The 121,549-nt window shown below is 46.0% G+C and overlaps 11 protein-coding genes across 24 annotated transcripts; 3 read left to right on the top strand and 8 right to left on the bottom strand.

Annotated features, from left to right (window-relative positions):
• Positions 1–1,064: 1,064 nt before the first annotated feature.
• znf362a (zinc finger protein 362a) lies at positions 1,065–9,411 on the bottom strand. Of its 6 annotated transcripts, none has more exons than XM_047025145.1 (9): positions 9,326–9,411; positions 6,449–6,512; positions 5,788–6,115; positions 5,109–5,234; positions 4,471–4,795; positions 4,070–4,294; positions 3,593–3,671; positions 3,248–3,406; positions 1,065–2,949 (listed from the first exon to the last, which is right to left on the bottom strand). In XM_047025145.1, exons 2-9 carry the CDS (start codon positions 6,509–6,511, stop codon positions 2,833–2,835), a joined length of 1,422 nt encoding a protein of 473 aa, XP_046881101.1. In that variant the 5' UTR covers position 6,512; positions 9,326–9,411; the 3' UTR covers positions 1,065–2,832. The 6 variants fall into 6 exon arrangements, with proteins under 6 accessions (XP_046881101.1, XP_046881102.1, XP_046881104.1 ...); XM_047025146.1 differs by having other exon boundaries at positions 4,471–4,771; XM_047025148.1 differs by having other exon boundaries at positions 5,866–6,115.
• Positions 9,412–9,809: 398 nt separating this feature from the next.
• On the top strand, positions 9,810–12,675 carry LOC124470925. 2 transcript variants are annotated; one of them, XM_047025151.1, is made up of 3 exons: positions 9,810–9,891; positions 10,712–10,861; positions 11,041–12,675. In XM_047025151.1, the coding sequence occupies exons 1-3, from the start codon at positions 9,837–9,839 to the stop codon at positions 12,195–12,197; spliced, it is 1,362 nt and encodes a 453-aa protein (XP_046881107.1). In that variant the 5' UTR covers positions 9,810–9,836; the 3' UTR covers positions 12,198–12,675. The 2 variants fall into 2 exon arrangements, with proteins under 2 accessions (XP_046881107.1, XP_046881108.1); XM_047025152.1 differs by lacking the exon at positions 9,810–9,891 and adding an exon at positions 9,971–10,069.
• A 3,322-nt stretch (positions 12,676–15,997) lies between these two features.
• Positions 15,998–40,585, bottom strand: trim62.1 (tripartite motif containing 62, tandem duplicate 1). 2 transcript variants are annotated; one of them, XM_047025107.1, is made up of 6 exons: positions 40,460–40,585; positions 39,141–39,773; positions 26,691–26,786; positions 23,374–23,630; positions 21,849–21,964; positions 15,998–18,745 (listed from the first exon to the last, which is right to left on the bottom strand). In XM_047025107.1, exons 2-6 carry the CDS (start codon positions 39,546–39,548, stop codon positions 18,195–18,197), a joined length of 1,428 nt encoding a protein of 475 aa, XP_046881063.1. In that variant the 5' UTR covers positions 39,549–39,773; positions 40,460–40,585; the 3' UTR covers positions 15,998–18,194. The 2 variants fall into 2 exon arrangements, with proteins under 2 accessions (XP_046881063.1, XP_046881065.1); XM_047025109.1 differs by lacking the exons at positions 39,141–39,773; positions 40,460–40,585 and adding an exon at positions 26,942–28,014.
• A 123-nt stretch (positions 40,586–40,708) lies between these two features.
• LOC124471437 (tumor necrosis factor receptor superfamily member 1B-like) lies at positions 40,709–45,518 on the bottom strand. The gene is made up of 9 exons (XM_047025920.1): positions 45,153–45,518; positions 44,065–44,170; positions 43,472–43,597; positions 43,109–43,267; positions 42,562–42,655; positions 42,177–42,424; positions 41,930–42,010; positions 41,587–41,636; positions 40,709–41,452 (listed from the first exon to the last, which is right to left on the bottom strand). Exons 1-9 carry the CDS (start codon positions 45,207–45,209, stop codon positions 41,000–41,002), a joined length of 1,374 nt encoding a protein of 457 aa, XP_046881876.1. The 5' UTR covers positions 45,210–45,518; the 3' UTR covers positions 40,709–40,999.
• A 1,114-nt stretch (positions 45,519–46,632) lies between these two features.
• On the bottom strand, positions 46,633–50,577 carry LOC124471439 (migration and invasion inhibitory protein). Of its 4 annotated transcripts, none has more exons than XM_047025921.1 (9): positions 50,100–50,577; positions 49,800–49,969; positions 49,413–49,515; positions 49,022–49,133; positions 48,765–48,841; positions 48,070–48,196; positions 47,728–47,824; positions 47,322–47,459; positions 46,633–47,054 (listed from the first exon to the last, which is right to left on the bottom strand). In XM_047025921.1, the coding sequence occupies exons 1-9, from the start codon at positions 50,458–50,460 to the stop codon at positions 46,914–46,916; spliced, it is 1,326 nt and encodes a 441-aa protein (XP_046881877.1). In that variant the 5' UTR covers positions 50,461–50,577; the 3' UTR covers positions 46,633–46,913. The 4 variants fall into 4 exon arrangements, with proteins under 4 accessions (XP_046881877.1, XP_046881878.1, XP_046881879.1 ...); XM_047025922.1 differs by having other exon boundaries at positions 49,806–49,969; XM_047025923.1 differs by having other exon boundaries at positions 49,800–50,020; positions 50,100–50,225.
• Positions 50,578–58,203: 7,626 nt separating this feature from the next.
• On the top strand, positions 58,204–69,818 carry mmel1 (membrane metallo-endopeptidase-like 1). The gene is made up of 24 exons (XM_047026414.1): positions 58,204–58,386; positions 60,118–60,294; positions 60,565–60,609; positions 60,958–61,017; positions 61,325–61,486; positions 61,701–61,781; positions 62,164–62,259; positions 63,104–63,222; positions 63,638–63,703; positions 63,983–64,117; positions 64,450–64,539; positions 65,195–65,331; positions 65,520–65,613; positions 65,872–66,000; positions 66,361–66,459; positions 66,596–66,679; positions 67,030–67,133; positions 67,404–67,462; positions 67,954–68,073; positions 68,183–68,316; positions 68,430–68,495; positions 68,598–68,693; positions 69,285–69,361; positions 69,577–69,818. The coding sequence occupies exons 2-24, from the start codon at positions 60,138–60,140 to the stop codon at positions 69,674–69,676; spliced, it is 2,310 nt and encodes a 769-aa protein (XP_046882370.1). The 5' UTR covers positions 58,204–58,386; positions 60,118–60,137; the 3' UTR covers positions 69,677–69,818.
• Positions 69,819–73,256: 3,438 nt separating this feature from the next.
• prxl2b (peroxiredoxin like 2B) lies at positions 73,257–79,219 on the bottom strand. Its single transcript, XM_047025299.1, has 7 exons — positions 79,028–79,219; positions 78,190–78,394; positions 77,484–77,535; positions 77,142–77,205; positions 76,272–76,347; positions 75,593–75,711; positions 73,257–73,816 (listed from the first exon to the last, which is right to left on the bottom strand). Exons 1-7 carry the CDS (start codon positions 79,088–79,090, stop codon positions 73,790–73,792), a joined length of 606 nt encoding a protein of 201 aa, XP_046881255.1. The 5' UTR covers positions 79,091–79,219; the 3' UTR covers positions 73,257–73,789.
• A 619-nt stretch (positions 79,220–79,838) lies between these two features.
• On the top strand, positions 79,839–88,300 carry slc45a1 (solute carrier family 45 member 1). Its single transcript, XM_047026240.1, has 10 exons — positions 79,839–80,015; positions 80,718–81,192; positions 81,387–81,479; positions 81,826–82,050; positions 82,326–83,188; positions 83,762–83,915; positions 84,233–84,409; positions 84,589–84,794; positions 85,389–85,614; positions 86,751–88,300. The coding sequence occupies exons 2-10, from the start codon at positions 80,751–80,753 to the stop codon at positions 86,777–86,779; spliced, it is 2,415 nt and encodes an 804-aa protein (XP_046882196.1). The 5' UTR covers positions 79,839–80,015; positions 80,718–80,750; the 3' UTR covers positions 86,780–88,300.
• Positions 88,301–88,362: 62 nt separating this feature from the next.
• Positions 88,363–91,996, bottom strand: si:ch211-222l21.1 (prothymosin alpha). Its single transcript, XM_047026241.1, has 5 exons — positions 91,397–91,996; positions 90,720–90,809; positions 90,141–90,252; positions 89,736–89,863; positions 88,363–89,412 (listed from the first exon to the last, which is right to left on the bottom strand). Exons 1-5 carry the CDS (start codon positions 91,445–91,447, stop codon positions 89,338–89,340), a joined length of 456 nt encoding a protein of 151 aa, XP_046882197.1. The 5' UTR covers positions 91,448–91,996; the 3' UTR covers positions 88,363–89,337.
• An 8,042-nt stretch (positions 91,997–100,038) lies between these two features.
• On the bottom strand, positions 100,039–105,755 carry odad1 (outer dynein arm docking complex subunit 1). Of its 4 annotated transcripts, XM_047025305.1 has the most exons (17): positions 105,308–105,755; positions 105,076–105,117; positions 104,699–104,724; positions 104,446–104,577; positions 104,188–104,287; positions 103,827–104,016; positions 103,538–103,651; positions 103,208–103,321; positions 102,990–103,057; positions 102,373–102,560; positions 102,034–102,162; positions 101,813–101,895; positions 101,514–101,682; positions 101,202–101,365; positions 100,932–101,035; positions 100,740–100,830; positions 100,039–100,481 (listed from the first exon to the last, which is right to left on the bottom strand). In XM_047025305.1, the coding sequence occupies exons 4-17, from the start codon at positions 104,510–104,512 to the stop codon at positions 100,401–100,403; spliced, it is 1,662 nt and encodes a 553-aa protein (XP_046881261.1). In that variant the 5' UTR covers positions 104,513–104,577; positions 104,699–104,724; positions 105,076–105,117; positions 105,308–105,755; the 3' UTR covers positions 100,039–100,400. The 4 variants fall into 4 exon arrangements, with proteins under 4 accessions (XP_046881261.1, XP_046881260.1, XP_046881259.1 ...); XM_047025304.1 differs by having other exon boundaries at positions 103,538–103,669; positions 105,076–105,755; XM_047025303.1 differs by lacking the exon at positions 105,076–105,117 and having other exon boundaries at positions 104,699–104,727; positions 105,154–105,755.
• Positions 105,756–107,913: 2,158 nt separating this feature from the next.
• On the bottom strand, positions 107,914–112,534 carry LOC124470934 (taste receptor type 1 member 3). The gene is made up of 9 exons (XM_047025166.1): positions 112,419–112,534; positions 111,930–112,252; positions 111,318–111,618; positions 110,788–111,144; positions 110,160–110,594; positions 109,805–110,008; positions 109,460–109,580; positions 108,863–109,233; positions 107,914–108,601 (listed from the first exon to the last, which is right to left on the bottom strand). Exons 2-9 carry the CDS (start codon positions 112,133–112,135, stop codon positions 108,023–108,025), a joined length of 2,574 nt encoding a protein of 857 aa, XP_046881122.1. The 5' UTR covers positions 112,136–112,252; positions 112,419–112,534; the 3' UTR covers positions 107,914–108,022.
• Between the last annotated feature and the right edge of the window lie 9,015 nt (positions 112,535–121,549).

Here is a 121,549-nt window from a genome sequence, read left to right as displayed (position 1 = left end):
CCTGGGATGTTCGACACTCAATTATTCAGAAAACGGACAAAAAAACTAGTTGTGTGGTTATTTCCCTCAGTTTATTGAGTTGTAGATTGGGTTTGACATGCTGTATTGGACAGTTAATTGAAGTGTGACAGGAAAAGAGTGGAGAGTGAGGAAGACATACAGAAAAAGGGTGAAGCTGGATTTGAACCCAGGCTGTTGCAGTACTGCCCCAGTTTTCAGAGCATCCACACTAACGCAGTGAGCTAACAGGGGAGACCTACTTTCTTCTGGTTTTCTGACACCCCAACTCTGCAGGCTGTTACAACTAGATAGTTCAATGTCAGATTTAAATGTTGAGTGGAGAGTGTTATAAGCCCTGATAGCTCATTGGTTAAGGACGTGGATGACCATCTGAGGGGTCTTAGGTTCAAATTTGGCTAATGGAACTTCTTACAGGCCAATGTTTGGTCTTCGACTTATAAATTAAACTGATTAAAGGTACATTTCTTTTTGGACTCCTGTAGCTGCAGCGCACTCCCCGACTGTCCAGATAATCTCTCCCAACTGTCTATCCTGGGAAAGTTGGGTATCTGGAAAGACAGTTGGGAGAGGGGATCTGGAGTCGAGGGGTGCGCGGTTAAAGGGATCTGGGCCCACAGATGTGTTTGGCACTATGCTGTGTGCTGGATTTGAACCTAGGCTGTTGTGGTTTAGACCCTTATTCACATATAACATATATTACTTATATCAATTAAATGAATTTTCAAATGGTTTCAATGAGCTTTGTGCGCCACTGAGCCACAGGGGTTCCTGCAAATTTACTCTCTACAAGATAGTTCAATTGCCCTTGTGACACTACTAAATGCCAAAGGACAACATATATTGTGTTACTGCTAATGCCATGTTATAAAACAGAATACTCTGCTTTCTAATCATACTTACAAAACAAGTGAAAGTTTCTTAAAGGATTTCTTATAACTCGTTCACGAAATACAGTGACGATAAGTACTTTTCTAGAATACATTCTATGTTCATACACAAACCATGTTGATCATCTCACAGGCAAAAACAAGACTAGTTAGTGGATTTCCAGTCTTTAATTTGTTTTCTCATTGGTACAAAGTCAATTCTCTCTTAGAGTCTATAGACTGAAGTGTAGCCAAGGCAACCTATTGGGGACCACAATGCATTAGCTACACATCATTTACTATAAAAAGGTTAACAGTTAATATAGTTTATTTACAGTATATTTCATGCTATGAGAAAAAATGCATAAAAGTACTGAGTAGTGAAAAACAGGAAAACAAACAAGATGTGATGATTAACATAGTTATAAAGTTAAGGCTTAACTGTATAAAAAATAGCAAATTAATATTTATACATGAGAAGACAAGAAATAGGGCTTTTGTACATAAATATATCTATACACTTAACGAACACCCATCAAGAATACATGTCAAGTGTATACCCCAGCATCAGTCTTGGAGATGACAAACGCTTGGCACAGTTGAACAGATCTAAACCGACGAGCACCCTTCTGAGGCTGGCTACTGCCATCCACTCAGCCCTCTTGGTGGGACGGTTTAGAAACACTGAGGTTGAATCTCAGAAGTCTAGCGTCCCATCTCCTCACCTCTCCAGTCAACTGCAGTAGAAGCTTGAGAAATATGAGGTTAGATCTTCTCCTCAAACACTAGAGGAAAAAGAGGAATGGACATGTGCAACAGCCTATAGACTCCAGAGATCCAACTAAGAACTATGAACATCTTTCCCATGATGCCCTGGTTTCAACTGTAAAGTATACTATTCAAGGACGGGTCTATTGAGGGTTACATTCTTGCAGACATGAGAAGTATCCTTGACTTTTCTGGGAGATGTCCTCCAATATGGAAAAAAGTACTTTACCGTGGTAAGAAGACCAACATGCACACCTGACCAAAACATACTCACAAGCCTAGCTTACAGGACAGAGGGTTCACACACACATACAACAGAACACATGTCCAATAGAACAACTGGTTTGAGTTTGAACAGTGTGCACATATTGTATAGCATTAAGAAATACTCATTCAAAATCTCGCTACATGGCAGTGCATATTTTAAGTCCAAATATTTTAAAATTCCAATTACATTTTGGTTGAGGATTGCCTTCAGCAAATATTCGTTTTTTTTGAGTGTATAATACAAATTTAAAAGCAATAAAACATTTACCCTACAGTTGAGAGAAATGTGTGTGCATTGCAGACTAAAGTGTAGGAAAGCTTAAGTGAAAACATCTTCAAACTAACGCAAACATTGACTGGGGCACATAAACGATAAATCCAACTCACATTGTTATGGTCATTGGTCAGTTGGCCTGCCTAAAGGAAGATATACATTCCAATGCAAGTTTCCACAGAGGATAGAGGAAAACAGAATAGACAATATGAAGAGCAAGTGAGAGTAGTACTCTATAACAAGAAGGGTTGACATTTTAGCTGCCAGGAACAATACTTTTTTTTGTCTTATTAGACTAAAATCTTTTTTGGGCCAGTACTCAAGGCCTGAAAGTGCTGTTAATTCATCTTTGGATGCCCCAAACATTCCCCATTAATACCATTCAACATCTACAATGATAAAGAAGGAGAGAACAATATATAAAAAGAAGAGGCTACCTTATAATGAGGTACAAATATTTGCGCACATTTTAGACCCTGTCAAGGGGAAAACAAAACGACAACAACCGTCATCTGGGATTGGTCGCACTGGGGTGAAAGTCGGCTGACATCACAGAGGAATCTGGCTTGATGGACCAGTGGGAGGGGTTGCTGGGTGACGGGGTGGAGGCGGGCCGTCCAGTCCGACAGGAAGTTGTCAGATGAGGGAGATCCGTATAGGGATGCTGGGAGACTCTGTCCTCTGAGGAGAGTGGTGGGACACCAGGTGTTCCACTACCGTGTGTTTAGACATGTGCTTCATGAGGTACGTCTCCTGGAGGCGACACACAACAGTTCACATCAAGGCCTGTCACAAAGTTCATACTACACACATCAGGACTGACAGCCGTCGACAGCGGGACTGAGAGCGTGTGGTCAGCAGCACCTACTATACTGCAGTTTGTGCACTATTTATATGTAACTTTGGCTAAAAACGATCTACTAAAATACATGTCAATGTATGTGTCAGCCATAGATTTGAAATGATGACTGGCACACATGAACTGCCATTCATGGTCGTACTGAGATAGCGCTGTGTCATGGGTTGGGCCGCCTGGCTGGATGCTACTCACTGAGGTGTAGGCCCTGCCACACATGCTGCAGCAGTAGGCTTTGGCGTTCTTGATGGCGTGGGCTGACAGGTGGATCTGCAGCGAGGCCGAGTCCGAGTAGGCACGGTAGCAGTTGGAACACTTGAAGGGCTTGTCTTTGTTATGCTGTCTCTGGTGGGACTGAAGATGACAGAGAAGAATCAATCGAACAGTAAAGCAGTTATTTAACAAACACCGTTTATCGAAATATTTTCCGTTTAATTGTTTTAGTTCTGAATTTCAGTCTATATTCCACACTGACTAAATAGCAAGTGAATTTGGTCGGACTGTAGAAAAACACGAGAAAGATCTGTCTGTAGGTCTCACCTGCAGGTTGGAGAGTTGAGTAAAAGCCTTTTCACATCCTGGATGGGCACATTTATAAGGCCGGTCACCTGTGTGAATTCTGTGGGAGGCCCAATGAAAATAAGCTTGAGCCAGAGCATCATCCAATAGGCCTATTCAGTAACACGATCGACGCTAGCTAGCCAAAACAGAGATGTGTATAAATACATTTCTACATACTTCCTGGTCAAATGAGAACATATCGTTGTCACCAACCATTAAAACATGCTCCATTTAGCGTGTAATGCCGTTAGAACCAGCCTTGATTATCTGCTGCACTTACTATATACATTTTCTGTACATTGTTTTGGATTAAAATCATCTGCAAAAAGAATACACAAACATAGGGAGACAACCAGCCCACACAGCCTTCTCACGTGTGTGTAGGAAGGTGAGTCAGAGAGCGTTGGACAGAGCAGTGTTTGGGCAGCACGGGGAGAGAGGGAGGGAGGGTCTGACCTGGTGTGCTGCTGGAGGTGGGACAGCTGGCGGAAGCACTTCTCACAGTAGGAGCAGTGGTAGGGCTTGACTCCCAGGTGGATGCGCAGGTGCTGGGCCAGGTAGGAGGCGTTGGCAAAGGACTTGGAGCAGTGGGGACACTTGTGGGCCTTGGCCTCCGTGTGCGACTTGGAGTGGATCTGCATGTCGGACTTGGAGAAGAAGGTCAGCGGGCACACTTTACACCTGCATGAACACACAGACACACAATACATGTAGCTGTCATCATACTTGTCCCCACTGACAAATACACAACGGCAAATAAACAACACATGGTTAATAAACTGGACTGAAACGGAAATGTGCCGTTCCCTAAGGAGAGGGAGGAGGAACCATGTCAGATGAAAGCATGAAGCTCTTGCCTGTACGTTTTGCCCTCTTTGGCAGTGATGGTGAGGCAGGGCTGGTCGTTCCCAGGGGCCAGGAGGGGGTAGGGCACCACCAGGAGAGGACCAGCCCCGTTCTCAGCCTTGATCTTCTTACGCCCTCGCTCCACTTTGGGTTGGGGTCCTAAAAGTCCAGCCAGGCCTCCGTTGCTTTTGATGGGCTCCATCCCGTGCCCGCCGGCCAATCCCGCGATGAGGCTGGGGGCAACCCCTAGCCTGCTATGGCTGCTGGAGGTGGGTGTGGTCTGTGTGATTGCTTCTGATGTGTTGTGATTGGCTGTCCGAGAGGAGAGGGTCAAACCTGATTAGATCAGACCAGGAGAGGTGTGGTAAGTACTTCCTCAAATATATGGTCGTTTGGCTACTGAGTCTAAAGTAGTATTGTCACAAACACTACTGTATGTGTATAGTCTCAAGACCGTCATGGCAAAACGATCTGACTGGCTATATAAGATAACCTGAAACAAGCGACATGGTTTAGATAGATGCTCTAAAGTACAGGGTATTCATCCATGCTGTGGGGGCCAGTGTGGGAGAATTCTTCCAGGAAGATTTCGTAGGAGAGCTCTTTCCCGAGGTGACCACTGAGTGGTGTCATTAAATTGTGTGTTTACCTGAGAGGTGGTTTGTTCGAGAGGGCTGGTCTATGATTTGACGCAAATGCCAGTCCTCCCACAGTCCTCTAGCCTTTATAGCTGTCTTATCATCCAGATTCAAGTTTACATCACCAAGGATACGCCCTGTTAGAGATGTGCAGAAAATTCACAGTTTCACCCAAAAAGAAAATATTTACATTTGTTTACTTTTCACCACAGGTTTAACTGGAGAGGGGCTGTGGACTGATAATTGGACAATGATAATATCAAACAACCACAGAGAACATCATTTCCATGTATGAAATAAATCGCCATAGTAAGTGGAGAAGCTTGCCAATATATCACAAGCCAATTCATAGTTTTTTCCCCCCCCTAAGACAGGACAGTCATAGTATGGGGGATCTTTACTACAATACACAGTGATCCCTCTCCAGTGATGCAGGGAGGGTGAGTTTCATGCACATCACTAACTAAGGGTCTGCCCCATTCCACTAAGCTACCCTCTCCCATGAGCCCTGGTGTCCTGTCTGAACTGCCAGGTAGGGCCGCAAGGGAGGGGACAGCTTGGAGGACTCAGACCCGAGGGGTGTCGACACTGGCGGCAGGTGGGTGGAGGGTGCATGGAGGGAGGGGGCGGGGGGGGGGGGGGAGGGGGTGGGGGTTAGGCCAAGTGTAGACGCAGTGAGAGCATAGCTACCTGATGGGTAAGAGACCAGTGAGGGACCAGGGTAGCTACCTGACGACTGAACGAACAGGGAGGGACCAGGGTAGCTACCTGCCACTGTGCTGGAGGCTGGCCGTGCGTGAAGGGCGATGTCTGGCTGAGACGGGCTGTGACTGTGGAGTCCCCCGCCCATCTGCTGGACCTTGGGACCGGGCATACCGTGCTGCCCGCCTTCTGTCTGGGTGGCCGGGACCAGCAAGGGCTGCTGGGAAGGGACTGTGGTGGAGGGCAGGTGTGGAGGACGTATCTTCTCTGCCATCAGCTGTTCCTTGATTTTATTGATCAAGACTAGGTTATCCAGCTGACAGCCAGGATAAGCAACATACCGCAGCAAGAGAATATTCACCAGTTAATATCAGGGAGGATTTGGGGGTTACGGTCAGGGTGGTGCTGTTAATCTGTGATTTGGTTCCCTCTCGAAGCCTGAGAGGGCAAGTGCCCCGCACCAGGAGTGGAGCCCACGTGAACCATAATGTTCTTAGGAACCTTTGTAAAGTATGTTCTATAGAAATAATCCGGCGTTGCATGCATTGCACAACAAATGGGCGTAAAGTAAATCCTGTTTCAATCATCCAACAGGAAACATTTCCTCAACATTATTGTGAAAGCGAGAGAGCCAAGGAGATGTTCTCACCTGACCAGGCATGCTTGGAGGCGGAGGCCAGAAGTAGGGGTTGTTAAAACGAGGCTCTGCCATCCTGAAGTGGAAAAACAACAACATGAAGCAACATTTTCAATGGGGTTAACGCTGCATACCGTTCACGGCAGAGCTTTGAACTAACAAAACAACCGAGTTGCTTATTAACTACTAGGCTAAAAAAGGGGTTTCACATAGCTAGAATTTAGCTGGAATTTTGGTAATTTTACAAATTAATTAAGTTCACAAAAACAGTGAGGGCTTTGAGTGAAGAAATGATAACAAGTAACTATCACAAGTACACACACATTTATCAACCTCAAGTGTTGCAGCATGCCCAATATCTTAAGTAAGTAGGCCATCTGAAACAATTGGGAACTACTCAAAAGAAAGTAAGAGAATGTAGAGAATTTCAGTGTAATGGTCTGTAGATACTTTTCACTTTTCTGCGTTGGATTCTTCCTTTAGCTCTGATAGGAGTTTGACACCGTTTGACAGTGGCACTTCTCCATCCCCATGTTTGTCTGAGTCACAGCAGCAGCAACAGCCACCCAAAGCCAGCTACAAAAGATGTCCTTTTTGAAAAGGAGCTATGGAATCAAGTCAGCAGGAAATTCTTCAAAGAAAACCAAAAGTGTGATCCTGTGCTTCTCTCTGGGATGGAGATACTCACGAGGCAGCGTCCATCCTGCCTCCCTATCGGCTTCTACACAGGATCTACACACATAGCCAGCACCATCACTTTCACATGGAAGCCACATCTTGTTAAAAAAAAAAAAAACTCTGATATCAGATATAACAGAAATGGTTAAAGAATTCTGCCAGTTGGTGGCTAGCATATCAGGCAAACCCCTGCTTTCCATGATCCCTCCCACCCTCCCTCTCCTCCTCCTCTTCTCATCGCCTTCCCCATTCCTTTTTCCTCCTCCTCCCCTTCCTTATCCTCCTTCTAATCCTCCAATTCCTTCTTTCCTTCTTCCACACAGTACAGGCGGAGGACAAAGGTTGTCTTCTGACAGATACACTCCAGATTCTCGACCTACCCTTTATCTGAAGGTGCAATGCCTATTTGCACCTTCGTATCGACACAGGGATGTCGAATAATGCCACCAAAGGATCATGGCAATCCATCAGGAACACCATCAAGCCAAAACAAGTGACTGTTGGAGACTCGTGTGTGCTTGTTCTTTTAACATTGAGGTCTTTCTTTCCATAGCTTCTCTCTTCAGAGCTTATAAATTCCTTTATACGACATTTTGTGTTGCGTGCTTTGGCACAACTCTCTGTCCTGAAGTCTGTTTGACTTAGCAGCAGCATAGCACAGTCCATAGTCCGGAGCCAAAAGAAACAAAAAGGATAGGTCCAGCCGTATGAACCTAAACCCCCCAAAATATTCCCTAATGATGCCAATGGGTGTCCATTTCACTTCCTGTAGGCTCTCTCCTGGGATCCAACAAAGTGGCCAGACAGCCTATCTCACCACAAAATGACATCTTTGTGAGATCTGATGTTTCAATCTGTCAACAGCCAAACCTTTTTTAACGCATCAAAGTAATGCATCAATACAGCAAGTCTTAAGATCGAGGTAAAAGCAGATTTGATGCTGTTTTAGAACAAGTATCATCTACTGCTCATGCTGCTGTAACGCACAACATTTAGGTTAGGACATAAGACAAATGTTAGTGACTTTCACTGTGACCTACTGGACCACTTAAAATAACATAAAGGCTCCATTCTCATGATACAATATGGTATTTCTATCAAATTAGATGTCAGGCGAAACAATATCTGTACAGGTAAAATCCTACATCTTTCAACTGGTCTAAAAGGAATTCAATGAAAACTTTACAGTGATGGCTTGTTGCTCTTTGATGAAAGCCTTTCACTGTAATATTAATATTCCTATATGAGATTATACTATCTCCAATCAAAAGTGATCCGTCTAATTTTCTTTGCATCACCATGGGGTGTAATGTAAAAAATATATATTTATTACAATTTTGATATGTTGGTTAAATGTTAAGTCAAATGTACACTGCTAAAAAGATGGTGGACATGAATATTCTATAGCCAAACTTTTGTTGAAATGTTTCTAGTAATTTACTAATTTGTAATTTGCTAATCAATGACTAAATATATCGTTTTGACAGAATAGACAACCAAGAGAAAGAAACTAACACTACAAAAGTTGGGCTGGATAACTTTCCCTAGCTACATTTATTAAAAATAACATTACAGTTGCAAAACGTTAACAACAAAATTATTATGGGGAATGGGTTTCAGAAACTGCGCCATCCCCCTCGAAGCCTCACTCCTGTAGCCTCTCCCACATTCTCAGACAGTTTTATTAAAAAATTTCAGACAAAAGAAAAACAAAAATGGCAGCCTGTCTTATTTTTATAAGGACAGGACGCCATATTCTGCGAATCCCACATTACACTCATAATTCGCCTACTGAATTAAACCAAGTGCGTGGCCTGCAAATGTGTGATCCGTTTGTTTGCGCTAAGTGTACGAATGATTGTTTACTTTGATTTGCAGGTTTGAATAGCCCGGCTCGGGGAGAAGAAAAAAAAAACTAGACACTTCCTACAACAATCATCATGCTTTGAAAATGCATCGCGTCCAAGCAGCTGTGTGCATTCACTATCCTAGTCAACAATTGTATTCCTTGGCATTTCGTGCTACGTGCAATGGAATGATGTTAACGCAACCTTTGCAATGCTGGATTAGCAATTGTAGCACATTTCTTTTATTTGAACTTTTTCGCGTCTCGAATGGTAGGAATACCTATTTCCGAAAAAAGCATTAGGACAGCAGAACATTTTCTCATATAGCTCATAGCGTTAGGCTATAATTACAAAGCCAACATACCTGTCACCTCGCTGGAATATTTGGATGTATTTTATAAATGGTTAGAATGTTCTTTCTTCTCGCTTTCAGACGGAGTTCAGGTCTTCCGGGTCGCCTACTGTTCACTTCTGGGTGTTGCAGGGAAACAGCAATTTCTACATCATTGACTTTTCACTGAGACATGCAGATTTAGGAAAATATTAAAATAAAAACAAATATCAAGTTACAGTGTATATATTAAATTAGTTTGTTGCCATATATTTGTTTTAACTTGCATCTCTATAAATAAAAAACGACAGGATGACGAAAACACCATGCAAATGAACTTTAAAGACTTGTACAAATATTAATTCCAAAAGATATGACATTTAGGTGTAGGCTATTCATGAAGCTACCATAGCTCCCTCATCAAACTTATCAGAGGCCTGCTCAACTAATCTGTCTTGTACACAGCTCAGCAGGAGATGGCAGCCCCCCCTCCCATGATACCCTGCTTGGAAGCTGTTCAACTGGTTTTTCTTTTCTGTGATCTATGCAAACAATGACACACCCTCTAAACGCACGTGCTCAGTCCCTCCCCGTCACAGGTGAGAATCTAGTGGAAGAGACCAAACAGGTCCAGGGGGAGGGGTAACGGAGGTGGGGAGAGAGAGACAGAGAGAGAGAGATAAAGAGAGAGAGAGAGAGAGAGAGATAAAGAGAGAGAGAGAGAGAGGCAAGAAACCAGTTAAGCTCACATAGTCCTAGAAGCTCCTGCTTGCACAGGTAAGATATTGACCACCAACTCCTCAATCTGCAATTTCCTCCATTTTAAACTTCTTTACGTTTCCCTGGTCATGTCTTTAGCTGTCTCTGTTCTCGGCTGTGCAATTAGGCTGTCTGGGGTATTGTCACAGCCAGAGTGTTATGAGTTGGGCTTTGCATAATGTCGTTGAGGCTGAACTGTAGGTTTGCTACACAACTTGGTTTAGGAAGGTGTGTTCAGTGTAAGCTTGAACTCTGCTACTGATTCATTCCATGGCTGCTGTTATACAATTATACAAATATGACATGATACGACTAGGTCTTTTGAATCTGACTAATTTTCAGCGTCCAAGTCTACAGACTTTAACCCCAAGTCTGTGTTTATTGAAATTCCAGTGACCAAACATGACCAGCAAGATAGACCATGCTTGACACTGTTGTGATGACAACATTTTGATCCAATACATTTTCAAATGATACATAAAGATACATGAAGATGCATGCGCTTAGTTGATCTTGTTTAGCAGGTCGAGCTGTTGGAATGTTCAATTTCTGATTCTCCCTGAGGCGGTCGACGCAAAGGAGAGAAAAGAGAAGTGGAATGACAAAGAGTTTTGTAAAATGCTGTTGTTTCCTCCTTGTGTCTGCTGTGTTCTGTCCCAGCCATGGACGGCGTACTGGAGGGAGCCACTCTTCTGTGTGTGTGTAAACTGGTCTGCAGTCTACTCTGCCTCCCCGCGGTCTCAGCCTGTCGCAGTCCTATGAGCTTCTGCTGTTGTTGTCTGCTCATCTTCACCGACATTGCTGTCACCAGTAGGTCCCCGAAACGTTTCACATCACTCTTGGTGTTTTCTGTTCTTTACGTCAGTAGTGCCAACCGCCATGATTCACTCATTCACTCACCAAGTCACTCACTCATCCCACCCACTCACTCACCTCATCTCTTCTTCCTTGTTATGGTTTACTTGATTGTTTGTTTCCTTCTCTCCTAGTCTTCCTGGTCGTCCTCTGGATTTCCGAGCCCTGGCTTCCTCCACTGGTCGTGTCTGCTGATGTCATCGCCCTGCGCTTTCTGCTCTTCCTCAGCCACACCTACGGAGCGGTGCTGGGGTTCACCATGACTCTGGTTGCTGTGGAGATGGTGATGAGGTTGTACTTTCCCAAACGGTTTAGTGGTTTGGGGCTGGAGGGGGAGGAAGGGGAGGAAGAGGGGGGTGAAATCTCAGGACAGAAGGATGCTACGTGTCTGGGTTGTGTGGCAGTGGAGGTGGTGAAAGACCAGGACCAGGACCAATGCCTGACATACCTCCCTGACTTTCTCTGCTGTCTGCTGGTGTGGGTTCTGTCTGGCCTCCATGGGTCCCTGTGGAGCAAGACGTCAGAGGAGCTGTTGGCTGAGGTCTGCATCCAAACTACCGGCTCCCTCCCCCTATGCCTCCCCAGCCTGTTCACCTCCCTGTCTGGGCCTAGGGAGCCCTGCTGGGGTCTGGTGGTCCTGGGTCTCCTCATCGTCTTCATGGTGGTCCAAGGCCTGATGCTGAGAGTCAAGCAAACTACCCTGGTCGACCAGCCTACAGTCCCGCCACAGGAGAGCTGCAGCGCTGACATGCAGACGTTTGACCAAACACCAGTCCAACCTCCATCGTCCAAGGCTGTGGACCCAGGGCTGTTGACACTCCCGTCAGCCGCCAAGTTTTTTGTTGACTCAGGAAAAACACAGAGCAGGTGCTGCACTCCCAGCCTCTATGCCAGGAACCCGGCGCAGCTGTTTCAGTGTCACCATGGAAACTCTGCCATCTCCCTTCGCCTGGAGTGTTTGCCTTCAGACGGGGGACAGGAAGCTGGCAACGCAGGCATGCCTCCCCCACCCGTTGTGGAGGAACGCACACACCTGGACACAGACGGTTCCTCATTACACGTAGCAGCTAGCCGGCATGGGGGGCAGGGTGGGTTCTTTCCCTCCCCCAGGGCTAGGTTAATGACAGGGCTGGTGTGTGTGTTCTCTCTGTGCGTGCTGCCGCTCAGCCTCAGCGTTAACATCCTGCTGGTCTACAGCGTGGAGGTCATGCTGGAGTGGAGTATACGCCCTCTACTGAGCGCACTGCGCGGCACGGACACCCCACTGACCGAGGTGTCTCACTCCTCGTAGCCCTGACCCTGGTCAGGGTGAAACCACGGCCAGGGGAAGGGCCGTGGTTAACGGCAGACATTCTGAACTCTTTGAGGCCATGTTGCAATAAAAGGTTGTTGTTTTCTGGGCTCCTGCTCCTAAACTGGGCGTTGGGACTTGACTGTGTAAGGAGAGGTGGATGGAGGAAGGGAGGGAAGGAGGGTAGCGTTAAGCCCTGAGCGATGGATCATCAGATTAATATTGCATGTACACAGACAGCTGGTCTACCTGTCAATAGTAGTTAAATAGACAGCAAAGGACTCACTCCTCAGGCTTGTTCTGGTGTGCACAGTAATCTTTCCAAAGCTGCTGAAATGTGCTGAGAATGCAGGTTGAGACGCGTCACCGAGGGACACTGTAACCGTACTGAAATACATTGAAAAAATACTGCCATCACTTCTTGACACTGTGATTTGTTTTTATTTGAGCTAATAATAAAGTCTGTATTTTCTTATGACTTAAGTATACACAATTACTGAAAGGGGAATTCTGCTCCTGGCCCATGTGGTTCTTGATGCCAGGTCAACACCAGAGGGCACTGTGCCGCAACACGAGCCTCGGGCAACACACGTCCACCTGTAACGAGACTCCTGTGCACTCCTGTGGTGGAGGAATGACAGGCTACACATTCCATACATCTGAAACAGGAGACAGATAAAGGGAATGCAGTTCACGACAGAGGCTCTGAGACGGCCTGAAGGCAAACGCTAGCTTGGCTGAGTCAACACACAGCGCCCAGACAGGCGGACAGGCTGGCTCACCACCTCCACCACCAAAGTATTCAGACCTGTACAGACATATACAACCACATAAGAACGCTCAAGTGTGCAGAGGAGACTGACGGTAAGAGATGGAAATCAGTCGCACAGCCGTCATGACTGTGTGGAAGGCTGTGTGCTTACCGTCCTCAGAGGACTGAAGAGAGGATCCATGGGGCCAGCTCGAAAATAGTGCCTTTTCATCATGTACAGTTTATCATATATGGTTCGTATGTCAAGTGAGATGTGGTTGTTGAAAATCAATCAATATAGTAATTTATAGAAGGGGAACCACTGAGGGAGATCTGATGGGTGTCTGAAATGTTAAGATGCTGCAGTCAGTGTTTGTGAATCAATGATCGTGTATTATTTTTAGCAGACACTTTTACACTAAGCAGGGATTCGAACCTCCACCCTCTTCATACACAGTCATATGCTCTGCCACTGATCTGACCCCATACCCCATATGTGTGTGGCTGTGTGTGTGTGTGTGTGTGTGTGTGTGTGTACAAGCACAAGCTCCAGGAGGACACAAGGAACAGAAGGGATGATGCAAGATGAAGGAAATGTCTTGTAGTTGCCACAGGGTAGTTTTAATGACGTTCTCATCATGTCTCTGCCGAAGGAGCTAAGAATCATCGTCTGTATTAATATGAGAGAGCTCAAATGTTTAAACATTTGGCACAGACATCATGTTAGCCTGAGGTACGGTAGCAACTAGCAACTGTTCTCTCTCAGAGAAGGAGTAGAATGACTCGGAGCACCCCCAACACCTCCTCCTTGACGATGCAGAGGTGGGTGAGCATCGTATGTCCGTGGGATGTTACTGCGCGCCTCATCTGCACGTGTCTCGTTGTCAAGCGGTTCCACCTCCAAGGTGAAACAGCGGCCCACGTAAAAAAAAACATTGAGTACAATCACTGCTGCTCTCTCATCCTCTTCTGCAGGGTCCAGGTGGGAGGCTCACATGTGAGCTTAGAGGACACTGTCTATCAGAAGTTTCGCTTTCCCACCCTACACTTGGCTCCAGAGGAGAAGCTCAAAGCCCCCTTGCCTGAAGGACCCTAGTCGACTATTACCTGGAACCCAGGAACCAGGAAATGATGTAATGAATGAAAAAGTGTCTTGTTATATTGGTGAGTTTATTATTGCACATTTTCACCTGAGGTGAAATAGTATCTGTTCCAGGAGAGAGAGGAACAAGAGCAGTTTTGAACCAGAAACCCAGAATAGCCAGCAGAGGCTGCTGATCTCAGTCAGCCTGGGGAACTGACAGGAACAAGGAGGTTGCTGTTGCTTGCTGCGTGCACCATACAAATGAACATATTCACTGGCCTGCTCTGGTCTCTGCTCCAGTTCCTCTGCTCTGAGGGCAATCTGGAACACATGATGCAACTTCAATCAATCGGCCCGGCATCTGTTATGGCTAATGGAAGATAAAGAACACAATCCCTGCAATAAAGTTGACTGTATGTATGAAATTGTACTGTATATATTTTTTAATCTATGTCATACCATTGAGGATGGGATTGAAGCTAAATAAACTCTTGATGCAACTCAGTAGTGTCAGAAGTCAAAGGTCAAATTTTTTTTTTTTTTGCATGAGGCAGTAAAAGACTTCTGTTGAAAGGAATTAATTTGATGCTTGGTGGTGCATATGTCAACACAAACAAACTCCTAGCATCTACATCCGTGAGTTTTCCTGGAACAAACCCCCTGCATCTCAAGTCTCCTGAAGACGTTTAAGTTTCTATTTGATCTATGCTTGTACTTTGATGAAGAAAACAAATCAAATATCAGATGTGAAATATGTAATCAATCACTTATTTAGTTCAAGGTCAATATATGTATTCATGTAACCTTATGCATGTATTCATGTAACAGGATCACAACTGGAGCATCCACATTCGTTTTCTCACTTTTCCATCTTTCCTTGATGGAGTGGTGCAGAATGCTTTTCTGGAGGTGGGAGTAGAACGTGCTGAGGTGGTTTGCTGGGGCTTTAAATATGTACATATGTGGAATGGAATGTGATGTCTACAGTACAGATGAGACAGTGTACACGTGTACCATGGTAACATGTATGTATGTTGGCATGACAAGTACGTAGATATGGGAGTTCTGTTTTCCAATGTATCCATCTAATGGTTAGTCAGTCTGTTATGAAATGGATTAGTCAGTTAGTTACTTCAGTCTTTGTATGAATTTGAATAATTACAGGACAGTATCAATGCAAAGAAACAGGTTTGGGTTTTGTGAAGACTTGCCTCACTAAAGCAACCATTTGCTTTATACTCCGCACTCCTATGGCCCTGGTCTCCATTTCACACATTCACTTCATACAAAGGTTTCATTAAAAATGAATGCATCATTGATCTCCCGTCTCCTTGCCAACCTTTCCCTCCCTAGCCCGGTGAAAGACAAACATCAGATAGCCCCACTGGAATTGTTTCCTTTGACAGGAAATCGCTGAATGTTTGTGACAGGATGGTTCAAAGACATGGATAGGGGAAGCTTGACGTGACCAGTCATGGTACCTCTGACCTACCTCAAAGAAGGTTGCTCTCTGAACCAGACCGAAGACCCTCTCTCCAGCGCGTCCTTCTCCTGCAGGGGGGGTGTGAATGTGTCTCTGAAGCAGGCAGCTCAATCTGTCACATGCTTCCTCTCTGCTTGTATTCTGCGGCATTCAGACAGGCCTCAGAGTGAGATGATGACTGATGTCAGGACGGAAAAACAAAGAACAAAGAACGAGTCGAGCCCGCAGCCTTGAGCGCTGGCAGAGTGCTGGCACATCTCCACTCATCCCAGACACACTGAAGGGAAACGGGTACTGACTTGTCAGACCGGGTCACGTCTTTCAGACAGTACAGTTCCAATATTGCCCCAACCTTTGATGTATTTGTATCATGCCGTGTGTGCACGCGCCTGTAGTTGTGTGATTGGTATCACGCTGAGTGGGTGTGATTTGTGTTGTGCTGTGTGTGTGTGTCAGACACGATCACGCAGAGACATGCAGGCCTTGGTTTCACCAGTCATTTATTGTACATTAAAACATGTTAGGAACCTCTAGCAGCAGAAGCACACCAGAGTGATGAATCCACAGCCACCATCGTCCAGACACACAATCATCTTGAAAAATCCTACAGTTCCACCACCAACCCACCACCACCACCAACCCACTTAAAATGATAATCTCTTGCTATATATAATTATGTATATATATATAACCAACATCACAGGACTATACCCACCAGCAGGGTCCCAGAGTTGGCCAGCTGAACGTGACAAACCACACAGGTGTATAACAAATGATGAATTTGATCAGTTTGTTCGATCGTGTCCTCGTGGCGTGGCACATGTACGCTGTTGTGTGGATCCTCTGAGAGGGCGTCAGACTAACTCGTAGGCCCTGCTGGGGGGTAGACCTGTGGAGTCAGTTGTGCTTCCCACAGACAGGCCGCCCGGAAGCCTCAGACTGCACATACTGGAACATACTGGAACATACTGGCACATCCAACATCGCAGGGCACTGCCCCTTCAAAATGATTTCATGTGAAACAACACAGAAAAACACACGGAAAAACACACAGAGCCACAACAGCAGAGGGGGGGGGGGGGGCAGGGGGGGAGGGGGGATTAGGGCAGAACCGGAGGTGCAAATACTTTATTTATTTGTAATTGTTTTTGTTGTTGTTCACCTACTTCCACTTTCTCCCTTTCTCACACATTCACTGTCTTGTTAGAATGACTCTTGCGGTGGTTGACAATGAGTCCCCGAAGGAGCATGTGCTCGGATAGCCCTATATTTATCTCTCTCCCATTTCCTCTTTCTCTCCCTCCCACTCTGACTCAATCTCTCTCTCTCTCTTTCCCACTCTGTCTCCATCTCTCTGCGCTTATCATAGGATACAGGGTACTTGTCTAAAATCACTGGATCACAAACAAGAGCACTTGAGGCACCTGGGAGGAGTCAGGCTGCAGAGAAGCACAGAAGTTTCTGCTGCGGCAGCGACATTGCTGGTCCTGTTCACAGCACAGGGACAGCAGAGCACAATCCTTATTTTATCCACTTATACTGGTGTTACAGAACGGCATTACAGCATTCAAACAAACAAACATATTTGGTGTGTGTAGCAATTCAACGCAAAAAAGAAAGAAAAAAGAAACAGGTAGAACGACACGATGATTCATCTGGAGGTTCATGTGGTGTGATGAGTCACGGTGCAGGGTTCCTTTCCTTCTGATTGGACAAGAGGACAGTGATCCGATTGGACAAGGGAGGGAGCGGAAGAATGGAATGTTCTCGAGTGCCATCATGACCAGTATAGAGGGAACCAGGTACATGTAGAGTTCCACCACTGGAGGTCCACAGGTATCCATGAATCAATCGAGGAAGAGCAGCGGAAACGCCAGCACTGATAAATACTGTTTAGACACACACTTCCCCGCCCATCTCAAAGCCTATAAATCAGGTGCACTTGATATAGGTTTTACCCAGTAGCATGAGAACAATGCAACAGTCCCAGAAGTGCAAACTCTGAGACAAATCAAGCGCACATCCCGTGTTCCAGTTTCATGTATTAGAACCCAGGCACAAGGACTGGGGAGAGGGGCGGTGACATTCTCCTTACCCAAAAGTGACACAGACCATCACACTTGTACAGAACAACAGACTGTCACAGATCAGTCAGACACATCGAAACACACACACACACACACACACACACATCCTGAGGATAAAACAATAATCATTTGATCATATATATTGAATAACTGTGACATCATTTTCAGGGGGACAGAAGGCTTCAACTGCTCGCTGTGCCAAAGGAAAGGTGCTGCCCTTAAGACACATTACACACACACACACACACACACACAGCCAAGTCAACGACACAGAAGTCTCTAACATCCATCTGTCTGTCAGCGGAGACAAAAGGTCGAGTCTGTCTGTCGGCTTGCCTGGGGAGACAAGCAGTGGATCAACAGGAGCCCCAGACCTGTGCAAGGTGGGCCGGTCCATGACTGTCACAGAGGTCCCATAGGATCATCATCCACACATACAACCAACCGAGGGAACTCAAACCGGTTCAGAGCAGTTTCAAAACAACCACCCAGCTCCGCCGTAGCGGCCCTGGGTCGTTTTCTCACACGACTCGTAAGTCCTTCCGGAATTAACTCCCAGCACGGACGCGGCCCTCGACCGCTCGTCCGCGCCTCAGAGCCGCACGGTGTTGATCCTCAGCGGCTGGACGTTCTTGCCGTTGGCGTGGCTCTGCCCGGGGCTGAAGTACGGGTAGAGCTTGGCGGGGAACTTCTCCCGGTAGGTGTAGAGCCAGGACATGTCGTCGGCGTTGTAGAAGACCAGCAGGCCCTTGTGGTAGTCCAGGTAGACTCCCACCTTCTCCAGCTTGCTCTTGACGTTGAGGCGCGTCCAGGGCTCCGTGCAGGCGCTGTACTGGTTGCCGTCGTGCATGACGATGCAGTAGAAGCCCCTGCTGGGTTGGATCTGGATGCTGCCCTTGCGGCTCACGCTCTCGTTGGCCACGCCGATCATCCACTGGGTCTTCTCCGACACCATCACCTCCCAGTAGTGCACCCCCGAGCCGAAGCCCTCGGCCCCCAGCACGGACACCTCCACGTCGAAGCGCCGCGGCGAGTCCTGGAGGGGCTGCGGGTGCAGGTTGCCGTAGGCGACGATGGTGCAGTCGTCGGAGAGGATGAGGCGCTGGTGGGCGGTGATGGGGTCGAGGGTCAGGGCGGCTGGGACTGTGGGGAGGAGGGGGGGGGGGAGAAAAGAGGGGGGAAAGAGGGAGGAGAGGGAAGAGAGAAAGGGGACGTAAAACGTAAAACACTTAACCAGAAGGAAGACAGGAATTTATGGTATGAAGGTAATTGAGTTCCTGTAGATATAAGGTAATACATTCCAGGAGGACCCTTTTGGAGCTAGAACTGCAGCGTCATTCTTCTTGCCCCACACCCTACGCTGGTGAGCATAATGCTGAGGCATTGGAAAAGCCAGCCAGTCAGTCTTGAAGTATGGAAATGAAGCCAACTGTATGCACTGACTTCCAAAATCATAGCTCTGAAAGTGATTCCTCAAGTGATTTAGCCCAGTTGGTGAAAAACCAAACACACTATCTTTAAGGATCTTGAGCAGTGAATATGTTTTAAGTTGAGCTGAGCATAACTAGTCCGGCTACGGCAAAATCCCCGGTGCAGTTCCATGTCTGACACCCGTTAGGATCCAGATGGGTGCAGCTACAGCCCTGAGAAAACCAGTTTGCACCCAGACAGTCACAGCTACCGTCCTAAGAGAACACCAGTTAGATCACGGTGCAGAGAGTTCCAGGCAGCCAAGGTTGTGTCCTCGTATCTATGACGATGACAAAAGAAGGCCAATTATCTGCTGGTGACTGATCCTGATGTGCCCAACGTTAGTCTGCTCACATGTCAGTGAGCTCAACCGACTTTGTCATCATTACCTACAGGGCTGTGGGGCTTGAAACTTGGACTTGCTTTGTACCCTAAGCAAAACATACAAAGATGATGAAACACAGTAAAATATACATGTATAAAAGTTCCTCCAAGAGTTCTTTCAGAGGTTGATAGTAGAGAAGAAATAGCAATCTTGCGTGCAGGTATGCAAATGTGAGCCTAGAGCGTAGGGGAGAGGAGCAGAGAGAAGCTGGCTGAGCTGAGCTCCAACTCAGGAAGCTGTGCAGGGACACTAGACCCAGGTGCTGGTAGGAAGCATTGGTTCATCGCACGTAAGAGAGTTAGTTACTCAAATGTGTAAGTTAGTAAGTCTAATCAACACATTGTAATGTTAATTTGCGTCTCACATTAGAAGGGCTTTACATGTTAACGTAAGCTTGTCGCATCTTACAATGACACTATCCCTAAACCTAACCCTTCCGTGTATCGTTAACAGTTACGTAGTATTATGAACACATTCATTATCACAGCATCTCCTAAGGACCTTATTCTCTATTAGCTAATGCTGGACCTAGCTAATACCAGTACCTGGATCTAAAGTGTAGGTAACCGTAGGACACAATGTACCTGTAGTTACTTAGAGTTCTAGTTCACTTTCTTTCTCAGACCTGACAGAATGTGACTAACTAGAGGAAGAACTGGACAGTCCCCTCCCCATACCTATACCCCCATACCTCCCCATACCCCATACTAGAACCCTCATTATTTCCATGATGGCTGGCTTGATCTGAGCCTGAACAATGGCTGCTTGTTCTGCTCCCTCCCTCCCAGCCCTGCAGTGCTACAGATCAGGGAGAGAGAGAGAGAACGAGAGAGAGAACAAGAGAAAGAACGAGATAGAGAGAACGAGAGAGAGAACGAGATAGAGAGAGAGAACGAGATAGAGAGAGAGAGAGAGAACGAGATAGAGAGAACGAGAGAGAGAGAGAGAGAGAGAGAGAGAGAGAGAGAGAGAGAGAGAGAGAGGAAGAGAAAGAAAGAGAGAGAGAGAGAGAGAGAGAGAGAGAGAGAGAGAGAGAGAGAGAGAGAGAGAGAAAGAGAGAGAACGAGAGAAAGAGAGAGAGAGAGGAAGAGAAAGAAACAGAGAGACAGAGACAGAGACAGAGACAGAGAGAGAGACAGAGACAGAGACAGAGACAGAGACAGAGAGAGAGAGAGAGAGAGAGAGAGAGAGAGAGAGAGAGAGAGAGAGAGAGAGGAATGTGCTCCATCTCTCCCTCCTGGGTGTGTGCAGGCCACTAGCAGTCCTCCTCCTCCTCAGGCTCAGTGGAAACACACACGGAGCCTGGCGCCGGGCCAACACGCAGGTCAATGTCATCTCGACATCACAATGACATGGGCAGCATGTGCTGCAATCAATTCTTTGGAAACCCTAGACGCTCGCTCCCTCGCACGCCGACACACAAACGACCGGCATACCTGCACACGCGTGCACAGATAACGCAGGCACACACGCACGCGGGAGGAGTCGTCGACTGAACAAGCCCAGGGTCTGAGAGAAGATGAATACCTTGCCTGCCTCGAATCCTGCACAACGACAAAACGCAGAGAGCGGGATGATGGGAGGAATGTCTTTGTGCCGTCGCTGCCAGCGATGATGGATCAGAACCAATTGTTCCATTTGGCAGCCAGTCAGAGGAGGCAGAGAATCCACCATGCACAGTCCCCTAACCTCCCCCTCCCTCCCCACCTCAACTAGATGAGCCCCCAAACATGGGAGAATTGATTGAGGGAGTGAAATACTCCTGGGTGCATTATTTTAAATAAGCCTCCGTGAGAATGAGTGATGGGCTGAGACAGGGAGACAGACAGGGGGAGAGAGAGAGAGGGAGAGGGAGGGAGAGAGAGAAGGAGGGAGAGAGAGAAGGACAGAGAAAGAGAGGTAGAGAGAGAGAGGAAGGGAGAGAGAGGGAGAGAGAAAGAGAGAGCTGTTCATCAGCTCTCCTCCCGTCAGAGAGAAAGGCATCTCAACCCTCCGGCCCCCACATACAAGGAGCCGTAAACGGGAGCGGGAGCTCACACTGGCCGCCTGCTATGTTAATACAGCAGAATTAGAAGGAGCTCGCCCGCCCCGTTTCATCACGCAGAGATTTTCCTCCCCAGGGTCCTAAATCTGCACATTCCACCCTCGTCACCAGGTGCCACGCCGGGGGAGAGAGCAAATGAACAGAGAAGGTGTAGTGCAGGACTGTGGCTGTTCCAACAATAACTGAGACCCATTCGATGCACTGGGCATGCCTCAGTTGCCCGTGCGCCGTCATACCCCAACAGACCAACCCCACAAGCGCAAACCCCACCCCTGTGGCTCGATGCAGAGCAGGAATTCCAACCCCAAAACACAGACGCCATCTTGATGCCCCCTCCCCCCCTTTACCTGGCGAGATGTCTTGGAAGAGAGACTTCCAGATGGTGTACTGGAGAGGTCCCATGTACTTGGACGTGGGGAAGTCTTCGTAGGTCAGGTTGGTCTCGTGGATCTTCCCCTTGATCCTGCAAGGAGACACACACACACAGCAGCTGAGCACCTGCCGGAGCAGCGGCCAGACCGGCCTCCACACCTCACTGGGCGGGGCATCGCTGGGCAGGGCTCAGCACTGAGGCCCTTACAGGACCAACCACAGACACCAGACACCGTATCCGCCTCCCTGATACCCATCGGCATGCACACGAACAACTGTCCTCCCTTTCAGGTGGAGAGCTGGGATCAGGGAGGAGGAAGAGGAGGAGGAGGGGAGAAGGAGGAGGGAGAGGTGTGTAAGGAGGTCGACAAGGAGCGAGAGGAGAAGTGAGGGGAGGAAGAGATGTGAGGAAAAGGTGGATGGAGGGGAGTAACAGAGGTGGAGGAGGAGGTGGAGCGAATGGCGGGAGGACAAGTTATAGGAGTGCGACAGAGGCGCTGAGGAACCATTCTGAACTTGGAGCTAAAGCAGTGTCAAGAGACGTAAAGCCAACAGAACACAGTTATCAGACCAAAAACAAAAGGCCAAGTCATGCAGCAAAACTATTCATGCTTCCCCGTAGTCAGAGACGGCTTCCCAGTATCTGTGAGGAAGGAACAGAGCTGGCACAGCAACCCTGTCCAGACCTTCCAGGACATCCTGCCTCCACCTACATGATTCGGATCCCCGGAGCTCCAGAACCTGCCCGGCATCCATCCCCGTGTTTATCCCCTCGTTCTCTGCCCACACCCACTGAACTGACGGGTCACCTAAAGCAGTAAATATATGTACTATACTGTCCACCCCCAGTCCCCTCTCACACACACACACACACTTTAATTAATGGACGCCCACCTTCAATAAAGCTCCTCTCTGAAGCTACTTCACTATACCTGCCAACCGCCTATAAAACCTCTCAAGTCTATCCACCCCCCCCCCCCCCCCCCCCCCCCCCCCCCCCTTGAGCCCCCGTCTTCCAGATTAAGAGTAATGAGCCGTTTAGATTGGCCCGATTCATAGAACATCTGCTCAGGGCCTGAGGAAGGTCTGCTGTGCAACTCTCTTCTTCCTCCTCCAAGGCGGCCGCCTGACCACACGAGCACGAGCGCTTCACCCGACATCAGAGGGCTTCGCACGACAACACATCCACACTGAGGCAGGAGAAGCATTCCCGCCTTCTTTCCCCCCGAGGCTGCCCCGGGGGTGCGCTTGATACGGCCCTTCTGGTCTGATCAACCCAATCGGAAACGGACGCCTGTGGCGCCGCAGACGTTTTTTCCCGGAATCAAAACGCCCCTCGAGTCAAAAGCCGTTTCGGGGAAAAGGGCGCGGCGGGGGCTGCTCTTCCCGCCCAGAGCTAGACTGACTGTAACCTCAGTGCAACCATCTTACGAAGGCTTGTGACTGGGGCAGAGGGCTGGTCCCAGAGCAGCGGAAGCGAGCAGAGAGTAAGCGGAGCACCTCTCGGAGGTGAGGGCCACGCCCTCCAGGAAGTCGTGGTGTCCCGTTTCGTTGAGGCGCTCCTGCAGGATCTGGACGCCCTCCTTGACGTCGCGCAGCTGCTGGCTGTAGCGCTGGATCTTGCGCTCGATATCGGCGAGCGTGCGCGCCGTGTCCGTCTCCAGCTCCTCCAGCATGCTCTTCTGGCGCTCGCGCAGGAACCGCTGGAGGCGCTCAAACGCCTCGCCGATGGTGGCGCGCAGGCCCTTGGCCGAGGACTGGAACACAGGAGGGCACAGGGAAATGGGGCACATGGGATTTGGAAATGAGGCTACAAACGAGGACAGCTCAAATGACAGGTTAAGGGTTTCCTGTTTTCATACGCTGAGGAAACGACCTGACGCCTCCATTTAAAAAAAAAAAATGTTTACAGGTGTTTCTGTTTGTCCACATCGACACACATAATTGGACAAGAGTCAACATCCCCAGAGGATACAAAGTGCTTTAAATGCTTAACTATTATGTAAATGTGAATTTATGTATTCGAGTTGGGTTCAACATGTGTCCTGATACGCTTCAAAGAAAAACTAATGCTTTCCTGCTGGGCTATCCTCTAAAGGCACAGCAGACAGCTTGATAGTCATTTCCACTGACTCTGCAGGCGGATGCTGGTTAGATAGCGTATCTTGTTAGAATATAGGTTGAACAAAGAAGAACGGAAAACAGCGTTTAAGTAGATGTTCTTCAGATTGCGATTCGAATGTCGTCAAATAGAGACTGGATGGAAGAAAGAGTTTGAATCGGTGTTGTCTGTAGGACGTAGTTGTTCAGGTAGAGAAGGACATGAGTAGTGAATTTGTCATTAGAGAAAGACTGTTCCTTTCACCAAGGTCAAGTGAGAACGGGCCCGCTATGAAAAGCAGACTGGTGGACAGGCAGATAAACGAGGGCTATTAGACAGAGAGGAGAGTGGAGAGCTAGAGGGAAACTGAGACAGAGAGGGAAGGATGGATGGAGAGAGAGAGAGCGAGAGAGAGAGAGAGAGAGAGAGAGAGAGAGAGAGAGAGAGAGAGAGAGAGAGAGAGAGAGAAGGGATGAGAGAGAGGGAGGGATGGAGAGAGAGAGGGAGAGAGATAGATGTATATAGATATGGGAGGGAGAACCAGGGAGGGAGAGCAACAGAGAGGGAGAAAAAGAGAGCTGCAGAAAGGAAACAATGTAGTTGAAACCGGAACCCAGGAAAAATCAGGCAGAGCCCTGTCAGTCAGAGATCGAAGAAAGATGAGCTGATGAGCTCTGGGGCAACCAGTACAGGCCAAGGCAGCCTCTGTCTGTAGAACTGTCTCCATGGCTCTGTCCCTCTCCCTCTGCTGTTTGTCTCACTGCACTGGAGAAACATTCTCTTCTCCTGGATAACATGTCAGTTTTCTCCTCCTCCTCCGCACACAGGAACAGGAACCAGGAGGAGGAGTTGAAGTAGGAGGATGATGATGAGGAACAGGAGCCAGGGGGGCCAGATATAGACTTTATTACTCATTGCTTGAACTCCATCAATCTCCATCAAATAGCCCAGCCTCAGATCTCCTGGCCAGGGCAGGGATTCTCTGGAGCAGCGGGAGCTGAAAGCTTATTAAGATCATTTATCTCCCCTACAGGTCCTCTGTGTGTGGGAGTGGGGTCACATTTATCAAGGTGGGCTGCCTGCCTGGCTTCCTGTCTACCTGCCTGGCTTCCTGTCTGCCTGCCTGGCTTCCTGTCTGCCTGCCTGGCTTCCTGTCTGCCTGCCTGGCTTCCTGTCCGCCTGCCTGGCTTCCTGTCCGCCTGCCTGGCTTCCTGTCCGCCGGCCTGGCTTCCTGTCCGCCTGCCTGGCTTCCTGTCCGCCTGCCTGGCTTCCTGTCTGCCTGCCTGGCTTCCTGTTTGCCTGCCTGGCTTCCTGTTTGCCTGCCTGGCTTCCTGTCTGCCTGCCTGGCTTCCTGTCTGCCTGCCTGGCTTCCTGTCTGCCTGCCTGGCTTCCTGTCCGCCTGCTTGGCTTCCTGTCTGCCTGCCTGGCTTCCTGTCTGCCTGCCTGGCTTCCTGTCTACCATTGCCCACCTGGTGACAGTGGGAGGAGGGCTGGACATGAGGAGGTTGGAAGTTGTAATTGGTTGACCGGCTGGGTGACAGGCTGGCTGATTGGATGACCAACAGGCCAGTGTTTCGATCTGAAAGGCTAGCTCGCTAGCCCTCACCTAGAAGTGGTTGAGCTCTATTCAGTGGTTGTTTGGTGAAAGGGCTGAGTGCAGATTCCCCTCATCATACAGCAGCAGTGAGGCTGATAAAGACGTGTCACACATCAAAAACAAACGCAGTGGAGATGGGCCGGAGGATCAATGTGCTCGCACTAGACCAGCCCCTCTTCCAGGCAGTGCACTTTGCACAAATGGATGCAAACCTAATGAGAAGGACTGCAGTATATTGAGCCTGTAGGGTGTTTGGGGCGGGGCAGGGCAGGGAAGGGGGGGCAGAATACCTACACAGCTGGCAGATGATGGTAGGCAGGCGGGGGAAGGCGAAAGGGCTCCTTTTAAACAACACTCCTGAACACACTGCTGTCCATGCAGTCGAGTGTATGGAGGAGGAGGGACGGCCATGCTACTGTGGTAGACGACAGCAGGAGGAGGAAGACTGGCTGCACTGCACCTGCTCCACAATGACTAATACAGGCAGGCAGCTCCCCCTCCTTCACAATAGCACAAGATACTAAGGAGACTTACTGCTAAGAAGAGAGAAACACTCTGTGTGAGAGAGGGCAGATAGCAAAGCATAGAGAGAGGTAGAGATGAGCAGAGACTGAAGGCATAGAGAGAGAGAGAGAGAGAGAGAGATAGAGAGAGGTACATATGAGCAGAGAATGAAGGCAGAGAGAGAGAGAGAGAGAGAGAGAGAGAGAGAGAGAGAGAGAGAGAGAGAGAGAGAGAGAGAGAGAGAGAGAGAGAGAGAGAGAGAGCAGAGAGCTGGGGAAAAAAAGCTGATATTGACTAGATGCTCTAGCTGGGCTGATTAAAACAAGGTGTCAAGATTAAAGAGCTGCTCAATAAACCGATCTGCTCGTTGGACATTCACTGTCAGTCCAAACAGTGACTGGACTGTGAGTGTGTGCAAGTGGGTGGGAGATAGAGAGGTAGCAATACACGGAGATAAAAAAAAACAAACTACGAGTAAGATAAAGAGGAACTCATTATTCACCCCTTAATTTGAGTTGTGTGTGTGTGTACCTACCTTGGTCTCCGTGTGTTGTGTGTGTGTGTGTACCTACCTTGGTGTCTGTGTGTTGTGTGTGTGTGTGTGTGTGTACCTACCTTGGTCTCTGTGAGTTGCCTCTGGAGAAGCAGCAGGGCCTCAGTGTGTCCCTTCTCACTGTCCTGCAGAGTGGCCAGCTGTTCCTTCATCTCCCTCTGCAACCACACACACACACACACGTGAGCAACTGTACTGCAAAACGACATCTCATCAAATATGACTGACTCTGGATTTAGTCCATGACTCCCAGTCAAAGGACTGGGAGCCCCTCACTAGAGCAGCTCCCCTCCTCCCCTTTTGGTCCTCTCACTTGTTGTGAAGAAACCAAACGGATGAGTGCTGATCTCAAGAGCACGTGAAGGTCATCTTCAGACCCCTGCTGCCGACTCAGAGGGAGCTCTCGGGGCTCTCCTCTCTCGCCTCCTCCCTTTCAAAGCCTTTCACAATGGATCAATCGAAGAGCTCGCCTCGCTACAAGCAAATCTCGGAAAAACACACAGGAATCGAGCTCTAGGAGGACTGAAACGAGAGGGTGTGCATGCCTGTTCGGCTCTGCCCTTCCAGCTGGCCGGCTGTGCCGCTGGGTCAGGAGCACTCAGAAATGGATGAGGGAGTAAGGAAGTCCAAACAGAGAGAGTAAGAAAGAGAGTCTAAGGTTTCCGGAAGAAAAACCCGAGGTGTCCTTCTCCTCTCGTCTTTCTCTGGTCTCGTCTTTCCCTCCTCATGAAGGCACACAAACAGAGGCCTTTGGTGCCAACCAGTACCAGGACGGCAGGATGACAGCTCAGCCCACACACTTCCTCAGCAGAGATGCATGGGTAAAAAAAAAGACTAAACAGCATAGAACAAGACCTAAAGCACTGTTATCCATCAAGGCACTGGAATGCAACGTTTGTCTTAACGACAAGTTATTTTCGCTTGTAAATGAGCCAGAAAGCCTGAATGTCGTAATTGGTTCAAAAAAGACAAAGCATTCATGTTCCCAGGGACACAAGGAGGTGTGACATGAATCTCAGTCAGACAGCGTGAGACTGCATGCTGATCGAATGGTTTCACATCCCTCAACAACATACAGACGTCAAGAACAACCTTGTGACCAATTGCATGGGCAGACTCATCCTCCTCGAGGAGTGTGTGTGTACGTGTGTGTGTGCGCGCGTGTTCGTGTTCATGATCAGTGACTGCAGCTCTCCAGCCCATCTCAGCTTGCCAACCAAAACAGGACATGACATTTTCCCATGATGCATAGCTGCAGGGAACAGGGTCAAAGCTAGACGGTTATAAATCTAAAATTCATTTTAACGTGTCTTCTTTTTCTTTTTCCCTCCCTCCCTACATCCAGCACGCTCGCAGCTCCAGGGTACAACATCTCCAAAAATGTCATTTCTTAAACACTCACAGGGGACTGTAAATTCCTCCAACTTCCAACACAGCTGCAGGCTGAATTAATTCAATCAGCGAGATAACTTCAAGAGGGTTATTGGCTTCAAACTGGCAACCCTGTTGAAGAACACGAACAACACAAGAGGCAGTCAGAGTGTGAATGATGAAGCTGTTCACAGAATTCTGATTCACTCTGCAACGCCGAACAATGGTTTCCTCTGATTTCATTCCCATTCACCGACGTCAAAGAGAACTTTCAAAAAAGCTGCACTTAAGTGTACATTACTTCTTGAAGTACCTGCCAAACCTGAGTCCTGCAATTCTGGTCCTTGATTACCTGATAACCACTTATTACTGTACATATAAAAATGTCCACTTTGGATGAAAAAGCGGAAATAAGACAAATGTCAATTGTTAGTTGCCAAAACCTGCAGTTAGTATTATGTGTACACAACCTAGAATCTGTGCATAGAACTCCTTTTCACTCTTTTCTTTAACATAGGATCATGCAAAAGCCCCCCCCCCCTCGGTGTCATCCTGGGGGGGGGGCCAGGATGACACCGAGCAGCATCTCGGAGGCGGGGCCAGGTCGTAACTCCTTCAGCCTGCGGACGATGAGAGTAAACACTGGCACACATCCACACACAGCCGGTCCCTTGGCCTTGCGCTGTAAATCACAACAAATAGGACAGCAAAGGGAAGGGTCGCTTTCTCACACGCACATCTCAGACCTATGTTGCAGATGCGTCACAGGGGTAATGACGGTATGATTCACAGTTTATTAGCTTTGGGTTGCCAAGTTGGAAAACACACAAAGCCTGTACACACACAAGAACACACTGCTGTTTGCTCAATGATCATTTATACACAGCAGTGTTTCAGACTGACAAATATTGATTTCTTCTGCCCATTCTGACCCAGAAAGACTGTTACAGTCCCTTAACCTGAGAAAGAATGATCTGTTACGTTGACAGTAAAAGAGTAGAAACCCAGTGGTTAATGTCATCGTGTTGACTACCTAGTCCATTAACAAAAGGTCTAAGAGAAGTGACCCATCATCGTAGGAGAGGGATGCACCTAGCTAGCTACCACAGCACTGCCAGAGGCCTTTTTCCACTGGCTTCCCAAACATGGCCTTTACATCCAGAGCAGTTTGTAGTCTGGTTCTGGACAGCTGGATGCTACAGCAGAAGTGAAGTACAGTCTGGGACCTGCTCAGCCCTGTCTGGGACCTGCACAGCCCTGCCAGAACAGTCAGCAGATTGTCATAATAAGATATGAGGGGCAGTGAAGTGGTAACCGCGAGCTAGCTAGCCTAGCATGCTACCATGATAACATGAGGACCAGTGACACACAGTATTAGTTAGCTAGCCTAGCATGCTACCACAATAACATAAGGAGCTGTGGCTGGACTGGTGGCTGCATGCTAGCCATCCTAGCATGCTGTCATGACAACCTATAGCAGCTGGAGGCTAGGAGCACCGCATGACACAGCAGGAACTTCCCTCACACAGCATGACCCTGCCGTTGCAGCAATGACACACATAGCCCATAGCCCATGTCCCAAACACAGGATGGCAGGCTGGTGACATTGATTTGATGAGAGCATCCAACACTGGCACACACGCTATCAGTTTGAGTATCAGGAAGCTGGATTGTTCTCCAGTGATCTCAGCTAACCGCTCTGACACGTAGGACGGGTGGAATGTTCTGTGGATTTCTGGGTCCCTGACTCACTGTTCAAAGAAAAGTCAATCAGTGCCGTAAATACGCTGTCAGGTATTTTTCCTCGTTGCATGACGAACCATTAACAAGTTCGAAACTGGTTCGAATATTAAAAGGAAAGGGTGTATCACTTTTGGATAAACTGCCAGATAGTGTATAGTAAAAACTGGCCAAATAGTGCTGTTAAACTATAATAACCCCTGGGCTCAAATGCAGCTTCCCTCTTCCCTCAGGACCCACACACAGGAAAAACTTAATAAATAACAACTCACAGTCAACAAAAACAGCTGTGTCAGGACAAGAAAAAAATTGGTCTGAGACATCAAATTGGGCTCAAGCTGCCTCCCCTGGCTGGCCCTGGCTTTCCTCCACCGTCAGCACAGACTACAGCTCTACAGACTGCAGCTCTACAGCCTGCAGCGCTACAGACTGCAGCTCTAGAGACTGCAGCTCTACAGCCTGCAGCGCTACAGACTGCAGCTCTACAGCCTGCAGCTCTACAGACTGCAGCTCTACAGCCTGCAGCGCTACAGACTGCTGCGCTACAGACTGCAGCGCTACAGACTGCAGCTCTACAGACTGCAGCTCTACAGCCTGCAGCTCTACAGCCTGCAGACCCTGAGGAGAGGAGCCTGGCTGCTCCCAGCAGTCACAGAGCGGCAGCAGCATGGCTGCATCTCAACACTGTACAGCCTCACTCCTCCCCTCTCCATCATGGACAACAGTCTGACGAGTCACTGCATGACGGTCGCATCTCAACTCTGTAGACCACAACGCAGAAGAGAGGAGCTAGGTTGGACAATCTGAGGCGCTTGATGGATGGAGGGAACATGGAGAACGTCCACCATGAATGGGGTCGCGAGAGGGGTAAAGGAGGGAAGAAAAGTACAAAAACTCCTTCTGAGGAGAGCAGTGGTGGTGATCCTGGAAGTCTTCCTCCAGCGAGGAGAATGTAGGGCACGTCATGTAAATGATAAATGTTGTGAGCCTGCTCCACTTCCAGCAGAGCACCGGGACATTCTGCATGCAAATCCACCCTTTACTCTCTCTGACTACAACAAACACGGGATTTAGTGGAAGCTATCTTTGGCAGAGGGATTGTGATTAAATTAGTCATTTAACAAAACACACTCAATTTGAGGTTAGAATAATATTCAGGGTTTTTATCAAATCTTCTGGGATTTCTTTATACTTTGATCCAAATGTTTGTATTTATTTATGGATCTATTTTTAAGTTAAAGAACTACCAAATCTTCTACAGAAGAGTAGCACTGGCAAGCCTTGTGATAGATGCTATGGGGGGGTTAGGCCCGGGGGGAGAGAGGAAAGGCAAGGCATGTTGGGAGAGAGAGAGGAGAGGCGAGGGATGATGGGAGAGGAGAGGCGAGGGATGATGGGAGAGAGAGGGGAGAGGCGAGGGATGATGGGAGAGAGAGAGAGGAGAGGCGAGGGATGATGGGAGAGAGAGAGGAGAGGCGGGGGATGTTGGGAGGGAGAGAGGAGAGGAACATTAGTCAACCTCTCAGGACACCGATGCTGTCAGGGCTACAGATCACAGGGACCCTGTGTGTGTGTGTGTGTGTGAGAGAGTGTGCGCTTGCATGAGTGTGTGTGTGTGTACATGTGCAGTTGGCAGAAGACTGGAGGTCTGGGGCCCTGGCACATGACAGCATGTCCTGCTGCTTGAACTACAAGCAATCTGCCTCTCAGTATTGGGATCCTGTTCAGAGCAGACACCCAGACTCTGCTGACTGCACCGCTGTAATACATGGAGGAGCGTGACCTCATCATAACCCACCTATTCAATCTGCAGTGGTGCTTACACGACCATGCTGCTAATAGAAGCCGCTCCAGAGATGCGTGGAGCGAGGCCTTCTGACAAGGTATCAATCACCCAGGGAGGGGCGGAGGCTCGTGTGGGGGGGGGGATCCATCATCTATGGTCTGCTTGATTAGGACTATTACACACACACAGCTTTGTGCTTTTTGACATTACGTAACCTTCTAACAAGTCCTACTTCAGCAGTGGCCATAAATCAGCTTTGTAATTATTTCTGATGAAAGGGCCATTATTAATACAGGCTATATTTGGACATCCTGTTCAACCGAGTCATACAAAAACCATTGAATGCTTCGCCGTTCACCAATGGAGGCTCCCAAAAACAAGGCTCGACATCTGTTCCAGCGATGTAAACAGTTCAGTGTTGAATGTGTGTGGGATAAAACCAGATATCCCCGGAAACAGGGATATGGCCTCCTAAGAAACCTAAATACAAAGCCACTTTGGATTAGGAAACCCACTAATGGCCAGTATGTTGTGACGCAATTCTGTTCACGTACTGTTTGGGTGTCTGGATGCCACTGTCCAATAAGAAGTAAGAAGGGAATCGACATCCGACAAGCTTGTTGTTCATGTTGACAGAACTGTCTTCTTGCTCTGTGGACAGGCTGAGCTGGACCCAGCTGTGATCTGATGTCTGTCTGTAGAGCAGCCATTTAATTGCTTGGCAGCATTTATATTTGACCCACTTAAATGAGTGGTCTGCACGCCCCCTCTCTCTCCCCCTCCCCCTCTCCCCTCCCCCCCTCCCACTCCCCCCTCACACACACACACGGACGGACACACACACACACACGGACACACACACGGACACATACCCTACTCCCCTCAGGTAAGGATCATACCCTACTGGAGTCCATGTGACACCAAAGCCATCAGGTGGGAATTCCCCCCTACACCTGCACCAGAGCCATGCCCTGATTCTGCTCTCCACACCTCCCCTTTTCTCCTTTCTCCTCCCCATCCTCATCTCTTCTCTCCTTATCTCCTCTCCTTTTCGTGTCCTCCTCTCCTTCTTTGTCCTCCCCAATCCTCACCTCTCCTCCTTTCATTTCCTCCTCTCATTCGACTCCTTTCTCCGCCCCAATCCTCATCTCTCCTTCTTTCCTCATCACCTCTCCTCTCCCCGTCCCCAACAGAGAGATGCCTGAGAGAGAGACTGTAAACTAAAGGGGGCCTGCTGCAGCTCCAACACGGAGACCTTTGAAAAAGACGGTTAAACATATCAATTGTAGCTAGCAACAACAACTCATTTTCAGCCTGTAATTGAAAAAGAGTTGATCCACACCGAGCCTTTTGACATGGCCGCCTATATTTCGATATATTTCATGCATTCACTTGGTTGTCCCCCAAAACATTGATACTGTTTATCGGAATATTGATAGTATATTATATTTAAAAAAATTACATTGGAATCAAAACACACAAAATCAGTGTTGAGTGCCTTTATATTCACATGAGCCAATGCTCATGGTACAGAGCGGTAGCGTGCCTCATTGTGCCGTCAGAGAACATGAGCGTCCAGCAGTAAACCAGCCTCCTCCCAGCCGGGGGTGGAGCCTGTGGAAGCTAGCTGAACAGGAGGCTAGCAGGCAGCGGTCCATCTTACTGTGAACCCCACAACCAGCCTTCCCAGGGCTCTGTCTCTGACGGTGACCCCAGTGGCAGGAAGGCCTGGATTATGTGTGCCTCAGCGGAGTGTGGTGTTAATGAGGACCTCATATCAACAGCACGTCTAATTCAATCATCTGCAGCTAATCACAGACACAGGGAATTACAGCAGATTACGGCCCAGCCCGGCCCCGGCCTTTTAACAATGGCCTGTAATCTGCTTTAATTCCCAAGATAATCAGGACGCACTGCTCACAATCCCGGGGTAGGGTGGGGCAGAGGGTCCAGGGATGTCCGTCGCTACACACAAATGCAGTACACATACACACAGTACACATACACACAGTACACACACACACTCACAGTACACACTCCTTTTCAACACTTGAGCTAGGCTACGTAGGATGGCTACATAAAGCCTCCAGATCATACACAAGATACATACAAAACATCTTTCATAGCCACCCTTCCTGCTCAGAGGCATTCTCCTCTCCTGTCATACCAGTTCCTACACACACACACACACACACACACACACACACACACACAGCACCCAGTCCAAGGCGAAACAGAGTCACACCTTTAGTTCTGATCTGAGAAGGTATTGTATACTATGTCACGCTACATCAAACCCGTGACCCTGCCGTATCTCTGCTGCAGGGTGTCCACGCTCATGTTAGCTGTGTCCTCCCCCAGACCTGTTTCACAGCCCAGGAACACACAGGCCTGAGGAACAAAGGCTGCTGGGAGGAAGAAAAGGGATGTTTGCCCAGCGGTCAGTAAACACAGCCACGAGAAAGAGGTTTCAGTCCAGCCCTTGTCCATGAGTTCTTCAGAGAGGAAAAACAAGAAGAACCAAACCCATGGCTGTAGAAGAAGCCCAGCCAGGGTTCTGACAGACACACCTGCTCATTCAGGCACGTTAGGTGAGATCTGAATGGGCTATAATCACTGCACTGGCACGCTGGAAGGAAATTAGAGCAAATTCCTTCCAAACACAATTGAGTACTTGTCATGTGGTAAACCTGTTTCAAGTACGTTTTAATGGCTGCCAGAAGGTTTCCTTGGTCGTGTTTTGATCAAGCAAGGAGAGCTGAGTAGGCAGGCCTGGTTAGCATAACAGCTCTCCCTCTCAGGACAGCTCTCCCTCTCAGGACAGCTCTCCCTCTCAGAACAGCTCTCCCTCTCAGGACAGCTCTCCTCTCAGGACAGCTCTCCTCTCAGGACAGCTCTCCTCTCAGAACAGCTCTCCCTCTCAGAACAGCTCTCCTCTCAGAACAGCTCTCCCTCTCAGGACAGCTCTCCCAGTCAGGACAGCTCTCCCTCTCAGGACAGCTCTCCTCTCAGAACAGCCCTCCCTCTCAGAACAGCTCTCCTATCAGAACAGCTCTCTTCTCAGAACAGCTCTCCCTCTCAGATCAGTTCTCCTCTAAGAATAGCTTTCCCTCTCAGAACAGCTCTCTCTCTCAGGACAGCTCTCCCTCTCAGGACAGCTCTCCCTCTCAGGACAGCTCTCCCTCTCAGGACAGCTCTCTCTCTCAGGACAGCTCTCCCTCTCAGGACAGCTCTCTCTCTCAGAACAGCTCTCCTCTCAGAACAGCTCTCCTCTCAGAACAGCTCTCCTCTCAAAACAGCTCTCCTCTCAGAACAGCCCTCCCTCTCAGAACAGCTCTCCTATCAGAACAGCTCTCTTCTCAGAACAGCTCTCCCTCTCAGATCAGTTCTCCTCTAAGAACAGCTCTCCCTCTCAGGACAGCTCTCCTCTCAGGACAGCTCTCCTCTCAGGACAGCTCTCCTCTCAGAACAGCTCTCCTCTCAGAACAGCTCTCCCTCTCAGGACAGCTCTCCCAGTCAGGACAGCTCTCCCAGTCAGGACAGCTCTCCCAGTCAGGACAGCTCTCCCTCTCAGGACAGCTCTCCCTCTCAGGACAGCTCTCCCAGTCAGGACAGCTCTCCCAGTCCCAGGAGGACCTTGCTGAGTGTCTGTGCTGCCGGCTTAACTGAACGCGACTGCTCTGCCTCTCCCCGTGGCTTGATTCCACAGGAACGCAGGCGGCCTCCGGGCCACGCCACACTCCAGCCTGGTTAGCATCGACAGGAGGGAGAAACAGGGGGAAGAAGAGGAAGAAGAAAGGAAAGGCCTAACTCTGGGAACCACCTCTCTAAAGAATTAGTTAACGAGAGCAAGCCCTGACATTTAATAAAGCACATACCAAGGGAATGAGGAGAAGATTAAGAGAGAGGCATGAGGAGAGAGAGAGGCCAAGAGAAGGGGGAGAGAGGCAGAGAGAAAGAGAGGCAGAGAGGGATAAGGAGCGAGGGAGGAAGAGAAGGAGGTATAGGGAGAGAAAAAGAGAGGCAGAGAGAGAGAGAGAGAGGCAGAGGGAGAAAGAGCGAGGAAGGAAGAGAAGGAGGTATAGGGAGAGAGAGAGGCAGAAAGAGCGAGAGAGGAAGAGAAGGAGGTATAGGAAGAGAAGGAGGTATAGGAAGAGAGAAAAAGAGAGGCAGAGAGAGGGAGAGAGAGAGAGAGAGAGAGAGAGAGAGAGAGAGAGAGAGAGAGAAAAAGAGAGAGAGAAAAAGAGAGAGAGAAAAAGAGAGAGAGAAAAAGAGAGAGAGAAAAAGAGAGAGAAACAGGCAGAGAGGGAGGGCGAGGACACAAATAAAGGTACAGGCAAAAAAAGAGGGGCGTAAACAAGAGAGGGAAATAGGGGGAGAGAGAAAGAGAGATGAACGTAGAGGAGAGTGGGACAGGCCACAGGAGACGGCTGTGGGTGCCCTTGAAACTGCCTGACTCATTTACTGCAGCCAGTAACGGCTGTTTACGTTTGCTGATGGGGGAGAGAGAGAGCCGGAGAGAGGCAGCTCTACAGCCAGCAAGGAACACTTCAAAAAAAAGGGCCACATTCTCGCCTTTCATTCTCCAGCTTCAAATATCACCCCAGTGCCACAGCGAGCGGAAAAGATAAGGCAAATGTTAACACACTGCTGGGTGGCCTTTGTGGGCCTGATAGGAAGTGTGGAAGTCTAACGGCTCTGGGATTGACCACTACCTGGGTACACAGGAGGTCTAATGAGAACTTACAGACAACCAAGGGCTGACTGAGATGGGAAGACGTGGCTTGACTGACAACAACAGGCTCCAGCACTGCCCTTCACCCCCTATATGAAGCCCAGAGAGCACTTCTGAGCAGAGGACAGTACAATAGAGTAGAGACGAGCAGAGCACAGAACAGTACAGTCAAGTAGAGTAGAAGCAAGCAGGGGCCAACTGAGGCAGCTGCTCCACTTCCTGCCCATGGACGGATGGACGGGCAATTTAATGACTGGCTAGGGAACAGTGCAGTTCTCATCTGGTGGAGCACAGCGGTCGGATGGCAAACAGAGCAGAAGCAGACGCCTGTGGCTAAGCAGAAGTCCACCCATGGTTCTCTTCCTCTCCAGCTCCGCCACTTCAGTCCCCCCCCAGACTAAAACTGAAACGAAACTTGCCAAGGCTATCCAGTCAGCCCTCTGTACCACCGAGCTGAACTAACACCCTAACTCCACAGGAAGGGTCGAAACCGTCCCCATACGGGCAGGTGGATAGAAGAAGCGGCCGGCGACTCAGCTTCTGCTCCAGACGGGACACAGAGAGGATTCAGAGACTTGAAAACACAGATGTGCCAACGGTTTTAGCTTGACTGTTATTTTTTCGTTATGTGAAAATAGTGCAGCTATTTCAAATATGGCTGTTCTTGAACATTGTGGTGTTCCTAAACACAGATGTTTTAGAGTGGACTGAGGACCTCCTGCCCAGGCAGTTGAGTCCAACCCCCCCCCCCCCCTCCCCCCATCAGAGTGATTTTGTTTCCTGGGAAATCTCTGCTGCCTCAAGCCAGTGGTAGAGCTTCACCAAATCCTTTGGTATCCTGTCATATCCTTCACGTTAAGAGACACATGCAGGCGATGTGTGTGGGAGAAAGACGGTCTGAGCAACACGGTGTGAGCGCGTGTCGTTTTGACCGGTCCCTCCTCAAGGACAGACCTAGCGGTGTCCCTCTGGGCAAAAACCCTCCTCTCCCTCCTCCTCCTGCTCTCAGCCCTGACAGCAACAAGGATGAGGGGCCTGAGGTCAGAGCAGAGGACTGACATGCCAAACTAAGGAGATTACACTCCTAACTCCTGCCAGCCCTGCACAGACCAACCAAAGCTCTACCTCTGCTGTGGCCAGGAACACAGCCGGTCACAAAGTCAACTGGCACTTACTTAGCCTCTGTGGCACCAACTTAGTAGCCCACATTGAGAGGGATGGGAGATGTTGACCTCCTTAATGAGTTGGTGATGGAGCAGAATGACTAGGCAGGGGACTGATAGGTAAACAAGGTAATGGAGGGTGGGCAGTATTTGTCTATCCAGGGCTTTTCTAATGGACCACAAGCAGAGGCTGTCGTCAGCTGAAAGCAAGCTGATACTATCACATACACAGGAGATCATACTTCAATGTCAACTGTCTGTGCTTTTTAGAGGAATCTCAAGCTGGATTATGTTTTTTTTTCACAGTCAAAGCTTTTTCAGCTGCCCTACCACAGCCACAGAGTTTTTCGTTTTAACACATTGACCCCTACCAAATCTCTTTAGAACTTAGAGTGTGGTTTTATCAGGACTTCCGCGTGTCAAAACTGACCTTTGTTCCCATAGGGTCAACAAACCTTTGCACATCCACCACTCAACTGCCATTCTGCTTTGAAATGTATGAAACCACCCTTTCGTTGATAGGCAACCCTGTCTGACGCTCTGCTATCCAAAGGTTGGGCATCCACGCACCCGAGGATGGGGTCCTGGTCTAGCAGACCCAAACACCAGGACCGACCGCACAAACAGGTTCAGGTTCCGGGGCGAGGCACGAAGCCAAGGAAACAAAACAGAAAGAAACAGAGTACAGTTTCCCTGAAGCCGTAACAACAAATCCGAAACTGAAATGTGCCAAGCTAATAGAGGAGGAGGGGTTGTTTCTGATTGGGTGCCAGCCTGCTCCTCCCTCGGCCCTGTAGATCTGGGCAGCCTGGAAACATCCCACCAGGAGAGGAAATGCCACGACACTTCATCTTGAAAAGACATCCAGGGAGAGATGCTGTTGTAGAAACCGCTAGAAACCGTCTAAGGAAGCCCGGCAGAGCGTTGTACCAATTAATTCCGCATCGAGATTACATTACATTGACCCTTTGATGCAAAGCTTTACTGTTATGGAACAAGGAAAACTTTGATGTTTATGGTGTTCAGTCTATTATTACACGCTATCTAAACTGAATTACGAGGAAGGACAAGATAGAGGCTGCCAAGTATTTTAAGCACCCCAACAAGTAGTTTGTGTCAACACTGCAAACCAGTTGCAGTTATTTCTACTTAGTAAAATACAGTAATTTACGCCAGGATGATGTCGGTACTATTAACTCTCACAACCTGAATACTTGTGCACAAATAATGTCAAAGACACTGGGCCTTAAAGAAAAAAAGAAAAGAAAAAATATATAAATAAAATAATGATGTTTTGCTATTCCCATAATGTAAGCATGATTTGTGAGATAGTAATAAGGCACTAACCAGTAACCATTAAAGCTCAGCTCTGGGTCTTATCGTCCCTCACGCCTTGCTGTTGGCCAACCACAGTAGGGATCAAGGGCTTCCATGTTTAACAGTATCAGAGAAGGAATGTTTCTGTCACAGCTGCTACAAAAAACACTTTGCCTATTTGTTTCCACACCTAGCTAACAAATGTGCCTAGCGTGCAAGCTTGAATAGGAACTCACAGCAAAGTTCCCTTTTCGTTTACACACTGTTGTTGTTTATTAGTCATGCATAATCATGCAAAATCCTTTAATTAGTAAAAAAACTGTACTCCCATTTTACCATTTACATGGTTTAGCCTACAGCTCAGAGACAGACTAAAACAGTGTTGAAAACCTGACCTGACCTGTATCTCCTCGTAGGCCTCGTCAATGGTGGTGACTTGGTGCTGCTCGTGCAGCGCCGGCTCGTCACAGAAGAAGCACACCAGGCTCTTGTCGCTCAGGCAGAAGAGCTTGACCTTCTCGTGGTCCTTACAGGGGTAGGAGCTCCGCTGGGCATTCAGGATGGCGTCCAGCGGGAAGGCGGAGTAGCGCTCCACGATGTTGGACAGCTTGAGGCTCGGGGAGAGCAGAGGGTCGGGGAAGGTCCTCCTGCACTCCGGACAGTCTCGCGCCCCGTGCGGCTCCTGCCTGCTCCAGTGCTCGGTGATGCACTTGCGGCAGAAGTAGTGCTCGCAGCCGAAGCTGACTGGATCCTGGTAGATACTCAGGCAGATGGAACACAGGAGCTCGTCCTTCAGACAGCAAGCCATTTGCAAGCACTGGGGTGGAGCTGCATTTAACTGCAGAGTGTAGGCAGGGGCCAATTGCACTAGGCAGGCCAGATATACTTGACTATAGTTACTATATACTTTATACTTTACTATACTGTGCTCGGGGCCAAGAGCACTTCTTACATGAAAGAGGGCGCAGAAGGGAAGTTCAAAAACACCTGCTGCAGAATGTTTGATCCTCTTCTTTGGTTTCTCTGTTGGGAACTGAATAAAATGAGACGCACAGGTCAATAACTTGCAGTGAAATCTTGAAGGTGGTCAGAATTATTCCAAAGCAATCAATCATTGACAAGTCTCAGTCAGTGATTCACTTTCAGAGGTTCAGTGATGCCCATGAAAAAAGTACTTGGTTTCCTAGACCTAGTCCTGTGGCAAGCTACATGACTGAACTAGCTTACCTGGCAGGAGGACTGGCTACAGTAACCTTAGCCAGAGCTGCCCTAATTTATGATGGAATGACTGACAACCGCAGCATTTCGAACTGCTAATGTCCTTCTTTCCGAACGCTGTCTTTGACGAAAATGTGTGACATGTCAAGTGGTGTTTCTAAGACAAACTGACACTATAAATCAAAATTAAACATCAGAAAATATTTATATTCATAATGCTATTCTAGCTAATCTACATAACCCCAAACCTGCCTGAAGCTAGCTGAGTATAATTGGCTAGCTAACGTTGGCAGGCTAGATAGCAGCAGATGACTGTCTCTTTACTAGTACTGCAAGCTAGTAGCGCTAGCAAGACTGTTAGCTAACGTAAAAATAAACAGTATCGAACATAGCGAAGAGAGATGCTTTCATTGGTTTCAAAACAGCGTGCCATGCCGGATATCAAACTAATCAGGAAGACATTTAAATACAGTTAACTAACATATAGGACACTCCACTCACCGTTCCTTAGTGTGACCCTATCCTAAGCTCAGTTTTCCCATCAATAGCGAGTACAGGATCCCTTCGCTTCCTCTTCTCTCTGCCTGATCCCTTTCAGTGTGGGACTAAGTCGTGTCGGATCACAGATAGAAACCAACCCACCACCTGTACAGCGGTCCACTAGCGCCGCTATTCACTACTTCCTCTTTCTGTGTCATATAATCTACCCCTCTGACCATCACAGACATGTCATGTAAATAATACAATTTCTTTACATTTGTTAATTATTTTTGTTTTATTATGTTACAACACCGTATTTTAATTCTGGTGAAGAGAATACATCGTTGGTAAATCCTTAACCAGGAGGGGGCGATAGTGGCTTATTCATGAGCCAAGATGATGCATTTGATCGGAAGATTTAACACTCAATAGCAGTATTAAGAAAATATGTAGACTAGAGGTAAACTAGCTATTTTCACATATTTAAAACTACACTAACAACGACTATGTATACACTTTGTACATGAAATATATACATTAAATGACAGAACATTTGCTTCTTCAAGAATGTTCACTCTCCTGAACTGCAATCAACACCTCCTTGCCTTCCTCCTGCTGCGCCACGCTAACACACTCCTCTTCCTTCCCCAGAGGAAGAGGTGGGTTTGTGAAGTTATTTTGCAAAGAGTCTGTGGGCAGACTGGAAGGTGCGGAACAGCACCCATTCCCCATGTCCACATTGAGAGTGATGTTGAAGTTCACCAGGGGGCTGGAGGGCAGTGGACTCACTGGGGACTGGGGGCTGGAGGGATGAGGGGAGGGCTGGGTCTGATATGTAATCATCTGGGTAGTGGAATGAAGAGGCATGGGCTTGTTTTCCTGGTTGCCGGAGCAACCGTTAAGGGAAGGTTGTGCCTGACTGATGTTGTTGCTGTGGTGTCCTGTTGTGAGAAGACACTGCTGTTCTGGGAATATGGAGGTGAGAGACATAAACGTGGGATCTTTGACGTTCACCTGAAGAGAGAGATTGAGACAGAAGAAGGCACAATAATGAAAAAGCGGGTTTGTGTGAGATGTTTGTGTCATACAGTTGTGTACGACTGTAATAACTAACTGTAATATTAACAAAAACATGCTTTTAAGCTCACCTCTTCGAAATTTCCATTGGAATCTGTTTTGGAGTTGTTGGGCTTATAACCTGCAAATTATTTGAGAGAGAATAAATTGAAAATAAATCAAAAAGAGCCATTACAGAGCTAGATTATAAAGTGATGACTACATTGTAGAATACTATAAATTTACGTAAGTAACGTAATTTAAGTATTTTAAAACGAAGTAAGTATTTAGTATTTCAGTTATTTAAGTATTGAATTTATGATATTGGCCAGTGCAGTCGCTTATATCGGAATGTCTTTCTCTGAGAAGAAATGTTTCAGAAAACATTCAAACATTTTTGACAAGCAAGTAACAATCTTATATGCAACACTTTACCTCTTCGTCTAATTTTGCATGACACCAAAACCCCAATAATAACCAGCACCACAAAAACAGCAAAGCTCCATACTAATACATCTGTGAAAAAAAAAGAATTAAGAAAAAACATTAGCAAAAAGAGAATGAATTAGTAGCAAAGTGGTCAGTGTAAAAATAACTTCATTGCAATATAGTCATTTAAGGAACATCCTTTTACAAAAAAACACACACTCAACTATCACAAAATAAAACCCAGATCACTTACACAGATAATGACCTATCCCCTTGTGTGACAATCCGTCATCTGATGGTGCAACAGTAGTCTTTGGTTTACAGCTAGTTTCCTTTTGTGTAGAGTTTGTGTTTGGTGTTACTGTGGTGGCCTGTAGGGTAGTTGTCTCAGGTTCAGTTGGTGTCTTTGGATGGATCGTTGTCTGAGGGTTGTATCTATCACACACACTGTCTGAGGTAGCATTACCGGGGTGTAGCATTACACTGCCTTGAGCCTTACAACTGGATATAGAAATAAATACAAATAAATGTTTGAATGCATTTATGTTATGTATATTTGTGTCTGTGTGTGTGTTTGCATTTGTGTGTGTTTGCGTGTGTGTATGTGTGTGTGGTGGTGGGGGTGTTGTCTTACTCACTCTATATGTTTCTGGCAGGGTTGGGTGTAGGAGAGCATGTCAGAGAAGGTCCCATCAGGGCATGGTTCACACTCGACATCCGAGTCAGCAGATCCTGAAACAGAGAGAACATTCCAATCCTTGGACATACTGTTTGTCTGGGAAGTCTTCCATGGATTATAACTATTACGAAGCAAATAAATGATGTTTTTTTCATCTTTTTAATCATAAAAAACCTTCATTATTTTGACTAAGCCACAGGAAGTTGTCAGTAAGTAGACAGGATATCCCCTTTTATTGCAAAGGTTGCATTGTGTCATTTTTTAACCAGTTTGGTTGCACCGGATGAGAGTGCCAAGTCTTTGATGTTTTCAGTGACTCAGGGGGGCCTGAAGACTTTGTGACAGTGGAGTTACTCTTACACAGCTAAAAAAAAGTATTACGTTTTGTAATAAAAAAATACAATAATCTTATTGTAATACTTAAAAGATTACAATACATCTAACAATGACATGATCTACATCCTACAAAAAACAGAAGCGTGAAGATATGAGTGAGACTATCCTACCGTTTCTGGAGACACCATGGCCAGGCACGCAGGATGCATAGCTTGTGCACGCTTCACAGAATTGGTTTTTAAAAGCAGTTGTGCAGTACATCCCAGGCAGGCATGTACAACGAGTCCGAGTGGTCTTGGAGCATTTCTGAAAATACTGCAAGCCTTTGTCTTTGAACAGAACACATAGATGCTCTTACTAGCCACATAAGAACTGTCGTTCGTGTGAAGTCAACATGCACTCTATGACTATGATGATTAAACATGATTAGATTGACAAACAGCCATATTGGGGTAAAAACAAATACAAGGAAAGTATACACTGATTGAACCACAGGCAAACATCCCAAATCGACGGTGTAGTTATCTACTCACCTTTATCACACTTGGGACACCTGTGGCAATTACGGACGAAATGATATGTCTCTGTGTACTGGGCTGGGGGACACTGTTCACATTCTGTTTCTGTTGTGGCACTGCATTGATTCCTGAATCGGGTCCCTGTCCAGAGTTTAGTGAGATCAGTACCAAGAACACAGGTTATGCAGCCATGGTCTCTGGCCTATAGGCTTCGTCATCATTAAGTGGGGGGGTATAGCTTAGTGGGAAAGAATCTGATTGCAGGTCTAAGGCAGGATCAATTCCTGCTCTGTATGAAGCTTTGGATAAAAGCATCTGTGAAATGAATACGTTCTCATGGTCGGAACTCAGTGTGGCTGTCTCTTCCTTTTCGTTTATCGGCACATCCTTCCCTTGTTATAATGCAGACACTCTACATACCTACTGTATTCCATACACTTGACATCCAAGACTAAGCATCAATGGTTGTGTGTCACTCTTTGACTTTTATTAAATATATATTATTATTATTGCTGGTGGTGGTGGTGGTGGTGGGAGCAAGGAGTCACATGGAGTCTGGCTGTTGAAATGTGTAAAACAGACATCCTATTAAATCCAACAGCTCTTACCAGGAAGACATTTCTTGCAGCACAGATTAGAACCCTCTGGGACATATTCTGTGTTGGTGTTATTGCAAGATCCACCAGGCCCGGGTTCATATGGTAGGCTGTGCACCTGCATGCAAAGACGTGTGCCAGATCAGTGACCGATTATGTACGATTGATCAAGTGTTGTCACAAACATTTTATATTAGAAGTGTTCTGGCAAGAATCAAGACCCTGCTTGTCCATCACTTGCCCTGTTCTCATCTAAACCCACACATATGCCTATGTTTGCTGACTGTCACAACCTGCTTGTAAGAATAGGAGAGGAAGTGGTTTGGATGATCTGATGTTTCCGAGAAACTTACAGTGGGCTACAAGCTTTCCGAAATGTGAATATTGTGGTCGGACAATAGGTGTTGCCAAGCCCAAGAAAGATAATTATCACCCAGCTTCCTCTCCTAGACTGCAGGTTGAGACTGCATGTTCTTGGCTGCGTTTAAGAACAAGCTTGTCGCTCGGGTTCAAGCTTGCTGGTCGTGTATTGCCGCCTGAACAAAATGACAGTTCTCTCTACAGTCAGAGCCGCACTATCTGAACAAAATGACAGTTCTCTCTACAGTCAGAGCTCGCACAAGTAGGTGGAACTTCAGGAAGAGGCCTGTCCAAAACTTGTAAGGGCGTAATAGTTTGTGAAAGACCCAGAGAAACACAAACGTGCCTCCGACGAGGCAATATCCCGGACAATTTTGGAATCCCTGCCGGACGCATTTTTTAAGTCTCGATAAGAGGACATGTCCGGGTAAAAGAGGACGTCTGGTCACCCAAGCCCCTTTACACAGACACGAACTACTAAATATATTATGACAGTCGTGCACTTGCTGGTACAGCTAAGAAGACCTTATGACCCAGTTTCGTCAGAATGCGTGAATAGCAGCGTTGTCATTTTGACAGAACCTATAAAAACGTTTGCTTGAAGAATTGCGTGTAGAAAAAAACGTGTAGTGATGTATATGAATGTATACATTCAAACCGCAAACAAGCAAAGTTCAATTGACAACGTTTTTAATTAATTATTCCAGACTTTCCCCAATTCGGTATTCTGGAACACTTACCTTGTAAATTTCAATTGACAGCCGGATCACCAATAACAAATAGGTAGTCCTTCTCATAATTTAAGATTATCATTGCCCGAAGTCAAAAACTAAAATGTAAGAGTGCAGCCCACACTTCTCAGACTAGAGCATTTCCTTGATTGCACCTCCTACTCTGTGTTAGTTTGTTGTGCTTGTCAAACCAGAAAAGTTCCAGCTTCCTCCACATAGCTGGAGTAGAAATGGACAAACAATTGCTTTAATCCAATCTGACCGGAAAACAAAGTCTTGAAAGAAATTTGACTACTCAAATGAGCTGTCAAGTGGTCGCAGATACTGTATGTCGCTGTGAAATACATTACATGCCTGTTGGAAAATAAAGGAGGACCATTCCATTTGCGGTCTATGACACAACATTGTCTTGATTTGCTTTCACGTGCCTTATTAGTAAAAGTCATTTCAGTCTAGATGGTTCCCACAGTGTCATTTCAAAGACCACTCTGAAACAGTAGGCAGAATAAAGGCAAAATATTATGTGAATAAAAAATGACATTTCTACGGTGGGCATTTTGTGCATCTTTAAACGTTTAATGTAAAACACGATAAACACGTTTTAGGGAAGATTCACCTGTCACCCACTGCATATACTTGACCTTAAAATAATGGAACCCCCCCCTCCTACACCTGTCATTTAGATTAACTGTAATCGTGTGGTTAACTAAATATTATTCGTCCCCAGAAAGAGCTGGCAAACTTGAAGATCCGGTTTCATTTTCACAGTTCGCCCTCATTACTTTACACAACAGGAAAACAAGTCTTATTTAAGTAAATCATTGCCACAATTTTAGGACAAGGTGCAGGCACCCTCGCCACCCTGTCATGGGAAACTCACCGTCTATGAGCTCAAACCCCCTAGTCCAGAGAGTGAGCTGCAGCATTGCTCTGATGGAAAGTCTACTTTAACTGTATGTTTCACAGTGGAAGACTCATTGCATGGCCCCTATGCATTGATACCAAATGATCTTGTCAGTCACTGAGCTGTCTGGACTGTGTAACTTTGGCCTTTTTGTTTAAGACCCGAGACAGCCACTAACATCCGCAACACATCCAGTTATGGTTACAGAAAATCTATTTTTCAAGATAAGTCAGATCATGTATTGCACTGCAAAACGATATGATGACTCCACCATTACAACAAAAATGTTGTAGAGACTTTCAAAGTCAAGAAGTGAGAAAACAATTCTGGGTGTGGGTCTACATGCAGTGAGATAATGTATTTCCTCTCTAAATTAGTGTGTGACCTAACCTCATAAACAGGCACAGCAGACTCTCTTGGCTTTCTTGAGTCCTTCAAGAGGGAAGTAAAAAAAAAATATATATATATATCACTGAAGTACAGTTCGTAAACATTGTCAGGGGGGGGAAAAAAGGGAAAAGAAACGGAAAGTAGGATATGAGAGTTTCAGAGATTGCAAAACACTTCACTTCCTGTCCAAGAGCACAACTTTAAAAACACTTAGTTTTACTCGATAGCAATTTCAGTAGTACAAAACAAACAAAAAACATTTTCAACAGCAAAATCTACAACACAGATGTACAATTTTGTAATCAATAAAAGTTCTGTTAAACGTTAAAATAATGGTTTACACTGCTTGGTTTACATCAGCTTTTATTGGAGGGCCAATTGGTGCCAAACTTCTTTTCAGCCCTTTCAAATACTTACTTGGGACTGCCTATTTAATATATGTCAAAAGACTACTTGATGGTGTTTCCAGTGGGTGTTCACAACACAGGATAGGAGGAGCAACATGCTGGCTTGTTAGCAGGAGGCAGACGCTGGATATGGTAGCGGGCCAGACGAGACACGTTCAACAGCTGGTCGGAGCGTGTGCTACCAGACACTCTGGACACGGAGAGATCCTCCTGAGGACGAGGTTCAGAAGATGCACATGAAGCTCACACGATAAAAGACTTGATAAAAGCTAGGCTTGCTAAAGGTGACCTGATCTCTTCACAGTGATCCTGTACATTCAGGCTTGACCTATAAAAAAGGTTTCAAGCCCTGACTGGCCATTCATGTTAGACAAGGTCAGAGGGAAGACATTTTGTAAAGTTTGCCACAGTACCAGACGTATTCATACGTCGCTTCCGATAAAAGCGTCTGCTAAAGGTTGATGTAAAACGTCTCACCTGCTGGTTCCCAGGCTGTGGCAGCGCTGACGCCAGCCCAGTGGGAGGCGCTGTGTTCCTCAGGTAGCTCCGCAGGTCCAGGCTGCTGGCCAGAGGCAGAGAGCTGGGGGCTGGGTTCGACCAGCCTGAGAGACAGTGCTGTGGGAAGGACACAACAATGCCACAAACCATGTCACGGGCTTGTCCCAACAGGCGAGCTCTATGAAACATAGCTGAAAAATCAAAGCGTTAAGTTGGGCAACGTGGTGAGTGAAAATCTGATAACTGTAGTGTTGTCGCAGTGTAGGCCTGAGCAGGTTAACCGCACGTGACTCAGATAACGGAGGAACGTTGTTGGTACTATATCTTGAATTCAGTCAGAACAGCCTGGCATAGCTCGTCTCAGTCACGGCTGTGTTCAACTCACTGAAGGCAACCCAAGGCTGTCTGAGGGGTCGAAGCTGCAGCGCCGGTGGGCCTTGTACTGGTAGGCTGGCAGGAGGGTGGACCGAGGGATGCTCACCCTGGGACACAAACACAACGACAACACATTCATAACACCCACAGCCTGCAGCGCTAAAACGAGCCAGCCATTCACACTACCGGATTGTCATTCGAGTGACGGTTTCGCCAGTTCAAATGTCTTCCGTCCCGATACGAGACCAAGCCAAAGGGACATGAGCCGAGCGTGTTCTCTGTTCACTGAACATTTTTAAGATGGAAACCTTTGCAATGATTAAGACGTGGGATTAGCTATAGGGCTAAGCACCTGATGAAAGCAGGCTCGGCTGCAGAGTGGGGGTGGTCAGCTTTGGGCATCTTACACACGGGACAGGACTCCTGAGGGTCCAGAGAAGCTGGGAACAACCTTCCGTTGATCCTGTAACAGAACGTACCTGAGGACACACACACACAGCTATTAGTTGTTTACTACCCGGTACTTATGCACGGAAGTACATTTATATACATTTCTCATTCATAACGGTGTAATGTCGAACAGTACAGGAATGTCGTAGCATAGTACAAAAACCCTCCTAAAATTCAAGTGCAAGAAAATAAACATACGGCATCACAGTGTCAGTGCAAAGTTGGCTGTGGAAGGCGCTGCATTCAGGAGGCTGGGGATAAACAACTCTCAGATGGTCTACGGTTGAGTCTACGGCATGGATGAATGAACGCGTCCAGTTTGAGTATTTTGGAGGGTGTTCCACTCATCTGCTGCAGCACATGTAAGCCCAATGTGACCCAACATCTGTCAAGGCCACTTGAAAGGCCAATTAAACTGACTACCTAAGTGCCTACATCAGCCTTTGCATCCACACCTCCATGATGCCGTCTGTGTTGTCTGACCAAGCGAATGTAGTATGAGGGCGATTGGTTGCTAGTGCCAAATCTCTCACTTACACCTGACCTCCTCAGGTCCTTTTCATGTGTCATGGGTACGGAGGTTTAATCAGGACTTACACTGATGAGTGTCTGTTTGCTCTGTGGCTTCCTCCTCTGCCGACAAATGTTGGGGAGGGACTTCATCCTCAAGTAATCTGTCAAGTTGAAGTCAAAACATTTAGCGAACAAATACGTCCAATATGATCCATTTCCATTCAATCTTTCTCTCCTGTTGCACGACTTGGAGACATCTCACTCTCACTAGTCGTAAATACAAAGTGCTGCAATGCTGACTACACAAACTGTTGTACTAACTGGTGAGGCACCCGACTCACCCTACATGCAGGCTGTGGACACACTGGTCTCTGTTGACTTGTCGGAACGTCCGCAGGTCACTGAAGAACTCTTCAGAGCGTTCCGTGAGGGAGCTCTCAGCATCCAGAAGACCTGGGAGGGGGGGGCATACACTGCACATCAATCGGCATGGGAAATCTTCTCAATTTCAAAATAATTCTAGCCTTAGTTTCAGGGAAATAGAGAAAATGTGAGAATAAGAATGGGTGAGTGAGAGAGTGCAATAGACAGAGAGCAAGAAAGACATCTCAAGGGAAGGAAACGAGAGAAAACGATTGGGCGTCAAGAGAAAGACAGAAGGTAATTGAGACTTCCTGAGAGAGGGAGATTGAGAGGAAAGTGCAAGTGAGGATCACGGAGAGCGAAGGATACCTGCTATCCAGTCGTAGCCAAGTAAAGGCTGCATGCGGCGTCTGTCAGATGCTGTTCCCTGCTCCCAGCCAGGAGGCTGCTCTGTGACTCGGCCCATCTCTCTCTACAAACACAAGCATCAACGCAAGTCACCACTTGTGGTCAGGTTATGCAGTTACACTGGATTACAGAGCCGAACTATGGGAGATGTCAGTGTTACGGGTAACAGAAACACATTCTGATGTTACAGCACCATCTACTGGCAAAACAGCTATCCCTAGCCTTGACCATGAGCAACCATCCTTATTGCAATTTAATTAAACTATGTGTTATTAACCGAGACTGCCTGCAATTAGACCCTGGGAAAGAGGAATAAATATTAGCTTTCTATGCCACTCCTTAGCTCACCCATACTTGCTCTTGGTTGTAGACAACGGGTCTAGCGTCGGATCTCCTGGAGACTTGGGATCTAACGTGGCCTCTGGTCCGGCTGTTGCCTCGATCTCGGAGAAGTCCAGTATACACCGCTTGACCATCCCCAACATGGCTTTGTGAGGTTTCAATCATCAGAGATGGTGCTGATGACATGAAATGAGTGGATTGTGCTGGAATAGATTCCACCTACTCGTCTACAGTAACAATAAACATTGGTGTGCATTTTAAAGATTTTTTTAACTTTCATGCACAATGTTTCAATAAAACACTTACCAGCCGTTCTCAGTGGGGCTACGGTGATTATCTCATTGAACCGCACAGCGGGTTTTCCGAGGGCAGCCCGTGCAGCAGGACCACGGTTGGCGTCAGTAAGTGTAACCATAAAGTCTGCTGGGTTTCGATTCTCTTCGTTCTGCACCAACAAGAGGTGGCTGACCTCCGTTATTGTACTGTCCTTTTCAACCACCGAACGTTGTCCACTAGTCATGTTTTGTGCGGTTGCTTCTGAATTAACTCTAGTTATGCTTGCTTCGGACCTCATACTTTTTTTTAGTCTTTCTGTTTGGTGCCTCAGCTGCAGCAACAAGTCTTGATTCCTCTCTCGTAATACATTTAAACCTTCAGTCGAAGACATTTTAACGTTAGATCGCTTTTTCTATCCAACTGAATAAGCAGCAACAGGTATGAGTGAAATACGTTTTTCAAATCTTCGTTGTTTCAGCTTGGCTTTCCTCCCATAACAACGAGTTGAAAACACTTTGATTGGCTACCCAAGTTACCCAGAATGCCAAGTGACTGATGTGTTGCAAAGGAAAAACAACAGGGGGAGCAGTTGGATTAGTATTGCGTGCCAAACCAAAAGCTATGATAAATATATACTTAAGATTTACATATATTTGAATAATAAATATGTGTTTGGATGAATATATGGATAAAAAAAAACATTTGTAGGCTATATGATTAGTTTGAAAATAAATAAAAAATCTAGAAAAAGTGCTGGCCTTTAAATTAATCGCCATTAGATGCAACAAACCTTGGTAGAATCTTATAATAATAAAGTTTTAGGTCTGTCCTCAGTCTTTTGCGTCTTCTGTCTTTCATCTTCAATGTCTATGAGTTATAGAAAAGTATTTTGGATCAAAGGATTTTCTGCAGGCTACTTCAAAACGGATTAAAACAGAGCCTTTTGTTAGTTCCTCATCATATTTCATTTTTTTAACAAGGTCAACTCTTTTTTTTCTTATTATGTCCTTCTAAAAGGCCAATCAACGCTTGTAAAAGCTGAGATATTGGTGTGTATTCATCCTCAACGGTGTGGCAGGAAGAGATTAGTTTATCTGCCGTTAAACCTGTCCATCCATGGTGACACTAATCATGGCACTGCAGGTGGCAGAGGGTCACAGTTATAATGATATGCGTGCTCCCCTGTCGAGCGGCACGGAGCGTAGCAGATCAGTGTGGGCGAGCTGGTGCTCTGTATTCCAGTCACGGCTGGTTTGCATTGAGAGGTGTCCCATCCAGTCCAGAGTTATTAGCTGACCACAGCACTGTGGAGTTGCACCCCATTATCATTAAATGGTGGCAGTCATGAAGTCATATACTCCTCTCTGTCCCTGTAATTACTCTCCCACGGTTGGGCTCCAGGCAATTACCGCCTGCTGCCGGAATGCCTCATCGTTCATTAGCTGCTGATAACGTACACCGCAACAACAAAAACAAAAAAACGCAATTACACAAGATTTACAAACATATTATTATTAGAGCTGAGCACAAAATGAACTGTTCGTTTAGAAAGTGCTGGTTCATTTGGTAATGGGATTTATTGTCATAAGAAAATGTAATGTCTAATTTGGGTGGGCTGGGCTGGATGGAGGGTAATCTTACGGCTCATTGTGTAAAGCTATGAGAGCCTGGCACTGAAAGCTAGGTGTTGTCCTCCCAAGTCTCACGTCTTTCACAATCCATTCAGACCCTGTAGAGGGCGATGTATGACTTTTAAAGTTACTTTTGTACTTATGGGTGACAAGTATGTTATGGATGTCTCAATGGTTTAATAGTATTATTTTTATTAGGGTGAAAATGTTATGTGTTTTAGCCATATTCTGTTAGCAAAAAGCAACAATAGAATTCTTGAAGTAGCCTACATAACGTTATCTCATGCATAAGCAAAGGGTTCTCTGTGATCAACTCAGATTGAATTTGTGATGTGTGGCAAGTGGCTCTACATGAATCCCATCCTGGACTAAATAATGACTGTCTTGACCTTGCAAGTCCAAGGGTGCAGATCCGGTGTTTAAATGTAGTTTTACATGATCTCTGTTGTTGTTTTACCTCTATTCAGCCTTTTTCAGTTTCTCTGCTTGAGAGCTGCAGTCGTCACTGAGGGACTGTTGGGATTAACCCGCCTCACAGGCCATACAAGAGAAAATAAACTCAAGCCTACATAAATACACCTAAAATATCTGTCTAAATAAAATACAAAATTTGCTGTCTATATATGTTCATATTTCGGATAAGAACAGGCCATTCTGGACCGTCGATTGTTCCAAAATCAACAAATATCAGGGGTTAAAAGTGTAATATTTCATACCTCAATACTTTTTTATGTGAGTCTAGACAATCTGAAACAGATTGTATTTACAGCTTAATATTTGTAATATTCATTTCCAAAAGGAACACTATTTAGGATAAATGTGTGCATAGCAGACCACTAGCATTAGATTACCTGGACAGTAGTGAGGGATCATTGAAAGGTTCAAACAGAGAACAGGGGCACCTGTCAGAGGAGCTGGCCGTGTGGTATTGAGGAGGGGGTGGCTGTGCTGATAAAGGGACAGCAAGAGTCAATTGTTCCCGCTACGAGTGCGATAGCAGGGAGATGCCATTAAGATAAGGAGGATTAGGCCTGCTACAGGGACAGTGCTGTCCTGGCTGCCACCGACTGAGGGACAGGTGGAGAGATCACGCAGGCTGGGAAAAGCCATAGACAGGAGGAGGTACAGCGTCACTCTCAACCTTCACTGCACCGGCCACGGGGGGTGTACGAACAACACACTCTGGCTGGATGGAGGGCAGTGCAACATCACGATGTAAAACAGTGGAAGGAGACTGTTAATGTACAGGTTATCAACACATGTATAGTATGTAGGGACCTCATCTGTCCTTATCACATAGACTGCGAGAGCAATATTCTTCTTGTTAAAATTCACGACCTAGTGTTGCAGTTCAGGTCAGTTCCTTTCACTGAATAGAAGGTTTGCATGGTGTACTTCAGACAGACAGAAAGAATGTAAAGCCCCTTGTTAAAGGAGTCACCAGAACACCAGGAGAAGAGAAATGGAACTTTCTGAGCCAAGTTTACTGTTGGTGTGATAAACACTGCTCTCCTCTCATAGCTTTCAACAGGTCATCCCCCCTGGTGGTGAAGTGAGTTTGCTATGCAGCTGTTTTTTTTTCATGAAACTGACCTGCAAATGTGGACACTCAGTTCTCCAACCATCGTCACCAGGGTAACAATGACAGAACCACTCCAGAGTACACGCACAAGAGACAAAATAAGGTGCTGCAGTACGGGGCCCGTATAGATGAGTCATTCTAATGGCATATAGTTAGTAGAAACAGCATGGCTAGGAGTATACTGTAATCATATATTGTGTATGGATGTTGAACACTTAATTGTACATCATAATAGCCTTGCTTAACTCCCCAGATTAGCTGAATGGTAATTTACTTTCAGCAACACAGATCGAGCTCTTAAGGCAACATTTTTACACACACACACACACATACACACACAGACACACAGACATGCACACACAAACACACACACAGACACACACACAAACACGCGACTTATGCATTCACTAGGCCTAACGTTATCATCGCTACCTCATATGCCCCACAAGTAGACTATTATTTTCCGTCTTTGAAAACGGCTTTTCTTTTTAAAGCAACTTATCACCAAAGCAATTATGCTCAGGGGCTTTGCATGAGTGCAGGTGGAGACACCAAAGACGTGCTGAAACAGGGTGTGTATGAGGAGCCAGCTCCAACACAGTAAGATCTGGCTTACATTCTGTCTCCACAGGAACCCACCAATTTACCCCAGCAATGACAGCCAGATGAGCAACCAGGACACAGAATCAAATCAGTCAGAACTGAGCGGGGAGTAATTCTGTTGCTTTAGCATTGAGCAGCTTACAGTATATACGAGGGTTTCTATAACAGACGACATGTCCGTCGGGCCTTGGCTGTGTCTTTATTCAAATGGAGTTGAGAAACCAGGCGGTAAAACCAGGCGGCAAATCTAGGCAGTAGGAGTAGTTAATCTCAGCCAGTCACTGCTCCGTGTGTAAGGCCAGCCCATTAATCCACAGACCGCTGCCGTGCCGACAGCCAGTCTGTTGGGAAGACTAACGCTGTCACACTACACAGGCTGCTACTCCTATCTAACTAGAATCGATGCCACGGTATTTCACCCAGAATTCCCCCCCCAAACCCCATGTGGGGCTACATAACCTCAAATACTTGTTTTGGGTCCAAGCCAAAAAGATGCAGGGGCTCTATTGTTTTCCTACTGTGGAAAAAAATTGGGATTTCCTGTGTGCCTACATTATTCACTAATCAATAGAACTAGTCATTGGATACTAGTTAGGATGTTCTCATGGGAGCTTGCAATTAATACGAGTAGATTGTGTCTATGTAATAGATGTTCGGGGTCAGGAGAAAGTACTGGCTAAACGTCCCTTGTCATGACTACAAGGAGAGTTCCAACTATGATTTTATATGCCATATAATTTTATTCCATGTTATTTTATTTTATCGTATTTTATTTGATATTATATTGTATATCTCTGCCCGTATTTTGTTGTACATGTTATCTTGTTTATATTATGTTTACTGTATGCACCTGCCCACCAAAGTAAATTCCCTGCTTGTGACCCCTACTTGGGGATTAAACACTATTCTAATTCTGATGATCTCTCTAGTCTGAGAGTGGTCCTGGGTTGAGCTGTGTTCAACTTTTGTACATTGTAACCTAGTAAAAATGTTGAAGTCAATCCACTCTACATGTCAAAAACTGAGCTCCATACAAAACATAGTAATCAGAAACGACCTAACCAAATTATTTGACGCCTACAAACATCTAAACATTTAGTTTATTACATAAGTCATTATAAGCTCAATGGTTGAGCCAGTTGTCATAATTGCAGGCCTAATTTGCCATACAGTGCTGCATGTACAGTTCTGCCTAAGTGGTGTTTGCTACGTTTAAATTAACATTAGCATTTTTTGTTAAATACTCTTGTATTTTCAGTTCTCATTTACATATTATGATGATTTTCACCTCTTTTTTTTACCGGACTCCAGATCAATCTTAGTGTATTACAGTAAAGAAGGCCCCTGTCTTCCTAAGCCTTCTCGTGTCCTCCCTTGCTCCCCAGGGTCCTAAAGGTGTTCAAATGATCTGTTCTCCCTACATGTTCTCCATACATGTTCTTCCTTACTCTCCAGGCTAAAGGCATACCAGCTACACCCCTACTTTCCATAGTCCATATCCTTGATGCTCATATCGTCACGTCTGATCACATTGCTCACTTCTAAATATTTTCTTTTTAAGTCATTTTGGTATTACTTTAGTATATGTAGCCTACATGTTAATTTGGCTTCAGACATAGTTTTTTTTCTGACTTTATGTGATTGAAAAGACAGAAATGTGTGTTTTCTCAGCTTTTATCTGTTTTGGACTTGTCTTCTACCAGAGGAGAAAACCAAGTTTAAAAAGTTTTGGTTTGGATGAGATTTTAGAAATAAATAGTTATCTTTGATGTGAGATGGTATCAGCTCTTAGAAGTGTAACGCAATGGGATTCACACACAAAATGATGCCAATTACCAAGTTATACAATACTGAGACCCACTTATGGTAACTTGTCTCAGAACTGAAATTAATTGAATCCATGAACATATTTGTAATGATGCATTAACAGTGTTAATTTAGTGGAAAATCTCATAATAACTCCAAATAAGGAACTCAAGATTGGAGTCGTTTATGTCAAAGAAAAACATTAACATTAATATATTTGAAGCCACAAAATGTAGGCTAGGATGTGCTAGTGGTATTGTTTGAAGTAAAAGTAGATAATCTGTATGCAACCAGGAATTGAATCTGTGACATTGAAAATATACAATCACACAGGGACGCCTTCTGAAGAACCTCTTCAGACCTCCAGCCCACAGACACTTACTTTTCATGTTTCCTCTACAGAGACCTCTCAGTGTTCTCAGGGACTGTGTTTTCCAGAGATATTCTGGTACATGGCTTTTAGCTAGTAAGTAGTGTTCTTTTCATCAAAGACATGGACTCATCAGTAATAACATTATTAAAAAGCTTTCAAAGCTTGTTTTTCAAAGCCTAATCATAAAGGCAGTAAAGTATTTCCTCCTGGTCTGAAAGAGTCTAAACACACACACACACACACACACACACACACACACTGCAGACACAAACACACGCACACATGGCACTGCTTTACAAGCATGCTGCACAACAAATACATCTCTAATGATTGTATTTGAACTTCTTCACTTAAACAATTAGACATGTTCTTGGCGAGCACAGGGGGGCCGTAAGAGTTGAGCACACAGGTGTTTGACATCGTTCAGACATCAAGCCACATGGAATAACAAATGTGTAAAGACAAGCCAGTAAACATTTCTGTCTCAGTCGCAGCAAGAGAGAAGGAGACCACAGGTTAGAACATGTGGGATAACAAGCCGAGGCATCTGGCTTCAGTGACGCCAAGGCACGGTCCGAAGCAGTTAGGAGATCTTGAAGAGTTTGTTCTGATGTTCTCCTTTATGGTTCATTCTAATCAACTGTGTAGCAACACGCTCAACAGGTTGTTCAATGGGACAGTGAAATATGTTGGCTGTGCTGTTGCAGTGAGGTGTTTTCTGTTTGCAAACAGGCAACAAATGAAAGTCAAACCAGGTAACTGTAGCCTGTAAGCCATCCTTGGTCTTTGCTGTGCTCCCCACTTACCTGTCAAATCATTTGACTGAGAAAGTTACTGATCCAATCCATAGTGTTCTGCAATTACAGTAAACACTTCCAATCAGTTACTGTCCACAACTAATTTTAACAGAACTTGTGTGTTGGCAGTCTAATCTCAGGGTTTGTTTCTTTGTGGAGTTTATTGACTTAAGGAGTTGTCCGGTGAACTTTCCTCCAAGCAAAATCTATTTGGGATTATGAACAGATTTTGCATGCCTCAACAGCCCTATTTTAAGGTTTTACGGGATGGTACTATTGCACAAATAGTCCTTTTTGTTGATCTGCAGTCTCATGAGACAGTGAGATTAGCTGTCACTCGCCCGCTCACTCACTCACTCGCTTTTTATATAGTCTTTTGTTTTAATCCTCCTTGAAATACAGCGTTTTACTGTACATATTTGTGATTGTTTTCTCCCAAATGTGTTTACAGTCATTTAACCCACACACGCATGCTTCCTGAATATGATATTTATTCATGTGTTGCAAGCAGCAGGACCTCCTGCCTCTCACGGACAGCTGGGCTGGAGAAGGGGCCGTTCTCTGGACACAGTGGCTTCCTCCCTCTCTTTCTAATATCAGTTAATTACTGCAGTTAATCAGGCTGTTGATGAGCCTGGGCACCACGCCATTTTACCACTCTGACACAGACGGGGGGGGGGGGGGGGGGGGGGGAGGAGCTTGGGATGTTGAAGGGGAGTCTGGGTCGGTAGGATGGGCTGGGGTTAGAGCCAGGGCTGTAGATTTGAGTCAAATCAAAAGCTAAAGCTGGATCTGGAGTGGGTACTGGACTGTTCCTGGGGCTGACAGTATGACAGTAAACACCCTAGTTTAGACCCTAGTCACATGGCGCAAGTCAGTAAATACTTCAATAATCCATACATTCCATTTGCACATTTCTCGGAGCACAGGATTTATGTCTGAGCCTTCCAAGAGTCCCCTCCTCTGACGGCTTCTCTCTCTGCTCTTCACTGAGCAGCTGGGAGCATTCAATAGTAACCCCTTTGACAACATGAAAAACGGAGAAAGAAACTGATATAATTGCTACACCCTCTTCATCCCCCTCTCCTCTCCTCCCCTCGCCTCTCCTTTCACCAGTCCTTTCCCCCTGTGATTTCATTTCATCACCATCACTATATCACAGGCAGACTCCTTCCACATTTTCCTCCTCCCCTCTCCTACTTCGTCTCCCATCTATTTCTTCCAACCCTTCCTCCCTCTCCTCACCCCCCCCCGTCTGTCTCCCCTTGCCTCTCTCTCTCTCTCTCTCTCTCTCTCTCTCTCTCTCTCTCTCTCTCTCTCTCTCTCTCTCTCTTGCTCTCTCTCTCTCTCCCTTTCTCTCACTCCCTCACACAAGCTGTGCCCGGGGGACCAGATAGTCTCTCCTGCATCCAGCGGAGCACACGCTCATTTCTCCACACACCAGCTCTGAGTGAGAACTCAGTAGGGGTGTCTGGGATAGCTGGCAAAGGGACGTTTCTGGGATTGCTACCAACCAGACACACAGGTAAGGAGCGCTGGGCTCTTACACACACTTCAGAGGTGTAGGACACCTGTACACACACACAACTCAGGACTGTCAGCATGTCACAACCGATACTTACAGCGCATTTCCAGGTGGAATTAGGTTATCTGTTACTACATGCAAGATGCATCTGATAGCCAGACAAACATAAGTGAACATTGGTGGTTCTCAGACATAGATTAAGTTCCTCGTATACTGTATGTGTCCAGTAGGGAAATTCACATGCATTGTATCTTGGATGACACTGTAACTACGTGGTGCAATGTACTTTGTAGCATTTTTGTGCATTTCAATTTTGTGCAGAATTGACACCTGTAGTTAACAAATTGTTAGTGTGAAACTCCTCTGGTTTCTACAGTTACAAGCTGACTTAAAGACTTATTGTTTGTTTTGATATCTGTGGCACATTGCTCACACATATCACTCACTCTGCTGACCTCATAGCTAATCCCCTCAAGGGTCTGGCCACACAGTACCAGCCACTAAACAACACAATTAGCTACATGCAATCACAAAAGTAAAGGGTTCTACAAGCAAACATGTATCCATTCTTGGTCAGCCACACACACAGCCCAACACAGGGTTTCCTTCTGTCGAGCATTTTTTGATCATCAAATTACCTATTAGCAGTTTTTAGTTTTAACATATGTAATTCAACACCCTAACATTTATCGTTGTTATTTGAATGTAGAACCTGTGTTTTCCGCATAAGTCAGTATTCGGGGTTACATCACTTTTGAAAGAAAATGCTGTGGAATTTAATTTAAACTGCTTTACCGTTTAGTTTTTTTGCTCAATTAAGGCCTATCAGTCATTTCCTGAGCTCTAATGAACTTTTAGCTATAAGCCTACACTCGATTTGTTTAAATAAGAAACAACAGAAACGGGCATAAAGGCATATAGTTATACATGACAGTAACTCATTAGGAAACGATGTCTTAAAGTCACCACAACGACGGATATATGATCTCGTCGGTCTGTGCCAGTCTTTCCACGCGGTGGAATACCTTCTCCCATCAGCGTAACCTTTCTGCCCCCGGCTCATCCATCACAGCGGTGGCACTGCCAGACGTGTGCCCATGTGTATTCATCAGCCGGAGGTAATGGGCCCTAGCTGCATGAACCTCTGATTTACAGCAGCGCTCTCCTGTCAGTCTTAATGACGGTGCAACAGGCCGCCGATGGAGGAACAGGTGCCTCCTCCTGAATAGAATGCAGAGTAATGCCGCAGCTGAACGCCATGGGTGATTATGTTTTGTTCCCCCACCAGTGCTCATTTGCAGCATTGTGATAATAGAACATCACGATGAATGGGTAATAGTGCTCTTTGATGTATGGCTCAGACCTCCTGTTAGGATATCTCAAAGGGGCCTTATCCCATTGAGCATGCAGTCACAAGCCTCACTCCTAGCAGATGTGGGTGCATGGACGCACATTACTGTAAGCCTACCGCCTGGACACACCGAAGTCGGTCATTTGATTGCTTTGATTACAAGTGGGCTACGTTGCTCAAGCACGTAGGCTTATGGATATCCAGTGTAGATACAAAACACATTGTTTGACAACAACGGGTGATTTTATGCACTCACGTCCCTAGGCTCGCTCTATATCTCTGAGGGAATGCTGCATCACGCACTGCATTACAGACCAGTCACGGGCGCGTACGCTTTGTGCCAGTATACCCTTCACAAACCACGCTATACTTTTTTTCAGAGAGCAGGGGAGAGACAAGAATGGGCAAATCCGAAAGCCAACTGGACATCATGGAAAAATCTACCAAACCAGAAAAGCGCCATTGGACTGTTGCGGAGATCGGACTATCCGTGTTGTTGTTGCTGGTCAGTTGCGCTCTGGCCGGTCTTATAGTCCTGTACACGTCTGCTCTGAAAGGTAAGAACGTGTGTAACCACGGAGCAAGTCATCATGCTTATCTGATCCAAATTATGTTAATTACAATAGCATATTGAATGTACATTTTACTGTAAATAGAGTAATTTTGACTGTTGGAATGCATCGATGAATGGATCCATACCAGCCACTGCTAAGTAAACTTTCTTAATGCGTAACAGGCAGTCGATTCTGTTAAAAGCTCGTATATAATTCAGTAAGACCCTAAAGTAAATGTCCTCCCTGTTTTGTTTTTGATCGTTATCAATGCAGAGCGAAGTAACAGACCAGGTGTGTCCAGGAACTCAGTCTCTGAAGGTGAGTCTAGGCACCTTGCGTTTCCTCCACCCACTATGGGGCGTCAGAGGAATTCTCTGATCCATGTGGCCCCTTCATTCTATTCCCTGCCTCATCAGCAGAGTCAGACAAAAGTGAGAGTTAAGGACAGTGCTGACACAACCCATTCCTTTCTGTACCAGACAGGCAGAAAGACAGACAGACAGAAAGACAGGCAGACATACAGGCAGACAGACAGGCAGGCAGACATGTTCAGCTTTGATAAGACCACATGCCAATGAAAGCACAAGCCTAAATTGTGTTTTTAAACCAGTAAACCACGGACTGGTTGCTACTGTATCTAATGCCTAATGACTATGTTGTTTCCAGGGCAGCTGTATCGCTCCAGCATCAACAATGTGTGCACAACTCCGGAGTGTGTGACAGCAGGTGACAAACAGAGCATCCGTGCCGCTGGTCAACAACGTTTCTGTTCTCCAATGAGCTAAAACGCCTCACAGATAATGTTCAAAACACAACATCGAAACTAAAAATGGCCACGACACAATAAAACGAGAATTCCCTTTGATGAATCGGTTCGATCAACCCCCCTCTTTTCATTCACTCCCTCATTCTGTCCTCGTTCCACTTTGTCCACCACCTCTCATTTCTTCTTCTCCTCCTACTTGCTTCTCCTCTTTTGTGCACACCCCCCATTTCTTTGCCCCCTCTCCCATCCTCTCTGTCTGTGGCCCAGGCGCCCGTCTCCTGCAGAACATGGATGCCACCGTGGAGCCATGTCAGAACTTCTACCAGTACGCTTGCGGGGGCTGGCTGGAGAGCCATGTGATTCCAGAGACCAGCTCTCGCCACAGTGTCTTTGACATCCTGAGAGACAAGCTGGAGATTGTCCTCAAAGGTCAGTGTGGGTGAGTTGCCATAGTAACCCTAAGGTCAGCTGGGCGGGGCCTGGGACATCTAAACAGAGACCTGCTGGTCAGCTGTTGCTGTGTCTGAAGTGAGAGGGCTTACCTAAAGTCACGTTTTAGTAGAGGTGTTGTCTCATCTTTCATTTATGAGATGGATGTAAACGATCTGTCAGGGCGGTCTCTCTTCTGCTTGGTTTCTACCAGGTGTTCTTGAGACAGAAAATGAACAGGACCGGGAAGCCATAAAGAAGGCCAAAACCCTCTACACCTCCTGCATGAACGAGAGTAAGTGGTGCACTTGTCAGCCTGACGCTGGACAGAGTACTGACTCCCTATGGTCAAAAACGCTGACTGACACGAGAATATCTGCATGCGGGTGTGTATGCACGTCTGTTTGTGTGTGTATGTTTGTGTATTCCTCTGTGTGTGTGTGTGTTTGTGTATTTATGTTTGTGTGTGTCTGTGTGTGTGTCTGTCTGTCTGTGTGTGTGTGTGTGTGTGTGTATGTCGGTGTCTGAGTGTGTGTGTGTGTCTGTGTGTGTGTGTATGTCGGTGTCTGTGTGTGTGTCTGTGTGTGTGTGTGTGTGTATGTTGTTGTTTCTGTCTCTGTGTGTGTGTGTGTGTGTGTGTGTGTCTGTGTGTCTGTCTGTGTGTGTGTCTCCTGCAGGTCTGATTGAGCAGCGTGACTCCCAGCCCCTCCTCAGGCTCATTGACAGTGTAGGAGACTGGCCTGTTGCCTCAGAGGACTGGAACAGCACCACGGGTACTAAACACACATACTCTCCGTCATCTCTGACAACACACTAAATAAAAAACACACACGCCCACAGACACACTGCGCTTTGAACCACATGAACACGCACATCTGGTTGTTGGAGCATTCAAGGGAAATCATGACAGACAGACTGACAGAGAGAGAGAGTGAGAGAGAGAGAGAGAGAGAGAGAGAGAGAGAGAGAGAGAGAGCAGAGAGAGAGAGAGAGAGAGAGAGAGAGAGAGAGAGAGAGAGAGAGAGAGAGAGAGAGAGAGAGAGGAAGAGAGAGAGCGAGAGAACGAGAAGAGACAGACAGGCAGGCAGAAAGACAGACAGACAGATAGGCCGACAGATCTTTAAGGTGATAGACCTGAGCTGAGCATTCAGGTGTTGTGATTTGGGGCGTGTTGAGTGGGCAGAGCAGGTTCTCAATCAGGACTGTGACCGCTTCTTAAAATAGCGTCTCCTGACTGCTGACTGTGTAATTACATGTAATCATAAGAGCATGGTTCAAACAGAATTAACCACGCATCAGTGCATCTGCAGACACAGATTCATGGTTGCTGAGGAGCAACAGGAGGAAGGGTTGCTCTAGGTTCTAAGGGGTAGTTAGCTGGTCTTTGTAAACGTCTCCTTGTTAAATGGGTGGCACAATATCGCATTAACGCCACTGTTGTACCTCTAAATCAACTGACCATGTCCAGTCTGTAAAGCATTACATTTATGCTTAATTGAATCCCAAGTTTAATGCACTGAACTCCTGTTCTGTCCTCGGGAGTCATTATCCTTTATGAGTACATGACTCTGAAGGTGTGCTAGTGTGAGGGTTTGATGTTCCTGGTGTTTCCCTCAGAGGATGCCTGGAGTCTGGAGGACACGCTGATCAAACTCACCTCTCGCTTCCACAAGAAGGTGCTGCTGGACATGTACGTGTGGACGGACGACCGCGACTCCAGCCGCCACATCATCTACGTGAGTCCAGCACAGGGGCCGTGTGACAGCACAGCACAGGGTCCTTGTGACAGCACAGGGTCCTTGTGACAGCACAGGGTCCTTGTGACAGCACAGCACAGGGTCCGTGTGACAGCACAGCACAGGGTCCTTGTGACAGCACAGCACAGGGGCCGTGTGACAACACAGCACAGGGTCCGTGTGACAGTACAGGAAGAAGCTGTTACTTAGAGTGACAGCAATGAGCCACAGGTCCAACAACAATCAGTATTTATAAGTCAGTTTGCAACTGTAGACACTGGAGGAGTTTCACATGAACATTTTGTCAGCTGCTGTTTCTGCACAAATCATTCAAATGATTGACCTTTCTGTGGTCTTTTGGGCCACTGTCCAGAGTAGTATGACAGTGTTGAGCTGACCACTGCTGTTTTGACAGATCGACCAGCCTGGACTGGGAATGCCATCCAGAGACTACTACTATAACGATGGAAACTACAAAAAGGTAACTTTCCTAGTCTAGAGTCGAGTTTAGTTTTATTTTAGCAGACATTTTCACTCAAAAGCAAAGTACAAATAGTGCATACAATAAGGACAGCAGAAAATCAAAGACCTAAAGGGCACAGTATTTGTCTGGATAGTGTCACTGTATTTTTATCCGACACAGTGAAACAAAAACAGGAAATAAAGTATGATTGTTGAAATGCTGTTTGTTTATCACAGTGACTCCCAGACAATGGGAAAACAGGAACATCACTATGTGTGTGTGTGTGTCTGTATTCAGGTACGAGAGGCCTACTTACAGTTCATGGTTTCCATGGCGAAGATCGCACGAGAGGACCGGAACTTGACCCAGGATGATGAGCGCGTGTGGGAGGAAATGCTGCAGGTGCTGGAGCTGGAGACAGACATCGCCAACGTGAGTATCCTGTCTCCTAACAGAAGGTACATTTGTAAGATGGGACAAAGGAAGTAAACATCATGACAAGATGACACATCTAGCCCTTCCCCTTACTTAACCCAGTGGAGACAGAGTCAGAAATACAGTATGCTTGTCAAAAAAGGAGTAATATAATTCTGTATACCGGTACATCATCTATGAATGACAAAGAATTGGTCTTTATTCTCCAATGAGAGTCAACAGAACTTGTTATGATTCCTCTCTCTATGCACAAGATATACTGTACATCTCTGTATACAAGGTATATCGGACGTCCTAGCATGTCTGGGGTGTTGTTGTGTGTTGTCAAGGCGACGTCCCCAGCCGAGGAGAGGCAGGACGTCACCGTGCTCTACAACAAGATGACCCTCAGCGAGCTCCAGGACACCTTCAGTCTCAACGTAGGTGCAGACTGCTCCCCTCCACCCCGGTCACTGGCCCTCTGCTCCCCTCCACCCCAGTCACTGGCCCTCTGCTCCCCTCCACCCTGGTCACTGGCCCTCTGCTCCCCTCCACCCCAGTCACTGGCCCTCTGCTCCCCTCCACCCCAGTCACTGGCCCTCTGCTCCCCTCCACCCCAGTCACTGGCCCTCTGCTCCCCTCCACCCCAGTCACTGGCCCTCTGCTCCCCTCCACCCCGGTCACTGGCCCTCTGCTCCCCTCCACCCCGGTCACTGGCCCTCTGCTCCCCTCCACCCCGGTCACTGGCCCTCTGCTCCCCTCCACCCCGGTCACTGGCCCTCTGCTCCCCTCCACCCCGGTCACTGGCCCTCTGCTCCCCTCCACCCCGGTCACTGGCCCTCTGCTCCCCTCCACCCCGGTCACTGGCCCTCTGCTCCCCTCCACCCTGGTTACTGGCCCTCTGCTCCCCTCCACCCTGGTCACTGGCCTTGGAGGTCCTGGAGATACACTTAAAAAATAGTTTTTCTTCTTTGGTGTCTGTTCAAATCCAGTCTGTAGTATCTTCTGCATGAGGACACACTAAGGCAAAAATTTGTTGAAACTGGTCGTGCCTGGTTGCAACACTTGGCTCAAACGGAGCTCTGTTCTGTTAAGGGCTTCAACTGGACCCGCTTCGTCCAAGGAATACTGTCCAGTGTGGATGTTGAGCTGCGGCAGGACGAGGAGGTGGTGGTGTACAGCGCCCCCTACCTTGAAAAGATGAACAGCGTTCTCTCCAAACACAGTGTCAGGTCAGATGGAATACCTCAGCGCTAACATGTTGTGTGGGCTACAGAACGGCCCAGATTATCATCATGGTCACAGCCATTTACGTTTGTGTGTGGATGGGTTTGGATGGATGTCTGCATGGACGCGTGTGTTCATGTGTGCGTTCATGTGTGTGCGTATCATTCACGAGAATATGAACGGACTCCCACAGGACCATGCAGAACTACCTGACGTGGCAGCTCGTCATTGAGAGAGTCAGCAGCTTGAGCCGGCGTTTCAAGGATGCCAGGTCTCAGTACAGGAAGGTGAGATGAGATGTCTGACAGTATTAGGAGGAAGACTTCCTCATTAGGAACACATGACAACGTTTTCACAAGGCAAATGGTACTGGAGGATTGGACTTGACACTTGTGACTTGTCTCTGTGAGTGTTTGTGTGGGTGTGTGTTTCTGTGGGAGTATGTGTGTGTGTGTGTTTATGTGAGTATGTGTGTGTGACTGTGTGTGTTTGCGTGTGTGTTTGTGTATGTGTGTGTGTCTGTGTGTGTGTGTCTACTTGGCCAGGCTCTGTATGGGACCACTGTGGAGGAAGCACGTTGGCGGGACTGTGTGCGTTATGTTCAGAGCAGCATGGAGAATGCCGTTGGAGCCCTCTATGTTCGGGAGACCTTCGCTGGGGAGAGCAAGCGCATGGTGAGTCACAGCCCCAGATAGGAGGCAGACAAACAGGAAACTCTCCCTCTGGCTCTGCTATTACTGTACAGCACTGCCACAACACTAGCTTAGTCTGCTGAAAGGAAACCATTATTGTCAGCAGCACAGAGGTTTTTGTCCGTTCAGCTTCCCGTCTGCCAAATAAGAAATGTGAACAATATACAGTTTCAAGTTAAAACAAGTCAAAACATTGAATTAACTCATTTTTACAAGATGCTGTATAAGATAAGTCACACGGTTTGTGTTTTACTTGAAACATCTCGTCAACAAACGTCATTTTTTACTTCATGAAGATTTGATTTGATTCGATCTACATTTGAACTTGGCTGTTGTGGGCAGGTGAGTGATCTCATCAGTAAGATCCAGGAAGCGTATGTGGAGACTCTGGAGGAGCTGAGCTGGATGGATGGCCCCTCCAAAGAGAAGGCAAGAGAGAAGGTACAAACAGCACAGGGGGAAAACTCTCAAACTGTGAAACAAGAACATGTGTTTCAACAATAAGCAGGTCTGCCCGGAAGTGCCTGTCTTGTTCACCGTGTCCCTGAGCCTGGCACTCTGCTGCTTCCTCATCCAGGCCATGGCCATCAAGGAGCACATTGGATACCCGGACCATATTCTGGAAGACAGCAATCAGAAGCTGGATCAGGAGTATGCACATGTAAGGGAGACCATTTGACACACCTCTCACCTCTCTCCTCCACCCCAAGGATTACCTGAGTTCATTTTCCCCTTTGGGATTGTACAGGTTTTATTAAACCGTATCACAGAGCAGTTTGGAGGGAAAGAAGAAGGTGTGTATCAAGCAATAACTCTTGTTGGGTAGATATGGAAAGGCGTACAAGGATATGGAAAGTGAGTTGATTTAAAATGGGGACGGACATTGTTTAATTTTCAAAGGGGGGCCTGATAGACTGAGCTTCAGAAGTACTGCCGTAGTGGCCATAGAGAGGTTAAGATGATCTGTCATCAAGTGTGGTTTGGATAATCGGGGTTCCGTCCTTCCTTCAGTTGAATTTCAGCGAGGAAAACTACTTTGAGAACATCCTGGAGAACCTTGAGGCCGAAGCCCACAAGAGTCTTAAGAAGCTTCGTGAGCCTGTGGACCCTGACCTGTAAGCTGCCTGGCATCATGGTCAACACTGACAGTGCACAACACAAAAACACACTCCCAGCTTCCCCCTACATGATTACTTGGGGAAGCAGCCAGTCTGCTCATTGGGACTTGTTTAAGGATAGATGCTTTGCTTTTGGGGAACAGGGTTGGGTCTCTGGATTTGATATCACACGTATCATCAACTCAAATACATGATCCTACATCAGTGCATTGAGACATGCAGAAGTGAGTGACGAGACACTGACTGTGGCGTTCTCTTCTAACCAAGGTGGATCATCGGTGCTGCCGTGGTGAACGCCTTTTACTCGCCAAACAGAAACCAGATTGGTAAGACTCTGAGACCATGCCACAGCGCGCCGCGCCACATACAGGCTGTGCATCCGAACCAGATGATTTGAACTGATATGAGTCTGCTTGTGTGTCAGACTGAGTGCCTCAGTGCTGCTATCACCTCATTCAGAACTATGATTGCCTGTAATGACATCCTTCCACTGTTGATAGAATAAACTAGTTTCAGGCTCCAGTGAACGCCACCTCTGTGGTTGAGAGACAAAAGAGGTTTTGTGGCGCCACAATGCATGCGATTCAGACAATGTTTCAGTAATACTGCACTGCTAGTTTGACGATAATAGGCTGTGGTGATTTCAGGCCAAAGCTGGATCTTGTTCCCTTCATTTGCTGGGTTATGTGTGTGTGCGCGGTTGTGTGTCTTACTGGGTTGTGTGTCTGTACATGCATATGTGCATGCGTGTGTATGGGTGTGTGCGCTTGTGTGTGCCACATGTACACCATGTCTGATTTGTCATCTCTTCATCCAGTCTTCCCAGCTGGAATCCTGCAGCCTCCCTTCTTCAGCAAGAAGCAGCTTCAGGCTCTCAACTTTGGGGGGATTGGGATGGTGATTGGACATGAGATCACCCATGGCTTTGATGACAATGGTGGGGCATCTGTGGTAGTGCAAAGCACATGATGGAACTGATTAAAAGGGTGCATGCCTTGCCAAGCGTTCACATGCTTGTGACTCCAGTCCTCTATCTTGTGATGCAGGGCGTAACTTTGACAAGGATGGTAACATGCTGAACTGGTGGAGTAACTACTCAGCAGAGCACTTCAAGGACCAGTCACAGTGCATGGTTCAACAGTATGGTAACTTCCACTGGAAGCTCGCAGGGGGACAAAATGTAAGTTCTCCGAGTTCGAAGACTGTTCTACGTGTGCGTGTGGATGTGTGTGCTTGCGTGTGTGTGCACATGTTTGCGCGTGTGTTTGAAGACACGTATGTGTGTTGCCTCAGGTCAGTGGAATCAGCACCTTGGGGGAGAACATCGCTGACAATGGAGGAGTTCGACAAGCTTACAAGGTCTGCGTCCACGCAGTGATTCTCAACTGATATCCCCATCTCATAAACCTGTTAGACATCGCTTTGTCACCAAAACAAACCTGTGTCTGTGTGCGACCACAGGCCTATCTGAAGTGGGTCGAGAGAGAGGGGGAGGAGCCTCGTTTGCCTGGTCTGGACATGGACCATAAACAGCTGTTTTTTCTGAACTTTGCCCAAGTGAGTAAAAAGTCTTGAAGTAATGAATGACCTACTTTTCTTTTTCTTTATCACAACAACCAATTGCTGCACTCGGCAGGCGTCCGGCTGGCCCTGCTGTTTGTGACATCTCATGAAGGGGCACGGGGAAAGTGCTCGAAATTCTTGGTTTTCTGAAAATAAACAACTGTGCAATGGGGTTTGGCAACATACAATTCAAACAACCGCGTATCATGATTTTGGATGGAGACTACTTATGTAAGGGTCAACCATCTCTGCCAAAATAAAGAGAAATGCGGTGCCAGACAAAATATACAACCCAGAAAACAGTGTGTGGCTGTGTTGGACACTGCAGCCAAAGCAAGTCAAAAGCCTGTTACAAATCGGTACAACAGCCACACAGAGTTCCTGCTGGGATTATGGACTTAGGCAGCCGTGCAACGCAGCTCTCTCAAGCATATTATCTTCACTTCATGGGAAGGATTTAAAGGGAGTAGTAGCCATTAAATATTGTTCCTTAAAGGTTCAGTTCGCTAACTTTATGAGAAGTAGCAAAAAACAGACAGAATGGTCTGCTTTGATCAAACCTGAACTAATGTATGTCTCCCCTAGGTGTGGTGTGGTGCCTATCGGCCTGAATATGCCAGCCAGTCTATCAAAACAGACTCCCACAGTCCCCTAGAATACAGGTATGGACCTACTGTCATTGAAGAAGGATTCTAAAACACAGCAACGTATTTAGAAAGTACATTTTAGTGTTGGATATTTCAAATGCTTAATGTGCCTGAATGTAATTTCCCTGTGTAATATAAACACGTGAATTGCCCCAGGAGTGTCAATCCTACTGCAGCTGGTGGAGATGTTGTTGACAGAGGTCTGCTACTGTCTCTCTCTTCTCTCACAGGGTACTTGGCTCCCTGCAGAACTTCGGTGCTTTTGCCGAAGCGTTCCAGTGCAAAAAAGGCACTCCCATGAACCCTGAGTCCAAGTGTCGGGTGTGGTAGTCCTCTTCTGCCCTCCCTGTGGTATTTCTTGACAGGGGGCAGTGGAACACAAGAGAACAGTTAGCTACCCACCAGTGTTCCACACACCTCACAGACATGTCCTGCCTCAGAGCTTGTCTCATTTATTTACATGGCAGGGGGAGGGGGGGAGGGGGGAGGGGGGAGGGGGGAGGGGGGAGGGGGGAGGGGGGGGGGGAGGGGGAAGGGGGGATGGGGGATGGGGGAGGGTGGTTACTGGCTTAAATACAGAGACATTCACACCAATGTGCAAATATTCAGTATCAATTGGCTGGTTACTGCTTGGATTACAGTCCAGCTTCATTGCTCCAAACAGACTCATACTGCAACACGGCAGGAGAACGCCTGCTTGAGTGTGTGTGTGGCTTCTCAATTTAGAACTTTAGTTAACTTGTTGGCAAGTGGATTAGCTGTGTACTGTACCACTGTGGTTGGTGCCTTGCTTATAGGATGGGGCACCTTCTAATCGGGGGAAATTAAGACCTTGTGAAATATTGTACACTTTAGGGCTATGGCCTGACTTTAAATGGTTTGACCGCCTTTAAAAAAAAATTATGCCCTGAAGTTATTAAACCTACTTGGGCTTTCTGTCAAGTCATATGGAAATACTCAATCCTTTGAAGTCCACAAGTGGCTAACAGTAGGGTTATGGTTAAACAGTAACAGTAGGTCTTTGTGCTCCAAAACAGTTGTTATGCCGACGGGAACGAAGCATAAACACTAGGTCTCTTATGACAGCACAAGGAGGAAGGCTGGAGCTGGACAGAGTCACACACGCTCGCTTGGCTTTGTTCAGTTTCATTTCCTTTGAAATGAAACGATTTACCTGAAGACTTAAAGACTGTTAGAAATCATTTGCAGCTTTAACCTTTAATAGACATATTGAAAATGTAAAAGTTGAAAATGTTTTTTTATTTTTTGCTGCAGCTGTGTGACTCGTAGACGATCAGTGTCTATCGGAGATGTGCTTGCAAATATATTTAGTGTTTGTTTAGTGAAATAGCTATATAATTTGGAATTTGTTCATGATGTTCAGCCAAGGAGAGTATTTAATTCATGATGGATACACAATACTCACAATAACCTCAAGATCATGTCGTGACAATGTTGAGGTAGATTGACAGCTCATTTCATAATTTAGCTGGCACCACAAATACTGTCAGAGAGGGCATTGTTATTGTTAAGTCCAAGTCTATGAAACAATTTTAAGATTCCTTGCATAGATAGAAAACAGACTACCCACAATGTAATATAGGTTTTTTTCACAGGCATCACTTGGTGTGTGTCTGTGGCTGTAGGGTAGAGGCCACCTGTCTCAAACAGATGCTTCTCTGACTTAGCCTCAGCTGGTGTTACAGCTGCAAAACAGGACTCGTGATCCGAAACGAGATTGAAGTTGGCGATTTACACACGGGAGCATACACACAAACACACAGACACACACAGACAGACATCCACCCAAACGTACACATCACACGCTCACACACACACACGAGACTCTTTCTGTTTTTGAGAACACTGTCTCGTATCATTAGTAACGTCTGAGTCTGTGTTCCTACATAAAGACCAGTGGCTGTTGCTTTGACCTGGACCAGATCTCAAGAGCTCCTTTCACTGTGCTCCTGAACATGTTCCTAACGATGGTTCTTATTCTGCGTGAGCTACCTTGGGCTTCCAGAGAGAACTGATAGGGGCTTCATCACACTTCCTTGGAGTGAGAAATGGAGTCAGAAACATGTCACACATTCTGAAGGTATTTAGTGAGCTACAAAAATGGATGTATACATAAATGCGTCAGCCGTGATTGAACACATGAAACATCCTTTGAAAGAGTAGCTCCGTTCAGGCTTCAGGCTTGAACTAGACTCTGAGAACTGAGGATCGGAACACCACTTAGAGGTTGAGTTAGGGATGTGTAGAGAAAATGATGGGGGGGGGGAAAAACCATAAGGCTTGTGAGTGAGAAAGGCTGTCGACCAGAGCAGGGGGGCGCAGGGACTACTGGGTAAACACTCGGGGGAGGAAAATGGCTTCTCATTACAGGTGCGGTCAAGGCCAGGACTGTTATTTTCTACCTTGATGAACCAGTAATGAAAGCGAAACTGAACATGAGAGTAGGAGAAGAGCTACCTGGCAGCATGTTTAAAAGGGGGACGTCTTAGCTGGCCACTGCTTTGGACATAGGAAATGTTGTTTTGGACAGCGATCTTGGAAATATAAGAACAGATAGTCACTGACATCGATGTTTCTGGAAGCCTTGGTCACTTGAACATGACTGTTATGTGTCTCATTCGAGACTGATGAATGTATATAATATACAGTATCTGCCTTTGAAGTTTTATCTATATTTACTCTTAGCCTGTTTACGTATTTTACTGGCTTATACTGTTGTACCGTGCAGGGGATTATTACAGCTTTGTGACTAGTGACTGTTTTACTTGGTCTGTGAGTGGTGAAAAAAGCCTGTTAACCAGACCTGGGTCAAATAGAATTTGTGAGTGTTTTCCTTAAGTGGTCATGGTGGTCCTGGCCATGGGTCTACCACTGGGCACGTTTATTTGCTTTCATTGCATTTGAAACAGTGTCCATTGCGCATAACTAGAGTACCTGCAGATATTTGCCCCAGGCTGGTCTGTTGCCTGGTGTGAAGCAGATATCCATGGTGGAGGAGGAGTTAGGAGATGGAACTGCTCCATAGGGACAGTGAAAGCTGAGACTGAGGTTTAGGAGTTGTTAAGCAACGGTCTTTCCGATTTATGCTTTGATGGCTGGAGTAAAATCTGAATCATTTACTTTTGAAATATCGACTTTGTTGTACGTGTATCACCCACAGCATAATGGTTTCAGGGCTGTGCATCTGATTTTAAACCTACATATATTGCACAAAATCACTCAGTAAGTCGTAAATAATGTACTTCAGTTCACACGTTCATTTGAAATACAACAAATGAACAGTGTTCATTGTTTAAAAGTAAGCAGTAGTAAACCAGATGAATTTAATCTGAGCGCAAACCACAAGGCCCCATGAAACGCACTGTAGTACGCCCCGATTCCACAGACTCTAGTCATCTGCTGCCATGAACAGAACCAGAATGTTGTCCAGGAGGACAGTCAGTGTCTGAGAGGAAACCACAGTTACCTGAGGACAAAAAACACTATTTACATAGTGACATCAGCCTCTAAATGTTCATCAAAAAGCTTTATTTTTGGGCTTGGTCAAATGATGCTATATTCAGTCAAATATCAAGTGCAAATATGTAGACTAACAGCTATTTTTTGCGACTCAGCATCTGTATGTAGAGTTTTGCATTGATTGTTCACTGGTAGAGGATTCCAGTATCTGTGCCCATCACTGACAGCCCATGCTCATCTTTCAAGGTCACGGTCTCGTTTGACATGTGACCCTCTCTTGATACTCAATATGTGCTGTATTTTGTGATTAAATGCAAAACAATATTGCGTAATGTGTCATATGCAATTTGTTAACTGATATCTTGGTGTAAAAACTATCCAGTATGGTGGATTAAAATATATTGTCTAAGCAACAAAGATAATAATTGTCTTTTTTTTGTATATTTCAATTTATTCACACTCTCACATCCATACAATGGAAACTCAGCAATTACAATACTATCAGACAGATTGTGAACAAATCAACATAGGTAAAAATATCTTCATATTGTACCCATTACAATGACATAATATGTAAACAGGTGTTACAAATTGTTAAAAATCGGTTTAATTTAAGAATCCACCAAAGTAATTCAATCAAATTATTAATAAAAAATGATATTAAATGTATTTATTAGAATGGGGAGATACACCGATTGATATGAGAAGGAATGTTGAAAAGATATAGTATGGAAAACATAAATAAACGCACACAAAGGATCAAAATGCATGTACAGTGCAAATTAAAACAAAAGGAATGAAAACTGACTTTGTTTCAATAATTATATTGAACATGAAGTATCATTCACCCCTTCCAAAGTAGTAAAGTGTTATCTTTGGCTATGGTGACTGCAGGGTCGGAGTCCCTCTGTCATTTTCCCAAAAAGCACTTGAGGTGTCAAAAGACGGGAGAACATTTAGGCTTCATCTCGTACAGACATCATCGTTACACTGGGAGAGAAACAACACAGAAACTGGATGAGAGCAGGGCTAGGTCAACCATTCTACAGGCAGGGTACATATCCATGAACTCTTGAATTTCCTTCTGGATTAATAAAGTGAACTCTGTGAAAACTGAAGTCACCTTTCAAACTTGGCACAGTAACGTTTTACTGGGATGTGATGACATTTGTATGTTTTAATAGTGTATTACTGGGTCTGAACATGCTGTAGTTGGGCTTCAACCGTGGAGTCTGGTTTCCCCTACATTGTTTTCATTTCCTTTCTTATCTCGTGCCCTCTGAGGTCTGTTATGTTTGGGCAAGTTTATTAGGAAAAGATGATTCTGTTCTAAAAAGATGGGAATTGAAGGACTGGAATGTGGTACACACCCAATAGATTCTGAGTGGAGTCATGGCTGTTGCAAGGAAACTGGAACATTCTGCAATAGTAACACCTCTAGTTCCAGAAAACATGGACAAATGGAGCCAGCCCTGTCTGTAGGGGCTTGGTCCTCCCTGATGAAGGGGGTGGGACGATGACCCTGTGGGTCCCCTGGTTAAGGGCAAACTGCTGGACAGCCGGGCCCCTAGGGAACAACCTAATCATTTACATCTCTGATGCAGACACATATGAAGAGCTTGTGATTGACACGGAGACTGACAGGTTCAGCCCAGCCCAGTGTGTACTTGTGTGTGTGTGTGTGTGAGAGAGAGCGAGAGAGATAGGGGCCGTAACTCCTTTCAGTAACAATAAAATGCAAACGGTTTGTTAATCTGATGTGCTTATCAAATGACCTCATCATCTAGGTCTAGGACACCTCATCAACCGGACAGCCACGATTGTAAATGTACCATTAGGCCTATTTGTGAACTTCAGTGACGCCCAAGTGCCCCCCCCCCTTCCCCCCCCCTCCTCTTTTTGTAAGCTAACATAAGGTCTGCTCTGTTCTGGGACATCTGGATGTCCTCAGCTGTGTCACGGGAGAAGGAAGCCACACACTGCAGCGATGGCTGGGAGGGTCTCTGGGCTGGTTGAGAAGGGAGGAGAGCCAGGTCCCTGCCGGGCTACAGAGCTGTGGTTTAGCACCACATGCTGGGCCTCGTGGGCCTGCTGACTGGCCTGACAACCATGGAACTTTCTCAGGCTGGGGCACTCCTGTCCTGCTGCCTAGGGGACAGTCAGACTGGGTCGAATAGCAACTGCGGATATGAAAACGAAATCCGATTTGATGTCCTGTATATATTATCGGTGTATGAACAGACACAATGTAGGATCATTCCTACATGAATACGACTATACCTGCAATCGATTGAATGAAGTTAAATGTGTTCATTAACACCACGACCGCCGCAAACTTCCCTACGGTTCTGACTGATCTGGAGCTACCAAACGTCAACAACTTAAAGAAGACAATGTTGGCGCTTGTTCTGAGCACATAAGAATATTTCCTCAAGCCTGAGAACACCAGCACACCACGTCCTTCCTTCGATGCAGTCTCACTATGACTAGGTGAATGAGTGCCCCCTGGTGGCTCATTAAAGTCACAACCAGAATCGAACACCTACATTTGGTAGACGAGATAACCAGTACACTATTTCCGACCATTGATCAGTCAGTAAGGAGGGACAGAGTGTTCTTACTGCTGTTCCAGGGGCTGGGTTTAGTTCAGTGGTATTTGACTGCAAATCAAGAAGGTTCCACGTTCAAATCCCTCTGTACCATACTTTGGATTAGAGTGTCTGTTAACTGAATACAAAACAATACATGACTGTTCTTCTTGTTTACCTGCGGTTTCTCTCCTGCCTGGGCGCTGGTAGTGATGCCCAGAGCCTTGGATATGTCCTCCAACGGCACAAAGTCACCCGGAGAATCCTGGACGAAGTGCAGCAGGATCTTCTCTCCACCTGAACGACACACGCACGCACGCACGCACGCACACACACACACACACACACACACAGACACACAATAAAGAGCAGCAGGGATAGTGTGAAAGATGTACCATCTTAGAACAGAACATTGACTCGCAACAAACAGTTACTGATTATTTTCCCTCATACAATTTCCAGACAACTGATGTGATACAACAATGCCCCCTGGTGGATTAGGGGGCATTTATATACTGGTGGCAGTATATAAATGTCATATAAAAAGAGACCTTAAAGAGACCACGGTATTTCACAACACTTAAAAACTTGCTGTCATAATCAAGAAACATACAATCTCCTACACCCCTCCTACTCCATGGCTGTTTGTGATGTTATATGCGTGGTTTGTAACCCAGTTCTATTGCTAACATGTACGAGTATTGTTCATGTTTTTCAAATTTTCACCATGAAACAGCTATCTGACGAAAGGCTTTTAAACTTCTGAGCACCTTCATCACACTTGTTAGAACTTCCCAGCACAAACTCTTTTTTTCTATAGATACAATCCCCTTGGTTGTGGAGCGGGGGGTACTTACCTTTGGACACGATGAGCATGCCTCCGCTCTGAAGGAGGTCTCCAGTGAAGTTCCCCTGGATACCCTGGGCATTGGCCTGACAGCCGAAGGACAACAGAAACCAGTAAAGCTAGTCAGACATCTTTCACAGTCCTGTCAGACAGTGTGTGAGGTACTGGCATTTCACAGTCCTGTCAGACAGTGTGTGAGGTACAGGCCTTTCACAGTCCTGTCAGACAGTGTGTGAAGTACAGGCCTTTCACAGTCCTGTAAGACAGTGTGTGAGGTACAGGCCTTTTACATTCCTGTCAGACAGTGTGTGAGGTACAGGCCTTTCACAGTCCTGTCAGACAGTGTGTGAAGTACAGGCCTTTCACAGTCCTGTCAGACAGTGTGTGAGGTACAGGCCTTTCACAGTCCTGTTAGGCAGTGTGTGAGGTACAGGCCTTTCACAGTCCTGTCAGACAGTGTGTGAGGTACTGGCATTTCACAGTCCTGTCAGACAGTGTGTGAGGTACAGGCCTTTCACAGTCCTGTCAGACAGTGTCTGAGGTACAGGCCTTTCACAGTCCTGTCAGACAGTGTATGAGGTACAAGCCTTTCACAGTCCTGTCAGGCAGTGTGTGAGGTACAGGTCTTTCACAGTCCTGTCAGACAGTGTGTGAGGTACAGGCCTTTCACAGTCCTGTAAGACAGTGTGTGAGGTACAGGCCTTTCACATTCCTGTCAGACAGTGTGTGAGGTACAGGCCTTTCACAGTCCTGTCAGGCAGTGTGTTAGGTACAGGCCTTTCACAGTCCTGTCAGACAGTGTGTGAGGTACAGGCCTTTCACAGTCCTGTCAGACAGTGTGTGAGGTACAAGCCTTTCACAGTCCTGTCAGAAGGATTACCTTGGCTGTGACGTCTCGCACTTTCTTCCCCAGTGCAGCAGGGACCACGCTCAGAGCACTGTACCTGGAGGAGACAAACACAGGTGGTGGGACGTGTGTGTGTCTGTGTGTGTGTGTGTCTGTGTGTGTGTGTGTCTGTGTGTGTGTGTGTGTCTGTGTGTGTGTGCCTGTGTGTCTGCCTGTGTGTGTGTGTGTGTGTGTCTGTGTGTGTGTGCCTGCGTGTGTGTACACTGCATTTAACAGATGGGTCATGTTGTAGTCATAGATCCACTGACCAGCAAACCACTGCGATCAATACATGACTCTCAAGTAAGAGATAAGGAAGTCAAAGAGCCAATTCACCTTTTAAATCCCAGATCCTTGTACGATTGCTTTTTCTCATCAACGTAAATGTCTGTAACAGAGGTGTACATGAATAGTAAAACTCCTTGTCATCCTATAGGCCTAGGCATATATGTCACATCATAATTAAGCCGAACCCTTTCATTAAAGAGGCCTAGACATCTAATTAGTGTAGTTAATCGTGTGAAACTAGAATAGATATGTGTGAAATTGTTTACAGACAATGAAGAATTATAGGTTAGAGTTAGAATCATAATGAACTATAATTTCAACATCTGTGTCTGTTTCCTCTGCGCTCCATTATGTACAGTATTTACCCTTTACAGCCAGGTATAGTAAGCATAACAACTCTTTTTTATAACACTGAGCTCTTTTATAACACTGGGTGCTGGAGCAACCACTTTGACACGCCCTTGCTAGCCAGGCGTTACAAAAGCCCCCGTACTAAAGTTGTGTAAGGGTGACAGTGTTACTTTGGTTGACTCTATATGACTAATCTAAAAGCCCTATCATTGTGCAAACGGTTTCTGACTAATCGTACAGAGATGAAAAACACAGAACAAAGCACTGTCATCTCTGTAGTTCTTCTCTTGCTATCTAGAATGTTCCCCGGTATTAGAGAATTCAGCATTCCATTTTACATTCTGTGTAAACACAGTTCCAAACTTCATCTAGCCAGTACACCCAAAGTTGTGATCCTGCTCACCTCCTTTGAAGAACCCCCCTTCCTTGAACTCCTTCAGTCCTGTCTCCTCGGGGCCAATGCCCACCAGTGCCACTCCGCTGGCTTTCAGGTCCGGTTCCAGTTTACTGATCTCTGCTGCCGTCCAGCGACACACCTGGCAGCCAAACCTCCGCAGGAAGAAGAGGATGGCCGGCTGGTCACACCACAGAGACTGGAGCGCCACGCTCTGGAATACAGACAGAGAATCGCGTCATTCAATTGTGTGTGTGTGTATGTGTGTGTGTGTGTGTGTGTGTGTGTACTGCATAAGACATGGGAGAACAGATTGTGGACGGGTGGTGGAACGTGAAATGAATCACGTGTAAATGTTTTTACATTTAAATGAACACATGTTAAAACTGAACATGAAAATGAGCCGGATCCCCTTAAGAAATCCAAACTTACTGACAAACTCACCCTGTCCTGCATCAGCCCTTGCATTTACAAAGCATACCTGGCACTCCCTATAGAATAGTGGTAAAGGATTGTCATCCTTATTACCGCCCCAGTCTGTAACTGAGAGTGCCAATTACACATTATTAAACCCGCTATCATAGCAACTAATGGACGGTTTGAGATTTCAGATGTCAGCATGCTTCTCAGGGGAGTGCATTACAATCCGGAAGCCGTAGGGGGCCTAGACGATAAAACAGGCCCATACCAAAACCGAACGAGCTGTCGGAACAATTCTCGATAAACGGCATAGACAAAGCGTAATTGGGTTACAATAGTTTTGGCGAGAACGTCTCACCCAGACACCATTTATACATAAAATCGAGTCGCTTGTTTGCTTGTTGTTAATACGAAGCCTTTAGCCTACCTCTCCAGAAGCAGCACTCTTCAATAAGTTCGCTCCCACTTTCGACAGGTCAATCTTCGCCATTATGTCTGGAGGTAAAATTAATGTGTTGACAAAAATTAGATCCCTAGAAATAGATCTCTTCTAAATTTCTCGGTTGTAGTTGAATGAATGTCTGTTTATGGGTTACACCCCTTTAGTTGCAAAACATCACTACTCTAACCGCGCCCATTCCAAACTACCATCCAATCATAATTTAAACAACATGGCAACTCAACCAATAAACTAAAGACTTGCAGCGATGGGGCGGGTTATGTTCCATAATTTGACAACTTTGAGCATGTGCATTTCTAGTTTCATAAACTCTGACTGTGTGACAGCTGTAAGAACTACTGTAACAAGTACAGAGGGCTGCTTACATTTCTCAATCATCTATGACACCTTTATTGTCAAAGTGAATCACTTTGCACATAGCCTACATTTCAAACATAATGCGGTTATTTTATTGCAAATTGCATAACCCACAATGGTGCTGACAGGGCAAAGGTTGAAACTCATCAGGAGGACAAAGTGGTACGCATATTCGTTTCCCTTTTTTTCAATTTTTTTTGTGCTGGTAGCCTATATCTGACTTAGGGGTTTTCCCTTTGACTCATGGATACAAGTGATTAGTAGTGTGTTATGGTTGAACTCACGAGGACCCGAGTAGACATATAGGCTACAGGAAGGTGCCAATGCCTCCTGGAGATGGTGCTGATGTTGCAGGTCTAACAAGCGCATACAATCAGGAGGGGTGATGTGACGTCATGGGTGACCGGGGGACAGGAGAAGGGAGGGGAAGGGAGAGAGAGGGGGAAGGAGAAGGGACGAAGGAGAAATGCAGCGGGATGACTGCATCAGGGAAGAAACATGTATCTTCTCGTTTGTCGCACATTTTGTAAAGCATAAATATGATTGACTTGTTCATCAACATTTTGTTCTACAGTAAACGACAAGACACCTCAAAAAGGTAATTTTCTCTCACGTTTCAATTTGCACGCCTTATCCTTTTAAAGCACAGTTAACCCTATTGTAAAATTCACCTTGCAAACAAAATGTCACATCATGAAAGAAAATAATCGTAGATTATCAGCCCATCGACATCAATATCGAGCTTGTCACAATTGCACGTTCTGCACGATTTGGTAATGATAAAAAGACGTTTCATGTCGAATCCGCGGGCTATAAATAAGTATTTCACGTATATTTTTTATGTCAGCTGTTTATGCCCCAATGCCTGCCTTACGCCTCGTCTCGCATGCATCCGATTTTTATGTATTCTTACATGAAAAATTAAAATGGAAACAGTTTCCGTATGAGACATGGTGCCGCATACTGCTGTACTCAGCTACACCGGGCACATGGTTCTTGCGCACATCACACTGCTACATGCGCATTGGTTGCAGTGCGTCGTGCCCACGAGGAGAATTTGCCATCAAATCACACTGGTGATGGCCAAACTGTCCTTAGCTGGTTACCATGGTATCCTTGACAACCTTCTCATTACTGCCTAACTTGAAAACAATGTAAGCCGCAGTGATATTGAATGTCCTCTAAAAAGACTATGGTTAGTTACTCCACACATTTGCATGCTTGTGTTGACTCCTTTAAATTCTTTCCCCTCGCTGAACATAAATTCCTCATTACTGTTCTGTGGTTTCGATTTGATAAGGATCACCCAGCGTATGCAGAGTGTACCAGAGTGATGTCATCTCCAGGTATGGGCACCCCCAGTGACCCCCTCCTCACCAGCCCAGTGGGGGGAGGAGGAGCAGGGGGGAGGTCATCCTGTGCCACTCAGGATGGCCTCTGGAGGACCTGTCTGCCAAAGACCGCCAGCTTCCCGTCATCCACCACACGACACCTGAGTCACCGCGCCAACAACTTCCAGAGACACCCGAAGCGGCGGAAGTTGATCCGGCCGTCCCCTCCCCCGCCCCCCAACACCCCCTGCCCCCTGGACCAGCTGGATCTCAGCGAGCTGCCCCCCCGACGCACTTTACCCGAGCTGCTCTTCAATGGCTGCGTCCTGTTTGGCATCGAGTTCAGCTACGCCATGGAAACGGCCTACGTCACTCCCGTGCTGCTGCAGATGGGCCTTCCAGACCAGTTCTACAGCTTGGTGTGGTTCATCAGTCCCATCATGGGTAAGGAGGGGACCAAGGGAGATATGGATACTGAGACTATGGCCAATAGTATACATAATATGTGATGCGGTAGTGTGTGTAAGCATATGAATGGAGCTCTGGGGGAACAGGTTTGACGGGTGCTTTGAAATGATAACCATCACCTCCTCCTCCTTCTAGAGTGCCCTAAACTCTTCTCTCCGTTGGGCTTGTAGGGTTCCTCGTCCAGCCTCTTCTTGGAGCCTGGAGTGACCGTTGCACATCTCGCTTCGGCCGAAGAAGGCCTTTCATCTTTGCCCTGGCCATAGGTAAGTGTCAGGAGACATAGCAACTGAACGTTGCTATGTGCTAACACTATAAGCTAAAGCCTCTGGTTTTAGGTTTGGGTACACGTCTTGATATCTGACTGGCTTATTCATGGCCCCAGGACACTTAGTCAGCCTCCCATCTACTACTACTGTCCTTGTATTGTTGTTCTGTTTTGTCTTGTTGTTCTATGTGTGATGCTATAGCCTGCATGGAGAATACCAAATCCAATTCCTAGTATCTGTATACGTGGCATGAAATAAATAAAGTATAAGTATCTTGGCCTGTTGTTGTCACTTGGTACATCCACCAGAGTGATGCTGTGTCTCTGATGTGGCCTCTCTGTAGGAGCCCTGCTGGGTTTAACACTGGTGCTGAACGGACGAGACATCGGTGGGGTGATATCAGACACAGCAACCAATCACAAGTGGGGCATTATCCTGACCGTGTGTGGAGTGGTACTGATGGACTTCAGCGCCGACTCGGCCGACAACCCCAGCCACGCCTACATGATGGATGTGTGCAGCCCAGAGGACCAGGATCGGGGCTTGAACATCCACGCTCTGCTGGCAGGTCAGTGGTGGTCATGCTCTCTGCCTGCCTCCATCTGAGAGCATGGCTTCATTGCTGCACACCAAACTCCATTATATATTCTAAGATCTATGTGGAAGAATAGATTAATTGTTTCAGGGAAGGGTAGAAGATTTGAGCACTCTACTGGCTGATTGGATTGCAAGGCTTTTTTACCGTGCAGATAAGAAAGTTTCAAGCTGAGTGATTGTGAATTTGTTGAATGAAAATCCGTTATTGGTCTTGGTATGACAGTATTTCCTGTTTGTGATGTGCAGGACTGGGAGGTGGGTTCGGGTACATTGTCGGCGGAATCAACTGGGACCACACGGAGTTCGGAAGGTCTGTGGGAGGGCAGCTTCGGGTCATCTACATGTTCACCAGTGTCACCTTGGTGGCTGCCACAGCGATGACTCTGACGAGCATCCCGGAGCGGGCCTTGCCAAAGACGCAGCCTCAGAAGAACTCCAAAAGCCTCCTGAAGAGCCCAAGTCACCCCCTCCCTCCCTCTCCCCCTGTCCACCCCGCTGTGGCCCTGGAGGAGGAGGTGGAGGAGGAAGGCCTGTACGGCTACCAGTTCTCCCACCACCACCCTGACCCCCTGGCACATTCCTGCAGTGCCAACGCGCGCCTCTGTGCCGGCCTGACTAGTCCCATATCCCCACTCAGCCCGCTCACTCCCAAATACGGCAGCTTCATCAGCCGAGACAGCTCTCTCACCGGCATCAACGAGTTTGCCTCCTCTCTGGGCACCTCCTACATTGACAGTGTTCTCATCGACTGCTACACAGGACAGCAATCGCCACAGCTTCTGGACCCCTGCTGTGCAGCCAGGCCCTTGCCCCCAGGTGACAGCCCGCCTCCACAGGGATCTCAGCCAGGGGCAAGAACCCAGCCTGTGGGTGGGCCTCAGCCTGCAGGTGGGCCTCAGCAGGGAGCAGGGTCCCAGCCTGGTGCTGAGATCCAGCCTGCTGGAGAGACCCAGCCTGGGAGGGTGTCTATGCCTGGGGCAGGCTCCAAGCGGGGCTCCTCTGCTGGCATTCTGAAACGCCCCCAGAGCCTGGCTCTGGTGGAGGAACCTCTGATGACTCCAACTGGGCTCGAGAACGGCAGGAGGAGAACAGTCACTTTCAGCCAGCAGGTACATCTGAACTCATTTTTCTTTTAAAATATAGAAAATATTTTTTCTTTTCAAAATCTGGCAGTTCTTGATAGGAGTGTTTGCGTCTATACACATAAGCTGTACTGCTTATTTTAAAACGACAGCGTTACTATTTGAAGAACTAACCTCATGGGAGGGTGGGAAAAGATGTTATCAGGTGATTGGGCTGCAACAGGGTATTATCCACAAGTCCAGAAGAGAATTAGAAATGACTGGTCTCAGTCTCCACCCTTAGATGCAGCTCACAGATAGTAGACTAACGACTACTGTTCCTCCAAATCCTTCACAAGCATTTTCTCCCTCAACTCCAACGTCCAGTAAACTATGGACCCTTTTCAACCGTATTAGTCAGAATAGTGGCTGCAGTCGGTTCTAAGATAAATAACTACCTATTCAACCAGTTTGAAACACATGTATATGTTCATGCCTGTTATACATATACAGTATATGCATATTATTACTTAAATGTAAAGGTTTCAAAATGGTTTCAGTTTCAGAATTGTAAACATAGTTTATAATCAGTGGTTTGTTTTGTTGTTTGTTGCCCTGAAGGTGGCAAACATCCTGCTGAACGGAGTGCGCTACGACAGTGACCTGAGTGAGCACGTGGAGACGGCCGACTCCCAGATGTCCATGAAGTTGCTGTGTGTGGCCATCTACAGGATGCCCCCCTCCCTCCGCAGCCTGTGCACAAACCATTTTCTGGGTAAACTGGCACTCGTATCACTCTTAGTTGGCGTGTGTTTGCTGAGAGCCATTTTCCCACTAACACCTCACTAGATTCAATGTCTGCTGCCCAGTGAAAGCTTTGTTAAAGTCAGGGATAGTCTAGGCCAGGCCATGTAAACCCACAAACTTTAGTACAGAAATCTACATTCCTTGACCATTCCTGAACTGTTTAACCCACTCAGTCCCGCCCTCATTATACTTTTAAAACTGGGGAGAAAAAAACACTTTGACCAGTACTAATATTACCATTTGCGCTTTATGCTTCAAGCTAAGCCCTGTGTTTGCTGTGTCCAGGTTGGCTGTCCTTTGAGGGCATGCTGCTGTTTTACACTGACTTCATGGGGGAGGTGGTGTTTGAGGGAGACCCCAAAGCCCCTCACGACTCGGAGGCCTACCAACGCTACAACGCAGGGGTCAGCATGGGCTGCTGGGGCATGTGCATCTATGCATTCAGTGCTGCCTTCTACTCAGGTGAGTCCCCTCGCGCACACACGTACACACACACACACAGATCCTTCTTCTCTCAGCATAGGACATGAAACTAAAGCAAACGCTCCCCTCCCTAAACACAGACATGGACACACAAACAGTGTCAGTTGTGCACAAAGCGTCTCATTCCCCCGTTCTCAGTTTGGTTGTCTTCCTTCCAGCCATCCTGGACAAGCTGGAGGAGCGTTTCTCCCTCCGCTCGCTCTATTTCTTTGCCTACCTGGCCTTCGGTCTGGGCACGGGTCTGGCCACGCTGTCCACCAACCTCTATGTGGTGCTGTCTCTCTGTGTCACCTACGGGGTGCTCTTCTCCTCCCTGTGCACTCTGCCTTACTCGCTGCTGTGTGACTACTACCAGAACCCTGAGGTACAGTACATCCACAACACTGGAGACACATACATAGAGTGTCTGGACAGAGATACTGAGACATAGACTTAGACTCTCTGGACAGAGATACTGAGACACAGACATAGACATAGACTCTCTGGACAGAGATACTGAGACACAGACTTAGACATAGACTCTCTTGACAGAGATACTGAGACACAGACATAGACTCTCTGGACAGTGATACTAAGACATAGACTTAGACATAGACTCTCTGGACAGAGATACTGAGACACAGACTTAGACATAGACTCTCTGGACAGAGATACTGAGACACAGACATACTCTCTGGACAGAGATACTGAGAAACAGACTTAGACATAGACTCTCTGGACAGAGATACTGAGACATAGACTTAAATTCTCTGGACAGAGATAAAGGTTTACGGAAACTAGGCAATAATGGTAGTTCAGTAACAGTTCCTGATTCATTCATGTTTATTTGTAATTTGGAATATTTTTATTGAACTGTGGATGGGGAAATGTACTTTATCTTACTGTTCTTTGTGTGTGTGTGTGTGTGTGTGTGTGTGTGTGTGTGTGTGTGTGTGTGTGTGTGCGTGCGTTGCTATAGTTTTGTGGCTCCTCTGAGGAAGGGACCAGGAGAGGGATGGGCGTGGACATCTCTCTACTCAGCTGCCAGTACTTCCTTGCTCAGATCCTGGTTTCCGTGGCAATGGGACCTCTGACCTCGCTGGTGGGCGGGGCCCAGGGAGTGATGTACTTTTCGAGCGCGATGTCATTCGTGGGCTGTCTGTACTCCTCACTCTGCGTGGTGTACCAGCTGCCCCCCCCCGAGGGTGAGCCCCCCGACAGTGAGACCCAGCCACTACTGGTTCACATTTAGAGCCCTCAATTTGTCTCACACACTCTCACTGAACAACACGACACCCCCCAAAACACGGTAGTTTACAGACACCCTTAGCTAACTTCGCTTTGAGACAGCGGACATCCACGCTGTGCTGTACAGTCACACTGTACAGCTCGTGGGTATACTGTTAAACCTCAGCTCAGATACACTCAGAACTAGTCGACAGACAGATAGACAGACATTGGCCACCGACAGTGTGTTTGATACAGAGCGTGTATGTATGTGTCCTTGCATTTTCTTTCCAGATCTTTCCGGCATTTATGTGATTGTGGTACAGGTGTGAGTCCGAGTGTGTTTGTGTGTACAGTGGTCTTTTGGATTGTGTTTGTGAGCTATATATATGACTTGTGTGTGTGTGTGGGCTTTCTGCTGGAGGTCAAACCTCTCTCCTCATCTCTCCTTGCTCTTTCACATCTAAGGTCAATTTTTGATCCAAAGTATTAACAGCTTTAGTGGCTCCTTTATCTCCTGTTTCTAACCAGTCAGTCAGCATTTGCATGAGCTTCAATGCCTTGTCTTAGTGTTTGGTTTTAGTAATATGGCCAAGGAATGTCTACCTGCCTGTTTCTCTGAGTTATCTGACACACTATCATGTAACTGTAGGGGAGGTTGTAGTGACTGACTGAATGTGCCTCCATGACCTTTTGCTTGAAGCCCCGAATGAACACACACATATACAAAGACACACACTCAAATCTGCACACACAGACTCTCACACAAACACACAGAGGAACACACACAGGATATAGTTATTTATTCACTTATTCTGTGTAATAAAATGCACTTTTTAGCGCTAGACCGAAGCATGTGCACTCTTTCTCACGTGGCTTACAGCATTGTTCTGGGGAATTCTTCCAGTTCCCCGGGTTAGCATAGCTATTATTTAGCTTCAGACATCCAAAACGTTATGATTGAGTCAGACACACGCGCACACACATACTGTACGTGCGCACACACAATAGAAGGATCATTCCGGACCCTCGCTAAGCCATGGACAGCACTCTGACCTGTCACCCTGCTGATGGGGGGGGGCCTTGTAATGACAGTGATTCTTGTCATTATCAGGAAGAGGAGAAGTTGAAACTGGGGTGTGACTCCGCATTCAGTTGGAAACCGAAAAAAGACACCACCAAAAAAACCAAACACACACAAAACAAGAAGAGCAGCGAAAGAGGCTGTTTCACTGGCAAGAAAGAATCCAGGAAGATGCTGGATGGGAACTGTGCTTGTGAAGCGTGGCGGCCGAGGGGAGGCCCTTCTGGGGGGTTTTGCCAGCCAGCTGCAGGTGCTTCTTCTATCCACTAGAGTGCATGTTGTAGGATCGAGCCCTCTCACCACACCACACCCACAGTGGCCTGGAGTGTGGTTCCTCTCTCATGCTTGGGTTAGGTTTCCACCCCCTATACCCTCTCTCACCACACCACACCCACAGTGGCCTGGAGTGGTTCCTCTCTCATGCTTGGGTTAGGTCTCCACCACCCTCGTACCAGTCTTCGGTTCAGTTCTAGAACCTTCCATCTCCATTGGGATGCTAATGAAAATCATTTGTTTTTTCCCTGTTTCAGTTGTTGAAAAGACAACTGCAATCTATCAAATTCAATCTACAGCGTGTCATTCCAAAGTAGTTTGTCGTCATTTGCACTGCTCGGGCATTATCATCACGCGATACGACTGACACAGAGAATGCTCTCAGGCTCTTATCGATCTCCGACATCACTTGCCTGTTTTCATGATGTCATTTCCACTGGAATCACTGCCCCTGCCCCTCATCATACCACTTTGGTCCAGGCCAGGTGAGGCCTGTGTTGGGGAGATGGACCCCCCCCCCCCCCCTGATGCCTCCAGAACAGACTGGACACGCGCCATCGTTCTGTTTCTGAGGACTGTCACCGAGGAGATAAGGATTGTATGGAGCATGATGTTGCAGCGCTTGAAGTCTGACATAGACAACAACATTGTCAGTCATTTACAGTAACTTTATGTAACAATGCAATTATCAATAATTCTTATATCATATTAACAGTGCTACTGTAACAGCTACTTTTTCTTCAGGGTTGAGTTCAAGAAAAAAGCGACAAAAAATAGAATTTTGCCATTTTGACTGCTGTGTCATTCTTTCTCTACGTATATATAATGTGCATAGTTATCCTTTCATTAAGATCCAACATTAGAATCTTATATTACAAATGTGAACATGAACACCGATACAGACAGTATACTAATACGATTACAAACAATATGGAACTTCCTTTTGACCCAAGAGTCAGGGTTGGATATTGAATGGTTTCATTTGTTGTGTTTATCATTCAACACTGGAGTGCCTACTCAAGTCACCTAAGATGACCTCTGTTGTCGCACTCTCAACACAACACTAGATGGCGCCGAGCCTGATTCTTGACTAACAAAAGATGTTTCTAGCCTGTCAACCTCTTGCGCTAGGTCTTGTGAAACTGTGCCTTTTTCTTGTATGTCTTCCAGTGTCAGATAAAACTAGAACAACTGCCCTCAGAATCTCCAGTCTAGTAGGCTCACAGAAACATTCATGGTTTATCACTTCAGCGTCACTCTAAGTAACTGTTAAGCCTTCCATTAAATAGAATTAGAGCATGTGCTTACTAAGTAAGGTTGAGCACTGAAACCAAAAGAGAATCCCACAAGTATAATTACAAAACACTGGTTAAAAAGACAAAGAGTGATTTATTTAATATCAAGAACCAGAAAATACAATACACCGGCCAAAGTAACCAAATGGCAATCTGGAAATATTACTGCAATCGGAGCGAAGACCCACATCAGTGTAAATATGTTGTTTTGATGGTGGCAGTTGCAGACACAATTCTTTCGTTACCCTGACACACATTTATAATAAAGAACTAGTTGAATCCAAACACAAACTGTATTCAGAGTACAAAATGGTTACAAACTTGTGTGTAATGCGTATGGAACAAATGACCAAAGTCTTAAGATTAAAGAGGGGTTAATTAACTTTGCAGAAGAAGCCAGCCTCCCAACAGGGGTCAAACTATCTTTTATCTCAGAAGATGCGCCCCCTTCCCCCTCATTCATTTGGGCCATCTGTTACCAGACCAGCCATGCAAAGGATTAACATACTAGCAGCAGCACAGAGAAGGATTCTATATATTTATATATATATAAAAACAGACAAATAATGCTAACAATCGCCTATTAGCCCCTGCTTCCAACTTCTCTTTGGTCCTTGGTGAGTGTGAGGTCACGGCCATGACAGTGTCGGGGCTGGGAGGAGCAGCGTGCAGCTGCCTGAGTGAAAGGGTCATCTGGTCGACAGGAACATGGTAGAGAATGTGCTTCCATACAACTCATACTGGCTAAAGAACACACAGTGATACACACCAAAGAAATGCTAATCTGATTGTGTGGAGGCCCTACATATACGAGTCAAAAGACACAACCAAAACAAGTTTGAGGGACCAATAAATAACATGTCATTCCACCCCCCAAAAAAAGTGGACGGAGAAGGAGGAGGGGCCACTATGTTCCAGAGACTCCAGTGCAATGTCACATCAGCATGAAGCAAACACAACCTGTAAAACAAACAGAAAGCCCGGGCCCTACATTGTGAAGATGAGCGTGCCGTCAGAGAGCCGGGCAGGAGAGCACAGTGACGAGGCTCCTAGGCCTCCACCTCGGCCTCCTTTGAGTCGCCGTTTCCATTTTCTGTCTTCTGCTTTTTCGTCTCCACTGTTTTCTGAGGGCAAAGGAAGGAAACTATTGTTGGGAGACAGCCATTACGTTTTGGGATTTATGTAAGATAACATCGAATGAATTCGTTTTCAAATGCCTTCCATGAAATACTACAGCTGCTTGGCTTTGCTTTCTAATAGTTTGAATCAGTTGTGTACTTTTATAAATAAAATAAAAACAAGTTGCTTTGTATTATCATGTGTATTTAAGGTTAGAGTCACTGCAAACTGGCTCAAATATTTGTGCTGACTGATGCATATTCTGCTCCAGGTAAGATTTAAGCTCTTGTGAATTCTGCTTTGTTTACAAACGTGCCATGAAACCCACCTCCTCTTCAGCTGGACGCTTCACAGGGACTGCATCCACCACCTCCTCCTTCTTCTTCTCTTCCTCCTTCTCCTTTTTCTCTTCTTCCTTCTTCTCCTCTTCCACAGCTTCTTTTTTCTCTGCTACTTCTACAATCATTTTATGAATGAAGATACACAATGAGACAATGAAAACTAACTAAACTATCTATTATCCTCTGTATGTATGCGGTTCTGACGCTATGTACATCATTAAATGTGTAAGAAATGAGTTCAGGCCAATGTTCAAATTATCATCTCTTGCTATGGGTTAACGTTGAACAAAACACTGCCAATGCAACCTTTTTATAAGCCTCTTGTTTGGTGGTCAAGGGGAATAGTATGTATTTAATTCCAAAATAATTCATAGTTCAAAATGAACCCTTACCATTTTTCTCTTCCTTCTTTACATTTTCAGTATCTTTGTCTTCAGCAACTTTGGTTTTGTCAGCACCATTGGTCTGGTCAGCACCATTGGTCTGGTCAGCACCATTCTTGTGCTGCAAGGGAGCAATAGGTGTGTCATAACATGTTTGAGAATATACCACATATTGATGTAAAACGTTGTAAAAATGATTGTCACATAATGATGTAAAACAGTAACAAAAAGATTACTGTATGTTTAACTGCGTACCCCCCAGGACAAACATATGTTTGCAAATTTAAGCAATAATCCCTCCAGTAATCTGGTTGATCTGGATAAACTCCATAGTGACATTATAGCACTGCTGGTCTAAGTTATTTGGATAAGGTTTGATTCTCTACAGTCAATTCAGAGGGCCAATTGAGCTGTCCTTCAGAGGCAAACATCTGTGCCATTTCACAAACAAAACAAAGCCCCGTGTGGAAGAAGAAGAGCACTGTGAGTAGCGGGGGCGGAGTCTGCAGAAAAGCACCCAGCGGCACCTGCGTGATGTGGGGGCGCCAAGACAAAAGGCCACGCGGCTCAGAGGTTTCTCCAACTCACTGTTCCATTTCCATTGGCAGATGCGTCGCTGCTGCCGTTCTCTTTTTCTGCTACTTTCTCCACAACGACCTCTTTCTTCTCTTTCAAATCCTAGGAAAAAAAGTTCGTTCTCGATTAATTAAATGATTGCTCAACCATACCCTATCCAAATGAGTTATAAACTATCATTTCACAATGGGTAATCTTGAAATAGCTAGCAGTATGCCTCTCTGTTGGCAAAGTATAAGAAACATTGGCGACTGCTGCCAAGTATAGACTGAACACAATGGGAACTTCTCTAGATCAGGCTGCAGACGGTCTTCCCGCCTACCCAACACAGCACCGCAGATACCTTCGACTGAAACTGAGGTTATTCTCTAGATTACGCAGCAGAGGTCAAAAAGAGTTTGTCGGCCAAAGATTTACCTCAGCAATTTCTATACGTTTTATTGAATCCGATTTGGTCCATCAGTTATGTTAGATAGCCTAAGTAGTTTACAGTAGTTCTTGTCACTGTGTTGGTAAATTATACACCAATTGGCACCTGAATATATTTAGAAATGTGTTATGTATAACCGTATTTATTTCCTCATCAAAATTAGCCGTTTAAACGCAGAGAATGAGTAGCTAATAGTTGGGCAGTTGGCCATTGTTACGCGGAGAATGGAACCAGTAGGGGAAAAATGAATGAAACTCACCTTTGCCGTAATCTCTGTAGTTGTGGTCGTGTCTACTGCGCTATCAGCCATGGTTAATTTGCTAAAGGTCCTCTTGAAATTATGAATGTTTGGGCTTCGAAGCCTGGTTGTCGATAGTTTTATTGAAAGAGACGAGGGAGACTTTACACGAAGGATAGAGAGTGATGTATACCAGTTTCTTCTGTTTCAAACTCTTTGTAATCCACTAGTTAGAAAAGCGTTAGTCGATGGGAAATCTGATTGGACCAGGCTCAAGTGAGAAAAAATCGCTACGGCTTTTCATTTGAGGATTTGTTGTCAGTCTTTAAAAGTTGTCCCGCCTTTCAGGTTTTTTCAAGTAATTTCTTTCCTCATTGGTTGAATGCGTTAAAGCTCCTCGCTCGAGCTACTCCGACTTTGCTGTGATACATTTATAGGAAAGAAATTACAGGCTATATTCAAATGTAGTTTACTTTTTAACATTACGGTAATATGCGTGTTTGTAGTTGTTGCATACTAAAAGTTGAATAGAAGACGGTGTAGGCTGGAACAAGCCGAAAAGCATAAATGCCGATTTTGTAGCCTATGTTCTTTTGTGTGACTGAGTTGATGAAGGCATTTGAAAGTTCTAAATGTTCGCATGCGTTTTTTGTCGATCACGACGAAGATTAGTGGCATGCAGTCTCTAACTACTCTGACACAAAAAAAAATATTTTCTCTTGGTCTTTTCCCCCCTGAAATCTAGAGGTATCAAGTTACAGGAGACCGTTGATGATGAAACCAGTTCCTTGCCCTTGCTATTTTGGTTTGGGAAGATATTGGCGGCTATTTATTAACGGGTTTTGGAACAAAATCCCCTTTGTTTAAACATGAAGAAGCCTTCCTCGCACATTCCAGATGCTGGCTTGAAATGTAAACTCACAAAAAGCATAAGTGGTTTGGGTCTGAATGACAAAATCTAGACAATTGACAAATGTAGCTATTGTAAATATGAATGGAGTCTAGCTAGTGCTATAATGTTTTATTAATGTTTAATACTGCCATAAGCAGGACTTTTATATTGAAATGCACTGTACTATGCACGGCATCACAAATAAAGCAGTCAAGATACTCCCAGACATTGTGTATTCCGGGTGATATTAAGACACAAGTAGGACTTGTCACAACAGTGCCAACAAGGGTTTTCCTATAATAACAAACTCAATGGTATCATACAAGCTGACAGTGACTTAAGTTAATTAACAGCATGTAATCAAAATATTGAAAGTCTCCCACTGTCAGTGTTCAGTAAGTTGTTCAAACACAATGCATACATGCTGAGGACTGGTCATAAATCAGAGCTTTGTTTGAGGCCACATTTTCATGGCACAGAACCAGGTCATAGGGTCAGCAATTAATGTGTGGCTGTCTGCTTTGTGAGTCTGACAGACTAAGACAGCAAGGGGGAAGTGGATGGAAGGGGGGGAGGGGAGGGAGAGGGGGGGGGGAGAAGAGTACTTCCCAAGTAAAGATTGTGAGTGGATTTAGAGGAGCATTACACAGCATGCAAACATGTAGACAGACATTCAGTTCGACATGTCATTGTTTTTGACTGTTTTGATAATGAGGATGCCTCTTGTTGCTCAAAGTATAGTCGCTTCCAAATGATCTAAAGCTCCATCTCCGTCCATCTTGATGTGGATTGCTAAATAACGGTGACTTCCCTCATTAATTTCCTTATTGCAGACCTATTAATCTTTGAGAAAGAGAGAAATAGTGACTTGTAATAGTTTACCATAGCAGATTGCTCTTCCGGTCCCCCACAGAATTGTTTGAGATGAGACTGCCTTCTTACTCCGTCTATCATCTCACCTCACAGGTAGACTTTAGGGAGTGGCTACTCTCTCAAACTGGTTCAGTTCTTGGGGAATAAATACACAATCTCTTTACTCTCAAACTGGTGTAGTTATTGGGGAATGAATACATCTGAATAGAAATCTGAACATTGTTAAAAGCACAATTTCCCTGTAGTTGTGCCTATCAAATATAATACTATATTCAAATGTATCTGTAATGTTAAAAATGTGTTTGTGTGCATAGTGAACCCTGGGTCTCATTGGTCCTATTTGTTGGCCCTCCTGAGACTGAAAGATGAGACGAGTCTTCTCACTAGCAGTCTACAACTGCAAAATCTCTCTATACCACTTTCAACGGAAATTAAATTACGATGGGTGGTAACCCAGGGTAATTACACACAAACAGCTGTATGTCAATGTGTGATGACAACATGATTCTTAGTCTGTGAGTTTGTCTCCGCTGTGTAGGAGGATGAACATCTGTCCTCAGTGTAAGCGCTTATACCAAACACTGAACTTCAAGAAGGCTCTTTTGAAGTGCTAAAACATCAGGCACTAAATCTAGCTAGTAGTGTGTCTATGAATGGGAGACAGCACTTAAAAATTGACTCATCAGGGCAAAGTACCTGTGGTTACAGGACTGCACCCTTTCATTTAGCAGATTAGACCACATGGAGACTGCAGACCATACAAACAGTCAACTGTAGTCTATCGCAGTCAGCTTGTAACCCAGATTCAGTGAAGATACAGTCAGGCAGCGCCATAAAAGCAGACGGTCCAAGCATTACTCACTTACTGTAACTGGAAAATGGGAGCCATCCAAGAGAGGGAGGGAAAGAGGGGGAGTGTTTGTGAGATTATTTCCTGTCAGTTTTTCCTCTCCAGTGCTCGCTACCTCAGTTCATTTCCATGAGTACTAATTCCCTCACCAGCAGTGTGAGGGAACCTTTAGTATATTGACAGAAGTTGGTGGTTAACTACAAAGAGTTGAATCAAAGTGGCAACTTTCCATTTGTACTTCAAAGCCTTCTGGCTCTATACCTGTTTATTACCATCCTACTGTGCTACAGATAAATCAAACAGTTTTTCACAATCACACCTTAAAAACAAAGACAAAAGAATGCAACCCGACCTATGGAATGTCACGGCTGGAGGGGAGAGCAGTGAGGGCAGCCATTGAAGAGCAGAGGTCAGGATTAAGGGGGGGAAGGGGTTGGTCTCCTTAATTGGAATACTTGATGGGGGTTAACTAAATTCTTTTCTGTTAAACAGCGGTGTTCTGCACGCTCAGAGAAGCTTTCCATGAGTCTCAGGAAGAACATGGGGACAAAATAGATGTGGACCTCTCTCTCAGGCTGCATCAAACCTGGTATATCCCACTGAACCCATGTTGGCATGGTATCAGCCTGATGTCACTTTGTTGTCCCATGTATGTGTGTCTGCATGTGTGTGTGTGTGTATTTTAGCATTTGTCTCTTTGTGTAAGTGTAATTGTGTGATAAGATAATATAAGACACCAGGACCTTAAAATTGCAGATATCAACGCTGGTAATGACAAAACACTTGGACACAAGGACCTGGGTAGGAAGAAAATTTTATAAGAATGCATTGACTTAACTGACTTGTGCTCCCCATTCATCAGTGTTGACAAAATCCCATGCCTGAGTACACCTCCTGGAATGTGGCTCTGTGGCCCTTAGTTTGAATGATTCAACATGTTTTTAGGTGACAAAGACACTGAAGCATTACATTATTTATTTAAGTGAAGGTACATCTTGTCAGATCAAATTATCATAAAAGATAACATATAAATATGACATTTCATCACAAACATTTGTGCCAGAATACCATACAGATATGTGATTTAAATGAAGAAGGAGAGTCACTGATTCAACTTTTATTTTTGAGGTATTCTTGAAAAGAGAAAGTATAATGAAGTGAACACAGGGCTACAGAGATCAGGGTAGTAGCAGTAAAATGACAAGTAATTTCAGTGTTTCATATGCAAATGGGAATGTACCCGTGCTGTTTCCAAAGCTGCCTTACTTCACCTCATAAACCCCACCCGCACTCCTGCCTTGACACAAGGAAGTGGAAATTTCCAGTAGTTCATATATGGGTTTCTTGTGCTGCTCCTCCTCTCTCTGAGTTTCCCGCCTCCTGTCTACCTGCCTTTTCATCTAACCTGTTGAAATGGAAGCTCTGAGAAATTCTACTGATAAAACACCTCACCCTATCGTTTCATACTCTGCTTTGGCAAAGGAATTAAATTAATCTCCTCAGTCTTGTTTTTACTCTGAAATTATTTCCTGAATAACAAAGCATTATAACATTTTCTCATTGCTAAATTTTGTCTTCGTATTTTATAGTATTCCATCATCAACATCCTATGTTTAGCATAGGATGAGTATTTTGTTGTAGTTTCATATTGTAAATTTAAACGATAGCTTATTGGCAGGCCAATCGATGACAGTGCCTCCTGTTAGGATGAATGACGAGCAAAGGCTGTTGCATGAGATTGCAGAGCAGATGGTATATTTGCATTTCCTTGCAGAGCAGATCAGAAATGTTGCCTGTATTTGTTTTTATATACCGTTTTACCACAATTATGTCTACTTATCTACATACATGTTTAGATTTGTTTTGTCATATATCCACAAGAAATCAGTAAGAGCAATTGAGTTAGTAAAGTGTCAATCCAAAAACTGTCAAAGTCACAGCCTAAGGTAGTTTAACTTAAGAGGTATCTAAGGGGTTAGCTGATGTTCAGTGAGAAAACTCCATTAAATGCGGTGTACATGGTTTTGTTCAGGAAACCCTATTTACAAATCGGCGTCAATTTAGCTACCTATAAAATAACACGATAGCAACGCTAGGAAATGGACGCTAAACAGTGGAGCCGTGTGTCAGTGTGGAGTGGAGGAGTGTGTCAGTGGGCCCACTCACACTCTGACCTCCAAGCTCCATTGTGAAGCCTCAACAAAGAACCATCTGCACAGCCATCCGAGCTGAGACGAGGGCCACAGCTAGGGAAGAGGTTGGGGGCAGGGAGAGATAGGGACCTGGCAGGGCTCAGAGAGAGAATTGGGCGAGAGATTAGGGAAAGTAACAGTTCAAGGGGTGATTACCAAATCAGCCAGATTACCACATATGGTCAGAATCACTATATGATCTCCTGTGATTTTGATGAAGCACACATATTGGCTGAAAGTTAGTCAAAGAGTAAACAAAGACTAAACAAAATGGAGGATCGAGCCCCAGTGGAACGACAAATGGAGGACAGCCTTAATAGCCCATTACCTTTTCATGTCAAGATTAAGTCAACCGTCAGTCTAACTGGTCAAACACGGCTCATGTTTAACACTCTGTATAACTTCCATCTGTTTCCGGCTACCTCTGAAACTCACCATCTCAGTTACCAAAACTGAGGGTGTAAGTGTGTCCATTTAAATGGGAGCAACAGTAAAGGTTTTGGTCATTTGCGGTAGGATGTTCTGGAGAGAATAAAAATGTTACAGGTAGACATACATTAGGGAAAAATTACATGATCTACAGTAAGTAGGACCTGGAAACCAAGATTGCTTAGCAACAGAAAACCCTAGTTTATTGTCTGTGCAGCAGCTGTGAATCAGATGCTATCAATGCCAAGTGGCCTTTCTCTTCCTACTGCAGAAGCATGGAATGAGGTTTGGAGAAATCAAAATATCAATCTGCAAAAAACAATGGCTGTGAATACGAACTTCCTAAACATGAAACGTGATGATCATAGATATATATATAAAGGCCTTTATATATATCTATGGTGCTGATGGTATGGAAATAATTCTCTATCCTGTCTGTATCTACCATTTGAACGTAAACACTGTTGCCTGATTGGTCAGAGCCAGCTCCAGACCTCACAGAGAGTTGCCTGGCAACAAATATCAGTGGAAGAAGGGGGGACTCTTCAGTGGGAGATTGCAGCTGCAATCTCCCACTGAAGCTTGAAGCTGCAGGCAGACTAGGGAAATACCTGGCACTACGCCCAAATAAACAAACTATGAGAGAGACTGAGTACATAACCTCAGAGAAACCTTAAATGATTGCATAAAACATAACATACTCTGCCCTATGATCGGACTGATTGAACTGTCCTATGATTATACACTAATCATAGGACATAAAGGACTAATTCATTTTTACTGTCACATACTAACAAGAGAGAGAAAGATCTCTCAAGGGTCTTCCAAAGTCAAACACTGTTGTTTATGGATCATTCGTTACTAATTGGCACTCCAGAAACACGTTCTGTTTCCGATGCTGACCCAAATACAGCATGTAAACACTGAAGACCAGTGGTGAGATGTTTCACTTTCACAGAGAACTCACAGAGTTTACAGCACAGCAGTAAAGTACAACGTGCCATACACACGACCGGCCAACGGTGCAGCTCTTTTGGTAAAGGATATGAAAACACAGGAGTAAGAGAGAGAATGGAACAGGATGCAGACCAGCGGGTGTAGAGCTCTGATAGAAGTATGAGGACTGTAGATGTGTTACTGTGTTCATGTGGTGGGCTTGTATGTGTTAGTGTTTGTACACAAGTTCTATGGTGTGGGTGTAAATGTGCCTTGCACACTGACAGCTTCAGTTCTTTCCACACAACCTTTTTGTCATGGGTCAATCGAACAATTGTCTCAGACAACCAAAAGGAAGAAGGTGAAATGTTGCAAAGAGAAAAAGTGAGACAATAGATGGTGGAAGGCAACTGTGTAGTGGTAGAGGAAAATAAAACAAGAGGGAAAAATAAGGAAAATTCGACCCTACTTCCACTTACAATCAATAGTGAATTTTACTGATCAAAAGGAACAGAGATGTGAAGAACAGGGAGGTAAAGAGAGAGAAATTGAAGCAGGAAAATAATTGTAGGAGAGTGGTGGAGGGCTGGTAGTAGGCAGGGCATCAGGGAGGAGGTGGGCCTTGGGACTGGTGCAGGCCGTCTCCCAGAGCGATCGGGAGCCTTTGTTTGGAGTAGGAAATGAGGTTCTGTTGTGATTAAAGGGAGCGTTTCTATGGCAACAGACCAACAAACCGTGTGCACAGAACGTTTGTCGGGAATGTAGGGGTCCTGCTAAGAGTTGGATTTCAAAGAAAACAACCTCCATCTCATGTCTCCCTCTCCAACTTTCTTCATTGGACCCTTTTATCTTTGATAATCTATTTTCATCGCCACAAAATCTGGCCTAAGAGGCTTATCTTGAGCATACTGGGCCATACAAGCTAGACAAGTAACAGTTTCACTTCCTCACAAAACTGCTATGAAAATCTCCCTGCTGTCGTGCATTTGCACACACACCTAACAAATAGTCATATTTGTAGTCATGTATCTGGTAATCTACTCATTGACCAAAACACTACTCTCTGAATAAATACAGTATATATTTAGTTAGTGGTGGATACTAAAGAAGTAGATAGGCTTTGTAATTTCTTTTTGTACTTTTGTACCTTTTTAGTACCTTTTTACCTTTACATAAGTGTTTCCATTTAGGGAAACTTTTTACTTTCAATTCACTACATTTCAAAGTAAAGTGTCTCACTTGTGACGCCACAACTGTTGTGCGATACCTGTTAATACCACTTTGATTGTGGAGAAAAGGGATTGCTAGTCATAGACCTATTGTAAAGTAGACCAAGCATTAAAGAGGGCATCCCATTAGTTCCTATGGGCCATGTGCCCAGTGCAGCATTGAGGCTCGCTAAGCCAAGATATGGTCAACGCCATGTGGAACTTCAAGCTCGTCCGTTTTTGCGCAGTAGAGTGGCTCCCTGTGCTCCACCACAGTAAGCTGTGTCCTTTGATAAGGACATAACTGAGTAACTTGAATTATTAATGAAAGGGCAACGTGCTTATAATGGATGCCATTTTTATATATAAATATATAAATAGAGAAGTTTGCCTACTGTATTTTGGATGTCCGTAAACTCTGACAAACATAACCATACTAAATAATACTACTTTTACTTTTGATACTGAATTTAAAAAAATATCAGAGATTTTTTTACTTTGTCTCAAATAGAATTCAAATAGAAGACGTCTACTTTTAATAGAGTAATATTTATCAAGAATATCTGGAAATGTACTTTCACAAATACAGGATTTGTGTACTTTGTCCACCAGCCATGGAGTTCCTGTGCAAGCCAGAGGTGTAACTACGGCCTTTTGATCCTCTTTAAACCTTTAAATAGCAAAACTCGATTTTAAGTGTTCAGTAGGTTGGATAGAAGAATAAAGAACTTCCTTTCCTTGTCATTAGTCTGCATCTATGCTTCCACATGATTTCATCCATCTCAGAAAACTTTTAAAACGTGATCTATGAATGAATAGGTGTTTTAATTAATTAAAATAGACCCTAACAAATAATTTGTACATACAGGTTTATGTGAATTACATTTGTAGTAGATCAAAACAAGACATTTATGAGAAGCTGATCCTGTATTTGAGATATTTTTTTTTTAAACATACATCTGCGTAAGATTTTAAATCTGTGAGCTAGGAAATTATAAAAACAGACTTTTAAACATTTTAAAGGGCAAAATATGTTGCTTCTGGGCCTTTCAAAGACAATTAACTGGAAAGACTCAGATTGAGTTGTGCTCAAGAAGACAGAGGTGCTGCCCCCTTCTTTTCAATTGAGAAACTGCAACTGGATGAAGAATTGTTCTCAACACTCCGGAAGACACCGTCTTGTCTTGGATCCTTCCTATATTCTATACGCTTGTGAAACAGCCATCAGTGAGCAGTAATGGCCGTGGGTCATGGCAGATGGAAAAAAGAGGTGAAACCCCCAGTAAGCTAACAGACTTTATTAGATCCCTTCGTGTCTCCTCACCTAATGAGTTCAAGCTTACAGTAACAAATCCCAGTATTGTAACAGACCGTGATGAGGCTTCATATAATTAATTTTAATGGAAGAATACACCTAAAAAGTGAAATCATACCTAAATATTTCTACATCTTAGCTTTTTGTGACACATGGTTCCTATCGCTGAGGCCTTAATGTTCTACAAAAAGTGTTGTGTTTCGATCTAAATCGAGTCCACATCTACAGGGCCTATCGATAGATGGAGGAGGGCTGATAGTGCACATGACCTGTGCTGCCCACCTGCCCTGCCAGGCTCCGGTCCCCGTACAGCCAGGGTTGCATGCAGACTCAGGGCACCAGGGAGCGGTTCCTGTGGCCTTTGGTATCTCTCCCTCCAGCCGGACGGACTGAGTCCTCCTTACGCAGAACCTACACAGTCATTTTTTGAGGAGAGAATTAACTTGAGAACAATTAACCATGTATTGTCCAACCAGTCTGGGGGCGATACTGCTTAATACACATGTGAACATACTCACTACCAAAAATGATGGTACGTTAATGTGGTCCTTCTAATTCTATGGATACAATAGGCTCTGGGTATACATGAGTGAGTTTAGTGAGAGGCCCTAGCATAGTCCGTACAGTACGTATGTTTATCTAAGTTGAGAGAGTGTGTTTGTATCTCACCCCTGTTAAGATCCTCTGGCGTATTTCCCTCTTAGAGAGAGGTCTCTCCTCCTCATCCGTCAGAAGAGACTCCTCTGTGTCATAATCGACCCTGAGGGGCACACACACACACAACGTCAAAAATAGGTTCAAGTTGATGATCTTTTCAAAGTAAACACTCACACAGCCATTATAACCCAGAACAGTACCAACCCGGTGAGTAGGGGCTGAATGACTACGTTTTGTCTGGGAATCTCTGGATTCTGACCCAGGAGGAACCGAGCCAAATCTTTAGGGTCATAATCTCTCTCCAGGTCCTGTGGAGGACAGGGCAGACACATTAGCATGGTACAACTGTGTGTGTGTGTACAATTCATCCATTCATCCATTAATCACCAAGCAATCAAACAAACTATTTTCATCCAGCTTCATCCATCGACCAGATGCGTGTGTACAGGTGGCAGGACCGGGTCAGGTGCTCACCCTGGAGCTGAGGAAGGCCTGGATGGTGAGCATCTCATTGGTCCTCTGCTCCACCAGGCTCAGGTAGCTCATGATGTTGTTCTCCCTGATCCCAGCCGAGGAACCCAGCATCTCCTCAATGACCGAGCGGTCACAATCCATCTCCTGGAACAAGCTGTTCACTCCTGGAGTAAGCACACAACACAAGGGAAGGGAATGATGTGTTTGTGTGTGTCCAGCACTTCATATATTGTCTACTGTCAATTCGTTAAGGTAGGTATGTGGGATTGCATACCTCTTGTTTTGTCTGTGTGTGTGTGTGACTAAATATACCTGTCTTTATGTGGTCCAGGGTCTTGCTCACAGTGCTGGTCTGAGCTTCATACCCAAGTGCCTCAGACTCAGAGGATTTCTGGTGCTCGTCTGTCTCCCTCAACAGAGATTGATGCTCCCTGTCCTGCTTCAGTTCCTCCACTCCATACTGCTCCATCTCACCGTGGATCTGGAAGGCGCACACACACACACACACACACATTTAACCAAATTATATGAAAAAAGATGATAAGTATACATAATAGTATTCGTATAAATGTTAATACTGTAAATAGTGGGATGGTGAGAATTATATAGACCTGTTTGATCTGGTCTTTCAATGCTTCTACTTCGTTGTTCTGCTCGTTTACGTAGTTGAACAGGGCAAAGTTCTTATCTTCGACTGGAAAAAGAAGAATTAAAGTTTGACATGTTATGCTGAAATTGTGAGATTTGTCACAGTGTGTTGTTCTGTTTAGTCACAGTGTGTGGTTCTGTAATCGAGGTAGAACCTCTGTGTGTGTGTGTGTGTGGAACTGACCCTGGATGAAGCGGGAGACCAGCATGTCCAGGTTCTCCTCTCCAGTCACACTCTGGATCGTGTGGAAGACCTCCTCCAGCGACTCTATCGACTCCTCTCTGGAGTCCATCCTCTTCTGCTCTTTGAACTCTAAAAAAGCAACTCCTCATCATCATCATTAAAAGAAGCACAGTCCTTCAAAGTGCCCCACTCTTCATTTACCACTGGAGGATGCTGACAATAATAGGGGAGCGATTTGATATTAAAAGCTGTGAATTGAAATCCAATTGCATTCTGAAACTCCTAAAAGCCATCTGGCCTGGCTGCTCTGAACCCCAGGTTGGGTTTCTGTCACCGTACCGTGCCTGCGCCCCTGGTCCTGCCCCTGGTCCTGCCCGCTTCTCTCACTGCACTTGGTGGTCATGAATTGTTTGAGTCTGCGCTCGTGAGCGATCACCCTCTCCAGCTCCTTCATCTCTGCGCTGTACTGAGCCAGGTCCTTCACAGCCTTCTCCTTCATCACCGTCATCTTGGACTGGGCCTCCACTCTGAGACACAGGCAGAGGAGCGATGGGGGAATCCAGAATGTCAGGAGGTTCACGCACTGTGCCGGCAGATTCCAACCTGTTATACGGTTTTATTCATGTAGCAGATGCTTTTTATTAACTGATGCTTTAGGAGGCCCTTTCATGGAAAACGACTTCAAGCAGATTGCAGAAATCAGCGGGAACAAACACATGGTACGGTAGTGCTTTTACTCAGTAAAACCTGTGCTTTTACACCTAAGAAGAACACCCATACATGAACTTTACATCTATGGTTGGCTTACAGAACACTTAACTTTGCTCACACAACAATACACATGCAGTTAGTTGAGCAGCAACAGTTCACCCCCAGTCAAGGGGCCTTTCCCAGTGACTCTGAAACAAGCCATGTATGAAGCCTACAAGGACGTCAGCAGACTCCCCCATTCTGACCTGGCATCGTAGGCAGCAGTGGAGAGGCTGATCATGTCTCCGATCTCCTTTCGAATCTCCTGCAGCTCCTGATACACACGGGATGCAGAAGAGAGGTCCTGTCAGACCCTTCCACTACACCCTCCTCCAGAGAGGGCGAGTGACCGGGTAGCCACACGGCCTCTCACGCGTGTCTCCCTCTGCTCCTAGCCTCCGACTGGCTGTGCGGGCCGTCCCACCTTGCTCAGCCTGCGCTGCAGCTGCAGGAAGCGGCCTCGCTCCAGCCGCAGGGTCTCCAGGTTTTCCCTCAGGTGGCTGTTCTTGGTCAGCTGCTCGTTGAAGCGGACGAGCGCCTGCAGAGGTCAAAGGTTAGACAGGTTACTCATGTTGTTTTTCTGATAAGAGTCCCCAATAAAACATGACCATAAAGTGATGTCTGTGTTCAAGGCTTGAAACCAAAAATGAATAAATCAAAAATTGTAGATGACGAGGGCTTCTATGGTGTTGAACTTGCAGTCGCTTCAACCCGCCACTCAGCGACTGAGTGTTCGGCGGCATCACCTACTCACTCTGTCCAGTCTGTATTCCAGGGTGCGCGTGGCCTTCGGAGTTTGCCGAGGCTGGGACTTCTGGGTGACCTTCCCACTTCTGAGCTCTGTCAGCTTCCTCTCTAAGCAAGCTATCTGTAAACCCACACACAGCTCACGGCAGAGACAGAGTAGAATGCACCATTCTGTGTGTGTGAAAAGTGTGTGTGTGTGTGTGTGTGTGTATGTGTGTGTGTGTCTTGTACTTGTACGTGTTGGCCTAAAAGTATGCAAGTTAGCGTGTCTGAGCGGATACAAAGGTGCAGTCTACCTGCTTCGCCAGATCAGCCTGGAACTGCTTCTCTCTCTCAAGCTTGTCGTCCACCTGGTCCTTCTGGTCCAGCATTGAGTGCAGGTTCAGAGCACTCTCAGTGTCCTGCTGCCGCTTGGATCCACTCTCACACACAGCCAGGTCCAGCCTCATCTCTTCTTGCTCCTTCTCCAGCTTCTCTATCTCATAGCTACAGTCACACAGATAAACTATAAATTTATATATATATATATGTATAACTTGTTTCAGGGAATACTAATAGTCAAGGAAGAAATTTGAATCATTCAATAAATGATCTATGCATTTGCTACGTGTACTTTTACCAATAACACATACACTCACACACACACACTTAACCTACCGTTGTCTGCGGATGTGTTCCTGAGACTGAATGTTGTAGGCCTGCCTGTCTCCCTCCATGATGCGAAACTGCCTGTGAAGTTTTCCCATCTCTGTCTCCGCTAGAGCACAACACAAACGTGTAGATCATGTTAGCTAGTCGACATAAATTATGCACAAAAAGGTTTTAGTTTGTCAGGTTGATGTTGTGGTACCAAATCAAATACAGACTGATCTGAAATGCTCCTCTTGGTATCTCAAAATGCATAGGTGGGCCTACCTATCACGTCAAGATCCAGCTCACTGCTGTCCGAGTGAACACTAGTTGCAGACCTTCCCCGAGGCATGGTTAGGCCACTGGTTTTAGATCCGGTTTTTCCAATTTGATAGACGTCGATAAATGGGAACTTCGCTAAGTGCACAAAATGTATAACCACAAATATATTGTATTTAAACTTTGCTAGATTTAACACATTTGAAATTTTCTAAAATATTATTTCGGTTAGCTAGATATCTAATTTGCTTTCTCTTACTTGGAGATACCCTCCTTGCTCGCTCGCTGCTTCGTTGTTGTTGGCAACCGTTTCCAAGCACAGTAACGCGTGACAGTCAAGACAAGAACGATAGTGAGCAGTACAGAGGCATGATAAAATGCACACACAACTAAACTTGTTTTAGCCTACTTGTCTAGCCTACTCTAGGTATAGGCTAGACAAGTAAAATAATTGTAGTAGTACATTTGTGCACAGGTTTCCCATCAGAAACTGTGACCGCATGATTATTCGCGGTAGTTACATATGTTTATCTGAAAGTAAATAAAATATATTAAGGTACATTTTCTCTGAAATGTTTCTAAACATGTATTTCTTTGTGACTGCATGCACGAGTTACATTTGTAATAATAACCTACCTAAAACTTACACTAGACCTACATTCAAAACTTTAAATTCTACTGTAAAGAAAAGAAAAAACGAAATATGTAATGTACCAGCACATTGGGTAAGTTGTCAGTATGTGACCCCACTGTAACCAGGGTTCTAAATTAACACCCGCCAAACCGCCAAATGCGGGTTAAAATCCATTTTGGCGGGTGTTAATAAAAACTCACTAGCCAGTTTCGCCGGTGATACATGAGGCATTACATGAATGATACATAAGGCTGTTCTCGGCATGGTTCTCGGTCATTTATCCCCCTGGCAGTATTTCCTGAGTTTCCCATGAACACTGTGCCGTAATGCTACGTGATAACGTTTTATAGCCCATTGGCTGCGCGCAGTTGAAGTGAAACCGGCGCGAGAAACCGTGGAAACGAACGGAGTTTCCACCAGCAAACACAAGGAAGAAGTCAAACGAAGCATAGCGGATCATAGGAGGTAATAAGAGCTAGCTAGAGTAGTAAAGTAAAAAGTTAACTTAATGCAGCGGTGGTTAGGACAAAGTTATGGGGGCGAGAAGAGGAACGAGGCAGGGGATGAGGATATTGATAGCACTAGAGAAACGAAGAAAAGAGAATGTAATGCCATTGTGGCTGACAGGTCGGGAATGGCTTGTGTTTGACAATGAAAATGTTTACATTTACATTTATTCATTTAGCAGACGCTTTTATCCAAAGCGACTTCCAAGAGAGAGCTTCACAAAGTGCATAGGTCACTGATAATAACAACAAGATAACCCCACAGCATTGCGGGTAGTCAAAAACAAGATTGTGAACAACCAAAAAAAATAGTGCTAAAGGGAAGAAACCATAAGAGCATGTAGTTAAACAAGTTAAAATTACACAACATTAATCTCTAAGTGCAGGTGTACCTGTAGGAAAGCAATAAAAATAGGATTAACTAAAAAAAAAAAAAAAAAAAAAAGAATACAACAGTTTAAATCAGCTACCACTAACCAACAAGAGCAACAGTCTAAGCAAGAGTCAGTGTGAACCTTGAGGAAACTAACGTTGGGTTCAGCAAACCATTCCTAAGTACCATTGTACTCCCGGAACAAGTGCGTCTTGAGCCTTCTCTTGAAGGTGGAGAGACAGTCCGTGTCTCTGATGGAGGTGGGGAGTTGATTCCACTGAAATGTTGTCTGAAATGTTTTGTAAGGATTGCCGCATGTAGTCTATGCATAAGAAAAATTATGTTGCTTACTGACACAGTCTAGTGTAATGTAAATACACTGTTCTTAATAACGAGTATATTGGGTCAGTTTAATTAAAGCCTGCTTAGGACAAAACGTTACTGTAAATGCATGGGCAGGAGTCAATCTCATCATGATGCGAATGGACGTTTTAGCCGACATGTGCAAACGCGCTGCAAATATAGACAAAGCACACGCAAATTGACAAACACAAGCAAATTAAGAAAACAGCTTCATGTATTTGACAACATATGCGCAGCATTCAGCAAACGCGCTGCAAATATAGAAACGCGCTGCAAATACATACAACACAACCAAATGGGCTACATAAACACGCTGCAAATATAGAAACGCGCTGCAAAAAGGAAAGCACGCAAACCCCGAAAACAAATGCAAACAGAAAAAAGCTGCATCCAGAAAACACAACGGAAGAGCTCCAGGCCTCTAGTAGGAGCGCTAAGTGGAAGAGCGTGATTTTCGAACCAGAGAGGGCGGATGAGAAGTTTGTTTTGAATAAGGGGACCAAAATCGAAGTAAAGAGGCAACATAAAAAGATTAGTATCCATTTTTGTATTCATGTGCCCCTCCTCTTTTACAGTTTTTCAAAAGACTTACTTCGATGTTAGTACAAACTTTTCATATGCTCTCTCTTTCTATCTCGCTCCATGGGGTCGAAAATCAAGATGTTCCACTTGGATCTCCCCCTAGAGGCCTGGAAAACTTCCGTTGTGAAAACTGGATGCAGCATTTTTGGTTTGCGTGCTTTCGTTTTTGCAACGCGTTTATGTACTGCAGCGTTCTTGGTTTGCGTGCTTTCGTTTTTGCAACGCGTATTTGCAGCGTGTTTATGTATTTGGTTGTGTTGTGCGTATTTGCAGCGCGTTTGCTGAATGCTACGCATGTGTTGTCAAATTAATTAAGATGTTTTCTTAATTTGCTTGTGTTTTGTCTGTATGCATGTGTTTTCTTAGTTTGCAGCGCGTTTGCACATGTCGGCCACCGTACATTTACAATAAATCGTGTCCTTACTTAGTCACGTGTTGGTGATTTCACATACCCTTGCATCATACTTCTGTGCTTCATTTTACTTCATTTTCTGTGTTTTTCATGCCAACAATGTTAATAAAATGATCAAATGCATTCAGTGAAACTAATAATTGTTCTTATTTTCACCGGAAAGAATTTGGCTAGTGGAAATTCTGTTCTTTAGAAAGTTACCAGCCAAATTGGCTGGTGATCAAAAAAGTTAATTTAGAACCCTGACTGTAACTGCTTAATAGAGGAGTTAAACTTCAAAATATTTTACACGCACAGGCAAATTATGCGGAATGTAAAAGAGTTTAAAAGCTAGCAAAGGTGCATGCCAAATCGTATCGTAGCTAGACTACTGCTCTGCCAACAGTAGGTAGGCCTACTGTTGCATGCAGTATGAATACAGCCATGGCTTCTATACTTCTTCGCCTTGAACTTTGACCCTTGTCGTCGTCGTCCTCCCCCTCTCCAGTCTTGACCTCTATAGCAGCAAGATTGTGTACTGGAATCATGACATAACATCTGTGTTTGTATTTATACCTTGTTTTTACAGTCAATGATTTAGACACAAAAAACAACAGCGCAGCATTTTCGGATTTTATTGATTTTTCATAAACAGGATACTATCATCATAAGCTATCATTCCGTTAAGCCATGAAAGGCTCAGAATACTAAAATTAGAGAGTTTTAATAAGCAGTCACTGTTGGTTCTGCTGTTCCTCCTGTTGGTTTGGTGAGGTACCCTCGAGGAAGGTACGGAAGTGGTCTGGTTTATTCAAATCGGGTTTCTTCACCAGCAGGTGACACTTCGGGAAGCAGTAGGCCCCCACCAGCCCCATGTTGCTCAGCAAACTGACAGTCACATGAGCAATAGACTGGCCCTTGAGTTGAAATGCGGTGTAGGTAGGAATAAACGCCACCCAAACCACACAGTAGATGATGGTGGAGAAAGTGATGTCCCTGGCCAGGTTGTATTGGTGAACAGGCTTTACTGCCATGAAGGTGCACATGAAGGAGATGAGAGCCAAGAGAACATTGAAGCCTTGCATCATGCCAAAGGCAATGATGGGCTCTGTTGGGCATGGCTGGAATGTGACCACAAATGTCACCTCCATGTTTTCCATGTGGTTGGATAGAGATGGCACTGTCTGTATAAACATGCCAATGAGTCCTGCCTGCACTCCACTGCAAGCCAGCACCAGGAGCCAGCTTCCAAGGCTCCTCATCATGCCCAGGTGGGAGGGGGCATTCTGGGGAAACTCGGTCACGTACACTATCTGCAGAAAGTTGGGTGTTAGCAAGGACACCGAGATTTGTACACATTATTTTGACATGTTACCTTTTATAACGTGGCCACAGTGGAAACTTAATAAACCTTGGCCTTCCATTTAAATTAATTATTTTACACAAAACTCACATGGCTTTATCTCTAGGAGCCATTGCAAGGCTCAGACAGTCATCATACACCCACCCCACATTTTGCACGTGACTTCATAACCCTCCATTAAAACATCAAAGCATCAAATAGAAGGCCTCACCTGCAGAGAGATGGTGAGGATGGTTGCCAGGCTGATGGTGTGGAAGATGCAGGTGAGCGGCAGCTGCAGGCGGCACACAAGATCCCCCGGCTGACCCAGGAACAGCAGCAGGCTGACGCAGCCCCCTGCCAAGCTGAGCAGGGACAAGCCCCAGAGGGCTCCCCCAGAGGCAGACACCATGGGGGTATCCCTGTGCTGGAGGAACAGGACCCCCGCCAGCCCCTGGCACCCCAGCAGGAGAGCCATACCCAGCATCAGACACAGCGACGCTGGCTCGACCCAGGTCAGGTACTCAAAAGTGGGCTCGGTACAGTTAGTGCTGCTTTTCAGCGACCACTGACCCACGGGACACTTTGTGCACTGTATGTCCTCTGTGCATTTGAGAGGGGGACAGTGGGGGTGGTACAGAGAGATGGGTTAGACTGACTGTGTTTGGGAGTTTGTGATTGAAATATTTGCTTTGCTGATGTGCATAGCTCTCTGGCTAATTACTTAATTCCCTCCCTCATGATCTTGTTGACTCACTCATTCACTGACTCACTTTATAAAACGACATATACATTTGAAAACATATTATATAGAAATACAGTGACCAACCTTTGTTTTTTTGGTATGTTCCTGGTCCACAGTCAATGCAGTCATAGCAACAGGAGTGAAACCCTTTTACTCTGCGCACCTGGCCATTAGCACACTCACTAGAGCAGGTCGACACAGGGACCTGGAAGGGAAACAGGTCAAATCAAATGTTTGACTTTCATTGTTTAAGCTGGTTTGACTTGTGTGGCTCTACTACCTTTTGAGTATAATTTCAATCATGTCACACCTGTGCGCTGAAGAGATTGTTTAAGAATTGACATGGAGGTTTTGTTACGCCAGCTGTAATATAAGATTTTGCAGTATATGCCTTCTAAAATGAGGACGGTCCTGGATAGAGTAGCATACCTGGGAATTGGTTGTATACCACTGGATAAGGGATTGGTTTATGGACAGATTCTGTTTGAAGGTGCCAATGTCCGCAAACCTCAAACTCATATTCACCCAGACCCACTGGATGAGGTCATATCCTGTGCTTGGGTTTCCTTCTGTATCAAACTTTATATCATTTCCATTCAACTTGAAATAAACTTTCTTCAGGTCCTCCAGCAGCTGCAAAGCAAGGTTTTGAATATCATGTTCAGGATATGGAACTATATAACTATATATTCATATAGTCTCATATTTAGGATTACAGGTCACATTCCATTAATGGTGTATCACTCTCCTAGTCAGTATAATGGGGGTGCTCCTACTACTTTACCTTCCAAGGGTATATTTTGGTTTGAGTGTTCCATTGACACTTGGTGGAATTACAGCCAAGCATTTTGTGAAGTCCATGAGCCACGCTGTACACAGCAGCATACACTGAAAACGCAGCCTTTTGGACCTGGTTGTCTGTCACGATGCTCAGGTTGGCCACAGACAGGCTCCAACACTCTGGGCAGGGGTTGCTGAAAGATTGCATGTCGGATGTGGTCTCTGAGTCTAGGCTGGGAGAAGCTTGTGTGGCCCTCTCCTCGCTGAACTTCCAGAGAAATTCCTGTGTGTAATTGGTGAGCAAAGCCACAGGCTCTATCTCATCGGTGAAAGCAAGGATGGTGCCCACTGTGTTGATGCCAGGCAGGCTGGACACAGCCTTGTGCAGGGCCCAGGCTGTGCTGGCCACCCATACCCCAGTCATGTTCCTCCTGATCACCTGAACACATGGCAGCACGCACAATCTCTCATAGGAACGGATACGTAAGAAAAACACATTCATAAATAAAATGATGAAACATAGGCTATACATTTTTTGCTTTAGCTTTGTTTTCCAGTAGACGTTTTTCGCTCAACGTTCTGACCACTCAAAACCGTACCAACTCAGACACAAACAAAACATTTCCGCTGACCTCTTTAAAGAAGGCTGCAGTAGACTCGGCAAGGGCGAACACCACCACCACCTTCACTTTGCTGCTTGTGATGTGGTCCAGTATCAGGTTGATCTCCGACTCCGGGTCACTGTAGACAGGAATTAACCCCTCGTATGCCACGCAGATTGCGCTGTCCGTAGCAATGGTGCTGAGGAGCCTCAGGCCCTGGCGTCCGTAATCCTCCCCGCTACCCACCACGGCCACCCAGTTCCATTCAAACCTCAACAGAAGCTGCACAATGGCCCCTGCCTGCAGCTTGTCGCTGGGCACCGTACGCAGGAACGATGGGTACAGTTGCTTATCGCTTAGTCTGTCACTGGTGGCTCGGTAACTGATCTGAGGACAAGGAAAAGTACAACCACTGAAACCTAGAATTAAATTATGTATATATATATATATAAATATGGGGGTACCAATACGTTTTGAGAATACGAAATGCATTCCCTCTTATTATTCAGACAAACCCAATATTTGTGTGAAACGGAACCTTTTCCAATGAGCAACCTCACCTGTGGCATGAGGAAGAATCCAAGCATCTTCCCGGTAATGGAGGCCATCTCAGAGATGCTGGGCCCAATCACGGCCACCACTCTGGTCTCATAGTTGGTATAGTTGCATCTGATGGCCAGCTTTCTGCTGGAGCCCTCAGTGAGGAACAGCAGCGTGGGCTTCACGATCACATCAGACTGCTTGCAGGTGTCATAGATCTCGTAGCCCAGCTTGACGCCCGGCAGTAGGTCTGAGTTAGCGTTGATCTCGTTCACGGTGTACTTCATCACCAGGGCCAGGCCCAGCCCTTCTTCGTTGATTCTGCCAGAACGGACACGCGCGGGGGAAAAGAGGGGTGATCACAGAGAGGAAACTCTGGAATAGCATGCTTGTTCAAATTTGGATCCCGTCTGACTTAAAGGGCAGATGTGTTAGTGATTGATTAACAACATGGTGGCTATTTCCCCCTGATTCAGTGAATAACGTGAGACACTTTGAATAGAAGTGTACCCCTAACCCTAACAACAGAGACCTGAAATGATGTGTGAACAAACATGGTTATGTGTGACCAAATATAACAACCAGTGAAAAGTGTTGATGATGATTGGGCCTCTTCCCGTGGCCGTCCTCACCTGCGACACTCGATGTGGTTGGGCTCGTCTCTCTGGCTCAGGTTGCTGGTGAGTTGGTTGATAGGGAACAAACCCCCCAGCATGATGTCTCCCGTCTCTTTGAACAGGTTTGTGGAAATGTTCTGGAACCAGGTGGGCTGACTCTGTGTCCAGCCTGGACCACTCAGCCAGCACAGGGCCAGCAGCAGCCCCAACAGAGCACCCATGACTCTCTGAGAAGAGGGGAACAGAACGGGATGAATGCCCTAGCAGGCGAGCTGTTGGTGGGATGAGAACACCAAAAATGTCCTGGCTCCAGGTTTTGGTCAGAAACACGAATGGCACTGTAGAAAAGACACATGGATGACATGAAACATCTCCTTAGTCGTGGTATTGTATGCGATGCAACAGAAGACATATTACAATTGTTTCCTGAGGGAATAGGATGAACATGATATGATGGCAGAGGAGCGCTCAGCCTGGTGTGTAAAAACCTGGGCGCAGACTCACCTGGAGAGGATGTTTTGTAGATGCTGGTTGATAGACGAAGAGAAGCTCTCTGTCCGTGCCGCCTGTGTCTCCTGTGTGGTGCTCCTGGCCAAGTGAAGGAGGTCGGTGTCTGCCAGTCTTCTGTGTCACGCCAGGTGTGCTGGCAACATGGCTGATGGGACCTGCATTCAAATTGTGTGGTGATTATGGAGATGTTGGGAAGCTAAATGCCAGCCATTAGCTTCCCAACTGCTTCTCCCTACTCACTCTTAGTTTCTCCCCCAGACATATTTCTCTGAAATCTCTATGAAAAGGGGGCTTCGGTCCACATGGGCTCATGCTCAGGTGACTAATTTTAGATTGTGTGCAAATGAAGAATTTGTTTTTTTTATTGGACTACTGAATTCTGAATAGACTTCAGTGGTAGGTTTACATTGTATGTGTTTAATGACAGGACTTCCTGAATATTTTCCTGACATTTCCTTGTGTTGTCCATTCTTCAATGCAGTTAATGTTCAGAGGCAAAAGGGTGTATCTTCCTGTGGTCTCGTCTGAGCAGGTCGGATGTCACAGTACACCTTTGGAGTTTTGTCTGTGTGTATGTGACAAGGTGCTGTGGTCATCTCATTGTTTCATCTACAGGGAAATTCAGTGCACTGTGGCCATGGTGTGCGTTCCCAGACCCACCTAATTGTGTCATTAGTCACGTTGTCTTTGTTGGTACGGTAACAAAGCATAAACATTGTTGTGTTCTTTATTGTAGTTTATTTTTTTACAGTGTTCTGTGAAATAAAGTCATAGAAAGGGGAGATGTTGCACTGCGTTAGCACCAGTGCAATATGCCTTTATAAACAGTGTTAGTGGTTGATGTTGTGTAGTGCTGTAACAGGATATTTGGTAGACATGTTATGTTTTTGTGTGATTGTTTTGCATTCAGGTTCTTGGTACTTGATTGTTCACAGGGTTTGCATGCATTTTTGCATGTTATTCTTTTTCTCAATTTACATCTCAACCGAATGTTGGATTTCCTCCCAGTGTTTTTGCATGAAGCAACAAATACTCCTTAAAAGGTTGCTCTTCTTTTGTTTTTACAAACACAACAATGTAAATTGTGTAATTACAGATGCACTGTCAATTACTGTAACTTGTAGTTGCTGAATGTAATGGGCCTTCTTGCATGTCCATGTACACTGTTCATTGGAGGTTAACAGGTTCACTCTGATGAGTCATTCACGTAAGTGCAGACATGTTCCTGGGGCAGATATCTTCAGGTGATCTTCAATCTATCGCTAGGAGAATCTTGACGTAAGCAGACAAAGATACATACCAAGACTGGTGGTAAACCAAACTATTTCCCTTTGGTGTCTTATCACTACCACACAAGCAATTATGTTTTTCTTTCTTTTATGTTTACCTGCAGGACCCAGTATTGTGAATACATTAAAATGTTAGGTTGCATAGCAATTAACAAGTTGTTAAAATATTTAGAATTGCTCCCCCTGTCCTCGTGTACACAGTGTTTATGTGTTGCACCAAGATGTTTTGCCAGTCTATGAATTCTAACCAAACAATCATATTGTTTGTGAATTGTAATGTGTGTGAGTGGGTGTGTTTTTTTGGTTAACTTTTAATTCAAATGGATGTTATTCCAGTGCTTTCAATACAGTTCCAGACAATCCTACAAAGTCATAAACACACACACCTTTCTGAACAGGAACAATCACTAGGTGGCAGGTGTGAGCCAAAAACACAATCAAACTCTTCTGCAAAGATTCTGCAGGGGAACTGCCTCCCCACTACCTCATCTGTGGGTACAGTGTCTGTGCTGCCAAAACCAGATGTAGAGTATCTGTGTGTACAGTGTCTGTGCTGCCAAAACCAGATGTAGAGTATCTGTCCTGTGAGAGGTTGGAGGCCTGCTGAGAGAGATGCCTGGGGTCAGGGAGAGTCCAGTTTGCTGTTCCGTAGATAGCAGAGGAGGTTTTCAGTCAGGGACACTGTGTTCTGTGGGTTATTATACAGCTGATAAGAGAGTCAGCATACCTTCCCACTCAGAACAAACATTTATTGACCCGGCATGTCACAGACATCCCAGATGTCACTGATGCCCTGAATCTGAACAAACATGCTGCCGTTTGTCCCTCAGCTCTAGTTGCCTTACATTTCTTCAATTTCAAGTTTTTACCTGCAGGGCCGCTTTTGTTACGCAAACAAACACACGTTTTACACGTATATAGTCATTGCACATCATTTTATGCTTGCATACAATCCTCACTTTATTACAAATCTAATAAAGCTCTTTTTGTGTAATTATAGTGTCATAATGTTGTCTGTAGTGAATTATTGCAGTGCACTAAACAAGTCATGTTCCTTTCCCCATACACTGGCCTGCCGGTGTGTCAGTAGCAGTGTTGACATAGCTGGTAAACAGCCCTTCTGGAACTGGTGCCATTTCCTTCTGGTCATAAAGGGTACAGTAGGATACAGCCTGTACTGTCCCTCCTCTGACTGAGAGGAAGAGAGGGAGGGAGGGAGGGAGGGAGGGAGGGAGGGAGGGAGGGAGGGAGGGAGGGAGGGAGGGAGGGAGGGAGGGAGGAAGGAAGGAGGGAAGGAGGGAGGGAGAACCAAAATCACAGCTCTCTCTCTTTCAGCAGCCTACTCTCACCCATTCCCTCCCTCCATCCATCCATCCATCCCCAGTCCCTCCTCCCCTCCCCATCTCACCCCCCTCCCCTGGCCACAGAACGGCCGGATCAGGCCCTCTCTAATCTGCTTCATTGGCCAGAGGAACACTGGCTTCGTTGTTGACATGTTGGCCTCCTACCCCACAGGGCCTGACAAATGATTAACCAGCCTCTCTGTGCTGCAGAGCCCAGGGCATCCTGGACAGTCAGCCCAGCTTGGGGCACTGCCTGCAGGCCAGCTGGGAGGGAACACTGAGCCCTGCTGCTGGAGGCAGGAGCTCAGGCCATCTGTCATGATCAGCTCCATGGCCTGACTGTGTTCTGACTGGAAGGAAGCAGTGTGGGAACCAACCAGGGGCCCTGCTGTGCCAAGGCAAGGGTGAGGGGGTTGGTCAGGGAGGCAGAACAGGCCATGCCAACCCAGCTGTGGTGTAGTTAGCCATGAGACGAGGTTATCAGCTGTCGATAATATTGCTCGCTTTGAGCGTTAACCTGGAAGGTCGCGTGTGTTAACTGGATGAACCGACTGTGCATGCTGGGGAGGTGCTTCATCTAGTCTCTAAGGGTTAAACTGACCATTCATCCCCCCTTGCTGCCTCCCTTCAGTGGATCAACCTGTTATTCTGGCCTTGTGTGTGTGTGTTTGTGTGTGTGTGTGCGTGTGTGTGTGTCTGCTCGCTTGTGCACGTGTGCACACGTGTGTATTTGAGCCTTTTATTTACCCACCACACTGTGTAGTACATGGCATGCATTGTTTGTTACAACCAAAATTCACATACTGTAGGCAACCGATACATTTCATGTGTCACAGTCCCTTCGCTTGCATCAGACACACAGAAAGAGATGGTTGTTGTTTGAAGATCTCGTGTCAGCGCACAGCTTTTCAAGCTCTGTATCCATTAGGTAAAACTAAAGACCCAGATTCGTAGAATCCAGCGTTTTTTTTCTTCTTCAAATTCTCAGAATGTATTGTGAATGACAATTAGGGTTCAAGGACTGGAACAAATGATGTTGACTGTTCAGAGTGAGTAACCTGCAATCGGGGGAGAAGATGACGGGGGCTGCCTCTGCAGGTTGTGCAGTGGAGGTTGACCAGGGTACTGGCCCCTTGCCTGGGTCAAGGAGTTGGTGGGAGAATGCAGCATGGCAAGGCAGCAGAGACTGGGTCTGCTGTAGAAACCCTTGGGAGGTACTGGGGACTGAGTAAGAACAGGGAAGTGCTCTGATGTTCAGGGAATGTTCGAGGACAAGTGTTGGAGAGTGACTGAGAGAGAAGGATTGAGAGAGAGAGAGAGAGAGAGAGAGAGAGAGAGAGGGAGGGAGAGAGAGAGAGAGAGAGAGAGAGAGAGAGAGAAAGAGAGAGAGAGAGAGAGAGAGAGAGAGAGAGAGAGAGAGAGAGAGAGAGAGAGGGAGAGGGAGGGAGAGAGGGAGGGAGGGAGCAAGAGATGTAGGCAAACTGAGAGGTGGGGGATGTGTGTGTGGGTGGACAGAGGAGATATGCTAATAATTGACTTACTTGTGCCTCAGGCTTTGTCGATGTAGTTCGTTTGGAGGAAATAGGTTATGAAATTTCTTTGTTACACCATTGTGTCTAATCCTTCATGATGATTCAACTTGCATGCACCCCAACCTGCATGTGCGTGTGTTTCATGCGGGTGACTGTATGTGTATGTGTGTAAATATGGTTATTTGTGTGTGGGTGTGGGTGTTTGTGTGGGTGTAATTGTTTGTGAATATGTGTGCGTCTATGTGTGGGTATATGCATATGGGTGTGAGTGCTTGTGTAGTAGTGTGTCAGTGGGTGTGTGCACGTGTGTGTATGTGTGTATACCTGTGTTGGTGTGTTGGTGTGCATGTACGCTGTGTCATGCCCCACAGCTACATCATTAAAAAGGTCACAGCTCTCATCTGTCACTCAGCCTCTGGTCAGGGACTCAACAGAGGAGTTTATCTGTGGTCTGTGCATGAGGCCTGTGATTTCCCATTTTGGCTGGAACCCGTTCAAACTGGTCAGCTGTATCCTGTATACCCAAAAGCAATTATATCCCAAGGTAATACAGCAGGCAATATAGCTAGTTTTCACGGTGGGAATTACAGTTCAGTGAGTACAAGCTTGTCAGATGATGTTAGCATCAATACCCCCATCAACTTGAAGACAGGTCTGGGCACAAGCACTGCCAAGCCTGTCCACACAAGCATACAGTCTCCGGCCATGTTTTTACAATTATAATGTAATTATACTCATGTATATTGTCATTCATTTCATTTAGTAAGACACTTTTGTCCAAAATGACATACAGAGGTGGGATTTGAACCTGTGACCTCTGGTCTCCATCTGCAAGGGGAATGCTTTATGACTGAACCCAACTCATCCATGATCAATTGGAGCAGAGCCCTTTCCTTACGTGGGCAACACTGCATCGAGTTTGGATGGCATTTTGGGCAACAGTAGGCAGGGCTGATGCTCCCTGGGAGCTAGCTCTACTCAGGCCCTGTTTCAGCTGAGGTAGCCCTGTCAGTGAGAGAACCAGCTCTACTCAGGCTTTGTTTCAGCTGAGGTAGCCCTGTCAGTGAGAGAGCCAGCTCTACTCAGGCTTTGTTTCAGCTGAGGTAGCCATGTCAGTCAGAGAGCCAGCTCTACTCAGGCTTTGTTTCAGCTGAGGTAGCCCTGTCAGTGAGAGAGCCAGCTCTACTCAGGCTTTGTTTCAGCTGAGGTAGCCCTGTCAGTGAGAGAGCCAGCTCTACTCAGGCTTTGTTTTAGCTGAGGTAGCCCTGTCAGTGAGAGAGCCAGCTCTACTCAGGCTTTGTTTCAGCTGAGGTAGCCCTGTCAGTCAGAGAGCCAGCTCTACTCAGGCTTTGTTTCAGCTGAGGTAGCCCTGTCAGTGAGAGAGCCAGCTCAACTCAGGCTTTGTTTTAGCTGAGGAAGCCCTGTCAGTGAGAGACACCCTGTGAGTGGGCGGCTAGTTCTGAACTCTGTTCAGAGTTGTCATCCCCACAGGCCCAGACCCAGTGAGGGAACAGGGAGCAGGCACTGGAATTTTACCAGGTCAGACTTATGTAAGAGGCAAGAGTCACCATGTTGCACCGGCAGGGTGACAACATCTGCCATCTGACAAACAAGTGGTAGGGAGGGTGAGAGAGACACAAAGGAAGCGAAAGAGAGAGAAAATTATAGGGGGGAAGAAAAGGGTTGAATGAAGGGAAGATTAAATCACGAGTTGAATATACAGCAGACATGCAATGTTGTAAAATACTGTTGGAACTGTTGCACTTTTGCTCCTTGCTGCCCCAACTACATGCACTATTTGTACGTTGGTTCGGATAAAAGCGTAAGCTTAACAAATGTACGTAAATGTAACTAATGAGGAAGCCACTGACAGGAGAGGGGGTTAAGGCAGGAGTACCCTTCGGGTGAAGGCATACACACTCTATAAGACTCTGGCAGCAGCAGTAATCCTGGCACCCAGCTCAAACTCTTCCCCTCTCTGCCGACCACTTCCTCGTCCTCGCATGAGTCAGTGGAGCAGAGTCTGTCACTCACCGGATGATTTGGTGGAGGGCGGAGCTCCGTTCTGACTCAAGTAATTACCTTCCTCCGAGGACAGACAGGTCTCAGCATCTGCTCAGGAGTGGGATGGAGGGGGAAGGGGAGGGGGGGGGGGGGGAGTTCTGTCTGTTTTTAGAAAACAGCCCAGCTGACACGTTCTAGAACACCCAGGGGCTGTGTGTCTGTCCCAGGACGCCTGTGTGCAAGCTCGGATCTGCCCGGTGTTGTTAAGGGGAGCCAGCCTGCACACCCGGCATCAGGTTTCAGTCTCAGGTGCCTGATCATTACCAGGTGAGCGCTTATAGAGCTGGGCGCTCTTTTCAATTTGCTAAATGGCTGATTCATGCTTGGACCCCTACCCACCCGACCCTCCCCCCCCTCCCCCCCCTCCCCCCCTCCCCCCCCCTCCCCCCCCTCCCCCCCTCCCCTCCTCCCCCCCTCCCCCCCCTCCCCCTCACTCCCTCACATCCTGTCCACCAGTCCTTCATAGGACAGCTAATCACTACAATTCCGTGCAACTCTGTAATTACGGCTATGACTCATTATTATCTGGTACCCATGGTCGGTTATATCCAGCAGAATGACTCACTTCATACTTTTTCCAGTGGTGTCCGTGGTGATGGGCCCGGTTCAGTACACAAAGGCTCACAAACTGTGGGTGCTGATAGACCAAGGCCTTTTCCCCTTTGTCTCTCTCAGAACTTACCAGGAGTGACTCGTAAGTAATGTTGGAGCTTCCTCCTCTGTGGCCAGAGACAAGGCAAGGCAAAGTTTCCTGTGGCCCTGGCCTCTCATTAACACCACTTCAGAGTCTGTCACTATTTCAATTATTTTTAGTGGCGTCGGCCTTGAGGGTTAACATACAGCTGCGTGGGGGTGAGAGACAGAGAGAGAGAAAGAGAGAGAGAGATGAAAGAAACATCAAGGAAACCTCAAACCAGGATATGATCAGACAGAACAGGAAGAGAGAGAAAGATAAGATGGTGAGAGGTACGGGAAAAGATCTGTTCTTTCCTTTCGAAAAAAATTAACCAAACCCAGAAGTTTCAAAAACTTCAGGTGAAGATTGAATGTACATGAAGGGGGAGTGGGGGCATATGGTGATGGTTGTGTAGAAATATATTCCGAAGATTAATAGTTTTTACAGATTCATCATTCTTTTCATTTTGCAACAACCAGGGAGCCTACCTCCATGTAACAAGAAAAAATATATACTTTTTAGGTGCATTTTTATATCTGCATGTTCTGTAATAACAGATTATGTAACCGTCGCTGCAATAGCCCACTGGACGTGCAAGTTGCAGTTTATAAAATGGTATGGTGTAGCCGTGACGCTAAACCATGGTATTAGCTTTCGTAACAACTCCTTTTACTGTAGATGTATTTTGCACTTGCTCACGTCTCTCTCTCTCTCTCTCTCTCTCTCTCTCTCTCTCTCTCGCTCTCTCTCTCTCTCTCTCTCTCTCTCTCTCTCTCTCTCTCTCTCTCTCTCTCTCTCTCTCTCTCTCTCCTCTCTGTCTTTGCCTGCCTATGTTACAAAAAAAGATGACTCAGTAGGCCTCTTCAGACACAGAGCCTTTGCGCCACCATGGTGATCGTACAGGAAAATCCACATTGCTGTCCTTCCCAGTGGTGACAATAGCACTCGTAACCATCGTCATTTTGAAGAATTTGTAATCCATATTCCAATTGCCAAGTGTCTATTACCCTTAACCCCAGTGTATAACATCTGTCACCCAATTTCCCCCAAAACATTACCTGGTACCTCATTTACAACCAACATGGAAGAATGTCATTTTGTTTTCAGGAAAGCTTTTTTAAAGATCAATATTTTGGTCTTATGCACTGTGTATTTATATAAATATGTGTACCTCTTGTGTTGTTCAAGTTATTATGTAGGAAACTTGTATTTTCTGAAACAGTATTCCTGCTGTGATTGAACAGGTCTCTCTTGAAAAAGGTAGACCTTTTTTAAGAGAGAAATTAGAATCAATTTACCAATAAAACGAATCAAACATCTGTCACCCTGTTTCCCCAATGTGATGGGTGTCTTTCTCTCCCTGTGTGAAGTGTGTGTTGTCCCCAGGCCCAGAGGGTGGCGTGTGAGGAGGAGCGGGCCCTGCAGCATGTCTGCGTCCTGGTGAACACTTCCTGTGTGCAGCCCGGGATTCCGCCCCCCCTGACACCCTTGCGTGTGAGGAGGCCTGGCTGTTTGTAATAAACGAAGAAAGAAGGCATACGGTGTCCTGGGCTGTCTCCAGCTTGCAAAACACCTGTATCTGACTCAGCCAGCGCTAATCACACCTATCCACAGCACGGCAGACAGCTTCCCGCCCTGCAGGGGGGGGGCGGGAGGGAGGGAGGGTAAGGGTGGGAGGGAGGGGGAGGTTGGAAGGGAGGGGGGGGGAGGGTGAGGGGGAGGGTGTGAGGGAGGGAGGGAGCGAGCAGGGGAGGGGGGAAACGGGTGGGGGGGGAGCAGGAGTGGGGGGGGAGTAGGGGAGGGGGGGGTAGTGTGGATGGAGACAGATGCACAAAGGAACTTAAAAGGCAAATGAAGAATTGAAGGTAGCTCATTTAAGGTGAATTAAAAAAAAAATTTAATACAATAAACCAGAATTCTTAGAAGGTAAACATCTACAGTTCGAACAAACAATAATTTGAATAATTGTGCAATAATCTGTGTAATACTCCGTGCAATATTGAGTTTTTCCTATTTATTATTCAAACCTCCATTACTGCTGTTGCACTACTACTTATTACTTATATTATTACATTGCATCATTATACCGCATTATCATCATTAACCGGTAAACCCACTTGGTACTTCACACTTGTTTTATTTTATTTTATACTTATACCCACCTGGTACGTAATTTATTTTCTGACCTGTGTTGTAGTTTTATAGTGTATTGTATATATTT

Source organism: Hypomesus transpacificus, chromosome 9, assembly GCF_021917145.1.
Source record: "Hypomesus transpacificus isolate Combined female chromosome 9, fHypTra1, whole genome shotgun sequence".
NCBI classification, from domain to species: Eukaryota; Metazoa; Chordata; class Actinopteri; order Osmeriformes; family Osmeridae; genus Hypomesus; species Hypomesus transpacificus.
The sequence above is the reverse complement of the archived record's forward strand: the minus strand, read 5'-3'. Positions and strand labels throughout refer to the sequence as shown.

Coding starts and splice junctions, on each gene's coding strand:
- slc45a1 (XM_047026240.1), top strand. CDS start 80,751: ATGTCATCTCCAGGTATGGGCACCCCCAGTGACCCCCTCCTCACCAGC. Junction 81,480..81,825: donor CATCTTTGCCCTGGCCATAG/GTAAGTGTCAGG, acceptor GCCTCTCTGTAG/GAGCCCTGCTGGGTTTAACA. Junction 82,051..82,325: donor CATCCACGCTCTGCTGGCAG/GTCAGTGGTGGT, acceptor TGTGATGTGCAG/GACTGGGAGGTGGGTTCGGG.
- LOC124471439 (XM_047025921.1), bottom strand. CDS start 50,460: ATGTCTTCGACTGAAGGTTTAAATGTATTACGAGAGAGGAATCAAGAC. Junction 49,516..49,799: donor ACAACCAAGAGCAAGTATGG/GTGAGCTAAGGA, acceptor TTGTGTTTGTAG/AGAGAGATGGGCCGAGTCAC. Junction 49,134..49,412: donor TGGCTACGACTGGATAGCAG/GTATCCTTCGCT, acceptor CCCCCCTCCCAG/GTCTTCTGGATGCTGAGAGC.
- LOC124470934 (XM_047025166.1), bottom strand. CDS start 112,135: ATGGGTGCTCTGTTGGGGCTGCTGCTGGCCCTGTGCTGGCTGAGTGGT. Junction 111,619..111,929: donor AACCACATCGAGTGTCGCAG/GTGAGGACGGCC, acceptor CCGTTCTGGCAG/AATCAACGAAGAAGGGCTGG. Junction 109,581..109,804: donor GGTATACAACCAATTCCCAG/GTATGCTACTCT, acceptor TTTCCCTTCCAG/GTCCCTGTGTCGACCTGCTC.
- prxl2b (XM_047025299.1), bottom strand. CDS start 79,090: ATGGCGAAGATTGACCTGTCGAAAGTGGGAGCGAACTTATTGAAGAGT. Junction 76,348..77,141: donor TGCGAGACGTCACAGCCAAG/GTAATCCTTCTG, acceptor TTCGGCTGTCAG/GCCAATGCCCAGGGTATCCA. Junction 75,712..76,271: donor CATGCTCATCGTGTCCAAAG/GTAAGTACCCCC, acceptor TGTGTCGTTCAG/GTGGAGAGAAGATCCTGCTG.
- mmel1 (XM_047026414.1), top strand. CDS start 60,138: ATGGGCAAATCCGAAAGCCAACTGGACATCATGGAAAAATCTACCAAA. Junction 63,223..63,637: donor CCAGCCGCCACATCATCTAC/GTGAGTCCAGCA, acceptor CTGTTTTGACAG/ATCGACCAGCCTGGACTGGG. Junction 67,463..67,953: donor GCCAAACAGAAACCAGATTG/GTAAGACTCTGA, acceptor CTCTTCATCCAG/TCTTCCCAGCTGGAATCCTG.
- odad1 (XM_047025302.1), bottom strand. Junction 101,683..101,812: donor TGAAAGACCAGATCAAACAG/GTCTATATAATT, acceptor TGCGCCTTCCAG/ATCCACGGTGAGATGGAGCA. Junction 100,831..100,931: donor ATTCAGCCCCTACTCACCGG/GTTGGTACTGTT, acceptor TGTGCCCCTCAG/GGTCGATTATGACACAGAGG.
- LOC124470925 (XM_047025151.1), top strand. CDS start 9,837: ATGCAAACAATGACACACCCTCTAAACGCACGTGCTCAGTCCCTCCCC. Junction 9,892..10,711: donor TCAGTCCCTCCCCGTCACAG/GTGAGAATCTAG, acceptor GTTCTGTCCCAG/CCATGGACGGCGTACTGGAG. Junction 10,862..11,040: donor CACCGACATTGCTGTCACCA/GTAGGTCCCCGA, acceptor CTTCTCTCCTAG/TCTTCCTGGTCGTCCTCTGG.
- LOC124471437 (XM_047025920.1), bottom strand. CDS start 45,209: ATGAGAAGGACTACCTATTTGTTATTGGTGATCCGGCTGTCAATTGAA. Junction 43,598..44,064: donor CTGCAAGAAATGTCTTCCTG/GTAAGAGCTGTT, acceptor AACTCTGGACAG/GGACCCGATTCAGGAATCAA. Junction 41,453..41,586: donor CCAATGGAAATTTCGAAGAG/GTGAGCTTAAAA, acceptor CTCTCTCTTCAG/GTGAACGTCAAAGATCCCAC.
- si:ch211-222l21.1 (XM_047026241.1), bottom strand. CDS start 91,447: ATGGCTGATAGCGCAGTAGACACGACCACAACTACAGAGATTACGGCA. Junction 90,810..91,396: donor CTACAGAGATTACGGCAAAG/GTGAGTTTCATT, acceptor TTTTTTTCCTAG/GATTTGAAAGAGAAGAAAGA. Junction 90,253..90,719: donor CTGCCAATGGAAATGGAACA/GTGAGTTGGAGA, acceptor GCTCCCTTGCAG/CACAAGAATGGTGCTGACCA.
- znf362a (XM_047025145.1), bottom strand. CDS start 6,511: ATGGCAGAGCCTCGTTTTAACAACCCCTACTTCTGGCCTCCGCCTCCA. Junction 3,407..3,592: donor CTCAACTCTCCAACCTGCAG/GTGAGACCTACA, acceptor TGTCATCTTCAG/TCCCACCAGAGACAGCATAA. Junction 2,950..3,247: donor GTGGCAGGGCCTACACCTCA/GTGAGTAGCATC, acceptor TGTCGCCTCCAG/GAGACGTACCTCATGAAGCA.
- trim62.1 (XM_047025107.1), bottom strand. CDS start 39,548: ATGGCTTGCTGTCTGAAGGACGAGCTCCTGTGTTCCATCTGCCTGAGT. Junction 26,787..39,140: donor AGGCCTACGAGGAGATACAG/GTCAGGTCAGGT, acceptor GTGTGGTTGCAG/AGGGAGATGAAGGAACAGCT. Junction 21,965..23,373: donor GTGGCCCTCACCTCCGAGAG/GTGCTCCGCTTA, acceptor GTCTCCTTGCAG/GATCAAGGGGAAGATCCACG.